General features: G+C 46.9%; 1 long non-coding RNA gene across 1 annotated transcript; it reads left to right on the forward strand.

The window, feature by feature from the left end:
- Window positions 1-15311: 15311 nt before the first annotated feature.
- LOC136582816 (uncharacterized) lies at window positions 15312-110984 on the forward strand. The gene is made up of 3 exons (XR_010787228.1): window positions 15312-15435; window positions 109912-110135; window positions 110368-110984. It is a non-coding gene; the product is annotated as an uncharacterized lncRNA (long non-coding RNA).
- Window positions 110985-144179: the final 33195 nt, after the last annotated feature.

The raw sequence follows: 144179 nt of genomic DNA on the forward strand, positions 1-144179 counted from the left end.
GCAGTATAATCTATAGCAGGTCATTATCATACAGATAAAAGCTACTACATTACTGAATATAGCGCCATTTTAGTCAGTGTCATAAGGTCTCACAATAACAAGCAAGACCTAGCAATTCTGAAGTGGTAGGCCACCAGTTAGGGGCGTAGCTAAAGACCCACAGGTCCGGGTGTAAGATGTTCAGCTTGGGTCCTCCCTACTGCTCCTGATGGCTGCTGACTGTTATCCTTCATAACTGCATACGTGCTACTCTGAGGTGTAACTTGAGGCTTCAAAATCAGTAACAGGACCCCCAACTATAATGCTTTATTCATACTATTAGGCTTCCTATATGGAGAAAAGAGGCCTTATGAGCCCTTTAAGGCTCCTGGGCCCAGGTGCAACCACATCCTCTATAGTTACGCCCCTTCTAATACTACTTCTAGGTGTTCAGGGAATTGTCTACCTCTAAGTAAAGTAAATGGGAATTGCATCTTAAGAAAATGTAACCTTAAATGGAACTGTGAAATGTAAAGTAATCCTAAAATTGCACTAGAGAAAGCTGAAGATTTTTGTTGTTCTAAAGCAATAAACTGTTCTATGTTTTCAATGTTACTTCTGTCTCCTGGAGTCCTTTCCCGCCATTCAACATCTACACTTAGCCGCGGGTTTTGAAGCCGCCCGGCCATAGAGGAGAGCGCAGCCGCAGCGGAGGAAGAAAAATAATGAGCATGACGGCACTGCGGCTAATCCACGCCGCAGTGCCGGCTTTGCCATGACGGATTTGCCGTCCCAAGGATCCTAATCTCGTCATGCAAGCAGTTCATTCCCTTTAACCCCTTGAGTGGCGGGTTTCTTACCACCCTGTCGTACCCACCAGGGCAGGGTTTTAAATGGTCTAATCATTGAATTTCAACTAATTTTTCAGTTACGTTCCAAGAGCCATAACTTTTTCATTTTTCCATTGACCAGGCCATATGAGGGCTTGTTTTTTGCGGGACCAGTTGTACTTTTCGAAGGCATCATTTTTGGGTATATATAATGTATTGCATAACTTTTATAAAAACATTTGTAGGGAGATTGGGGGAAAAAAAGAAATTCTGACATTTTGTTTTTTGGATTTCATTTTTACGGCGTTCAGCGTGCAGAATAAATAGTGCGATATCATTATTCTCTGAGTCACACGATCCCGGCGATACCAAGTTTATACAGTTTTTATGTTTTGCTATTTTAAGCATTTTTTTTTAAAGGTTTGCTTTTGTGTCGCCACATTCCAAGAGCCGTGTTCATTTTATTTTTCCATTGCCAGAGCTCTAGAAGGCCTTGTTTTTTGTAGGATAAACTCTAGTCTTCATTTATCTATTTTTTTGGAACATGTAAAATTGTGATCGCTTTTTATTTCATTTTTCCTAGTGGCAAGATTAACAAAATCTGTAATTCTGGAAGGTTTTTTTTTTTTATTTTTCACTGCATTCTCTGAGCAGTATAAATAATGTATTAATGTCATTCTACAGGCCGGTATGATTATGCCAATACCAAATTGTAATAGTTATTTTTCTTTTTCATGACTTTTTTACACTTTAAAAAAAAGTAATACAAGTTTAAATCACCCTCCTTTTGCCATATCTATAATAAAAAAAATCTAAATCCTAAAAGAAAAATACAAATTTGGTATCGCCGCGTCCATAAATGTCCGATCTATCAAAGTAGTGCATTATTTACCCTGCACAGTGAACGCAGTCCGAAAAAAAAAATAAAGAACGTCACAAATGCACTTTTTCAGTCACCCTGTTTCCCAAAAAAAAGGAAATAAAAAGCAAACAAAAACTCGTATGTATTCCAGATTGGTACCAACGTAAACTACAGGACATCCCGCAAAAAATGAACCCTCACTTTACTATGTCGACGGAAAAATAAAAAAATTATTGCGCGCAGAAAATGCAGCAGAAAATAATTTTAAAAAATTAAATGTCTTTGAAAAAAGTACTACAGCAAAAAAAAAAAAAAACTATACAAGTTTGGTATCATAGTAATCGTACTGATTCATAGAATAAAGTTATCAGGTCATTTTTGTTGCAGTTTGTGCGCCGTAGAAACAAGACGCACTAAAAGATGGCGAAATGTCCTTTTTTTTTTCATTTTAATCCACTTAGGGCTCATGTCCACGGGCAAAATGACATTTAAAATCCGCAGCGGATCTCCCGCGCGCGGATCCGCACCCCATAGGGATGCATTGACCACCCGCGGGTACATAAATACCCGCGGATCGTCAATAAAAGTGATTTAAAAAAAAATGGAGCATGAAAAAATCTGGACCATGCTCCATTTTCATGCGGGTCTCCCGCGGGGACGGCTCCCGCGGGCTTCTATTGAAGCCTATGGAAGCCGTCCAGATCCGCGGGAGACCTAAAATAGGAATTTAAAGCATTTACTCACCCGCAGCGGGCCGTGAAGCTCTGCTCTTCCTCACGGCCGCATCTCCCTTGCTTCGGCTCGGCGGATGTGCCCGGCGCATGCGCGCAGCACGTCGACGACGTGCCGGCGATGTGCCGCCGGCGTCAGGAATTCATCCGCCGGCCGAAAATGAAGATCCGGCCGTGAGGAACAGCTGATCTTCGCCGCCCGCTACGGAAAGGTAAATGCTTTTAAATTGCTATTTTCAGCGCTCATGTCCGCGGGGCAGGAGGGACCCGCTGCAGATTCTACATGTAGAATCTGCAGCGGATCTGATTTTCCCCGTGGACATGAGGCCTTAGAATTTTGTAAAAGTTTTTCAGCACATTATATGGAACTTTAAATAGCACTATTGAAAAATACAACTCATCCCGCAAAAACCAAGCCCTCATACAGTGACGGTGATGGATAAATAAAGGAGTTATGATTTTTAAACGGGGGGAGGAAAAAAAGAAATGGGGGGAAAAAAGAAAAAAAGGGGCCATGTCATTAAGGGGTTAAATAATGTACCAACTTCCTTCTCTGGGTCATTACAACACACGGATACCACACGTGTGATTTTATTTTAAATTTTTTACAAAGTAAAGGGGAACAAGTGTTTTTATTATTTTTTTTGTTATATACTGTATATATAATTTTTTTACTTTAGTTTTTTTTTAACTGTTTTTTTATTTTTGTTCCTTTAGGGGACTTCCACAGGGACCCATCAGGACTCCCTGATCACATTCTGGGGGGGTCCCATGGTGACAGCCCTTTACATGCTGCAGTCACATAGACTGCAGCATGTAAAGGGTTAACACAGCAGAGATCAGAGGTGTTCTCTGATCTCTGCTGTAAGAGCTGGTGCCTGGCTGTCCTCTGACAGCTAAGTACCAGCTCTCCCTGCCACAGAGACCGTCTGCTTGCTTCTGACAAGCCGATGGTCTCTATGGCAACCTATAAACCGGGGGACTGGAGAGAGATAGAGCGTTGTCTCAGTTGGCGGGGGACTGGGAGATCTGACACAGCCGGCGAGGGACAGACACAATGGCCAGCAGAAGTAACAGTGCAGCCGCCTTCCAGGAGATCTGACAGCTATCTTCACAGTCAGGGGCAGAAGACAGTGGTAGGGAGGAGGGATTCCACCTTGCGGCTGCAGCATTGCAGCAGCAGCAGACCACAGCGCCTGAGACCCAGCAGGGGCAAGGAGCTGTGAGCCGGACACCTGCAGCGCGACGACGGCAGGTGGGGGGAATGTGACAGCGGAGATGGGAGGCCGGCAACAGTCACAGTGGGTCCGGAAACACCGACACATATTGCAGCGCAAGCGGGGACTATGGCAGCGGGGTCCAAATGGCACATGGGACACAGACTGCGGGGTCGGGAGGGGAGATGGATGCGCAACAGCAAACTCACAGCGGCCGGCCTTCTGGGGAGGAGAACAGAGCCCAGGGGTGAAAGTTACATCAGGTTCGGCAGGATGATGGCAGCGGAATACCACACTGACAGCTGAAGGGTTCCCGGAGAGGACAGTGGCTTACTCAGCCGATCAGCACCTGCATCACCTACCCCTCGCCTGCATCTCAACCTGGCTACACCCATGTTTCCACCCATAATTCTGGTGGAGACAAGATGCACCAGTACCAAAATGATGCAACTAGAAATCACAACTTGCCCTCATATAGCTTTGTCAACGGAAACATGTAAAACTGATGGCATTAGGAATACTTTTTGATGTGCCTACTTTGCATTAAGACACAAACAGGCTTGGTCACTAAGGGGTTAAAAACTGTATGGAGATATACACATAGAAGAATAGAAAGAACTATGAATTATCTGTTTTACTATTCATGATTAATTTAGACAGGTGAATATGCTTTTTGAACAAATCCAGCTTTTTATCTGGTGTTTTCTCTCCCCCCCGGGGGCTGCAGGTAGTTCTTCTTCTAGTTTGTAGAAAATTAATTGCTACACATGAGGTTTTCCCAATGACCTTTGCATTCTTCTGCCCGCTCTCGTTTCTTGCCAGCATCTGCATACCTGATAAGGAAATCCAGAGCAATGGAGGAGCACAAAGTAGGATACAAGACAATATGGAGAATAGAAGGCATTGTGCGACACTCCGCGCCTAAATAAAGATGGCCGGATGGCTTCCCTGACTGCCACTGGGTCCATTACTAGGCATTGTAGTCTGAAGGACCTTTCACACATGCAAAATACTTCTGTAAGGTGCACCAAAAGATGCAACTTAGGAAGGCTTCATACAACCGTGTTTGCGCACGCAAAATCTGTGCGCACAATGCAGAGAATAGAACTCTTTGATGTCAAAGGGTTCATTCTCATGAGTGTGTTTTGCGTGTGCGTAAAAATGTAGGACTTGCTCTATTTTCTTGCATTTTGCGCAGCAAAGGCCTCCGTTAAAGTCTATGGGAGATACGCAAATACCCAAAGGAAAAGCATGAAACACCGCACAAAACCATTGGAAAAACATCACAATTGGAACTCATTAGGCCAAATAACCTTTTAATCCATGGAAAGAGTGCGTGAACTTGCCCTGCGTCCGCAAAAAAAAAAACATTAGTAGGGCTTATTCCCATGAAAACACCGGCCAATATACGCTTCCATCTAAGAAGTCCCCCCGTCCCTTCCACTCACCGACTCTCTGCCTCTCTCCTCCACTCCTGCGTTTGCAATGGGAGGGGGCAATACGGCAGCGGAGCTAAGCTCCACTCTGTCCCGCTGGCTATGGACAAGGGGCTTAGCTCCACCCCGCCCCGCCCTCTCCCATTGCAAACTGCTCGGAGGGGAGGAGAGAAGCAGAGAGCCGGTGAGTGGGAGGGAAGCATATATCGGTCGTGAAAACGCCAGCCGATATACGCTCGTGGGAATAAGCCTGTAGGCACAGAAACTACCACATAAATATATGTCATCCAACCTAGTTCATGCGCAAATATGTTGCGCATACAGGCATTTGAATGAGTCCTTAATCTGCGGATGAAAATTGTGACCATCTGAAGCATTGGAGTCCAATATATTCATTCAGATGGGCAATGTTTAGACGTGCAAAATCGGCCAGCCAGAAAAGATAGCACATACGCTATACGCACATATGATTTGGCTGCTGAATTTTGATGTACCCGGCAAAGATAGGTCTTGCCGTATCTTTTGACCGTAATCAGCCGGCAACTCCCATGTAAGCGTATGGGAGTTGCCAGCAAAGGGAGGGGGAGGGAGTTTAGCAACGACTAGTAATGCTCAACTATGTCAGCTGGCTCTATTGAGCCAGTTGAAGAATTTCTTCCGGGCCGACAGAATTCCAGGCTGCGGCGTATATACATCGCACCCAGCTGTGTGAATGGGCGAGAAAACACGAGATTTAGCCGCAACTTGGTCGCGGCTTTCTCTCATTAATGCTTTTTTCAGCCACAATGGGGCCGGCCAAAAAACCCATCACCCGTAGGAAAGAGGCCTTAGGCAGGTAAAGTATTCTATAATCCATATTCTTGCCAAGACTTATATTTGTCATGGGGACAGGCTCTTTGAGTAGGATGACGTTATCTTCTCAGCCCTATTGGGGGCCGTACTTGCTGCTGTTTTGCCCTGACTTGGTTTCAGGGGACCTGAGAGTTCTAGTGAACCACTGATAGTGGCCAGATCCTGAGTGATGACCACAATCACAGTTGCCATTCCTACAACATTATTAAGATGCAATGGTTGTCATGTGAGGGATGCCAACTTCTGTAACACCCTTGCATGGGATACTGCAGGAATGACTCTCTACCCACGCATATGGCTGGAGTTGGAAGGGTGTAATGCGTGGACCTGTCACAGTGGCACTTACCAACTCCTGGTCCCGGAGGGAGTTAGTGCAGTAGAGGATAGGACCAGTAGTCCTCAGAATGAGGGGAGTAGTAGTTGTCAAGTTTGTGACACCACCGTTCCACACATCGGCATTCATACACGGCGGCTCAATAAACACTGGACAAGTGTATCGTACCTTGGGTCCTCAGGAACGGTTGAGGCCCGGTAAAACTTTACTTAGTGTAACTTTGCAAAACAGGTAGTTACAGGTACATTCATGGCAGCAGTTACAGGCAGAAGCTCAGAGGTTGGGAGGCAAAAATTACACAGGAACAATGCGGCCCTATAGTCCACGTTATCTATATCGGTGTTCCCCAACTCCAGTCCTCAAGGACCGCCAACAGGTCATGTTTTCAGGATTTCCTTAGTGTTGCCCAGGTAATGTAATTATTGTCGGTGCCTCAGACATTGCCACAGGTGTTTTTACCATAGGATATTCTGAAAACATGTCCTGTTGGGGGTCCCTGAGGACTGGAGTTGGGGACCCCTGATCTATATGTCACCGGTCCTGGATATGAAATATACTCCGGAGGAGGTAAAAAGACAAGATCCTCTCCACATACTCTCTGGCAAGACAAAATTACTTAGAAGGAGTCTTAGCTTAAATGCACCCCGCACATTCTCCGCGTGGGTATCACGATCACATACCTCTGTGTGGTGATCCTATTGGCGGACGGCCACAGAGGAAAAATAAGTGCCTGTAATGTGAACGGGTACCTGGATTGTATGAAGTAGGATGTTTGGGGTTTTGCGCTGTCTCTTTCTCTGGCATGGACTCACTCCGATTACATTCGCTCTACATGCGCTACGGGTAGTCGTTCCTCTTCTTCCATCTTCGCCAACATGGAAGCTGATGGTGCTCCCATGCGGTTCTGTGTTAGCTTCGAGCAGCAGGTAAGATGGAACCCTGCTCCAACACAGATAGAAGAAGACCCCTTCCCACTCTCAGACACTCACTTTTATAACTTTTAGCACTTGTACCACATGGCATTGTAAGATAGATACATTCAGCAGACAGAGCTGACAGGCAATGATTTTATGAGCGTAAGGCCCCCTGTCCAGGAATCACCCTGGCTGAAGCTTTCCATAGCATTGCTATGGACAGCACCGGCCGCGTGTCCATGAGCGGAGAATCATTGCGATTCTCCGCTTGCGGCAGGCAATTCGCAGCATGCTGCGAATTGCCCCGATTCTCCGCGGTCAGCCTATTTTACAGATTAGGCTGACCGGCGGAGATTCGTCTCCGGCAGCTCCTGCGACGGAGTTCCGTCGCGGGATACGGCAACGCCCGTGGACAGCGGGCCTTAACCCTTCAGACGCTGCAACTGTGCAACACACATACAGAAAATAGACATGACAGCTTTGCACAGTGCATCCACATAAGACAACACATGTATGACACTTATGGAGGGGTCCAGGATGATGTTCTGGGACACTACAATAATCGTTCAGTTTAAACGAGAGCAAACGACTAACAAGAATCGTTCGCTTTTCAGTCGTCGTTCAATTTCAGCGATCATAAAAATCATTGTTCGCTCATGCACTTATTGTTGCATTTATACACAGACGTAACTTAAAGCTTCTGGGCCGTAATGCAAAATGTGTAACAGGGCCCCCAACTATAAAGAACTGCCCGAGACGAAAACCGTAGGGTTGATAGGAGAGAGGCAGGCATGACAGGGTTAAATGGGAGGGAAGGGCTTAATAGGTGAGGGGACTGCTGGGAGGAGAAGGGGGGTAAGTGTAGGAAAAGAAACAGCGAAGGAAGAGAGGTGGAGTTACTGGAAGCACGAGGACAAAGAAGAATCAGGAAGAGACAGAGGAGCTAAAGAAGAGTCCCACCCGCCCACCCAAGGAAAGAGGGGGTGGGAGGCGATTGTTAGGGAGATTCATCATGGCGGCAGGGAGGGGGAGGGTCCTTGGATTTAGCATAAAAGGATAGGGGGGCGGGAAACAGGGACTAGAGAGCTACCTTCCCAGACTGTCGCTTCTGGGTGTTGCAGGGCAGTGCCCTGCAAAAGATGGTGGGGGTGGTTAGCCAGGTTATGACTAGCCAGGCTCGGGGGAGGGAGGTCAGCGACTAGAGGCTAAGTGGTGATTGGTGGGCCCCCGAGTCTGTCGGCTTGCGGCGGGAGGCATGGGTAGGGAAATAGTGTTGCCCGAGTCGGTTAATTTGCGATGGGTGACAGGTACAACTATTTCCCTTTTTGTTGGTGAGGCGACAGTAGTTTCGGGATCTCTCCGCAGGTTTTTTCTACGGAGTAAAATGTTATTATGTTTAATGTTATATTTGTTAATAAATATGCCTGATGTGTCCAAATTTAATCCAAAGTGTGGAGTCTGTGGTTATTAAAGGTATAGTGGGGGTGGAGGGAGAGAAGGTCACAGTAGAGACGACTCCGTTATATCCGGGTCATGCTTTATTCATAGTACTGGGCTCCGTATATAGAGTAAAGAAGCCTTATGGGCCCCTAAGGCTCCTGGGACCGGGTGCAACCGCATCCCCTATAGTTACGCCCCTGCTCCCTGCTCAGTGTTTCACGTAGGAGTATGAAACGCTGAACGAGAAGTGAACGAATCTCAACGATGATCTGCCTGTCTAAACAGACTGCAGGAGCACAAAAGAGACAGTGATGATGTCACTATGTGATTTGCTCAGGCAAACAAGAATCTTGTATTTCTCATTGTGTGTAAAAAGGCCATGACACAATCTTCATCAGCACGTGTTCGGCTGCTATTATAATATGCATATCAATGAGTCTTATAACAATCCTGATAACATAATGTTATACACAAATTACAATACATCTACCTTCTTCCTTCGTGGAATGATGCAGAACAGATGAGTAACAGGAGCTCTTATAGGGCTCATTCACATGGGCGTGCAAATAAAACGTGGCTAACTGCGCAAAAAATGGCATGAATGGGTGATTTTTCCACACAGAAGTCTCAAGCTTAATTAGCGTGAAAATCGCGCATTCACAAAATCAGGAGCAGTGTGTTGCTTATAAAAGTGCTGCTGCATCGGGAGGAGAGAGATGAAGCCCCTCGGGGCATCGGGATTTCCCCATAGCTGGGAGAGAGAGAGTGGGGCTATATGGGATCCACAAGGGATTTCCCCATAGCAAGGAGAGAGAGAGAGAGAGAGAGAGAGAGTGGGGCAGTTCCCTCTAGCCCCACCCTCTCTCCCCCCACTCTCAGGGAAGCCCTCTAGCCCTGCCTCCTCTCACTGTCCCCACTAAGGGGATTTCCTCATTCTCCTCTGCAGGGGGAATTTCTTTTCTCCCCATTATGGGGAATTCCTTGTTCTTTGCTGATAAGCGGTGGAAGAATGCGCTGCTGTCCGGAGATCGGGAACAGCTGAATAGCAAGTTTAAAATGTCCCGCTGTAAACTCCTGTTAGTCCCTGCTGGGAAGAGGGGAAACTCCGGGACGGTGAAGGGAACCCCCGGGGAGTCCCCTCATCCCCGTAGGGACTTACAGAAGCTTACAGCGGGACATTTAAAATGTGCTTCTGGCTTTAGTGGCGCAACAGCAGTCCTTATCTCCTTGCATCCCCCATTCTGATTGTTTAGATGTTTAAGTTAAACAATCTGAATGTTCAGCTGATCTCCCTCCTCCTTGTTATCCTGCTACCATAGGAGTCTGTGAAAATGCCTGAGCATCGCACACCATAGATAGGTCAGGTCCTATGTTTTCACGCAGCAGGGAATTTCAATTGCTGCAATTCCAGTTGTTCAGTCCTATTGTTTTAGGTGCGTGTTTTTTGTGTGGCTAAAATTCCTTTGTCTCAATGTTTCCATAGAAAACAATTGGCTCTAATAATTTTTTTGAACATGTAAGTTAGTTGCGCAAATTTTTCTGTGTGAACGAATGATTCATCCAGTCTGTCCCAGCAGAAAGCACATTTCATTTCTTCATGTATTCAATGTAACGTGTGCTGGGAGAAATCTTACTAATGGCCCCATTTAAACGGGACGATTATCTTAAAGATTCTCGCTCCTCTGGAAATTGTCCAGTGTGAATGCATGCAGCAACTGAACGAGAATTGTTCAGTCATTCAGTTTCTCTGCATAGTGGCCCCCATAGTAGTCCCAGTTGTAATAGTGAACCCCATAGTGGTACCAGTAGTAATAGTGACCCCAATAGTCGTGTCAATAGTAACAGTGACCCCTACAGTGGCCCTAGTAGTAATAGTGACCCCCATAGCAGTCCCAGTTGTAATAGTGAACCCTATAGTGGCCCCAGTAGTAATAGTGACCCCCATAGTGGTGCCAGTAGTAAAAATTACCCCCATAGTGTTCCCCAATAGTAATATTGATCCCTATGGCTCCAGTAGTAATAGTGACCCCATAGTGGCCCCAGTAGCAGTAGCAACCCCCCTATTGTCCTCATGCTGGACAGTATCCCTGCAGGCTTTCCTGCAGGCCTGCAACTCTGATCCCTCGGCGTTTACGTTATAGAAACAGGCTGCAACACCCCAGAGGGGTGACCCTGGGCACCTGGCTAACGTGAAGAGCTGGGAGGGATAAGTGCTGGCTTGTCACGGTGGCACTTACCAGGCTCTGGTCCCTGAGGGATGACACGCAGCTAAGGCCAAAGTAGGATCGCAGGCAAGCTTCAACACACCTATGATAGGGAATGCCAATAAACGGGATGGGGGGAGTAGTAGTACTTATCACTCGTGATGCCACCATTCCCACACACCGGTATGCTATGTGGTGAAGAAAAGAACACAGAGACTTGTGTATAGTACCTCGGAGCCCCAGGAATGGTTAGGGCCCGGTATAACTTTTACTGAATAAATAAACTTTACAACTCATGTATTCAAAGCAATGCAGGTACAGTTCTCTTTAAATGACAGAAGCTTAGAGGACAGAGATAGGGAGGATACACAGGATGACACCAGTCCTACAGTTCACGTTATCTGTACAGTACCGCTCCTGGACTGGGAGCACTCCAGAGGAGGATGGGGGATAGGGGTCGCTCCACAGACTCTCTGGCAGACAATTATCGAAAGGAAGGCTTAAACAATAAACACCCCACACGGCAGGTGCATGGATGTAACTCAGTCGCGTACCTCTGTGCGGTGATCCTGACTTTGGATGGCTGCACAGGAAAAGCCTGTAGTGTGAACTGGTACCTGTAAAGAACTATTGTAGGGTTCTCTCTCTGATGGTGAGACTCACCCCATTCACATCCATACTCCAAACGCTATAGGATATCGCTCCTCTTCTTCCATCTTCACCTACATGGAAGCTGAAGGTGATCCATGCGGCTTTGTGTTAGCACTCTCTCCTCTCAATCACTCCTATTTATACCTTCTCTCACACCACATGACATGACAAACTGATACATCTCTACATGCAGGCAATGATTTTATTAATGTTAACCTCTCAAGCACCGCAGATGTACAACACACACACTGGATATGACACAGTGCATCCACATAGGACAAATCATGTATGACATTTATGGAGGGGACCAGGATGGTGTTCTGGGGTACTAGACAGGCCTCAGATGCTGGTGCGGGGAAGTCTGTGGTTGCAGACTCTATACTGCTACCAGACTGCAGGTGTGGTGAGTAGAATTCCTGTAAGCTTGCACGGGATGCACGGTTGTTGGGCCACATAAGATGAAGCGGCAGGCCGGATTTCACATGTGGCTTGTAGGTTTCTGTGGCCAGGTCAGGACAAAACGAGGAAATACAAGCAAAAATGGAAGTTTTACGGTCAAATCTAGGTCAAAGAAATAGAGACGCCTGTGTGTGCACCATAAAGAGGTCGTCAGGACCGGTGGAGATAAGGTAATGACGTATAGTAAATAATGATCTAACAGTGAGAAAAAGCACAGAGGCAGTGGGAGATAACATCAGGCAGTTACTATACAGGGGAAGCCCACAGGATGTGGTTAGAGAGGTAGTTTTGAAGCAAAAGTTTAAATCTGTTCATTTTATAAGACAGAATGTGGTAAGCAAGGGCTGAAGATCAACAGAATGGTTGGTGGGACTGGATAGAAGGTATAAGACTACAATATATGAAAAGTACGAACAACGAAGCAATAGACTGTGCAGGTCACCTTGGGAGAAAAAAACAGATCCTGCTCCCATGTTATATGAGGTGACACTTTGAAGAACCGGTAGCGGTCTAATCATCCGAGAGAGCTGTCTGTATTCTGCCCACCTTCTGCACCTTTTACAGGAGCCGATCTTTGTTTGAATGGGCGCATAAGTGAGTGACGTTTCCTCTAACTTTTTTGCGCTCGTGCAGTCTGTTTAGACAGGCAGATCATCATTGAGAACCGCTCACTTCTCGTTCAGTGTTTTACGTTCCACATGAAACACAGAGCGGCGAGTGTTTAAATGTAACGAGAAGTGTATGAGCTGCTGCTGATTCTTATGGAGGCTGAAACTGAGTGACAAACGGTCTATCTATCGAATTTTCAACAATGATTGGTACATCTAAACGGGGCTTTACAATTACTACCTAAACTAATGTTATAAAAAGTTTTTCCATACAGTCTAAGGCCTAAACATAACCTTAAGAGCTCAGTCAGATGGGTGTTTTTTGCTGCACATGTTTTTTTGCATTTGCGATTCGCACCTATATAAAACCAATGCTTTTCAATGGTAGCGGTCACATGTCCGATTTTTACATGCGCATAAAATTCGCACCTACAAAAGATAGAACATATGGGTGTCAATGGATGTGGTCACATGATTTTTTTTACGTGCAAGTGCGATTTTTTTTTTTCACGTGCGAATACACGCATGTAAAAAAACGCCCATCTGACTGAGCCCTAAGGGGTTTTCCAGGTGAATGGTGCAACTTTTGATGCCGATTTTGTTGCTGCCCCACACCAAAATAAGCAATATGTGAATCTACTCTAACGGTGCCCTCTTACCCAACCGCCATGCAATGATGGCCTTTGGTTTTTTTTCATATTTTTGCCGAAATATATATAATTTTTTAAGTTAAGTCCTTCCCCGCCAGACTTCCTAGCAAAACTACTAGCAAAGTAGGGACGCATTCGGGGCCTCACTGACAGAACACTGTGCCGGTACCTTGAAGTTGTAAGTGCCACTCCTGTGATCAGTGCAGCGCTGCTGCGGGCAGTGTGCACCTTCTCCTCTATTCCCGCAGAACCAAGGAAGGGAGGTCAGGGGAAGAGGAAACTGGGTGCACACACCGCTGTCAGCAGTGTAGTGCTGATCATTTAAGAAAAATTTTTAGCAAAAGCTGAGCGATCCCCAGCCTAGGAGCTGCGGCACCCTTGACGGGTTCTTGCGGTACTCCGGTTAGGAATCACTGCAGTATGGTATCAGATGGGCCATGGCATGTTTTTTGCTGTTGGCTTCATATATCATACATAAAAAAACTGTACGAAATTGAAAGCATATGGGCATACTGTGCAATGATGCCCTGTGCATCTCTTTGGGTGACCTATTTCAAATTGTTAAAAAGAATTCGCTCCATAGTGTAGAGGGTACATTAAATAAATGATAAGGAGAATTGGTGCCTCCAATGGTTGTGCATCAATACAATGCCATAAAAGCGCAAATACGCTCTAGCAGCAGCCAGTAAACAGGCAGTCCAAGCAGGCATTACCAGAAGAGAAAAGTGATTCACGCCCACTGAAGAAGAGTGGATCAGCAACACTTTATTGAAGTACGGGTGCTTCCACATCTGCACTGGGGACTCCACTTTTCTGCTCCATTTGGGGAGCAGGGAAGGAGAATCCCAATGGCAGAATGGTTCCATCTCAGGATGGAACCGAAAAGCACCTGGGGTACCCCATTGATTATAATTGGTTTCACCCTCTTTCCACCCAGCCGCCTACCTTCTGGACAGAAGAAAAAGTGCTGCCGGACCCGACGTAGATGTAAAACCACCCTTAGGGCGCCCACCCACTGGCGATTTTTTTCCCTGCGAAATTCGCAGCATTTTTTTCTCTGCAGGGGTCTATGGGACTTGTAATGTTAAAATCGCGATCGCGCAAAATCGCAATTTACCGCGAAATCGCGATTTTGCGCGATCGCGATTTTAACATTACAAGTCCCATAGACCCCTGCAGAGAAAAAAATGCTGCGAATTTCGCAGGGAAAAAAAATCGCCAGTGGGTGGGCGCCCTTAGGGTGCTTTCACATCTGTGGCAGAGGTTACGTTTTCCTGCTCTGTTCGGAGAGCAGGAAAGGGGAATCCTCTGGCCAAACAGGTACATCTGATGATGAAACCAAACAGTGCTGAACAGGCTCATTGACTATAATGGGGTTCGTTCGGCTTCTTCTCCGCTGCCCGGCAATCTATCGGAAGTAAAAACGCTGCGTGCTAATCTGCGACAGAACCTCCAAATGGAAGTTGCAGAGCAGCTGTGAAACCACCCTTAGGGCTCCCACCCACTAGCGTTTTTTTACTGCGAAATTCGCAGCGTTTTTTTTTTCTGCAGGGGTCTTTGGGCTATGGGAGTTGTAAAGCTAAAATCGCGATTGCGCAAAATCGCGATTTCGCGGTAAATCGCGATTTTGCGCGATCGCGATTTTAGCTTTACAAGTCCCATAGACCCCCTGTAGAAAAAAAAACGTGCGAATTTCGCAGTGAAAAAAAACGCTAGTGGGTGGGAGCCCTTAGGGTGCCCACCCACTGGCGTTTTTTTTCACTGCGAAATTCGCAGGGTTTTTTTTTCTGCAGGGGGTCTATGGGACTTGTAATGTAAAAATCGCGATCGCGCAAAATCGTGATTTACCGCGATATTGCGATTTTGCGCGATCGCGATTTTAGCTTTGCATGTCCCATAGCCCAAAGACCCCTGCAGAAAAAAAAACCGCTGCGAATTTCGCAGTAAAAAAACGCTAGTGGGTGGGCACCCTTATTCAACATATTTCTGTGCCACACTTGCACCTTCATCTGGCTGTTTACTGTAAATATTCACATGAAGGTGTCTGGCCAGCACAGCAATGCCTTGCCTAACTTCAATAAAGTGTTGCTGATTTACTGATTGACTCCTCTTCAGCGCACTTGGATTACTTTTCTCTATTTTTTTCTTTCCTGGTAATCACTATTTCAAATTGGATCCGTAATTTGGCCATGATCGAAAGGAGTCCCAACACATCAAGCTAAAATTGACCAAGTCAAGACATCTACCATCAGGAAAAAGAAGAATCAGGTATTTTGGATTTCAGCACACCGTTCCTTTGTTCCTAAAATATCCCTGGCAAAGGTGTTCTTTTATTGTCATGGAAAGAAACACACACTCAGATAAACTGAACATATTTGTTTATTGGAGAGAAAGCCATTGGATGCATGAGTGTTCTAAGGACCGCTAATAAGGCTTATGCAAAAACTTTATAGCTAGAGCCAAAAATAGAAACATACCCCATTGTGTGATAACAGAAAAATCTTTCCCAATCTTTTCCGTTTTTTTGCAGTTCCAGCAAGGATGCATATTTATGCACTTCTATAGACACTGAGGGTGATCAATGAGTGGAACAGGTTGCCACGGGAGGTGGTGAGTTCTCCTTCAATGGAAGTCCTCAAACAGAGGTTGGACAGACATTTGTCTGGGATGATTTAGTGAATCCTGCACTGAGCAGGGGGTTGGACCCGATGACCCTGGAGGTCCTTACCAACTCTACCATTCTATGATTCTATGTGGATTCTGAGATCTGTTCCTAGATGCCATCTTTGGTATATCATTCTAGCTATTCCCATTAGATACTTAAATACCTTGGACCTTAAGTACCTTACTCCTACAATACATTGCTATCATGTGTTCTTTCTTTATGCATGTATAGTGTATGTTGTAGAGTTCACATTTTCAGTTCTTGCTGCTCTTATGAACATACAGCAATAGTTTCTTAGCACAAAACCTAAACCTGCCAAGCAAGCTAGCCCTTGTTCTCTGTTTTACCAAAAGCAGATTAACATGCTGAAACAAGATTAGTACATTCCTTTACCTACACTGTTTTCTTTACACCAATCAGCCATGGAAAAGTTTATTTAAGTGAAGATATGTCAATATTCAGTATTTGTATACTCACTGTAATTACATTTTTTTTACTGAGGCCTTCCCAACAGACGGTTTTGTACAGCGTTCAGTGCTGGCTTTTCAGCGCTGCGCTAAACGCTGTACAATGCTCCCATTAATTTCAATGGGGCTGTTCACACAAGCATTAACTCTTTCCAATCCAATTTGTATCCTGGTTTTCCTGAGGGGCTTACTTTTTTTCTGCCGTTATACAACGGTGCTATATGCTGGTTAAAGCCAGTACTGCATGAGGTGACACGTTGGATAGGCTCCGACAGCAGAGAGGCTGGCAATATACATTAAGAGAACCCCGACAGATGTCTTCCAACATCGGAGCTGTACAGCCTTAAATCATAATGTCTTCACAGGTCAGACAGTGGATTGGAAAGGGTTAAAACACAGCATCTGCAACACTGTGCTTTGACGATGATGCAGGTTCCATTCTTGGCTGTTTTCAGCCCTGAATGGGCAGTGGTTTCAGCACAACTTGGTATCACGTTTTTGGCAGCACTAAATGCAATTGCTAGCTGCACGACCTAAAAAAAAAAAAAAAAAAGGAATTCTCACCCAGCTGGCACAGTCGGGGTCTCCATTGCTGTTCTCCGGAGCTGCCAGGCACTTGTCAAGCCAACAAAGATTTGAAATCCCCGCCTTCAGCGAGAGATTGCTATGATTGGCTATCTCTTGCTGGAGGCAGGGTCTGCAAACTCCATCACTAACAGAAGATCCTCTGTCAGCGCTTACAAGTGTCGGGAGGTCCAGAGAGCAGTGGCAGTGACTCGGACAGCACCAGCTAGGGAATATGACTTTTTTTTCAGCATCCTTGGCTGCGTTTTTAGCTGTGCTGCCACAACAAGATACTGGTAGGCTCTCTTAGACAAGACCTATACAATATACTCAAGATAGTTAGATAGTTTAATGCATTTTTGTATTGTTTTCTGTTTGGCCGGCCACCCGTGTCTGCCACCCTCTTGCTGCTCCGGGCAGATGCAGGTGTCATTCTGCTCCTTCTGTATTAATCGGCTCATAGCTGGGTACTTTCCATCAGCACTGCAGGAGTTAATACTCCCAGTGCTCTTAGCCCAGCTGCAGGGTAATAGGCTATTGCTCTCCTATTTAGCTGAGCTGGGGATCCTTGCCTGAGGATTAGTCCAAAGCTAAACCGGTTAGTTAGCACAGTGGTTCCACACTCACTGTCCCTAACATTTTCACTGTGATTTTTCACGCTTCTCACGTAGTTCAAAAATGCTGCAGACAGATATTACTCTGGTGTCTTTAGCAATATGTTAAAGAGTTTACATATGTAGCGCAAATTTACTAATCTGATCAAACATTTAGACAACATAAACTTAGATTAGACAATCTGGAAATGCACCAATTTCCAATTTTTTTGTCTAACTTTACGATAGCTATTAGCTTAGTTCATGCCAATATTTTGCTCTAAAATATTGGTGCAACTTTAGCATATGTTATTACGCATTTAAGCTATGTCCATGAAGCCACACTTCACTTAAAAAGTGTTTAAAAACACATAGTAAATGTGGTGCATACTATGTATGCACGTTTTTAGGCACAAATTGAGCTCTACTCTGTAATCTCCAGTAGAGAGGAATACAGTGGCAGTGCCCATGCAAGACTGCCACTACATTCATACCAAGAAGACTCTGGATCCTTATCCTTCTGATTGGTGGTGGACTCAGTGGTTGAGGGTCGGATGATGCCCAGCACTTGTCCTACTAATGCTCGGTTTTGTACTGTTACACAGTAGCGGGTATCACTGGCATCTCTCAGAGTTCTGCTGGCATGGAGGTGGAGCGAGCTGGGGAGCGTTCTTTCCCCGCCCATCTCTGTTCACAGAAAGTAAGCAGTTGATCAGAAGTGACCGATTGTTGTTTACACTGAATGGCACATTATTCAGTTTCCTGCATGCAGAAATTGAACAATTCTTGTTCAGCTCCTGCGGGAGCACGGGAATTTGAAAGATTCTGAACGAAAATTGGCCTGTGTAGAAGGGCCATTCTATGCGATCTCACATTTTAGCCATATTTGCATAATACCTGTGCACAGCTGACCTCCCTCCATGTTGTGTGCTGTCTTTATGATATAGTGGCATTATAATTAGAGATGAGCGAACGTACTCGTCCGAGCTTGATATTCGTGCGAATATTAGGGTGTTCGGGATGCTCGTTACTCGTAACGAGTACCACGCGGTGTTCCGGTTACTTTCAGTTTCCTCTCTGAGACGTTAGCGCGCTTTTCTGGCCAATTGAAAGACAGGGAAGGCATTACAACTTCCCCCTGTGACGTTCAAGCCCTATACCACCCCCCTGCTGTGAGTGGCTGGGGCGATCAGATGTCACCCGAGTATAAAAGTCGGCCCCTCCCGCGGCTCGCCACACATGCCTTGTGAGTTAGCTGAGGGACAGTGCTGTTCTATTGGAGTTGCTGTAGGGAGAGTGTTTGTAGTGAGTGTAGGCTTCAAGAACCCCAACGGTCCTTCTTAGGGCCACATCTACGTGTGTGCAGGCTGCTGTTAGCAGTGGAGAAATTTTTTTTTTCTTCTCAAAATCGGCAGTGCAGAGCATTGCACCCGGCATTAGGGACAGAAGTGGTGCTTAGGCAGGGAGGGTGTTAGGAGTGAGTGTAGCCTTCAAGAACCTCAACGGTCCTTTCTATGGCCACATTTAACTGTGTGGAGTACTGTGCAGGCTGCTGTTAGCTGTGTTGCTTTTTTTTTTTTTTCTCAAAATCGGCGGTGCAGAGCATTGCACCCTGCATTGATACTACAGGCACAGAATTGTGTAGGCAGGGCCACAACACAGTTATTAGTCATTGAATAGGCACAGTGGGCCTTTCCGTTTAAACAAAAGGGAAAAAAGTATATTTGCCCTGCCTCTGTCAGTCCTAAGGGCTCTGTGTACGTGTGTGCGAGAATGTCAAAAAATCAGACGCAACCAGCTACGGTTGAGTGCAGCCTTGCGCCAATTTCTTTCCTGCCTGGGAAATACCTGCTCTGCCACAGTTAATAACTCTGCAACAGTAAAGTTTTGTGACACTTTTGCAGGGCCGCAACACAGTTATATTAGTCATTGAATATGCACAGTGTGCCTTTCCTTTTAAACGAAAGGGAAAAAAGTATATTTGCCCTGCCTCTGTCAGTCCTAAGGGCTCTGTGTACGTGTGTGCTGCGTGGAGAACGTCAAAAAATCAGACGCAACCAGCTACGGTTGAGTGCAGCCTTGCGCCAATTTCTTTTCTGCCTGGGAAATACCTGCTCTGCCACAGTTAATAACTCTGCAACAGTAAAGTTCTGTGACACTTTTGCAGGGCCACAACACAGTTATATTAGTCATTGAATAGGCACAGTGCGCCTTTCCTTTTAAACAAAAGGGAAAAAAGTATATTTGCCCTGCCTCTGTCAGTCCTAAGGGCTCTGGGTACGTGTGTGCTGCGTGGAGAACGTCAAAAAATCAGACGCAACCAGCTACGGTTGAGTGCAGCCTTGCGCCAATTTTTTTCCTGCCTGGGAAATACCTGCTCTGCCACAGTTAATAACTCTGCAACAGTAAAGTTCTGTGACACTTTTGCAGGGCCGCAACACAGTTATATTAGTCATTGAATAGGCACAGTGCGCCTTTCCTTTTAAACAAAAGGGAAAAAGTATATTTGCCCTGCCTCTGTCAGTCCTAAGGGCTCTGTGTACGTGTGTGCTGCGTGGAGAACGTCAAAAAATCAGACGCAACCAGCTACGGTTGAGTGCAGCCTTGCGCCAATTTCTTTCCTGCCTGGGAAATACCTGCTCTGCCACAGTTAATAACTCTGCAACAGTAAAGTTCTGTGACACTTTTGCAGGGCCGCAACACAGTTATATTAGTCATTGAATAGGCACAGTGCGCCTTTCCTTTTAAACAAAAGGGAAAAAAGTATATTTGCCCTGCCTCTGTCAGTCCTAAGGGCTCTGGGTACGTGTGTGCTGCGTGGAGAACGTCAAAAAATCAGACGCAACCAGCTACGGTTGAGTGCAGCCTTGCGCCAATTTTTTTCCTGCCTAGGAAATACCTGCTCTGCCACAGTTAATAACTCTGCAACAGTAAAGTTCTGTGACACTTTTGCAGGGCCGCAACACAGTTATTAAACTTATTCATTCACTAGAGGCAGTGGGCCTTTCCTTTTTAAAAAAAGTTAAAAAATTATATTTGGCCTGCAGGCTTGCGCCAATTTATTTCCTGCCTATGAAATCAAATCACTGGTAATACAGCATGCTGAGGGGTAGGGGTAGGCCTAGAGGACGTGGACGTGGCCGAGGACGCGGAGGGCCAAGTGAGGGTGTGGGCACAGGCCGAGCTCCTGATCCAGGTGTGTCGCAGCCGACTGCTGCGCGATTAGGAGAGAGGCACGTTTCTGGCGTCCCCACATTCATCGCCCAATTAATGGGTGCACGCGGGAGACCTTTATTAGAAAATGAGCAGTGTGAGCAGGTCCTGTCCTGGATGGCAGAAAGTGCTTCGAGCAAGCTATCATCCAGCCACAGTTCTGCGCCGTCCACTGCTGCAAATCCGAATCCTCTGTCTGCTGCTCCTCCTTCCTCCCAGCCTCCTCACTCCACTACAATGACACATGCTCAGGAGCGGGAAGACTCCCAGGAACTGTTCTCGGGCCCCTGCTCAGATTGGGCAGCAGTGGTTCCTCTCCCACCAGATGAGTTTATCGTCACTGATGCACAACCATTGGAAAGTTCCCGGGGTCCGGGGGATGAGGCTGGGGACTTCCGGCAACTGTCTCAAGACCTTTCAGTGGGTGAGGAGGACGATGACGATGAGACACAGTTGTCTTGCAGTGAGGTAGTAGTAAGGGCAGTAAGTCCGAGGGAGGAGCGCACAGAGGATTCGGAGGAAGAGCAGCAGGACGATGAGGTGACTGACCCCACCTGGTGTGCAACGCCTACACAGGACAGGTCTTCAGAGGGGGAGGCACGGGCAGCAGCAGGGCAGGTTGCAAGAGGCAGTGCGGTGTCCAGGGGTAGAGGCAGGGCCAGACCAAATAATCCACCAACTGTTTCCCAAAGCACACCCTCGCGCCATGCCACCCTGCAGAGGCCGAGGTGCTCTAAGGTCTGGCAGTTTTTCACCGAGACGCCTGACGACCGACGAACAGTGGTGTGCAACCTTTGTCGCGCCAAGATCAGCCGGGGAGCCACCACCAACAGCCTCACCACCACCAGCATGCGCAGACATATGATGGCCAAGCACCCCACAAGGTGGGGCGAAGGCCGTTCACCGCCTCCGGTTTGCACCGCTGCCTCTCCCCCTGTGCCCCAACCTGCCACTGAGATCCAACCCCCCTCTGAGGACACAGGCACTACCGTCTCATGGCCTGCACCCACACCCTCACCTCCGCTGTCCTTGGCCCCATCCACCAATGTCTCGCACCGCACAGTCCAGCCGTCGCTAGCGCAAGTGTTTGAGCGCAAGCGCAAGTACGCCGCCACGCACCCGCACGCTCAATCGTTAACCGTCCACATAGCCAAATTTATCAGCCTTGAGATGCTGCCGTATAGGGTTGTGGAAACGGAGGCTTTCAAAGCTATGATGGCGGCGGCGGCCCCGCGCTACTCAGTTCCCAGTCGCCACTACTTTTCCCGATGTGCCGTCCCAGCCCTGCACGACCACGTCTCCCGCAACATTGTACGCGCCCTCACCAACGCGGTTACTGCCAAGGTCCACTTAACAACGGACACGTGAACAAGCACAAGCGGGCAGGGCCACTATATCTCCCTGACGGCACATTGGGTGAATTTAGTGGAGGCTGGGACAGAGTCAGAGCCTGGGAACGCTCACGTCCTACCCACCCCCAGAATTGCGGGCCCCAGCTCGGTGGTGGTATGTTCGGCGGTGTATGCTTCTTCCACTAAAGCACCCTCCTCCTCCTCCTCCTCCTCCTCAACCTCTGTCTCGCAATCTAGATGTGTCAGCAGCAGCAGGACGTCGCCAGCAGTCGGTGTCGCGCGGCGTGGCAGCACAGCGGTGGGCAAGCGTCAGCAGGCCGTGCTGAAACTACTCAGCTTAGGAGATAGGAGGCACACGGCCCACGAACTGCTGCAGGGTCTGACAGAGCAGACCGACCGTTGGCTTGCGCCGCTGAGCCTCCAACTGGGCATGGTCGTGTGTGACAACGGCCGTAACCTGGTGGCGGCTCTGCAGCTTGGCAGCCTCACGCACGTGCCATGCCTGGCCCACGTCTTTAATTTGGTGGTTCAGCGCTTTCTGAAAAGCTACCCACGCTTGTCAGACCTGCTCGTAAAGGTGCGCCGGCTCTGCGCACATTTCCGCAAGTCCCACACGGACGCTGCCACCCTGCGCACCCTGCAACATCGCTTTAATCTGCCAGTGCACCGACTGCTGTGCGACGTGCCCACACGGTGGAACTCTACGCTCCACATGTTGGCTAGGCTCTATGAGCAGCGTAGAGCTATAGTGGAATACCAACTCCAACATGGGCGGCGCAGTGGGAGTCAGCCTCCTCAATTCTTTTCAGAAGAGTGGGCCTGGTTGGCAGACATCTGCCAGGTCCTTCGAAACTTTGAGCAGTCTACCCAGGTGGTGAGCGGCGATGTTGCAATCATTAGCGTCACCATTCCTCTGCTATGCATCTTGAGAAGTTCCCTGCAAACCACCATAAAGGCAGCCGCTTTGCGCTCGGAAACAGAGCCGGGGGAAGACAGTATGTCGCTGGATAGTCAGAGCACCCTCCTGTCTATATCTCAGCGCGTTCAGGAGGAGGAGGAGGAGCGTGACGCCTCTGCCCCCTACAACTACTGGGTATCGAAGCTGGACACGTGGCCTGAACTAGCGCTGTATGCCCTGGAGGTGCTTGCTTGTCCTGCGGCTAGTGTCTTGTCGGAAAGGGTGTTTAGTGCGGCTGGGGGAATCATCACAGATAAGCGTACCCGCCTGTAAACCGACAGTGCAGACAGGCTAACACTCATCAAGATGAGCAAAGCCTGGATTTCTCCAGACTTCTCTTCTCCACCAGCGGACAGCAGCGATACGTAAGCAATACGTAGGCTGCACCTGCGGATGGAAGCTACGTTCTCTCTCACCATCCAAAACGGGGACATTTCTGCTTCATCAATCTGTGTCTAATATTCCTCCTCCTCCTCCTGCTCCTCCTCCTGAAACCTCACGTAATCACGCTGAACGGGCAATTTTTCTTAGGGCCACAAGGCTCACTCATCTAATTTTTCGAAACAATTTTTATATGTTTCAATGCTCTTAAAAGCGTTGAAACTTTAACTTGAACCAATTTTTAGTTAAACTGGGCTGCCTCCAGGCCTAGTTACCACTTAAGCCACATTAACCAAAGCGATTAATGGGTTTCACCTGCCCTCTTGGTTGGCCATGGCCAATTTTTTGGATGTACATTAGTACTGTTGATACAGCAATTTTTGTGGGCCCTCGCCTACAGTGTAATCAAATTAATTTTTAGCCCACCTGCATTACAGCTGACGTTACCTCAGCTGTGTTGGGCAATGCAATGGGATATTTTTATGTACCGCCGGTGGGTTCCAGGGAGCCACCCATGCTGTGGGTCCACAGGGAATTGTAAATGCATCTGTTTCCACTTGTAAAGAACCCCAGTCTGACTGGGGCATGCAGTGTGGGCCGAAGCCCACCTGCATTAAGCACGACATTACTACCTCAGCTGTGTTGGGCAATGCAATGGGATATTTTTGTGTATCGCCGGTGGCTTCCTGGCACCCACCCATGCTGTCGGTCCACAGGGACTTCACAATAGGGAGTTGTACCTGCCTGTGTCTATGAATTAAAAAGCCCAGTCTGACTGGGGCATGCAGAGACACCTTGACAGAATGAATAGAGTGTGGCACATAGGTTCCCCATTGCTAGGCCCACGTGTGCAGCTCCTGATGGCGGTGGCACAGGATTCTATTTCTCATTGCTTCTGTACAGCATTGTGGGCTATCGCCCCGCCCCTTTTAAAGAGGGTCGCTGCCTAGCCATGCCAACCTCTGCCGTGTGTGCCTGCGGTTCCTCCTCATGGCAGACGCACTTCTAAATAGACATGAGGGTGGTGTGGCATGAGGGCAGCTGAAGGCTGCGCAGGGACAGTTTGGTGTGCGCTGTGGGGGGGAGGGGGGGCGGTTGGGCAGCATGTAAGCCAGGAGAAGTGGCAGTGGAGTGTCATGCAGGCAGTGATTGTGCTTTGTTGGAGGTAGTGGGGTGCTTAGCTAAGGTATGCCATGCTAATGAGGGCTTTTCAGAAGTAAAAGTTTTTGGGAGGGGGGGGCCCCACTCTTGCCGCTATTGTGGCTTAATAGTGGGACCTGTGAACTTAAGATGCAGCCCAACATGTAGCCCCTCGCCTGCCCTATCCGTTGCTGTGTCGTTCCCATCACTTTCTTGAATTGCCCAGATTTTCACACATGAAAACCTTAGCGAGCATCGGCGAAATACAAAAATGCTCGGGTCGCCCATTAACTTCAATGGGGTTTGTTACTCGAAATGAACCCTCGAGCATCGCGAAAAGTTTGTTCCGAGTAACGAGCACCCGAGCATTTTAGTGCTCGCTCATCTCTAATTATAATTTAATGGGCACTGAATGCCACATTGATAAAATACAAATAGAACAAGCATTTCATAGCGAATTATAGTAAAGTTATGGCTTCATATCCATAATCGCATAATATGTATCGACAGCTATGTAAGCAATAGAAAAAAATCTTTTGCAAATTATTCTGTTGAAAGCTAAACAATCCTTGGAACGGACACATTTAGTTCATAAACATTTTGTAAAAAAGTATAATCCTTGAAGGGAGAAGCATTCAGTACAGAAACAATAGAAAGAATTTCAAAATATCCAGAAGGACATCTGCCTACAAGAAGAATTCCCTATTCTTACAAATTGTATTTCTCTACTGCTGACCTATGCTTTGTAAAGCAATACAAAATAGCTGCAGGAATAATTTGCTTTTAACCCTTTCCAATGCAATGTCCCTGCATTGCACTCGCGCTCCCCAGCTCTTATTTATTCTGAATGGGAAAACACGTTGCGAATTCCTTGGAATTACTCAACAAAAACACATAAAAATGAACCGTCATGATGATTTTATTAGCAACTATTTTTTTAAATGAAACGTTCGTTATGTGTTTCATATCGAGAAGATTATTTGTAATACCGTAATCCTGGAAATATATTTATATAATATAACATACATTTATATAATAAGGCTTTATTCGTTTCTCATTTCTGTGATGATAGATATCTCTGTAGTACAGTGCCATACAAAGGCATCCTATAACAGCATACAAGGCGTTTGTCTCTAACAGCATGCGATGACGGCTCTCCGATGTCGGAAGGCGGTCCTGCATACTGTTGGAAAAATGTAGGATCTTGAGTTAAAACATTATTCTTAAATTACTCACTGGTTCTTATGGATGTGGAAATACCAATTATATATATTTTTCCATTTTCAGTTTTCTTTGCTGTTATGGAAGCAAGAAAATGGAATCCCCTGGCCGAATTGTTCCTATTATAGCGGAACCAAATGGACCTCATTTCATATAATGTGGTCTGCTTGGCTCCTGCCACTCTGTCATGGCTTTTACTGGATGCAAGACTTTTTTGTCCGGCATTTCATGTTGGATCACCATCGGAGGCTGTAGGAGAATTAGCCTTGACCTGGGTCAGCCATGTTTTTCCCAGACAGTCATCTTACTAGTGTATTGTAATTAACACAGACTACTTTTACATGGGCCAAAATCAATTGATAGCAACTGTCGGCCCATGACAGGGCCCTGAGTGAGCAGCAATAGACGTTGAGATGGCTGTAGGCTTGAGCGGCCGACAGTTGTCCCATCTAAAACCACCCTGAGGGCTCAGTCAGACAAGCAATTTTTTTTTTTAGTGTATGAATAGCCGCCCTTAAAAAGAGGCTCTATTAGAACCAATGCTCACCAATGAAAGCGTTCACATGTACGTTTTTTAGAACGTTAAAAAAAATCACACCGTCAAAAGATAGGACATGTGAGTGCAAATACACCCATTTACGCAAATTTTTCTACATGCGATGTGCGATTTATTATTTTTTTTGCGCGGCTATTCACAGCTAAAGAATCGCTTATCTGACTGAGGCCTGAGGGCTTAAACAGACAAACATGTTTTAGTCCCGTTATACGTCCGTGAAAATCACGGCCATATAACAGGACACAACAAAGCCACTGATTTCACTGGTTTCGTTTTCACTAGCTCTTTTCTCTGGCGTGAAAACTTGTCCTATCTTTCCCGTATGTAGCGAATACCGCCCTAACTTACATGATATTGTAAATGACCTAGCTAGGGCCTGCTGCGGAGATATATTCATGCATATAACTCCTACTCAGATTTGATTTTCTTGTGCTTATCTTAGGCAGAGGAGAACCAGATGTCTTTTTTTTCAATAGCAGGACGTTGCCTGTGCATGAAATACACATATCCTCATCACATATGACTATGCTAAACCTGTCCCGTCTTCAGCTGTGGTATAGTCTATCGTTGACCCTATAGTTACACAAATACATATTTAACCTACTATGATAGATTTATAGTTACCCACCAGGCCAACAAAGAAAGAAACTTGACAAGGATTAAAGGGGTTCATTGTTCTAGTCTAAGACATCCAAAAATACCTGGTGTCTCAAACAAAGGCTGGGGTCCACATAGAGGGGATAGCATGAGATATGCGTAATTTCTATATGTTGTAACCACTTACGTAGAGACAAATGTACTGTGTAAATGTTACGGTATCCTACCCGATGATACGCCAGCTTGGGTTGCCCTAGAACTTACCCGCAACCCCTGTCCCTGCCTACTTGCCTCCACTCCTGGCTAACCCCAGGCGGGCAACTGGGCGGCGGTCCGTACACTCGCTAGGGACCGAGGAGGGACGCTGGCGTACCAAGATGGAACAGGGTAGAATACCGACAGGAAGGGCAGATGAATAAACCAACAGAAAATATAGCAGACCGAGGCAGATGGATAACCTGGCAGATAAAGCAAAAGCTGAACACAGGAGACTATCAGAGGCAGGAAGCTAGCACACTGAACAGAAACCAATAACTGGCAGTGAATGGACCTCACTGCCAGCCTTATAAACAGAAGCCTCCGCCCAGGGACGGAGAGGGGGAGGCGACACCTCCCAGCAGAATCCCATAACAGGGACTCGTGCATAGAGCTGCACTCACAGACGCCCGTGCGCATGCCGCCCGGACCCACGAGCACGCGCACCGCGCTGAACAGCCACCCGCTGCCCCGGCAGCCACCGCATGAGGGATTCTATTGGTAACAATAAGACGTTACTTCTGCCTTGTAAGAGCCTCAAGAAGTTGTGTACAGTTTTTGCTCTGCCTCATCTTGGTATAAATGTTTCTTACTTAAGACTTGTTCTCTAGACTGGTAATTTCCAGTGCAGATTGTGAACCCAGCCTTAGAAGGAACCTTCATAACTTATCATGTAAAAATCATGACAAATATCCCTTTAATATGTATATAAAAGAGCAGTTTCCACCCATGTTGTTATTGCACATTTGACATCTGTGTGATATGCCAATAGAGCCTTATCTCTCAAATAAATTCTAATTCAGTTCACCTCTCCTACTGTACTCAACTACCATATGTTTCTAGATGGAAAATGGACCTAGGATCTACCCTCTTCGACAAAAATTGGTCCCAAATATGGGAGTTAACTAATAAGAGCGCCTGTAATATATTAATGCTAGAGACCTCTTTTAAATTTCTATTTCGTTGGTACTTAGGCCCTACTCAACTAGCCCATGCGGTTCCCGGATACCCCCAAAATTGCTTATGCGGTTGTCAATCCCCTGGCGATATGCTTAATTCCAGGTGGTCCTGCCCTTGCATGCAGAGGTTTTTGATTAGAGTCTACTCACTCAACTATTTAATAACAGGGTGTAATCTACAGAAAAAACAGTGGGAAGACCTTTTGAATAAGTAAATTGCTAATATTTTTCAGGCTCTTAGCAATTGCTCCCCTTTTAGTTTCTTCCTACCAAACAGATCATTGCCCAATCGTGACAGTTATATTGGTACTTGATTAATGAAAAACTGACACCTATTATCATAGACCACAATGAGAAATTTCAGAAATTCTGGACTCCATGGGTAGACTATGCCCTGCCTTCTAAAAATAATAGTATTGACCTTATATTATTTGCTCCAGGCCCTGTATAGCTCTGCGAAAGAAGGTCCCCTCCCACCCTTTCCTCCCTTTTCTCCTTTTCTGGTTTGGCCCAGGCCAGGCTGCTGTTTTATTTGTGACCCTCCCCAGTACAAGGACTTGTCGGCTTCTGTTATATAGGTAGCATGACCCTATTATTTCGGATTCATTTTATGCTATTGTCAAAGGGTCACTTGTTGGTTTTATTGTTTCTTCATATATTGACTTTGATGTTGAAAGCCTTTAGACTGTATTCTACTTTCTGCTTTTTCACTTTACTTCAAATTGTGAAATCTATATAAATACAAATGTTTAAAAAAAACCCACAGCCAATGACAAATCATGATGGCGCCATTTTTTTCTTTATTCAGGATGCACTATTCTTTACATTTTGGAAAATGGATTCTGATCGAACTGATTTACTTTAGCAGACTGGTTTTGGAGGGAGGGGTCACTCTCTGTACTCGTCAGACAGGAAGCTGGCATACTACTTGACTTTATACCAGCATGCTCTTGGATATGTAAACAAGATCTCAAATGTCCTAACAAGGATAAACTCCAAAGTATTGTCTGCAGTATTCACAGAGTTGTTTCACTCTGCTTCTCTTGGAACAAATGTTGTTTACTTAAGACTTGTTCTCTGGATCAGTGATTTCCAGTGCAGATTGTGAACACAGCCTTGGAAGGAACCTTCATAACTTAGCATGTAAAAATCATGACAAATATCCCTTTTGTTCTCCGCAAAAGATTAACCGTCTTTCTAAAATGGCGCTCCGGCTCAAATTCACCCTCTTTAACCACTATCTTGGCCCTCCTACCTCTTCCCTCTCCATCAATAATAATCCTAACACTTCTAACCCTTTCACTCCCTGACCACCCTGATCATGAGGGGCCTACACTAAAGGGGTCCTCGTACTCCCCCTTTCCTGTTCCTGTCCCCTACTGGAAACTTATTGCAACTGCGGCATATTAAATGGACGTACTGACATGTTCTGAACAGCTTACAGGAAGGGTTCATCAATTCATGCTGCTTGCACCAAATTCTGCCCCTCCCATGGTGCAACCGAAATCTGGATTCATCTGACCAAGTGATGTTTTTCCACTCTCCATGATCTGATTTTTGTAGCCCCTGGAGTCTCACCTTTCTGGGGTTTTTTTAGACAGCAATGACACTGACTGCTCATTTGCTGTTATAGACCATCTGTGCAAAGGAATGACAAGTTGTGCATTCAGACATGTCAGTTACAGCACCAGCTTTGTATTTTGCTACAATTTGCTAGACTGTACAATTCCTGTTAATCAGAACAATTCTTGACTCTCACCCCTTTGGTCCAGTTGTTCAAATCCACAAGATCCCCCTTCACTGGATGTTTTTCCTCAATCCCACCATAGTTGTTGTACTCTCTACACCAGCGTATGAGAAAACCCACAAGGTTGGCAGCGTATGAAATCCTGGCCCCGGCTAGTCTAGCACCGATGACCAGGCCTCATTCAAAGTCTCCCAGATTGCTCAATTTCCCCATTCTAGTGTGGATTCACAATGGAACTGATCCACAGAAAACTTGCTTTCTTATGCTGCTCTCCAGGGTCAGCTATTTAATTTTCATACAGGGAAGCTCCAACCATGAAAGGGCAGGTTTTGCTAACTAAAGCTACCTACACATGGCAAAGCGTGATATCGGGCCGATATTACACTCAAGACCATAAGATATACCTGCGGATGCAAGGCACTTTTCTGTGAAAACGCCTTCCATCACTTCAGTGAGATTGTGATCCTCCTGCGTGGCTTTCAGTCGTGTCGGAGGATCAGTCGTTTTCAATGGGAAACCTTACATCGCACTTTCGTGCACGTCACGTAGCATGCGATGCGTTTCCTGTCCCATTGATAAAAATAGGCAAGGTCTTCTGATGAGATGCCCAAAGGTTTTTCTCCTACACCGTTATGCGATGCAGAAGAAAAATCACTGTTGTATTTGCCCCTATTTAAAAGAATGGGGTTCATATTTATACAAGATTTGTGCGTCCCGCAAAGCACAAATATCCCGCGATACTCTAAGGCCTTAGTCAGACGGGCATTTTTTCGCGCGATTTGCGGATCGCATGACGGATGCGCATCCGCAAATCGCGTGACCGGTGCCCGAAAATCGCCCGAAAATCTGCTCCTAGCCGCGTTTCATTAGAAACGAGCCGGAGCTGTCCAGCGCATTGCATTCAATGGAGCCGGCAATACAGCCCGCTCCATTGAAAGCAATGCGCTGCGGGCGAGTGTGGGATGAATTGTCGGGAAGGGCTTAAATATATAAGCCCTTCCCTGCAATTTATACAGAAAAGTGTTAAAATAAGAAATATATACATACTCACCTGCTCCCAGCAGTCGGAGTTCAGAGCGGCCGGCCTGCAGTGGGTGTGAAGGGGGTGTGAGTCAGACCTGCCCCCTGATTGGCTCAGCGCTGAGCCAATCAGGGGGCAGGTCTGACTCACACCCACTGCAGGCCGGCCGCACGGAACTCCGGCTGCCGGGAGCAGGTGAGTATATATATATTTTTTATTTTAACACATTTCTGGATGAATTGCAGGGAAGGGCTTATATATTTAAGCCCTTCCTGACAATTCATCCCGCGCACGCCGGCAGCCCATTGCTTTCAATGGAGTCGGCTGTATTGCCGGCTCCATTGAATTCAATGGGCAAACATCGTAAGGATTTGTCTTCTATATGTTCTCAATGGGGTCGGCGCTGCTGCCGCCGGCCCCATTGAGCGCATATAGAGAAGAGAACAGGAATCGCAGATCGCAGATAGGTGCGATCTGTGATTTCTGTTCTATAATTTATCGGACGAGCGCATAAAAAGCGCTCATGTGTCCGATACCATTGCAAAGCAATGGTTTTATAAAATCACCGGATGCATGCGCATGCGCAAATCGCAGCAAAAAACGCCCGTCTGACTAAGGCCTAAGCGTGTGAAAGTGGCCTTAGGGTCTTTTTACACAGAGTGAGAAATCGACCGAACGATGACTGAGTTATTTGCTTTAAAATGCAGTCAGCTTACATATGCAGACTATTTTTTTAATTTTAACGTCAATTGCTCGTTTATTCGATCATTGATCGTTTAGGGGACTGTACCAGTAAATGGGAATGATTGAACTAACTTTTTTTTACACGTAACGACTTGCAAACAACTGAATGATGATTTTTATGCCTGCATAAAATGAAGGACAAACAATTTATTTAGATACGCCTTTTTACAGCGCTGCATCAGAAGCTTGGTACGGGTTTTCTGTGTCAGAGGGTGCAGGAGCTCAGCGGTTCCATGATGGCCCAGCACATGTTTTAATTTAGAGGACTGAAGAAACATCTAATCCCTGCTGTTTAACGCTTTACATGTTGCTGTCAATGCAACCACAACATGTAAAGGGCTTACAGAGGGAGGGGGCTTTATTTGTTACACATCGGACCCCATGATGTGATTGTGAGATCCTTATAGGTTGCTTTGGCCCCTGAGGCTTAAAGATGGCCTTTGGGTCTGCCAGGTATGGTGACCTATGAGATTCAGCCTCTGACTGAGCTTCATAGGCTTTAAAATACACTGCTATACTGAAGTATAGCAGTGTATTAGAAGAAAAATGAAAATCATTGAAATCAAGTCTGCTAGTGAGAACAAAAGTGAAAAGTGAAAAAATTAGTAAAAGAATAAAAACCCCACCTGATGCAGACTAATGGCTAAGTGAAGCTAGGGACGTTTTGTCAGGCAGGATTTTTTTGCAAACTGGTACACACCTTTATCCAAAGTAGCATTCAAGGAACTGACTAAAATTTACTAGGAACAAATAGTGTCCTGGTGCGAGGTGCAAAGCCTTGAGAGCTACTTGAGGCAGGGAATAGTTACAAGGGACCTGCGGATTACCCTAACTCCAGCAGACCACTTTAATGACTAACTGGGAATGTGAAGCCACAAATTGCTGTCTACGCTTTATACAGTTACTGTGAGAGGAAGAGAAACAAAATTTGAAGGTCTTCAATCTTAGATTAGAGGAACAAATTGACATTACCCAAAAATCCACACAAGAACCTGAATTTAAGCAATAAAGTCAATTGCAAAGCACACATAGGCAGCTTCAGTTCCATATAAAAAAAAACAGAAACATAGGCAAGTTGTGAGAGATTTGCAAAGCTTTTAAGGACAATAAGGCATATCATTTTATAAACAAAACTGCTTTTAGGGAAGACAAAGAGGAAAAATTGCCTAATACCGAAACATTACTCTGAGGGCTTAAGCACATGGTTGTGTTATTGTCACATTTTGTGGTCGTGAAAAGCATGGCTACAAAATGTGACGAAACAAAACCATTGATCAAATCCTAAACCAAAAGGAGAGCCGCGAGTTAGATATTCCTATAGACATTTTACCAGATTTTAGAATGCTCTATAATTTGCTTGAAAGTAGAGGAAAACCTTTGGGTGAAGGTCCATTTACCTCTCTGAGAAATAGAAATCAGAATGCACCGTGTGGATGTATTGTGCTTTGATAGCTTTTTCTTTCAAAATATATTTATTGACGTTTTTCAATATAAACATACAGTAGAAAATTGCGATGACAAGCTATGTTGTTAAAATCATATCAGTTCTAAAACTTAAGAGGAAAAAGGGAAACACAGATTTACCCCTCCCCCCAGAAAATGAGTCTCCCAACAGACCTACAAGAGAGTCTTCTCAAAACTCAAAAGAGCAGGAGAGAAGGAGAAAAACAACCTTGGGAGAAACCTGACTGAATTAGAGTCAAGGAAACCATAAACAGTGACATCTATGTAGGACTGTGGGTAGGACTCTGTGGTCCTTTATATTGCTGTTGGATAGGCCACCAGCCGATCCGATCTCATGAATAAGGCATCTCTAAGCAAATCTAAACATAAACAACAGATCAAAACACATCAAGCAAGCCCTTGAAAAAAAAATCAAAAGATCCTCCAGACGGCGTACTAGACAGTTACGAGTAGAGATGAGCGAGCGTACTCGCTAAGGCAAATTACTCGACCGAGTGCCAAAAAATTCAGGGGCCAGTTGGGGTGAGCGGTGAGTTGCGGGAGTGAGCATGGGGGAGCGGGGGGGGGGGGGGGGGGGAGGAAAAGAGAGAGAGGGGGGGAGGAAAAGAGAGAGAGATCTCCCCTCCGTTACTCCCCACTGTCAGAGCCGCATCTGCAGCAGTCATTCGTCACCTCAGGGAAAATTCTGTGGAGTTTGTCCGGGGTCCTATACCACTGCATCACTATCTTGTAATTCAGTTCCTGGGCTTTAGCAGATATTGACAGCTTATGAGAGAAGGTGTAGGCTTTGGTCCAGAGCTCTCCAAGGATACATCTCCCAAAGGCCTCCTCCCACCGCACCTCCCACAGCGGTCTCTCAACATGTGCCATCTCGCATATTAACAACCCATACAGCAGAGAGATTTTGTGAGTCGGGGCATTTGCAGTTACACACAACCCCTCAAAGGGGGTGAGATCTGCCATCAGTATGTCTTGAGAGCCAAGGAAGTTTATGTAGTCTCTGACTTGGAGATACTGCATCCATATCCCTGGTTTCGGACTGGATCCTTCTCCCAATTCAGTCATTGAGCGAATACCATGCTTTGATATCTTTTTAAACCAAGTAACTAGAGGTCTGGATGAACTAAAGTTATTAATATAATTACTCGAAAGAAGAGATTGGAGCACTCCAGCCTTTTGAAAGAGATAAAGCCTTCCGACAAGGGAGGTAATGTCGTTATTTATGACACCTCACATTATGAATATTTTACGAAAACCTCCTGAGTGATCGATCAGGTTATGAAACATTTGGTTTAGATTATACTTTCTTATATATGCAAGGAATGAAAGGTACCCTGAAGCTAAAGACATGAATCAAATTAGTAAGGCTAAATTTTTTTTTTATTAACCAAATCACCAGTTCAGGCAACTTTTTATTCCTTGCCCAAAATCCATAAGGCATCTATTCCCCTAAAAGGGCAGCCCATTGTATCAGGCATAGAAAATTTGTGCTACATCAGCACCTATATTGATGAAGTTTTGTCCCCCTTCGTGTCAAGTCCTCCCTCCTTTGTGAGGGATACCTTTTATGTAAATTGGATAGTGTATCGATGGAACAGCACTCCTGGTAAGCCTCCATCGATGTTGAGGCTCCTTTCATTCGTGGATAATTTGAACCAAAATATCTTAAGATTAAGATTCACAAGTGTTATATAATTGGATCATTTTCCCTTCTTGGATATAATGATCTCTAAGTCAGATGGGAAGAGTTGATCAACTCAATCCAAAGAAAACCGACAGCCACTAATTCACTATTACACCTGGGATAGCCATCATCCCACATTCCTCAAAAAAATGCATTCCATATTGACAATACCTTCAACTTAGGAACATGTTCAGATAGGGAGGAATTCATTATACAAGGAAAAGTGTTACAGAAAAGATTCATTGATCGTGACTATCTTGACCATGTGCTGAGGAAAGATTACGAACGGACCTTATTCCAAGAGAGAACTACCCTTATCTATGTTTTGCCAACTGGAACACAACAAGTTTGGACAGCACTTTAACCCCTTCATGACATGGCCTGTTTTGGGTTTAAAGGGGTTCTCCCGCGCCGAAACGGTTTTTTTTTTTCAACCCCCCCCCCCCCCCCCCCGTTCGGCGCGAGACAACCCCGATGCAGGGGTTAAAAAAGAACACCGCACAGCGCTTACCTGAATCCCCGCGCTCCGGTGACTTCTTACTTACCGGTTGAAGATGGCCGCCGGTATCTTCTCCCTCGGTGGACCGCAGGGCTTCTGTGCGGTCCATTGCCGATTCCAGCCTCCTGATTGGCTGGAATCGGCACGTGACGGGGCGGAGCTACACGGAGCTACACGGAGCCCCATTGAGAAAAGAAGAAGACCCGGACTGCGCAAGCGCGGCTAATTTGGCCATTAGACGCCGAAAATTAGTCGGCTCCATGGAAACGAGGATGCTAGCAATGGAGCAGATAAGTGAAAAACTTCTTATAACTTCTGTATGGCTCATAATTAATGCACAATGTACATTACAAAGTGCATTAATATGGCCATACAGAAGTGTATAGACCCACTTGCTGCCGCGGGACAACCCCTTTAAGGACGCAACAATTTTTGGCGGATTTTCTTCTCCGTTTATCACTTTTTTATTTTTCCGTCGACGCAGCCGTATGAGGGCTTGTTTTTTGCGTGGCGAACTGTAGTTTTTATCGGTGCCACTTTTGGGTACATAGACTATATTGTAAAAGTTTTTTTTTTTTCTTTAATGATAGCAGGGAGAGAAAACGCATCAATTCTGCCATAGATTTTTTATTTTTTTTTTAACAGCGGTACTCATGCAGCATAAATGAGACATTCCATTTTTTCTGCGGACCGGTACAGTTACAACGATACCAAAATTCTTACATTTTTTTTAGGTTTTCCCACTTTTCTGCAATAAAAACCCTTTTTCTGGGTAATCTTTTTTTTTTTTCTAAATTGCTGCATTCAAAGTCCTGTAACTTTTTTATTTTTTGATGTACGGCACTCTATGAGGGCTTATTTTTTGCGAGACGAGCTGTAGATTTTATTGGTACCATTTTGGGGTACATACGGCTTTTTTGATCACTTTTATTGCGTTTTTAGTGAGGCAAAATGCTAAAAAATTAGCATTTTGCCTCAGTTTTTTAGCGTTTTTTTAGCGTTTTTTTCCGTGCACAGTCAAAAGCATGTGCAACTTATTGTACACGTCGTTACGGACGCGACAATACCAAATATGTGGGATTTTATTTTTTTTTTACCTTTTTTTATGCTAATCTGAGAAAAAGCATTAAAAAATGTTTTTTTTTACTCTTTTTTTAATATTTTTTTAAATTCTTTTTTTAATCTTTGTTTTTTTTACACTGTTTGTGTCCCTCTGAGGGACTTTAACCACTGCCCTGATAATCGCTGGTATAAGGCATGGCAGAGCTACTGCTCTGCCATGCCTTATCGCTTGTACAGCGATTGTAGGCATAGGCAATACAGGACGCCAGTGTCTGGCGTCCTGTTGCCATGGTGACAGGCCGGGCTCTCGCGATGACATCGCGAGTTCCGGCCGGAGACACAGAGGGAGCCGCGTATCTCCGATGACCCCCCGCTGTTGCAGCGGGACGCCGGCTGTGACTGACAGCCGACTCCCGCTGCGGGATAGCGCGGGATCTTATGTGATCCCGCGCTATCTCCAGGACGTAAGTTTACGCCCTGTTGCGGGAAGTACCAGGCTGCCAGGACGTAAACTTACGCCCTGCAGCGGGAACGGGTTAAAGAAGGACAAGTGGGTTGATACAGCACAATTTATTAATACACAAAAATAAGTAATAAAACAACTTTACATAAAAATAGATGATATTGCATAAACTTTTTGTAAATAAATCTTAAACAACATTTAAATCAATACTTACATCACCAAGAGCCTTAAGTATACTTATCTGCTTTGTGCATCAGCCTGAGAAGCAATAACGAAAAGTCAGATAACAGGGGCCTCTTCGGAACCAACTGTGACAGGGCATTCCCCATCACAGGTCCAAAATGCTTCTATCTCCCCCAAACCCTCCCCTGTTTTTTATACTTTTTATGATTTATTGCTTGAATATTTGCATTGCAAAAATCAATGCATAGAGTTGCTTGTCTGAAAAGGTCACAATCTGAAGTGACCATTAACCAGATCAGACCAACAAAACTGGTTCTTAAAACAATGGCAGCACCAAGCTTCAAGAATACATAAGGCTCTAGTTCAGTCTTAAGACAATGATGATAGATGTGCCTGATTATTAGACAATAGATCACAAGATTCTATAGACAATGGTGGCAGAATTACAAGACAATGGTGTCAATATGTCCAGATATGAACTTGGTTCCAGCAGGTCTATAATACTCAGTTATACAATCCTTATAATTTATGCAGTGAACATTCATGGCTGTATGAATACAAGATGGAGGGCTACAAATAGCTAATTATATTTGCACCACACTCTGGTCATCAAGACCAAATGTGATCAAACAAAAAATCATTAGATTCATCACCACATTCAATGGAGCCTCTCAGCAAGTGAAAAAAATGGTCCCTTAAGGATCAATTAGTCTGCAGCCACTGTATAGGTCCAAAACAGTCTACATGATTATGTATCAACATTGAGGGTTGTTACCACAGTAGCGGTTATATAGCAGGGGATTGTCGTAGCTTGTCGGTCGCAACACCGTTGTGGCATGGTGGCGTCAACACAGGTAAAGACCTATTACCTTGTTAAGCGGATCAAGGGTTAATGCACAATGTGCTGAGTCTGCTGGTGCTGTCTGCCTTTGCTGCATGAATGCATGTTGGATTAGTCATGCCTAGGAGTAGGGTGGAGGTGTGGTTTTCTATTTACTCAGTTTTCAGGTGTAGAGTGGCTATACATTCTCACCCCTCCTGGTGATCAGTGCTGCTTATTCCATTCCATGGTGGAGTCATTGGAGTTTGGAGCTCTTCTGTGCTGGGTGTATTGCAACTCGCAGATAAGTTGCTGCAGGTTCCTTTTCAGTTGTTTTTCTGCTGTTTATTTCTGTTTTGCTTCGTGGTGTTAGATCATCTCTCCAGGGGTTCCCATAGGGACAATCAGGGGCCAGAAAGAAGACCATGGGGCAAGGACTCTGCTATAGGCCAGACTTCCTTACCCCCTAGAATGGTGCTACTTGCAGTGTCCCAGAACAACATCCTGGTCCCCTCCATAAATGTCATACATGTTCTGTCTCATGTGGATGCACTGTGCAAAACTGTCATATCAATTTTCTGTATGTATGCTGCACAGATGAGCTGTCTGAAGGGTTAACCCCCATAAAATCATTGCCTGTCAGCCCTGCTGATGAATGTATCTTTCCTGATGTGTCATGTGGTACAAGTGAGGTTATAAATGGGAGTGTCTGAGAGCGGGAGTGGTTGTTGATTATCATCCTTCTGCCTATGCTGTTGGAGGACACACAGTGATGCAGGAAAGCACCTTTAGCTTCCCTGCATTGAAACTGGAGAAACAGGAGAGGCTCCCTAGTAGGAGCTAAGGATCTTATCCGATCAGCTGGAGAAACCGCAGGGGCACAGGGACACATATCTGGATTCCTTATGTCTAATATGAAGGAGACAGAGAGACACCCTTACCGCATGTGAAACACATGAGAGAACGAGTGAGCCACTAAAAATCCCCCAGAGTGAGAGCAATCCCCAAGTAATTCTGTATAAAGCGAACCACTGTAACAGGTACCCGTTCACACTACAGGCATTAATTTTTCCTGTGTGGCCGTCCACCATTTGGATCACCACACAGAGGTACATGATTGTGACACCCATGGGGAGAATGTGCGAGGTGCATTTAGGCTTAGCCTTCCTTAAGTAATTGTCTTGCCAGAGAGTATATGGAGTGATTCCTGTCTTTTACCTCCTCTGGAGTATACATAATGTTCAGGACCGCTGATATATAGATAACATGGACTATAGGGCTGTATTGTTCCTGTGTATGTTTCCTCCCAACCTCTGAGCTTTTGCCTGTAACTGCTGCCGTGAATGATACCTGTAATTACCTGTTTGCAAAGTTTATCTAAGTAAAGTTTACAGGGTCTTAACCGTTCCTGAGGTCCCAAGGTACGATACACTAATCTCTCTCTCCCCCCTCCCAGCCCCCCCCCCCCCCCCCCGCGCGCGCATTTGCTCGGACGAGTAATCAGTTACTCGAGAAGACCGATGCTCACTCAAGCATGCTCGCTCATCTCTATAAAACATCCCAAAATACGTCCATCACTCAGACATACAGAATTAAACAATTGAACTGTGGATCACAAGGGTTTATATACCCGATGACATGCAAGTGTGGGATACAATATGTGGACAAAACAATTCGCAAACTCTGGTGCTGAATTGGAGAACACATAGCGGATGTGCGACACCGCAGAGATTCTGTGATAGCCTGACATATTGCTATTGTACGTGAAGGCAATTCAGGATGAATCAAATTTATGGGAATTGAAAAAGTTGCCCAACTAATTTGGGGGCAGAGGATTGGAATCATTGTCTCCAACAAAGGGAGACATATTGGATTCTTACATTGGCCACATTGCAGCCTGGTGGTCTGAATGAAAACTTGAATTTGTGCAGCTTTTTGTAAAAGCTTATCTGACACATACTTACCTGCCTCAACATTTGTCTATTCATGGAGACATAATGGCGTTCAAGCAGCTTTATAGATATGCCATCAAAACTTAGTGTCTCTTTTATTTGACCGTTAGGCTCCAGGTAGCTTCAGTTATGACCAATATAACAATTATTAACATGCCATAATTAAAATATAAATAGATCATCCGCTGTTGGTGCTTGTGAGGATCTATTAGTATGTAACTCTGGATATACTAAATATATTAGTAACAATTTATATATAGTTTATTGACCCAACACGTTTCTACTAACAACATAGTTTCCTCAGGGGTCCTTTGTTCCTTTTTCACAGTATCCAATATTAACAGTATATCAAATGGATTTATTGTTCCAACACTGGTACCAATAAAAACCAATTGCATTTATCATTGATGTTGACTGTGCTAATACCAAAAAGGAGTTTTTTTATTTTCTATAAGACATCTCAATTTTATTAAGAAGCCATTGCTATGCACAGATTAATCTCATCCCAGCAGATAGGGTATGAACAGCATCCTCCAGGAACAGTGGTAAAGAGAGGTTATGGACACCCCCTTGAGATTGATGAGGCTATTACTGGAGAAGGAGGAAAAAAACTGAAAAAATGAATATCCAGCTTGAGACCTTATTGGTGGTAGTAAAGAGTTTCTCTACTGAACCATTTTTTGCAAAGAGGGAATAAATTGCAGAAGCTACAGTGGAGAAATTCACAAAAAGCATCAAAGAGAAGAAACCTTTCCAGTATGTTCGAGATTTTAAGGATTTTAAAGAAAATAACATACCGCTATATGATTTATGTAAATAGGTCTAATCAAACGGTATGACAGATGGATACTTCTTCAGGATAAAAGTGATGGGGAAATGTCTAGATTTAGCAAAGGCAGTCAAAGAAGAGCCTCTAGAGATAGAGCAAGCCCATAGAATAGGGGAATACATAGTGGCAGAGAAGGCAGAAAAGATTTTTTATCACCCCCCCCCCCCCTCCCAATTACACAATGTATGCTCAATGACAATAAAGAAACAAATGACAGGGAGGAGTTACAAATTATGTGTCAGAATCCTATGGACTAGGGAAATCTCTCTATTAACCCCTTAATGCCACAAGGCGTAAGTGTATGTCCTGGCTTGCGGGTACTTTACACAACAGGGCATACACTTGCGTCCTGGGGATAGCGCAAGATCAGAAGAGATCCCGCCCATAGCTGGCCTCCCACTGCAACAGCAGGGGGTGCATCAGGACAGCGACCTCAGCTGTTAACCCGTTATATGCAGCGATCTATGTAGATCGTGGCATGCAAAGGATTCACAGAGGGAGTGCCCTTCCTCTGTGATGTCATCAAACACCTGCAATATAATCGCAAAGGACCGATGGGATGCCATGGCAACAGAACGCCAGATACAGGCGTCCTACTTTGCCATTGCCTATGATCGCTATTAGAAGTGATAAGACATTGCAGGACCTCTGTCCTTCAATGCTTTATCATAGCGATCATAGGTGTCATGGTACAAATCCCCTAGATGGTCATAAATAGTGTAAAAAAAAACATAAAAATAGTGTCCAAAAAAAGAAATAAGAGAAAAAAAAACGTTTTTGTGCTTTTTTTTACCTATTAGTATAAAAAAATGTAAAAAATTAAAATCCCACATATTTGGTATTGTCATATCCATAACGACTCGTGCAATAAATTGAACACACTTTTTTATTCTGCACAGAAAAAAAGCGTCAAAAAAACCCCTAAAAAACTGGGGCAAGATGATTATTTTTGTCATTTTGCCTCCAAAAAAAGCAATAAAAGTGATCAAAACAGCCGTATGTACCCCAAAACGGTACCCATAAATCTACAGCTCTAGATTTTATTGTGGAAAAGTGGAAAACAATTTAAAAAAATAATCATTTTGGTATCGTTGCAATCATACCGACCTGCAGAAAAAAATGTATTGTCATTTATGCTGCATAATTAATGCTGGCAGAATTGATGCATTTTCTCTTCCTGCTTTCATAGAAAAATTAATAAAAGTTTTACAATATAGTTTATGTACCCAGAAAATGGCACCAACAAAAACTACAGTTCGCCAAACAAAAAACAAGCCGTCATATGGCCATGTGCACAGAAAAATAAAAAAGTTATAGCTTTTGAAAAATGGAGCTGAAAATCCCCCCTTATGCCCAAAATAGGCCATGTCCTTAAGTGGGTAAAGGGGTTCTGTCATCAAAAAAAAATTCTATACTTACCTATTCCTCTCCCGTCAGTCCACTTACCAGATCTTCACCTCCCCTATCTTCTCCTGTCTCCTGCAGTCTGGGGGGGGGGGGGGTCACCTCACCTCCAGCTGGCTGATTCCTCTGCTTCCTGTGACATTATGTACATTTACAGACAGTCTCCTTCCTGCCCAGCAGTGTACATTATGTCACAGTTCACAGTCCGGCACGGACTGCCGAGCTATTGCAAAAACTGGGCATGTCCACTGTCTCTGCAATAGATCAGCATTCCTTCCTAGCCAGTGAACGCTATGTCACCTTCACTGACCTGCAGGAAAAGAATGCAAGGAATGCAGGCTTCATAACAAGCTGGCCGGCTGGAGGTGACATGACCCGGGGGACTGTAGAAGCTCAGGGAGAAGATGCCGTAAGGAGTCTGCCTGTGCAGGAATAGGTGAGTATAGATTTTTTTATGACATAACCCCTTTAAAGAAAGGTTTAACATACTATTAAATTTGATGCTTTCAGGTGGACAAAAGATATACATTTATTTGCTCACAAATTAAAAAGGAGAACATTTTTTAACACCATTGAGAGAAGAATTTGAGGAATTAGGACTGAAATAAGAGGATCTAATGAGTCTGAGGGACCTTGAGGACCTGTTGGAAGGAGGACAGAAGTTACCAGCGGAAGCTCTTTACAAAACTGCATTTAAAAAATACAAAAAGACACCCTTTTGGGGACTGTAAAAATATGGATTTGTTTGTTTCTTTGGTAGAAGAAAAATTGAGAGAATTGGAAAAAGAACCCATGAGAAGCCAGAAATTGAAAAAAGATGAGGTTATTAGTGAGTTTGGAAAAAGATGAGAACATTGTTATAAAACCTGCAGATAAGAGTGGCAATGTTGTGATCATGCCTTGTAATGTATACGAAACTGTGCTTCAACATCCAGAACAATCAGCAATGTTATAAGGAATTGATTTACAATCCACTCTCATAGACAGTATTTAGAACAGACTCTCATATTGGCAAAAAACAGGAAATTAATATATGAGAGGGAATTCAATTTATGCTTCCAGTTCACTCAGTAACCTCTTCTTACCTATATTCAGCCTATATATTCATCAATACCACACAATGAAGACAGAGAGGGCATCGTGTACTAGTTGATCAAAAAGTATGCAAATGGGGGAACATATCATCTTCCTCATGGACCTTCTTAGCTTTACATTGGAACACAATGTGTTTGTGTTTGGAGACAAATAATTCCACCAGGCCAGGGGTACAGCTATGGGGACGGCATGTGCCCCATCTTATGCCAACCTGTACGTGGACTGGGGGAAGGAAATAGTTGTTTTTGAAAAAATATGTGGAGTGGACATAGCGCATATTACTGTGGATTAAACTTCTTGAAGATATCGTCATCATTTGGACCACGACCGAACATAACTTAATTTGGTTAATTGAGAAATTGAATGTAAATGATTTTGGACTATATCTTACTCATGAGATCTCTAGGATAAAATTAAGTTTTTGGGATTTTGAAATCTGCAAAACAGAAGACAATCTTCTACATATGACAATGTTTTGTAAACTGACAGCAAAGCACCAGATTCCTACAATGGGGAAGTTGCCATCCATTACCTCTAAAAAGAGGGATACCTAAAGGGCAATATTGTTGACTACAAAGACATTACTCGAAATGAATATAAAAAGCAATCAAAGGATTTACAACGCAGATTCACGAATGGATTGTACCCTAAACAGGTATTAAGGAAGCATATCAGGGAGCATTAGCATACTGACAAGAATTATTGACTAAAACAGTGAAAATGGATGCAAAAGAGCCAATAAGGTTAGTAGGCATGTTTGACGAAAAACATATGGCTGTAAGAAGGATTCCATAGTCATATTGGGGAATCTTGAAATTGGATCCAGCTTTAACTGAAAACATATCTGAATACCTCATGGTTACATACAGACCGGAGAAGAGTATCCAAGATCAATGGGTTCATAGCCGCTTGAAGACAAGGATGGTTTCTGATGCTGGAAATAATAAAATGATTGGGAACTACAGATGTAGCGATTGTACGGCATGTCCCTATATTGAGAGAGGTGATACGTTCAAGAGTGCAAGTACCAGAGATCAATAGAATATCAGACATTATGCTAATTGTAACCTAGTAGGCATAGTATATCTAGTAATCTGTGCCTCCGTAAACAATACAATACGCCAATTTTGGAACTGCATTGGTGATCATGCATGCGAGAGACATCAGAAATAAAAGATACAAACCATTGGCGAAACACGTTAATGACTGTCATATCGCTGACAGTAGGTGACTTAAATTTTCCTGCTTCATAATGGAGTATGAAAACTTCAAAAAACTCTAATGTGAGCGCAGCCTTATACAGCAAATGGACAGGAACTACCTTAAAGTGGTTTTCCAGGCAAAAACTATTGATGACCTGAGGATAGGTCATCAATAGTTAATCACTGGGCACCCGCTGCTCAGGAGCCCCGAAAATAAGCGAATCGCTGTTAGTGCAGTGGAGACAGTTGTCGTCATGGGGGATGGAAGAAGAAGTGCTGTAGCTGGTTTTACTCCTATTGAAATCAATGGGACCTGAAACCAGCTATTACACTTTCACTTCTGACCCTAGTGTTAAAGGTGGAGGGTCCGAAAGTGTAATAGCTGGCTTCAGTTCCCATTGATTTCAGTGGGAGTAAAGCTAGCTATGGCACATCCGCTCCCATTCCCTATAACAATGTCTGTTCCCGATTCACTAACATTGCCGCGGTCCCTAGCGATTAACTATTGATGGTCATCAATAGTTTTTGTCAGAAAAACCTCTTTAATAGGACAATCCCTTTAATTTTCCTTTGATATTTCTAAAGCTGCCCATAAATTTAAACAGTTATAGATATTTCTTCTAACATGCTTGAATCTTCTTTTCCCCCCAACCTCTGCCATTGCTGGAGTTTCAGGACACCTGTACATACATTAAAGCTGTGTTTACCAACTCCAGTCCTCATGGTCCGCAACAGGTCAAGTTTACTGGATTTCCTAAATATTGCACAGGTAATATAATTGTCAGTGCCTTAGACAATGCGGCAGGTGGTAATATTATAGGAGATCCTGAAAACATGGCCTGTTGGGGTCCATGAGGACTGGAGTTGGGAAACATTACATTAGAGAGTTGGGCAGTCCTGCCAAAATTGGCAGGTTCAGTCAACTTCCATCTAAAGTGTATGGGCACCCTAAATTTATAAAGATACCACTAGGATCCCTGTTGTGACATAGCATTGCTGCCTAAAAGTATTACATCAAATAGAACTCATGGCGAAATCCTGGAAATTCCAGGTTGTCACATGAATTGTATTTACAGACTGAGAACCACTACTGCCACCTATAGGCCTCCTCCCATAGGCACATTTATTTCACACACTACCAGGCTTGGCGTGAGTCTAGTTGTATCTGCTGATTCTGTTTTGCTCCACTTCTATAGAAGTAGCAGAAACCTGATGAAGACATTAGGGCACTGGTGTAGGGGATGCAGGGAATGCGGTTGCACCTGGGCCCAGGAGCCTTAGGGGGGCCATAAGGCCTCTTTTCTCCATGTAGGAAGCCTAGTACTATGAATAAAGCATTATAGTTGGAGGCCCTGTTACAGGTTTTGCATTGGGGCTCAGGAGCCTCTGTGTTGAGGGGTTTAGATAAGTTGGGGGGCCCCAAGATAAACTTTTGCACCCGGGCCCATGAGCCTTTAGCTACGCCCCTGCAGGGTATTGTTATTTATGCAATTTCCTAACAAAGTCATGCAATTTGCTGCAAAGATAATTCACTCTATACAGCCTTCTTGTTGATGTATATAGTACCTGGATGAATGATAAAGGATTCTTCTACATTTGCTGCCGAGAAAAACATGGAGGTTGGATAACTCCTTCCTGATCCTATTGCTTACTCCAGAAATAGGAGACATATTTAACTATACCAAATATGCATTTTAGGCCTCTTTCACACGGACGACAGCGACATCGCCACTACAGAATCGCTGCGATATCACAGCTTTGTACACGGGATTTTGTATCGTTAGTAATGCTTTTTCTTGTGAAAAAATCTTACATCGCGTCGGCGCTACCCGCGATTTTCGTACGCGATTTTATCACAAGAAAGTTAATAGGAGTTTCTAATGTTAAAATCACATTGCATGAAAAGCACAAGTTCGTGCGATGTGATGTGATAAACAAAAAGGCTCCGTCGGTAAACATGGGCTACAAAACATCGGAAATCGCAGCAATATTCATCATGCCGCAAATTTTTTTTCCTAGCAAAGTAGCATCAGTCAAAACATCGCTAATGTGAAGGATCATTGGAAACCATGGGCTTCACATACATGCGTTTTGTGGTGCTGTTGCATCGCTACAAAATCAAGTGATTGTAAAAGCAATGCCAAAAGTACAATAAAACATGGAGGCGCAAATACGCAACAGCCTTTGTACAAAATCATGCATAAATACGTTTTTTACCCATGTGACACCAGAAAATACGCCACACCTGCTACTACCTGGGGGAAGTAGCACATACAGGCCTGGTCTCGGAAAAACTGTGCCTCTATGACTATGGCCTCATGCACACGGTCGGATTTTTGTTGCGGAATTTTGGGCTTGCGTCTGCCTTTTGGTTCCGCAGCAATAACCCTTCATAGCATGCTATGGAAAATGATTCTTCATGCACACGAGCGGAAACCGTAATAGGATGAAAGATCGCAGCATTGTCCAGTTCCTGCAGTTCCTACACGGGCGGTTTCCATTGAAGTCAATGGAAGCCATCAGACCCGCAGTCGGTCCGCAATTGACAGCAAGTCATGCCTTGATTTCTTCCACTGAGTACATGAAGCTTAACGTTCTGAAGAGGATTGGAAGCTAATGGATTTGTAGATGATGCGCGAAGCAGGTGGTGGTTGATATCCATATTGTCTCTGAGCTGTCAGCTCTGTAGATGACAGAAGACTGTGATGTCATAGCGCTTGTTGACCTCATTAGTATCTGGTTTTCAGAGCAAACGCCTGAGACAGAACTTTCGGCAAATATTTGTGTAAGGCTGTATTCACAAGTGTGAGCGCGGCATCGGTCCAAGAAACTCAGACTGATATCGCAGAGCTAAAATCCCCTAGCATTCTTCGCTGACTCAATTGTTACTTGCTCAGGTGATTTCCATTCTGGGATGGTTTATTGTTTACAATAGGTACAATGCATAATTGTAGCTGAACTATACCAGGAGATGGATCGAACAAATGGCCTGTTATTTCTGATGAGGAAGCACAGAATTGGGAATGCAGATCTAGCATAACACAGGATCAAAATCAGATGTGTAACATGCATTCAATATGAAAAGGTTATCCCATCGAAAACATCTCCCAGGGTATGGCAACCCCCCAGTGTTGCCATATCCTGGCAACATGCACATGTGTGACCACCGCTCCATTCACATTTATGGGACCTGGGTAGAAAGCTGAGTTATCAGCTGCTCAGCTATCTCCATAGACTATGAACATAATGGTCACACATACACACTGCCAATCCAGGGACTCACAGTTGCTCCATTCTCATGGTTCTCGGGGTCCCAGTAACATAGTCAGACAGTATGTTAGTCCAAAAGGAGACAATGTCCATCTAGTTCAGCCTGTTTCCACCCCCCTTGTTGATCCAGAGGAAGGCAAAAAAAAAAACAATGAGGCAAAATACCTTCCCGACTCCATAATGGCAGTCAGAATAGTTCCAGTGGTCAGACCTCAAGCGATCAAACATTGATCACCTATCCTGTGGGGTCTGCTGTTTTTCCAGAAACAGTACTACATTGGTCCGTGGGCCATGACACAGCGCATGGACAGATATGGTGCTGTTTCAAGAAAAACAGTAAACACTTTTTTTTTTTACTCCTTTAACCCCTTTTACCTTTTTATTTAAAAAAAAAAAAAAACCTAAAGGAATCATCCAAGTAATGAAGGCCTATACTCAGGATAAATCGTCACCGATCTACTAATGATGATCTTTTACCAGGGATTGAGCTAATTTCTGCAGGAAGCAAGCAGCTCTGTTTCCACTGCAGTGGCTCAGTTTAGTATTGCAGGCAAAGTTCCCATTAAGGCTGCCTGTCCACGGGCATATTTTCATTGCGTCCCCCGCGGCGATAATCCGCCCGTGGGGAACGCAGTGAAAGCTTTCCATAGCGTGCTGCGAAATACTGCTCCCGGGCGGCGGTATCCTGTGGCGGATCTCCGCCACGGGATACTGCAACGCCCGTGGACAGGCAGCCTAAATTGAATGAGAACTTGGCCTGACCACTACAGTGAGAACTGAGCTGTTTGCTTCCTGCAGAAATAAGTTCAGTGCATAACAGCCCTGACCCAGCAAACAGCTGATTGGTGGGGGTCACAGGCAATGGAGCCCTACTAATGTACTATTGATGATCTATCTTGAGTTTACAACTGGACAGCACCTTTAAAATAGCCAATACCTATGCCTTATCTCCTGTAAAGGTGCCTAACTACCTCCTTGTAGTCCCAGGACCATTTTGAGGGTTTTTTGATCCCTATACCCTGGACTTGGCAGCTGCGTGCTAGCATGAGTGGCGGCCCAAGGCAGAAAATATGCAGCAAACCTGATCCATCCTATGGCTGGTGTCCAATGTCCACACCTTTGGCCCAGCCACTTTAGACTGATTTCACTCAGTCCTGCAGCCTATGGTGCCTGCAGCCTACTCACCATCACCCTGTCACCTCTCCTGCAGTATCGTGGTCCTCCCCACCGAACTACAGTGATCCTAAGGCAGTGAGTGCACTGGGTCTGTGCTTTGAAGTTCCATAGCTTCAGCCTCTGCCTACATCTGCCTGTGGTGTGGAGGACGTGGACTACAGCTCTAGAAACAAGGGTGCAGGCCCTGTATTGCCACACGGTATAGCCCGTCTACCTACCTGTGCCCCCCTTGGAGGAAATCACTCACAGCGCACGACCCCTCCAGCCACTGACCATCAGTTGTAGTACCCGGCCTACTGCAGTGCTGACCACTAGCCTACTATAGAGGACCCTTTGCTGTATACAGCTCATTTATATTGCAATGCAGCAGTTACCATGTTACCCCTGAAAATAAGGCAGGGTATTATATTAATTTTGGCTCCAAAATGTTTTACTTTGTTACATGTATAGCTGCCTGGACACTATTTAAATTGACTTTTTATTAACTGTAACTATGGCTTATTTTTAGAGTAGGGCTTATATTTCAAGCATCCTCAAAAATCCTGAAAACTCATGCTGGGGCTTATTTTTGGAAAAACATGGTATTACATGGGAGATTCCCCATGTCCTATGTTGGAAAACACTGGAGGCTGAAGATCTCAAAACCTGGGTTGTATGGAGCCCACAGATTCACTGGCCACCTCTCATCAATGTGTTTTTACAGTATGGCCATTTTCAACAGCTTCCAGATGTAGCAGGAACAATAATGATTTCATTCAGAAGTGTCTGGCACCACCTAGTGTCTATTTAAAGCAACTACAACTGATGATGTTCAGTCGGATCCTTTTAGCCACTCCATGAATCAATGCTCTCCACGCATTCCTGTCTTTCACCGCTTCTTTCACTTCCACTATCGACATGTTCGTGGTGGCCTTGATTGTATCTAGCCATCTTGTTCTTTGTTGTTCTGATCTTCTCTTTCCACTTACCTTGCCAAGCATCAGTACTGTTTCCAGTGAGTTAGCGGGCATCACGTGGCCAAAAAACAGTCCTAACTTCAACCAAATTTTGCCTTTTCAGTAGTCATTGGTGTCACTGGACAGTCTGGGAGCTCACCTAATTCTTATTATATACCCAAAACTATTCCCTTCTCCTCCGTCGTTCAGACTGCTTCTTGAAAGGTGGTAAAAATTATAATTCTTTCCGAACGTTTATATTTTTTCAGAGCTCTCCCGGTTTATGTCCTGGGGCATATACTGAAAATATTTCAGCAAGTTTCCGAGGGTTTCGCACTCTGCAGATTGAAAGGTGATCTCGGGGTTCCAAAATACTTGAAATATTACCAGGGAGCCCATATACCCCAATTAAGTCTTGGCTTTTCTAAAACCAATGATCCTCTCTGGCTTTCTTGAGGAACCCTGGGGGTCTCCCGTCTTACTATTGTTTAAATCCTGTGGACTCCTCCAGTGCACAGGCCCCCTATTACTAACCCCATTACAAAACATTCCCTTAGGGTCTGAAACTTTCAGGTGGCTTAATTTGGACAGACAAGAGTCCTACTAAACTATATCCTCTGCTTTCCTTTGAAGGCACCTCTTCCTTTTTCTAAACTTCAAAGAAAATGTAACTTGTCCTCCTCTGAGCTCTTTCGATACATACAACTCAAATACTTTATATCTTCTTTCCTAAAGAATACTAACTGTCCCCTGACCCTAACTCAATTTGAGATATTTTGTCTTAAGTACCCACAGGGTAGAGGCCTTATCTCTCAAATATACTCTAGCTTAGTTCACCTCTCCTACCATACTCAACTACCGTATGTTTCTAGATAGGAAATGGACCTAGCCGGCTGCACATAGTATGTCCTGTGATCCACGTTGTGTGCCTTTGCCGTTGTCATTTTTCCTGCATGAAGCACACCTATAAACTGGGTGCAGGGAAGATCGCAGCAATGTGGTGGCATAGACATTGTACTGTATACATAGAAGAGCATGAAGGCTGAGGCGCATGGTGCAGGGCACAGAGGGAAGTAACTGGTGTCATGCTGATGTCACAGGAGCAGGCAGCAGCTGAAGAACAAGTGAGTTAATGTCTTTCTCATCATGAGCGTACTTGGAAAGCAGCTGACCTCAAGGTACACTGCATTGGGATAATTGAAGTACCGTATGTGTTTTGCTGGCTGAGGAGACTCTTTCACATGTTGTTTTTCCCTGAACCCCTGCTTTCTGTCTCAGGGTTCCAACTCAAATGCCAAAAAGTGTATTTTGCTGGAACCTTGGGACAGAACCATCAGGACACTACAGCATCTGACCTGGCAAGGTGACCTCTTCAGATAGGAACCTATGTATGGGATGAGGGAGCTCCCTGCTCTTTCACGGAAGACTTGAGTGGCTGTTACGGCACTCTGCCCCCCGAGCGCCAGGTGGGGTGCCCTGAACTTCCCGCACCCCACTGTCCCTGCCTACTTGCCTCGGCCCTGGCTAACCCCAGGCGGACAACTGGGCGGCGGTCCCTGCACTGGCTAGGGACCTGGCGACTACCTAGATGGAACTAAACTAACGGGGGACAGAGTGCCGACAGAAGAGGCAGGTGGAACAGACCAACAAAACTTACAAGGCAGAATAAGGCTGGAGATGGAGCTCACAGGCAAACTGGAAGGACACTGACTAGCAACTAGAGCAGACTGAGACAGACCTGACTAGAGGCTAACAGAACCAATAACTGGCAGTGAGCTCAGGTCACTGCCAGCCTTTTAACTTAAAGCCTCCGCCCAGGGGCGGAGAGTGGGAGGAGCCGACTCTCCCACTGTTGCATATGGAAGGTGGAGGAGAGCGGGCGGCACCCTACGGGCGGACACGCCCACGCCGCTGCACGCTGGCTGCTCCACGCCGCCGGGAGAGCCCCGACAGCAGAGCTCCGAGATGCCGGAGCCGACATCGGAGCGGCGCGCGCCGGCCGCGGGACCCAGCGCCGCCCTGCATGGTAACAGTGGCTCTACTGTTCCAATGGGCCTAGACAATGCCGGATTCAAGCCCCAACCCCTGACAGTGACTTAGGTACTCGGAGTCCTGCATTTTAGCCCTGCCTCTTAAATGATGCAGGTAGAACTCCCTCCCAGTGATGTAGTCCGATGTGGCTAGCTTGTGTATGGGGGTCAAACAAGCATACCCTTTGGGCAGAAAATGTAACTCTCTGTGTTTGGGAAAGTTATCATGGTTGAAAATAATAAAATGTATATTTGCCTAAAGCTAGCTAGTTAGGATGTATAACAGCTAGATAAGGGCAGGAATGTACCTAATTACTATGGGTACATGCTTGAAAATATAGAAATGTATCATTTAGGTGTATAATGGTATCACTAAGTGGCAACAAAAACAAACCTCCCCCCCCCCTCTCACAGATGCCACGGCCCAAAGGGGGTTGTATACGGAAGTATTGGCCTCCGTCCACTGGGGAGTGTGGCAAGTACCCCAGTAGTAGACCCAGTAGGGTGAAAAGAGACAGGCCCCTGTGGAGGCCAAAAAAGCAAGGCCCAAGTGAAGAACAGCTCAGTGACCAAAGGGCCAGTAGAGGGTCTAGCAGAGTGTGGCCTAATAACAGAGACCCACGGGGGGCTGAGTGTAAAGGCATGTGCAGCGGCTGTGGAAAAAAAAAAGAGAAGGTGAGACACTTGGACTGATCATGAAGGCCAAAGAGGGCCAAATATAAAATCTGCTGCAAAGATGAAGTTAAAGCATGCCCCAGCAGACTGGAGAGCTCAAGTAAAATGAGGTCCACAAATGAGCTTTGAGGCTAAGCCTAGCAGCTGAGCGTATGCAATTCGATAGAGGAGGAGAAATGCATGGAGTTTCTAACTGAGCATGGTGGTAGTATCCCTGAAAGGATGGAGGCTATCTGTAGTTTGCAGAGAAGAGGTGTGCATGGGAGCTAAAAGAGAAGAAAATGCAGTGCTACAGGTGACCAGTGAGAGAGGACCAAAGACCTGGCCGCAGGCAACACATGTGGCCATGGCAATAAAGCATCAGCACAAGCCTCCCTCCCTATAATCACTATCCAAAATATTGGAGGTAAGAGAACATTGTGGCCCGTGTATGTTAAGTACCATATCCTATTTAGAGTTGTCCTTCTCGAGTCCACAAGATCTGCATAAGGATTGTTAGAAGCTGTCTGTGTGGTGGGTACTTGGCTCACGTGTTATAATGATTTGGGACTATAAACTGCAGAGTTTGAAATGTTTGGCTTCCTATAGTATGGAGTGAAAAAATGCATCATATGTAAAGAATTCAGTTTTCTGCAAAAATTTGTGTTTCCTCCATCTCTCCACTGCTGCACTATTCCAACACAACCCATGCATTACAGCTATACTAATAGAATGACCTGCCCTGAGTTAATTTTGGAGGTCTATGCCTAAATAGGTAAGTCTGTTAGTGTAGGGTTCTGTCTAAGGCCTTGCTCACATGAGCATTGTTTTAGAACAATATAGGTGCGCAAAAAGATTGCGTGAATGGGCAATTGCTCTTAAAAAAGTGCAGCTGTTCCAGGAGGAGAGAGAAGAAGCCCTGCAGGCCTTGGGATTTCCCCATAGTAGGGAGAGAGTGAGTGGGGCTATGGGTTAATCCCCCATAGCTCCGCTGTCTCTGTCCCTGCTCTGGGGATCCCCAAGGGATATCCCCATAGCTCAAAGAGAGTGGGCAGGGCTATTGGGCTTCTTACAGAGATTACCCATAGTAAATATAGAGGAGCATGGCTAAAGAGTACGTCCCTCTACCCCCACCTCCTCCCACGCTTTCGGGGGAAGCCCTGCAACCCTGCCCCTTTTCTCTCCGCTATGGGGAGAGAGGTGGAGGGAGTCCCCTACTGCCTATATTCAATGTTGCCATATTTCTGGGTGTTTGAAGAGTGCTGTTTGTGAATGCTTTATTTTGCAGTATAGCCACAGTAACATGCACCTGCATATATTTAATTCACTTTGTTTGGCATGTAACGTCCAACCTTGCCATCTGCATTAGATTTTTAGTTGACTGGAGGTCATTTTGCAGCACTTCCCCATGTTTTGCATCATTCTGCAGTTTTAACAAAATGCCCAGTTTCTGCTGAAGAAGTTTTCCACAACATGATGCTGCCCATCCCAAACTTTACAGCTCAAGTTGGCTGATCAATGGGCAAAGTTAGGTTTGCACCACATATAATATTGTGCTTTTTGTCCAGAAAGCTGCATTTTCTCTGTACTGACTACACAACGTCCCACGACATTTTAGTTAGATCCCACTGATGCTTTCTGGCAAACTCCAGGTGCACGATGAAATGTTCTTTTTCTTCAGTAATGCTTCTTTTTTTCCCTCACCTTTATTTTCAGAACTCTTCATAATGTTGCATGATGTACTGTCACTCTAGTCAATGAGGTCTGCAACTACTTTAATAGAGATGAGCAAGCACCAAAATGCTCGGGTGCTCGTTGCTCGAGTCAAACTTTGCGTAATGTTCGAGAGCTCATTTCAAGTAACGAAACCCATTGAAGTCAATGGTGGACTCGAGCATTTTTGTATGGGAACGATGCTCCGCATAGCTGATGACTTCTCAAACACCAGAAAACATCAGAAAGTCATGGAAACACCACAGAAACGGATAGGGAAGGGCAGGGGCAGCATGCATGGCTGCATCTGAGGCTCCCAGGTCCCACTATTAAGCCAAAATGGGGGCAAGAGTCTGGCGTCACCCCCCTAACAATTTACTTCGGACAAACCCTCATTAACAAGGCACACGCACGGGCACATCTTAGCTAAGCACCACACTACCTGCAACCAAGGACAATCACTGCCTGCGGGTGACACCGCTGCCTCTTCTCCTGGGTTACATGCTGGCATTGCTGTCCAACCCCCCGCACGACCCTGTGTCCACAGCGCACACAAAATAGTCCCTGCGCAGCGTTCAGCTTGCCTCATGCCACGCGCTCGCTTCATAGCCAAACTCATGTGCGTCTGCGATGAGGAGGAACCGGAGACACACACTGCAGAGGGTTGGCAGGGCCAGGTAGCGACCCTCTTTGAAAGTGTGGGCAATAGCCCACAATGCTGTTGAGAACTGATGATAGATTGACGTACGATTATCATTTCAATCCCATGCCACCTCCGTCACAAAATTGTCAGGAGCCGCAAACGTGGGCATAAAGGGGACACAGGTGCCAGCACTTCTACACATCTCCACAATGCAGCAATATTCTGTGTGGGAAGCACATGAGCGGGCCCAAGGTCAGGCTCGGTCCCAGCCTCCACCTTGTGTGACCCAAGGTGTCGTGAGTTACATAGCAATGGGAAATCCATGTGTCCCCACACAATTCATTCTGTGTAGGTGTCAGATAGCTCAACACCGCAATGGGAAGCCTTTGAGTTCCTTGGGCTCGCCTATGGCAGAGTTTCACCCTGCCAAGGACCTCGGCCCACATTTCTACCCTTGTCAGTCAGTGTATTTGTGCCAGACCGGTAAAACACCGGTATGGGAAGTCTTTGTGCACCCACAGCATAGGCAAGCCCAAGAAACTTAAAGATGGTATTACACCTAAAGAAATCACAGCGCCCAAACATGGCAGAGTTTCACCCCACCAAGGACCTCGACACACATTTCTACCCTAGTCAGTCAGTGTATTTGTGCCAGACCGGTAAAACACGGCAATAGGAAGTCTTTGTGCACCCACAGCATAGGTAGACCCCAGTAACATTTCTGTAGCAAAAGTATAGGCAGACCCCTGTAACATTTCTGTAGCAAGAGTATAGGCGGACTCCAGTAACATTTCTGTAGCAAGAGTATAGGCAGACCCCAGTAACATTTCTGTAGCAAGAGGGTAGGCGAACCTCTCAAACCATTCAGTAGAAACTGCACAGGCGGACCCCAGTAACATTTCTGTAGCAAAAGTATAGGCAGACCCCTGTAACATTTCTGTAGCAATAGTATAGGCGGACCCCTAAAACATTGGTGTACCAAGATTATAGGCGGACCCCAGTAACATTTCTGTAGCAAGAGTATAGGCGGACCCCTGAAACATTGGTGTACCAAGAGTATAGGCGGACCCTATTAACATTTCTGTAGCAAGAGTATAGGCGGACCCCAGTAACATTTCTGTAGCAAAGGTATAGGCAGACCCCTGTTACATTTCTGTAGCAAAAGTATAGGCGGACCCCTATAACATTTCTGTAGCAAAAGTATAGGCGAACCCCTGTAACATTTCTGTAGCAACAGTATAGGCGGACCCTATTAACATTTCTGTAGCAAGAGTATAGGCGGACCCCAGTAACATTTCTGTAGCAAAGGTATAGGCAGACCCCTGTAACATTTCAGTAGCAAGAGTATAGGCGGACCCCTGAAACATTTCTGTAGCAAGAGTATAGGCGAACCCCTGAAACATTGGTGTACCATGAGTGTAGGCGAAGGCCGGAAAAATTAGTTAGATAACAACTAAAGGCTGATTAATTTGGCAATGTGCACGCTTAAAGTTTATGTGTGTGGGTGGGTGGCGGTGTATTTGTGCTTTCGCTCCAACGCTTGTGTTAGCGATAGCTGAACACTGCGCTGGAGACATTGCTGGATGGGGTGGAGGACAGTGGAGGTGAGGGTGTGGGTGCAGGCTGGGAAGCACTCGTGCCTGTGTCCTGAGAGGGGGATTGGATCTGTGTGGCAGGTTGCGGCACAGGGGAAGAGGCAGTGGTGTGACCCGTAGGTGGTGAACGGCCTTCGTCCCACCTTGTGGGGTGCTTGGCCATCATATGCCTGCGCATGCTGGTGGTGGTGAGGCTGGTAGTGGTGGCTCCCCGGCTGATCTTGGTGCGACACAGGTTGCACACGACTGTTCTTCGGTCATCCACGCTCTCACTAAAAAACATCCACACCTTTGAACACCTAGCCCTCTGCACAGAGGCTTGCCGCAAGGGGGTGCTTTGGGAAACAGTTACGAGATTCTTCGCTCTGGCCCTGCCTCTACCCCTGGCCACTCCACTGCCTCTTCCAACCTGTCCTGCTGCTGCACTTGCCTCCCCCTCTGAAGCCCTGTCCTAAAGGTCTACCACGCGGACCCATAAATTGTGATATGAAGCTGGGGAGCCCAAAAACTTGCCTCTCTCCTAATCCCGCAGCAGCCGGCTGTGATTCACCACACCCAGGAACTCGGCCTGTGCCCACACCCTCACTTGGACATCCACGTCCTTGACCCTTACCCCTACTTCTCATCATAGCGGATTAAGAATAGAGCAGGGCCCAAATAAATAACCCCACTGTACAGCACTGACAACTGTGGCTTAATTCACCGCACACAGAGACTTGTAGATAGTGGAGACTCTATGCTGTGACTAGGAAAAAAGTAACCCGCTGTCTTGCGCTGATACCTAGGGGTAATTTACTGCTCACAGAGACTTGTAGATAAGAGAGGCTGTATGGAGTGGGAGAAGACTCTAAAGCCAGTGGATAGTGCTGGTAACTGCGGCTATCTCAGCCCCACCAAGGAAAGGGTATTGTGGGACGCTCTGCACAGCGGCAGAGCTGAAATACTTTGCAGTGGCCCAGGAAATATTACAGTACTGTTTAGCGGTAAGACCTCTGTCTAATGCACTGCAGACACAGGACGGTATAACTGAATTCGTTTGCAGTAGGCTAGGAAATATTACAGAGCAAATTCACGGTGAGAGCTGGTTGTACGGCACTGCAACCTGAGAACGCTATTACTGAAAGGCTGGGAACAGGCCTAGATGTGTAATACAAAAATTGATGCACTACTGCTCCCAGCCAGCCACAACTATAATGCACACGGTCAAATGTAGCCCTAAGAAGGACCATTGGGGTTCTTGAAGACAGGATCCTACGCTAACACTTTCCCTATATAAGCAGATCTTTCCCTAAATTCTGCCTTATGCACTGCACACACAGAACAGTATAGCTAAAATAGCCTGTACAGCCCGAGATGCTTAAAAAAAAAATTAGTGCACTACTGCTCCCAGCCAGCCACAACAGTAATGCACACTATGAAGAGTGAGTAGCCCTAAGAAGGACCGTTGGGGTTCTTGAAGACTGGATCCTCCTCTAACACTTTCCCTATATCAGCAGCAGCACTTTCCCTAACCTTTGCTAGCGTGTATCTGAGGCGAGCCGCAGGCAGGACCAGTTTAAGTACTCGGCAGTCACCTGATCGGCCCAGCCACTCACTGCAGGGGGGTGGGATAGGGCTGGCACGTCACAGCAGTAAGTGGTAATGCCTTCCCAGCATGTCTATTGGCTAGAAAATGGCGCTAAACATGTGGGGAAGGAAATGCAATTGACTCGAGTACCGCGTGGTGTTCGTCTGGAGTAGCGAGCATCTCGAGTACCCTAATGCTCGAACGAGCATCATGCTCGGACGAGTGTGCTTGCTCATCTCTATACTCTAACCTTAAGGTCGCAGGACTTTTTTTTTTTTCTTTTCGTTTTTTCCTCCCCCTTTTAAAAAGTCATAACTCTTTCATTTATCCATCGATGTCTGAGAATTAGATTTTTGCGGGACGGTTGTATTATTCAATGGTACTAATTAATGTACCATATAATGTACTGAAAAACTTCTAAAAAATCATAAGTGGACTGACATGGAAAAAACAAAATTCCGCCATCTTTGAGTGTGTCTTGTTTCTACAGCGTACAAACTGCAACAGAAATAGCATGACAACTTTATTCTATGGCTCGGTACGATTAATACGATACCAAATTTATATAGTTTTTTTTTTTTGCTGTACTACTTTTATTTTTTTTCAAAAATATTACATTTTTAAAAAAATTATTTTATCCTGCCATCATCTTTATTTTTTTTGCCGACATAGTTGTTCAAGGGCTCATGTTTTGTGAGACATTTTGTAGTTTCAATTGGTCACATTTTGAAATACATCCGACTTTTTGATCATTTTTTATCACATTTTTCTTGGAGATGGGGGTGACCAATAAAAAAATTCCAGCGTTCAATTTTTTTCTGCCGACGTTCACCATGCGGGGTAAATCAGGAGTTACTTTGATAGATCAGACTTTTACAGACGCAGAGATACCAAATATATATTTTTGTTTTATTATTTAGATAATTTATTATAAATATGGCAGAGGGCTCTTTTTTTAAACTTTTATTACTTTTTATCTTTTTATAATAATATATCTATCAATTTGAATTTTGGTGTGCACTATAGTTATGGGGGTCTTCTTGAGCGCCCCCCTACCATCAGGTTTGTGATTAGGTAGTGTGATCATGCAGACTGGACACTGTCTGAACCCAGCAGGAACTACGAGGATAAACATTTTCATGATCAATGCAGCTGAATATGATGGGATCTGTATTGTAACATAGAGTTAAACCAGCTGTGCAGAGGGTGCAGGGGATATGGAAAGCTAGATGACAGTAAGATTATATTCAAAACATAATGCCTACTCTATTTTAACACATAAATGCCCTTTGATCATCAGGGATGTTAGTTCTCCACTCTTAAATTCCACTAGATCACCAGGGATAAGAAAAAGTAAAGGGGTAAGACACTTAGCTATGACATTTGCACAGTATTGTATAATTCAGTATGGCCGTAATCATGCTGAGCTATGGAATGCTATCTTTCCTGCACCATAAACAACTCAAAAACCAAACTTTCCCCAAATGGTACATTTGATGTTTTTGATTTCACTACACTTGGAAAGGTCTAAAAAGTTCTCAATACATAATATGGTATGTTAAATGCTACCATTAAAAATACAACTTATCACGCCAAAAATAAGTCCGACTCCTCATACAAAGTTATGGCTCTTGGAAGATGAGGATGAAAAACTGAAAATCCAACAGACTCGGCCCAGGCTTGTAGCACACAGTTATCCATTTATCGGAGTGGGTGCCGTGAAACACATTGTGTGTGAAGTGTGGTCTGGATGAAACTTCCCTCAGTACTGTTAGCAGACTGCGGTGGGCTCCAGAAGAGGGACCCCAAGTGATAATCTGATCACCAGAACAGCCTTTTTTCTATTGGATTGGAGAATCCACCAAAAAAACCCTTCAAAACTGACTAGTAGTCCTGAAGTATCGGCACTGCCTTTTGATGATGAAAACTGTGAACCAAATAGATCTTCCAAATTACAGAGTATATAACAACATTATAGCCCCCAGGATCCAACTTGCCAATTATACTGGTTTCTATATTTGAGCCAGTTAGATTATGGAACACGCTTTTCCCAAAAAGTAACACACTACTTACACAATATGACACCAATATATTGTACTTAGGATGAATCCAAGCCAAAATTCTTACTCGGAGTTCCTAATTTTTAAGTTAGAAGGATCCACGAAGGTAGCTTATCAAAACTAAATGTTCCAAAGTACAAAAGCTTCCTCTAAGTACTCCACATAAGGATGCAGCTTCAGGAAGAGAGATTCTTATAGAAAAATTCTCCATCGGCTGTAAATTGTAACCTCCATCTATTTGTCATCCTGCTCTTATGCAATTATCAGTACAGTCTTACCTCAGATTTCCAATGGTATACTTTACCATAGATATCTTACCGAAGATGTGCGGTGAGGAAAAAGAGGCTTCGTCTATTGCCCTTCCATTGAAGATTATCTGTCAAAATAGAGATCACTAGCAAGCGGCCCAACACAGAGGATATGAGTAAACAGGTCATAAGCAGAGCCTAAAAGCTATAAGTTAAAGGTAGATCATAGAGCCTTAGGCAAAGCTTAGCAGCCTCAAGCCTATAGGCTAACATGCATAGGTGAGGCCCAGAGGCCAAAATCCCTAGGCCAAGCACAGTCACTATAAGTACCTAGGTCTAACACAGAGGTGATAATTAAAACACGAAAAGGATATAGGCAAAGCCCAAAAGTTATAGACGATAGGTAAACCACAAAGTTAAAATGCCAAACCCACAAAGGCCACTAGGCCACAGGGCAAAACCCCCAAAGGCTATAGGCAAAGCCCCAAAGCCATGAAAGCTACAGGTAAAGTCATAAAAGATTTTTAGGTCCCTGGCTCCCTCCTAAGGCCATTTTTGGCTAGGCTTCTGAACGGCAGGGTCTAAGATGTTACCTTGCGCCAAGCGAGACTGAAAGGCCCTCTTAAACAAAACAATTCAATAATATCCATCTTCCCTAACTTTTTGGCAGACCTGCAGAAACAACTTCACTGAAGTAAAGAAAAATTCAAAGACGGAGGGATCCCATATTGCATGGCATATCCTGCACGCTTATGCATTGTAACAGATGGCAGACCAACATTTCTTCATTCACCCGCTGAAGCCTAGGAATGGCTGCGGGTGCATCCCACCTGAACTTACACTGATTAACCATTGATTGATTTGCAGGATCTGGAACAACTTTGAGCTGGGTTATAGAACTACTTTAGATAAAAACTCTCCTGGCTTGAGGGTGGTAGTACCCATAATCCTAAGGTAATGACACATTACCCTTGTATATCACTGCACACTACATTGGTATTTACTAGAGATGAGCGAACGTACTCGTCCGAGCTTGATACTCGTTTGAGTATTAGCGTGTTCGAGATGCTCGTTACTCGTAACGAGCACCATGCGATGTTCGGGTTACTTTCACTTTCATCTCTGAGACGTTAGCGCGCTTTTCTGGCCAATTGAACGACAGGGAAGGCATTACAACTTCCCCCTGCAACGTTCAAGCCCTATACCACCCCCCTGCAGTGAGTGGCTGGCGAGATCAGGTGTCACCCGAGTATAAAAATCGGCCCCTCCCGCGGCTCGCCACAGATGCGTTGTGACATAGCTGAGGGACAGTGCTGTTGGTGCCGGAGCTGCTATAGGGAGAGTGTTAGGAGTTAGTGTAGGCTTCAAGAACCCCAACGGTCCTTCTTAGGGCCACATCTAACCCTGTGCAGTACTGTGGAGGCTGCTTTTTGCAGTGTTGCACTTTTTTTTTTTTTGGGTATATCGGCCGTGCAGAGCATTGCGTCTGCAGTAATACTACAGGGACAGAAGTGGTGGTTAGGCAGGGGAAGTGTTAGGAGTGATTGTAGGCTTCAAGAACCCCAACGGTCCTTCTTAGGGCCACATCTAACCGCGTGCAGTACTGTGGAGGCTGCTTTTTGCAGTGTTGCACTTTTTTTGGGGGGGGGGGTCTATCAGCCGTGCAGAGCATTGCGCCCTGCAGTAATACTACAGGGACAGAAGTGGTGGTTAGGCAGGGGAAGTGTTAGGAGTGATTGTAGGCTTCAAGAACCCCAACGGTCCTTCTTAGGGCCACATCTAACCGTGTGCAGTACTGTGGAGGCTGCTTTTTGCAGTGTTGCACTTTTTTTTTTTTTTGGTATATCAGCCGTTCAGAGCATTGCGCCCTGCAGTAATACTACAGGGACAGAATTGTGTAGGCAGGGCCAGAAGACATATATTATTGACTGAATATACGCAGTGGTCCTTTTCAAAAAAATATTGGGCAAAACATCTATTTGGCCTGCCTGTCACTGTGCTCAGTGTTCTGGGTCCGTGTGTGCTGGGGGTAGTAGTTCTACAAATAAATACGCAGGCAGCTAAGTGTTACAGCAGGCGTGCGCTAAATTATTTCCTGGCTCAGAAATCACCGCTCTGTTGCAGGTAATAACAGTGCAACACTCTTTAGTTCTGTCACACACTCCAGGGCCAGAAGACATATATTATTGATTGAATATACGCAGTTGGCCTTTTCCAAAAAATATTGGGCAAAAAATCTATTTGGCCTGCCTGTCACTGTGCTCAGTGTTCTGGGTCCGTGTGTGCTGGGGGTAGTAGTTCTACAAATAAATATGCAGCCAGCTAAGTGTTACACCAGGCGTGCGCGAAATTATTTCGTGGCGTTCCGTAAACGAAGTCAGCCTCCAAGCACAGGCCAATAAGCGGCACATTTAATTACAGCGTTCTGTTTCTGCACTACTGCTGATACACCATGCTGAGGGGTAGGGGTAGGCCTATAGGACGTGGACGCGGGCGAGGACGCGGAGGCCCAAGTCAGGGTGTGGGCACAGGCCGAGCCAGTGCGGTGGCCAGGGGTACAGGCAAGGCCAGACCGAATAATCCACCAACTGTTTCCCAAAGCGCCCCCTCGCGCCATGCCACCCTGCAGAGGTCAAGGTGCTCTACGGTGTGGCAGTTTTTCACCGAGACGCCTGACGACCGACGAACAGTGGTGTGCAACCTTTGTCGTGCCAAGATCAGCTGGGGAGGCACCACCACCAGCATGCGCAGGCATATGATGGCCAAGCACCCCACAAGGTGGGACGATGCCCGTTCACCGCCTCCGGTTTGCACCACTGCCTCTCCCCCTGTGCCCCAACCTGCCACTGAGATCCAACCCCCCTCTGAGGACACAGGCAGTACCGTCTCCTGGCCTGCACCCACACCCTCACCTCCGCTGTCCTTGGCCCCATCCAGCAATGTCTCTCAGCGTAGCGTCCAGACGTCGCTAGCGCCACTGTTTGAGCGCAAGCGCAAGTAGGACGCCACGCACCCGCACGCTCAAGCGTTAAACGTGCACATTGCAAAATTGATCAGCCTAGAGATGCTGCCGTATAGGCTTGTGGAAACGGAGGCTTTCAAAAGCATGATGGCGGCGGCGGCCCCACGCTACTCGGTTCCCAGTCGCCACTACTTTTCCCGATGTGCCGTCCCAGGCCTGCACGACCACGTCTCCCGCAACATTGTACGCGCACTCACCAACGCGGTTACTGCCAAGGTCCACTTAACAACAGACACGTGGACAAGCACAGGCGGGCAGGGCCACTATATCTCCCTGACGGCACATTGGGTGAATTTAGTGGAGGCTGGGACAGAGTCAGAGCCTGGGACCGCTCACGTCCTACCCACCCCCAGAATTGCGGGCCACAGCTCGGTGGTGGTATCTGCGGGGGTGTATGCTTCCTCCACTAAACCACCCTCCTCCTCCTCCTACGCAACCTCTGTCTCGCAATCAAGATGTGTCAGCAGCAGCAGCAGCACGTCGCCAGCAGTCGGTGTCACGCGGCGTGGCAGCACAGCGGTGGGCAAGCGTCAGCAGGCCGTGTTGAAACTACTCAGCTTAGGAGAGAAGAGCCACACGGCCCACGAACTGCTGCAGGGTCTGACAGAGCAGACCGACCGCTGTCTTGCGCCGCTGAGCCTCCAACCGGGCATGGTCGTGTGTGACAACGGCCGTAACCTGGTGGCGGCTCTGCAGCTCAGCAGCCTCACACACGTGCCATGCCTGGCCCATGTCTTTAATTTGGTGGTTCAGCGCTTTCTGAAAAGCTACCCACGCTTGTCATACCTGCTCGGAAAGGTGCGCCAGCTCTGCGCACATTTCCGCAAATCCCACACGCACGCTGCCACCCTGCGGACACTGCAACATCGGTTTAATCTGCCAGTGCACCGACTGCTGTGCGACGTGCCCACACAGTGGAACTCTACGCTCCACATGTTGGCCAGACTCTATGAGCAGCGTAGAGCTATAGTGGAATACCAACTCCAACATGGGCGGCGCAGTGGGAGTCAGCCTCCTCAATTATTTACAGAAGAGTGGGCCTGGTTGGCAGCCATCTGCCAGGTCCTTGGAAACTTTGAGGAGTCTACCCAGATGGTGAGCGGGGATGCTGCAATCATTAGCGTCACCATTCCTCTGCTATGCCTCTTGAGAAGTTCCCTGCAAAGCATAAAGGCAGATGCTTTGGAATCAGAAACGGAGGCGGGGGAAGACAGTATGTCGCTGGATAGTCAGAGCAACCTCATGTCTATATCTCAGCGCGTTGAGGAGGAGGGGGAGGAGCATGAGGAGGAGGGGGAAAAGACAGCTTGGCCCACTGCTGTGGGGACAGATGCTGCTTGTCTGTCATCCTTTCACCATGTATGGCCAGAGGAGGAGGAGGGGGAGGAGCATGAGGAGGAGGGGGAAGAGACAGCTTGGCCCACTGCTGAAGGTACAGATGCAGCTTGCCTGTCATCCTTTCAGCGTGTATGGCCAGAGGAGGAGGAGGAGGAGGATCCTGAAAGTGATCTTCCTAGTGAGAACAGCCATGTGTTGCGTAAAGGTACCCTGGCACACATGGCTGACTTCTTGTTAGGATGCCTTTCTCGTGACCCTCGCGTTACACGCATTCTGGCCACGACGGATTACTGGGTGTACACACTGCTCGACCCATGCTATAAGGAGAACCTGCCCACTCTCATTCCCGAAGAGGAAAGGGGTTCGAGAGTGTTGCTATACCACAGGACCCTTGCGGACAAGCTGATGGTAAACTTCCCATCCGACAGCGCTAGTGGCCGAAGGCGCATTTCCGCGGCCCAGGTAGCAGGGGAGGCGCAGAGATCAGGCAGCATGTACAGCGCATGCAGGGGAACACTCTCTAAGGCCTTTGACAGCTTTATGGCTCCCCAGCAAGACTGTGTCACCGGTCCCCAGTCAAGGCTGAGTTGGCGGGAGCACTGTAAAAGGATGGTGAGGGAGAACGTAGCCGATCGCACGACCGTCCTCGGTGACGCCTCTGCCCCCTACAACTACTGGGTCTTGAAGCTGGACACGTGGCCTGAACTCGCGCTGTATGCCCTGGAGGTGCTTGCTTGTCCTGCGGCTAGCGTCTTGTCAGAGAGTGTGTTTAGCGTGGCTGGGGGAATCATCACGGATAAGCGTACCCACCTGTCAACCGACAGTGCCGACAGGCTTACACTCATCAAGATGAACAAAGCCTGGATTTCCCCAGACTTCTCTTCTCCACCAGCGGACAGCAGCGATACATAAACAATACGTAGGCTGCACCCGCGGATAGAAGCATCGTTCTCTATCACCATCCAAAACGGGGACCTTTTTGCTTCACCAATCTGTGTATAATATTCATCCTCCTCCTCCTGCTCCTCCTCCTGAAACCTGATGTAATCACGCCGAACGTGCAATTTTTCTTAGGCCCACAAGGCTCAGTCATATAATTTTTCTAAACAATTTTTATACGTTTCAATGCTCATTAAAGCGTTGAAACTTTCACCTCAACCAATTTTTATGTTTACTGGGCTGCCTCCAGGCCTAGTTACCAATTAAGCCACATAAACCAAAGCGATTAATGGGTTTTACCTGCCCTCTCGGTTGGGCATGGGCAATTTTTCTCAGGTACATTAGTACTGTTGGTACACCAATTTTTGTGGGCCCTCGCCTACAGTGTAATCCAATTAATTTTTTGCCCACCTGCATTACAGCTGACGTAACATCAGCTGTGATGGGCAATGCAATGGGATATTTTTATGTACCGCCGGTGGGTTCCAGGGAGCCACCCATGCTGTGGATCCACAGGGAGTTGTAAATGCATCTGTTTCCACTTCTAAAGAACCCCAGTCTGACTGGGGCATGCAGTGTGGGCCGAAGCCCACCTGCATTAAGCATGACATTACATCAGCTGTGATAGGCACTGCAATGGGATATATTTATGTACCGCTGGTGGCTTCCTGGCACCCACCCATGCTGTGGGTCCACAGGGAGTTGTAACTGCATGTGTCCACTTCTAAAGAACCCCAGTCTGACTGGGGTATGCAGTGTGGGCCGAAGCCCACCTGCATTAAGCACGACATTACATCAGCTGTGATGGGCACTGCAATGGGATATATTTATGTACCGCCGGAGGGTTCCAGGGAGCCACCCATGCTGTGGGTCCACAGGGAGTTGTAAATGCATCTGTTTCCACTTCTAAAGAACCCCAGTCTGACTGGGGCATGCAGTGTGGGCCGAAGCCCACCTGCATTAAACATGACAATACTACCTCAGCTGTGATGGGCAATGCAATGGGATATTTTTATGTACCGCCGGTGGGTTCCAGGGAGCCACCCATGCTGTGGGTCAACAGGGAGTTGTAAATGCATCTGTTTCCACTTCTAAAGAACCCCAGTCTGACTGGGGCATGCAGTGTGGGCCGAAGCCCACCTGCATTTAATCGGACGTTACCTCAGCTGTGATGGGCACTGCAATGGGATACATTAATGTACAGCCGGTGGGTTCCAGGGAGCCACCCATGCTGTGGGTCCACAGGGAGTTGTAAATGCATCTGTTTCCACTTCTAAAGAACCCCAGTCTGACTGGGGCATGCAGTGTGGGCCGAACCCCACCTGCATTAAACATGACAATACTACCTCAGCTGTGATGGGCAATGCAATGGGATATTTTTATGTACCGCCGGTGGGTTCCAGGGAGCCACCCATGCTGTGGGTCCACAGGGAGTTGTAAATGCATCTGTTTCCACTTCTAAAGAACCCCAGTCTGACTGGGGCATGCAGTGTGGGCCGAAGCCCACCTGCATTAAACATGACATTACTACCTCAGCTGTGATGGGCAATGCAATGGGATATTGTTATGTACCGCCGGTGGCTTCCTGGCACCCACCCATGCTGTGGGTCCACAGGGAGTTTTAAATACATCTGTTTCCACTTCTAAAGAACCCCAGTCTGAATGGGGCATGCAGTGTGGGCCGAAGCCCACCTGCATTAAACATGACATTACTACCTCAGCTGTGTTGGGCAATTCAATGGGATATATTTATGTACCGCTGGTGGCTTCCTGGCACCCACCCATGCTGTGGGTCCACAGGGAGTTGTAAATGCATCTGTTTCCACTTCTAAAGAACCCCAGTCTGACTGGGGCATGCAGTGTGGGCCGAAGCCCACCTGCATTAAGCACGACATTACATCAGCTGTGATGGGCACTGCAATGGGATATATTTATGTACCGCCGGTGGCTTCCAGGGAGCCACCCATGCTGTGGGTGCACACGGAATTCCCATTGCGGAGTTGTACCTGCCTGTGACTATATATTAAAAAAACGCGGTCTGACTGGGATATGCAGACACCTTGACAGAATGAATAGTGTGTGGCACATAGGTTCCCCATTGCTATGCCCAAGTGTGCAGCTCCAGATGGAGGTGGCACAGGATTGGATTTCTCATTGCTTCTGTACAGCATTGTGGGCTATCGCCCAGCCCCTTTTAAAGAGGGTCGCTGCCTAGCCGTGCCAACCCTCTGCAGTGTATGCCTGCTTTTCCTGTGGCAGATGCACTTATAAATAGACATGAGGGTGGCGTGGCATGAGGGCAGCTGAAGGCTGCGCAGGGAGAGTTTGGTGTGCGCTGTGGACACTGGGTCGTGGGGGGGGGGGGGGGTTGGCAGCATGTAACCCAGGAGAAGTGGCAGCGGAGTGTCATGCAGGCAGTGATTGAGCATTGTTGGAGGTAGTGTGGTGCTTAGCTAAGGTATGCATTGCTAATGAGGGCTTTTCAGATGTAAAAGTTGTTGGGGGGGGGGGCACTCTTGCTGCTATTGTGGCTTAATAGTGGGACCTGGGAACTTGAGATGCAGCCCAACATGTAGCCCCTCGCCTGCCATATCCGTTGCTGTGTCGTTCCCATCACTTTCTTGAATTGCCCCGATTTTCACAAATGAAAACCTTAGCGAGCATCAGCGATATACAAAAGTGCTCGAGTCGCCCATTGACTTCAATGGGGTTCGTTACTCGAAACGAACCCTAGAGCATCGCGAAAAATTCGTCTCGAGTAACGAGCACCCGAGCATTTTGGTGCTCGCTCATCTCTAATTTACAGCCATATTGTAATCTGTTGGAATGAGGTTTTGGTCAGCAAAAGTAGATTGAAACTAATTTTCAGGTAACATTTGGAAACGCCGTCTTTTCATCTTGCATAAAGACTAAGCAATGTTCAACAATAAACTAGAACTCATGCTGATTTACTAGACCACATGTGTCAAACACAAGGCCCGCGGGCCGAATCCGGCCCGCTGCCTTATGCTATGTGGCCCGCGGCATGCCGACGGCCGCTCACCACTGTAGTGATTACCAGCTGGGGTGCCGCAGCTCCCCACCTGTAATCATACTGACAGCGCTGATCCCAGCGCACACTCTGACATCAGAATCCTTCTCCCCAGTCCCCTGCTCTTCAGTTCCGCAGGAGAGGACTCAGGGAGGAAGTGTGCCGTGCACCCGGGCGCATAGGAACTTTTTCCACCAGGCTTTTGCACTATTGAGCAATTCCAGCAACCTGATTGGTTGTCTGGGTTGGCTGATTCACAGTGATTGGTTGTTTGGGTTCGCTGATTCACCAAGCAACCAATCAGGTTGCTGGAATTGCTCAATAGTGCAGAAGTCTTGTAGATAAAGATAATATGCCACCCGGGCTCACCACGATCCGAGGAGGAGCAGCGCTGACAGCAAGGAGGAGGTAAGCGTATGGCTGGGGAAGGGGGAAGTTAATATTGCTGCTGGGGTGGGGGGTTAATATTGTTGTTGCTGGGATGAGGTTAATATTGCTGATTGCTGCCGGGGGTGAGGGGGTTAATATTGCTGGTGTGTTGGGGGGGGGGTTAATATTGCTGCTGGGAGGGGTTAATATTGCTGCTGGCAGGGGGTTAATACTGTTGCTGGGAGGGGGTTAATATTTCTGCGGGGGGGAGGGGTTAATATTGCTGGGAGGGTTAATATTGTTGCTGGATGTGGGGGAATAATATTGTTGCTCGGTGGGGGGTTAATATTGCTGCTGGCAGGGGGTTAATATTGCTGCCGGGTTGGGAAGGGGATGGGGGGTTAATATTGCTGCTGGGAGAGGGTTAATATTGCTGCGGGGGTGGGGTGGTAATATTGCTGGTGGGGGTTAATATTGCTGGGAGGGGGTTAATATTGCTGCTGGGTGGGTGGGGGTTAATACTGTTGCTGGGAGGGGGTTAAAGGGGTTGTCCCGCGCCGAAACGGGGTTTTTTTTTTTTCAACCCCCCCCGTTCGGCGCGAGACAACCCCGATGCAGGGGTTAAAAAAGATCACTGGACAGCGCTTACCTGAATCCCCGCGCTCCGGTGACTTCTTACTTACCCGTTGAAGATGGCCGCCGGCATCTTCTCCCTCGGTGGACCGCAGGGCTTCTGTGCGGTCCATTGCCGATTCCAGCCTCCTGATTGGCTGGAATCGGCACGTGACGGGGCGGAGCTACACGGAGCTACACGGAGCCCCATTGAGAAGATAAGAATACCTGGACTGCGCAAGCGCGTCTAATTTGGCCATTAGATGGGGAAAATTAGACGGCAACCATGGAGACGAGGACGCCAGCAACGGAACAGGTAGGTGAATAACTTTTTATAACTTCTGTATGGCTCATAATTAATGCACAATGTACATTACAAAGTGCATTAATATGGCCATACAGAAGTGTATAGACCCACTTGCTGCCGCGGGACAACCCCTTTAATATTGGTGCGGGGGAAGGGGTTAATATTGCTGCTGGGTGGGGGGGGGGGTTATATTGCTGCTGGGAGGAGGTTAATATTACTGTGGGGTACCCTGTTACTACTGGGGCCACTGTGGGGATCGCTATTACTAATTGGACCACTGTGGGGGGCAATATTTTTACTGGGGCCACTATGAGAGTCACTATTATTACTGCGACCACTATAGGGGTCACTATGACTACTGCGACCACTATAAGGGTCACTATTAGGGCTCGTTCACACGGGTGTAATTGCATTTTGGTCGCACAAATACGCTATGTATTTGCGCAATCAAAAACCGCTTATGCTTACGTATTTGGGCATGCAGAAAAGAACGCAGATGGGCCCACTGAAATGGTGCGCAAATATGCAGTGAATACATCGGTTTCCTGTGCATTCGCCACGTATTCACTTCAATGGCCTATTGGGGTGCGTAGTAGGTCCTGCTGTGTGAAAATATGCATCATATGAATGAAATTACTGAGATCAATGGTTTCTATTCACTGCATATTATGTACGCAAATACGCTGGTGTGAACGGACCCTTACTGTACTGTCTTACCATCGGCCCTTTGAAGGTCCCCATAAGCCTGATGTGGCCCTCGGTGAAAATGAGTTTGACACCCCTGTACTAGACAGTCTGTGTGTAGTGGATTATTATGGTTCTCTATGAGTACTCAATATAATATTTCCTCTTAATTTGGACTCAGGCAACATTCGCATTTTGGTCTTCGTTGATAGACCCCCTACACACGCATCATCACGTACAAACACATCCGTCCATGCGCCCTACACACATCCGCCCATGCTGCCCCATCCATGCATCCACACAGACTTATGCACGCATCATCACGTACAAACACATCCGCCCATGCGGCCTACACACATCCGCCCATGCTGCCCCATCCATGCATCCACACAGACTTATGCACGCATCATCACGTACAAACACATCCGCCCATGCGGCCTACACACATCCGCCCATGCTGCCCCATCCATGCATCCACACAGACTTATGCACGCATCATCACGTACAAACACATCCGCCCATGCGGCCTACACACATCCGCCCATGCGGCCCCATCCATGCATCCACACAGACTTATGCACGCATCATCACGTACAAACACATCCGCCCATGCGGCCTACACACATCCGCCCATGCGGCCCCATCCATGCATCCACACAGACTTATGCACGCATCATCACGTACAAACACATCCGCCCTTGTGGCCTCATCCCAACGCCCATGCGGCCCCATCCATGCATCCATACAGACTTATGTACACATCATCACGTACAAACACATCCGCCCTTGCGGCCTCATCCCAACGCCCATGCGGCCCCATCCATGCATCCACACAGACTTATGCACGCATCATCACGTACAAACACATCCGCCCATGCGGCCTACACACATCCGCCCATGCGGCCCCATCCATGCATCCACACAGACTTATGCACGCATCATCACGTACAAACACATCCGCCCATGCGGCCTACACACATCCGCCCATGCGGCCCCATCCATGCATCCACACAGACCTATGCACGCATCATCACGTACAAACACATCCGCCCTTGTGGCCTCATCCCAACGCCCATGCGGCCCCATCCATGCATCCACACAGACTTATGCACGCATCATCACGTACAAATACATCCGCCCTTGCGGCCTCATCCCAACGCCCATGCGGCCCCATCCATGCATCCACACAGACTTATGCACGCATCATCACGTACAAACACATCCGCCCTTGCGGCCTCATCCCAACGCCCATGCGGCCCCATCCATGCATCCACACAGACTTATGCACGCATCATCACGTACAAACACATCCGCCCATGCGGCCCCATCCATGCATCCACACAGACTTATGCACGCATCATCACGTACAAACACATCCGCCCTTGCGGCCTCATCCCAACGCCCATGCGGCCTGCACACATCCATGCATGCATTCATTCATTCATTCATGCAGCCTCATCCATCCATGCATCCGCACGCACTTATGCACACATATCCAGCCATGCATTCATTCATGCACCCCAGACACCTACCCCCCCCCCCAGCGCCCACAGCACCCCAGACACCTCACCCCCCCCCCAGCGCCCACAGCACCCCAGACACCTCACCCCTCCCCCCCAGCGCCCAAAGCACCCCAGACACCTCACCCCCCCAGCGCCCACAGCACCCCAGACACCTCACCCCCCCCCTAGCGCCCACAGCACCCCAGACACCTCACCCCCCCCCAGCGCCCACAGCACCACAGACACCTCACCCCCCCCCAGCGCCCACAGCACCACAGACACCTCACTTACCCAGGTGGCTGTACGGCTTGGATTCTGTTCGTCCCGGCTGGTCCCGTGTGGCTCCCAGCTGCTGGTCCCATGTGGCTCCCGGCTGCTGGTCCCGTGTGGCTCCCGGCTGCTGGTCCCGTGTGGCTCCTGGCTCCTGATCGATCGTCCCGGCTGGCTGCTGGTCGGTTGTCCCGGCTGGCTGCTCCTGGATGGTCCCGGCTGGCTGCTGCTGATTTGGGGTGAAAGGCTAGACTGCTCCTTCACCCGTGTTTAAAGGGACGCCGGGAGCTGAATAGCCGACACCCTGCGCGCTCCCGTGCAGTGATAGCTCGTCTGCGCATGCGCAGACGAGCTGTATCGCGCGAGCACGCTGGAGAGGCTCGTTCACAGAGGGAAGAGAAGAGACTGCGCAAGCGCGTCTAAAACGGACTGGTGAGGAAGAAATTAGACGGCACCATGGCGACGGGGACACAGAGACAGCGCGAGGACGGGGACAAGTAAGTGAATAACTTCTGTATGGCTCATATTTATTGCACAATGTATATTACAAAGTGCATTAATATGGCCATACAGAAGTGTATAACCCCACTTGCTTTCGCGGGACAACCCCTTTAAGGCTCCTGAGCCCAGGTGCAACCGCATCTCCTATATTTATGCCCCTGCACCAGGGTCATCGGGTCCAACCCCCTGCTCAATGCAGGATTCACTAAATCATCCCAGACAAATGTCTGTCCAGCCCCTGTTTTTAAGGCTTCCATTGAAGAACTCACTACCTCCCATGGTAACCTGTTCCACTCATTGATCACCCTCACTGTCTAATATCTAATTTGTGTCTCCTCCCTTTCAGTTTCATCCCATTGCTTCTAGTCTTTCCTTGTACAAATGAGAATAGGGCTGATTCCTCTGCACTGTGACAGCCCAGATATTTGCAGACAGCTATTAAGTCTCCTCTCAGCCTTCTTCTTTGCAAGCTAAACATAACCAGATCCTTTAACCGTTCCTCATAGGACATGATGTGCAGACCACTAGGTCACTACTTTTTTCAGTATTTACCTCCAGTCCACCCACAGCCAAGTATGTACAGTGTGAACCCATCTACTCTCCTAATAGGTGCTGTTCTCAACTCTGGGACCCTCACCTATCAGAGATTTATGTCATATCCTGTACCTTAGATTGGAATAACCCTTTAGAGGGGTTGTCTACCTCTTCACTACTGATGAGCTATCCTCAGTACAAGTCATCAATAGTTGATCAGCAGGAATCCACCACTCAAGACCCCTACTGATCAGCTGTTTGTCAGCCGCTGACTGTGTAAACAAAGCATGACCACTGCATTCTGTACACATTGCTGCAGCCTAGGTTGGTAACACAAGCACTGTTTCCTCTGACCTTCAATATATAGGTCATTAATAGTTAAGATGTGGACAACCTCATTTAAAATCAATGTCTTATTGAAATAGGTGTTCAGTTGCACTCGGTCATTGGTTCTCCATACCATAGTACAATTGTATTGTCAGATGTTCATCAGTGGACTGTTGTTCTCTTATACCCTTCTGACTCAGAGACATTTTAATGTGATGTGTATATGGACATTCTTAGCAAAAGATAGAATTGTCGGCACTACAACAACATCAATAGTCCAGGTGGAAGAGGACATACATGCAAACCCGGGGGTATTCTGTGCAACAATAGTCCAATATGAAATAGCAAGAAATTAGAAGGAAACAGCTGCACTCTTTGGGGACTTTGCAAATTGAATCTAAGATTAAGGATACAATATAGCAGGTGGGTGAAAGTGCAAAGAACAGGCAACAGACATTTTACATACTAAGGGTGCCTGTCCACGGGCGTGATTTCACCGGCGGTAAACCGCCAGCGAATCACGCCGTCTGAAGCTTTCCATAGCATTGCTATGGAAAGTGCCGGCCCCCTGTCCATGAGCGGAGAATCCTTTCTCCGCTCGCGGCCAGCAATTCGCAGCATGCTGCGAATTGCCCCCATTCTCCACGGTCAGTCTATCTATTAGATTAGGCTGACCAGCGGAGATTCGTCTGCGGCTCCTGCTCCCGAGACGCAGCTTCCGCGGTGGAGATCCACTGCGGGATACCACAATGCCCGTGGACAGGGGGCCTAACAAACTTCATCTGGTCTTGCACTTGAGGATATTCTCATTTATTTAGTGTATTTCCTATTACTTCCAGAGCGCCAGCATATTCTGCAGCCCGGTGAATGTATGCAAACTAGAGGTAAATATACGGTCAGATAACACTAATGGTTTCCTTGGTTTGTCTTCTGGAATTGTACAATGTATTTGCACTTTGTGTTTCATTGTACTTTGGGAATAATGCAAGAAGGACAATAATATTTTAAGGACGATTTCCTCAAAATAAAGCAAAGTGATATAAGAATATGGGAGCTCACATGATTTTACAACACATGGCTATCTGCACTAGTTCCATAGAAATGAATAAAGCAGCAGCGCACAGGCTTGATGACCCTCACCTTTCATATAGGTGATAAGAGGCCCCTGTTCTCGTGATCAGTGGGGGTCCCACCGGTTGGACCCGCATCAATCACCCTATTGATGGGGGATATGTTTAGAACTTGACATAATCCCTTTAATGGGAATCTGTTAGCTTGAACATGTGGTCCAAACTGCAGACATCATGTTATAGAGCAGGAGGAGCTGCGCGGATTGTATATAGTTTTATAGGGAAAGATTCAGTAGTACTTGTATTTTATTCATTTATACTTATGCATTTTCTAAGCTGAACAGTCCGATGGGCGGAGCTATCAGTGATTGACAGCTCCCCCCTGTACTGTCATACACTGCTCCCCCTGTATGTACTGTCATACACAGCACCTCCTTTATGTACTGTCATACACTGCTCCCCCTGTATGTACTGTCATACACAGCTCCCCCTGTATGCTCAGTCATACATAGCTCCCCCCCTGTACTGTCATACACAGCTCCCCCTGTATATACTGTCATGCACAGCACCCCCTGTATGTACTGTCATACACAGCTCCCCCTGTATGTACTGTCATACACAGCTCCCCCTGTATGTACTGTCATACACAGCGCCTCCTTTATGTACTGTCATACACTGCTCCCCCTGTATGTACTGTCATACACAGCTCCCCCTGTATGTACTGTCATACATAGCTCCCCCCCTGTACTGTCATACACAGCTCCCCCTGTATGTACTGTCATACACTGCTCCCCTTGTATGTACTGTCATACACTGCTCCCCCTGTATATACTGTCATACACTGCTCCCCCTGTATGTACTGTCATACACAGCTCCCCCTGTATGTACTGTCATACACAGCTCCCCCTGTATGTACTGTCATACACAGCGCCTCCTTTATGTACTGTCATACACTGCTCCCCCTGTATGTACTGTCATACACAGCGCCTCCTTTATGTACTGTCATACACTGCTCCCCCTGTATGTACTGTCATACACAGCTCCCCCTGTATGTACTGTCATACACAGCTCCCCCTGTATGTACTGTCATACACTGCTCCCCCTGTATATACTGTCATACACAGCTCCCCCTGTATGTACTGTCATACACAGCTCCCCCTGTATGTACTGTCATACACAGCGCCCCCTGTATGTACTGTCATACACAGCTCCCCCTGTATGTACTGTCATACACAGCGCCCCCTGTATGTACTGTCATACACTGCTCCCCCTGTATGTACAGTCATACACAGCGCCCCCTGTATGCACTGTCATACACAGCTCCCCCTGTATGTACAGTCATACACAGCTCCCCCTGTATGTACTGTCATACACTGCTATCCATGTATGTACTGTCATACACAGCGCCCCCTGTATGTACTGTCATACACAGCTCCCCCTGTATATACTGTCATACACAGCTCCCCCTGTATGTACTGTTATACACTGCTATCCATGTATGTACTGTCATACACAGCGCCCCCTGTATGTACTGTCATACACTGCTTCCTCAGAAAACAATATATCAAGCTGCTCAGCTCCTGCAACTCTGCACGTATTTTGTGAGCATTTGCGTCCCTCCCATAGACTTCTGTGGGGACCTTAACCCCTTAGTGACCAAGCCTGTTTACGCCTTAATGACCAGGCCAAATTTTGCAAATCTGACACGTGTCACTTTAGCATGGAAAAAGACCAGAAAGGTTTTGCATATCCAAGCGATTCTGACATTGTTTTATCGCCACATGTTGTACTTCATTTAGGTGGAAAAAAAAGACCTATAGAATTTGTGTTTATTTATTAAAAGCGCCAAAATTGGGAAAATTTTGAAAAAATCGTCATTTTTTCACATTTCCAACTGCAATATCTCAAATATGTGCAAACATAATAAAGAAATTTTTGCTAAGATTTATATTTCCATCCGTTTACTTTATTTTGGGCGCACATTGGAAAAACTTTCGGTTTTTTTTAACCATTTAGGAGACGTACAAATGTAACATTACTTTTCAGCATTTTGAGGAACACTTTGTTTTCCTACACCAATCCAAGATTGGAAAGGCTCATAGGAGTCAAAATGATAGATACCCCCACAAGTGACCCCATTTTAAAAACTACACCCTTTAACGTATTCACTGAGGGGTGTCATAAGTATTTTAACCCCACAGTTTTTTTTCAGGAGTCAATGCAATTTAGAAGAGAAAAACAAAAATTTCATATTTTTGCAAATATGTCATTTTAAAGACAGGACTTTTTTCTATAGTACACATGAAAATTAGGATTTGCACCCCAGAATGGATACCCCTGTTTGTCCCGTGCTCAGAAACATACCCATTGTGGCCCTAATCTTACGTTTGGATGCACAATGGGGCCCAAAATGAAAGGAGCAATCGGTGGCTTTCGGAACAGAAATTTTGCTTGAAGGAGATTTAGGCCCCATTGCCCACTTGTAGAGCCATTGAGTGACCAAAACTATGGAGAACCCCCACAAGTGACCCCATTTTGAAAAGTAGACCCCTTAACGAATTTATCTAGGGGTATAATGACTTTTTTGACTTCACAGTTTTTGAATGAATCTAAGCCAAGCCGAAGGAAAAAAATTACAATTTTCATTTTTTTGGTAATTCTGTCATTTTAAAAGCAGTTTTTTTGTACAGCACATATATGAATGAAGACTTGCACCCCAAAATGGATACCCCTGTTTCTCCCGTGCTCAGAAACATACCCATTGTGGCCCTAATCATAACTTTTTTGACTTCACAGTTTTTGAATGAATCTAAGCCAAGCAGAAGGAAAAAATTACGATTTTCATTTTTTTGGCAATTGTGTCAATTTAAAAACTGTTTTTTTTGGAAAGTGTACATAGGAATGAAGACTTTCGCCCCAAAATGGATACCCCTATTTGTCCCGTGTTCAGAAACATACCCATTGTGGCCCTAATCTACTTAAAGGAAGCATAGCTAGGCCTAAAATGGAAGGAGCACCCATTGGATTTCAGGGTACAACGGAATAAATTCCAGTCCCCATTGCCCACATGTAGAGCCATTGAGCGTCCAAAACGATAGAGAACCCCCACAAATGACCCATTTTAAAAACTAGACCCTTTAACAAATTAATCTAGGGGTGTACTGCATATTTTGACCCCAGAGTATTTGAATGAATCTAAGCAAAGCAAAAGGAAAAAATTACGATTTTCATTTGTTTGGCAATTTTGTCAATTTAAAAACTGTTTTTTTTGTACAGTGTACATAGGAATGAAGACTTTCACCCCAAAATGGATACCCCTGTTTGTCCCCTGTTCAGAAACATACCCATTGTGGCCCTAATCTACTTACAGGACACATGGATAGGCCCATAATGGAGGGAATGCCCGCTGGATTTCAGGGCAGAACTGAATAAATTCAAGGCCCCATTGCCCACTTATACGGAAAAAAAATTGACTTCCTAAAAATAATCCCCCCCCCCCCGCCATCCCCAAATATTAGATAAAGGTAATAATATAAATGCGTTTTATGTCCGAAGACAGGGGTAATTACGGAGGCTGGTTGGGCTGGGCACATGGGGCAAGAAAACCGGGTATCCCCCCTCATGTATTTTGGGGGGTATTTCGTAACCTCAGCAGCGGGGATGGGGTGTAGAAAGTGGTGCTGTGAGGCTTTGTAATCTTGCTGCGGTGCAGCGGTCTCACAGAGAAGGCGCTCAACAAGCTGCTCCTGGAACTGCAGGAAGGCGAGCGTTCCCGGGGCTTCTTGTAAATTACGGATTACAGGTAGCGGTCTGAATAACGCCGGGCTCACGTAGCCGTAGGCGGAATCTGCTTGCGGAGGCCCGCAGCGGATTCCAGCTGTGAGCCCGGCTGTGACCCTGCGTACGGTTGCGTAATGTACTGCACATAACTGCCTACTCACACAGGCGGTTTTTTGTTTGCATTTCCCGCGCCGTCGCTTAGAGATGACTCGGGTACCCGCAGCCCGTACACAATGTGTTTGCATATGGGGTGCGAGTATATCCGCGGTCATAGAGCACAAAGGGCTCTAGGTCGCGGATATTCGTGGTAAAATATAGCATGCTGTGTTCTGTTTCTGCGAGTGGATTACGTAATTCCGACCCGCTAATTGGGGGGAATTGTGTAATCCAATGCATGCGATTGATCCGTGGATTACCGCTGATCAAGCGCATGCAGAACCTGTAATTCCTCTCCGGTCACGCGTGACCGGCCTAATGTTAGTTCGCTACTTTATCATGTGACCGGGGACCGCTCAGCGAGGCCCCCGGTCACTGCTCCAAGCACTCAGCGACCGTTAGTCGCTGGGAGCAAGGAGATTTAACATTTCCTGGGCTTCCCGGCTCCTGCGAATGTGTCCGGCATTTTGCTGGCGGGCGCATGCGCAGCAGCCGGAAGGGTCCATGGAGGATAATCGCATCTGGATTCAAATGCGGAAGCCTCCGAGAAGATGTTTCATCTCCCCCCACCGATCGCATCGGTGAGGGGAAATGAAACTGCCACTTTTTAAAGAACTTTTACGTGATCGCCATTATGCATTGGATAACGGCGATCACGTGACCAGTAACCGCATACCGCGGCTCCCCGTGACATCTCCAGGCTCTTGGCTACCTTTTGTAGCCAGCAGCAGGGAGATTTTATATTTCTTGGGCAATCTTTCACTTTTGCGCATGCGTCCGCCATCATGCTGACGGGCGCATGCGCCGAAGCTGGGGTAACATCCGCGGATCAACATCCCACCAGGGAACAAATCCGGGACCTTGGGTACGTAATTTCATCCCCCCTTACGGATACGATCCATAAGGGGAGATGAAACTTTAACTTTTTAAACTTTTTTTTACTTTTAACTTTTTTTTTTTTTTTACTTTTTAACTTTATATGATCACCGTTATCTGATGGATAACGGTGATCATATGACTGGAAACCGCATACAGCGGTCCCCAGTCATATCTCCTTGCACTCGGCTATCTGTGACAGCCGGGTGCAGGGAGATTTTGAATTTGCCGGGCTCGCCGGCTTCTGCGCATGCGCGCCGCATCGGCACATCGCAGAAGCCAGCGGGGGGTCCAGACACCGGCCGGAGGACATCGGCGGACCTGAGGTGAGTATTTTCACCTCCCCTCATGGATCCGATCCATGAGGGGAGGTGAAACTTTTCTTTTTTTACACTTTTATTTAAGAGCAGCTGAATCTTTAACTTTTATTGCACTTTTATTTACTTTTTTGCGATCGGCGCTATCCATTGCATAGCGCCGATCGCAATGCCGGGGGGGGGCTCCGAACAGCCCGGGATGACAGCTCCATGCTGTCAGCTACCTGCGGACACCAACAGCATGGAGCTGTCACGTCCACAGCCCGAGGGGCATTATTCTCTGCAGGAAGCATGTTTTTACGTCCTCAGAGAATAAGGCCCACTTCGGGAGGACGTAAAAACACTATGGGCTGGTCGTTAAGGGGTTAAGTGTGCAAAAATAGAGCATATTGTGTGTGACCTATTCATGAGAAAACGACATAGGCAACCAGTGGAAATAAAGACACGGACACAAAGATATAAGGGGAGAAAGAACATTTTATTTTTAGATATAGACAATGGTGAATTTTAGGTTGGGGAATTTTAGGCTGAGTTGATCTAGAGAAATGCAAAAACCCCTCGAGGTACGAGCCAAAGGTCTGTTCACACATAGCGGAAAGAATCCTCACCCGGAAACCGCTACTGAGCACCGCTGCCACTGGCTGGGTGATGTAGAAGTGGGCGCATCACCTGACCAGTGGCAGCGGTGGCCACGGGCTCAGTAGCGGTGGCCGGGTGAAGGATGTGCGCTGCAGTGATGGCGCAGTATTCCGAGGTGAGAGGGTCGGCGTTGCAGACTGAAATCTGCTGCGGATCTGGAGCTAAAAACAAGTCAAATTCCTACCAAAAAAGGGGATTTTGATGCAGAAATGCTGCAGATTTTTCCACTTTGTAATAACCATAGTATTTCCACTACCTGTCAACGTACCCAAGGGGGGAAAAAATACCTTCCTGATGCCAAATATGGCAATAAGAGCAAGTCCCAGGATCAAAGCCAGATTAAATCTATCTGAATTTATAAAGTATATTGTTTGCTGCTCATAAATCTGGATATATAATCAGTTATTACTATTTACTACATGTGTGAAATATAAAGTGTATCAAACTAAACCTGTTTATAGACTGTGTTGATCCAGAGGAAGGCGAAAACCCCCTTGAGGAAAGAGCCAATTATCCTGTTTTAAAGGGGAAAAATTCCTTCCTGATCCCAAATATGGTGACCAGAATAAATCTCAGGATCAAACGCCAACAGCTCACCTCCCTGGTGTATGTGATGTCAGCTAGAAACCCTACAAAGCTAAAGATTTATATATATGTATTTATATTGTATTATTTCTGTGGCTACTTCCCTATAAATAAAGCCTAACCCTATTTAAGGCTGTGAGTTGATCTAGAGGAAGGCAAAAACCTCCTTGAGGTACGAGCCAATTGTCCTCAAGTTGGAAAAATTCCTTCTTGACCCCAAATATGGCGGTCGGAACAAGTCCCAGGATCAAAGCCGAAATCTACACCTATCAGTGTGTGTACTTGTGTCTATGTATGTGTTAGTGTCTACACTTGTGTCTATCTTAACCCCTTAACGACTGCCCCATCGGGAAACTACGTCCTCAGAAAGTGGGCCTTAATCCTAGAGGACGTAGTTTTATGCATCCTCTTTGGATTGATGCCCACATGCCTGAGGACGTGACAGCTCCATGCTGTCGGTGCCCGCAGGTAGCCGACAGCATGGAGCTGTCATCCCAGGATGCGGGCAGTCCCCCCCGGCATTGCGATCGGCGCTAGCCAATGGCTAGCGCCGATCGCAAAAAAGTAAAGAAAACTGTCAAAAAAGTTAGTTCTTCAGCTGCCCTGCTGGATCGGCTCCACCAGGGCAGCTGAAATTACTTACCCGGCTTGTCGGCGGTGTCCCACGGAGATCTCGTCCTCCCGGACCCGCCGGCGGCCTTCTGCGCATGCGCGCCAGACGATGACGTCACGCGCATGCGCAGAAGCCCGGGAGCCCCCGGCAAAATTAAAATCTCCTGGCTCCCGGCTCCTGAAGGTAGCCGGGAGCCAGGAGGTGTTACCGGGGACCGCTGTGAGCGGTCCCCGGGCCCGCGATCGCCGCTATCGATTAGATAGCGGCGATCGCGAAAAAGTTGAAAAAGTAAAAAAAAAGTAAGGTTTCACCTCCCCTCATGGATTGGATCCATGAGGGGAGGTGAAAATACTCACCCCCGGTCCTCTGCGATGTCCCGATGTCCCGGGACCCGAAATCCCGGTCTGCGCATGCGCGCCCGATGATTGACATCGGGCTAGTGCACAGAGGGGCTCGAGCCCCGGGAAATTCAAAATCCCTCTGCCCTTGGCTGCCATGTGTAGCCAAGAGCAGAGGGATGTCACTGGGGACATGATCACTGTCATCCAATGGATGACAGTGATCATGTAAAGTAAAAAAAAAAGTGCAAAAAGTTAAAAAATAAAAATAAAAAAAGGGGTAAAAAGTAAAAAAAAAAGTGCAAAAAGTTAAATAAAAAAAGTTTAAAAAAGTTAAAAAAACTTGCGTTTCATCTCCCCCCATGGATCATATCCGTGAGGGAGGATGAAATGACGTACCTAAGGCCCGCGGATTTATCCGTGGACCTTACCCCAGCTTCTGCGCACGCGCCCGTCGCCAATATGGCAGGTGCATGCGCAAAAGCCGTGGTAATTTAAAATCTCCCTGCTCCTGGCTACAAAACTTAGCCGAGAGCCTGGAGATTTCACGGGGGGCCGCGGTGAGTGGTTCCTGATCACGTGTTCGCCGTTATCCAATGGATAATGGCGATCACGTAAAAGTAAAAAAAAGGTGAAGGTTCATCTCCCCTCACTGATGCGATCGGTGAGAGGAGATGAAACTTTTTGCCGGAGGCTCCGTATTTGCGCCCCGACACAATCTTCTTCCGTGAACTTTCCCGGATTCTGCGCATGCGACCGCCGGCAAAACATCGGACACATGCGCAGGAGTCGGGGAGCCCAGGAAATTTAAAATCTCCTTGCTCCCAGCGACCAACGGTCGCCGAGAGCCTGGAGCAGTGACGGGTGGCCTCGTTGGGCGGTCCCCGGTCACGTGAAAAAAAGGTAGCGATCTACCTTAGGTCGGTCTCACATGACCGGATAGGAATTACGGATTCCGCATGCTTCTGATCCGCGGTAATACGCAGATCAATCGCATTGAATTACTCAATTCCGCTCACATTAGTGGGTCGGAATTGCGTAATCCACTCGCAGAAAAGAGAACGCAGCAGGTTCTATTTTACCGCGGATATCCGCAACATAGAGCCCATTGTGCTCCATGGTTGCAGATATACCCGCTGCCCATACGCAACTACCTTGTATACGGGCTGCGGGTACCCGCGTCATCGCTAAGCGACGGTGCGGAAAATACAAACAAAAAAATATATATATACTGCGTATGACCGCCTGTGTGAGTAGGCAATTATGCGCAGTACATTACGCAGCCGTACGCAGGGTCACAGCCGGGCTCACAGCTGGGATCCTCTGCGGGCCTCCGCAAGCAGATTCCACCTACAGCCATGTGAGCCCGGCGTTATTCAGACAGCTACCTGTAATACGCAATTTACAAGAAGCCCCGGGAACGTTCGCCTTCCTGCAGTTCCAGGAGCAGCTTGTTGAGCGCCTTCTGTGTGAGACCGCCGCATCTCATTAAGCTTACGGAGACTCACAGAGCGCCACTTTTTACACCCCATACCCACTACTGAGGTCAAGAAATGCCCCCCAAAAGCATGAGAGGAGGGGGGATACACGGTTTTATAGCCCCATGTACCCATCCCAACCAGCCTCCGTAATTACCCTTGTCTTTGGAAATATTACACAGTTCACATTATTACTTTTATCTAAGATTTGGGTAACGCCGAAAAGGGCGGAGCGGTAGGGGTAGGGGGGGGATATTTTTTTAAGGTGTCAATTTTTATTCCGTACAAGTGGGCAATGGGGCCTGGAATGTATTCAGTTGTGCCCTGCAATCCAACGGGTGTTCCCTGCATTACAGGCCTTGCCATGTTTCCTGTAAGTAGATTAGGGCCACAATGGGTATGTTTCTGAACATGGGACAAACGGGGGTATCCATTTTGGGGTGAACGTCATCATTCCTATGTACACTGTACAAAAAAAACTGTTTTTAAATTGAACAAAATTGCCAAAAAAATGAAAATCGTAATTTTTTCCTTCTGCTTTGCTTAGATTTATTCAAATACTGTGGGGTCAAAATACGCAATACACCCCTAGATGAATTCATTAAGGGGTCTAGTTTTTAAAATGGGGTCATTTGTGGGGAGGTTTTATCGTTTTGGACGCTCAATGGCTCTATAAGTGGGCAATGGGGCCTGGAATTTATACCGTTGTACCCTGAAATCCAACGGGTGCTCCATCCATTATAGGCCTAGCCATGTGTCCTTTAAGTAGATTAGGGTTACAAGGGTTATGGTTCTGAACACGGGACAAACGGGGGTATCCATTTTGGGGTGAAAGTCTTCATTCCTATGTGTGCTGTACAAAAAAAACTGTTTTTAAATTGATACAACTGCCGAAATAATGAAAATTGTAATTTTTCTCCTACTGCTTTGCTTAGATCTATTCAAAAATTGTAGTGTAAAAATACACAGTACACCCCTAGATAAATTCGTTAGGGGGTCTAGTTTTCAAAATGGGGTCATTTGTGGGGGCTCTCTGTCGTTTTGGCCGCTCAAGGGCTCTACAAGTAGGCAATGGGGCCTAAATCACCTTCATGCTAAATTTCTGTTCTGAAAGCCACCGATTACTCCTTTCATTTTGGGCCCCGTTGTGCATCCAGACAAAAGATTAGGGCCACAGTAGGTATGTTTCTGAACACGGGACAAACTGGGGTATCTATTTTGGGGTGCAAGTCTTCATTCATGTGTGTGCTGTACAAAAAAAGCTGTTTTTAAAATGACAGAATTGACAAAAAAACGAAAATCACAATTTTTTCCTTTTGCTTTGCTTCAATTCTTTCAAAAACTGTGGGGTCAAAATGGGCAGTACACCCCTAGATAAATTCGTTAAGGGGTCTAGTTTTCAAAATGGGGTCATTTGTGGGGGTTCTCTTTGGTTTTGGCCACTCAAGAGCTCTACAAATGTGCTATGGGGCCTAAAACGGCTTCAAGCAAAATTTATGTTCTGAAAGACACCGACTACTCATTTCAATTTGGGTCCTGTTGTGCATCCAAACATAAAATTTGGGCCACAACGGGTATGTTTCTGAACACGGGAGAAACGGGGGTATCCATTTTGGGGGGCAAGGCTTCATTCATGTGTGTGCTGTACAAAAAAAGCTGTTTTTAAAATGACACAATTGACAAAAAAACAAAAATCACAATTTTTTCCTTTTGCTTTTGTTTGAATTCATTCAAAAACTGTGGGGTCAAAATGGGCAGTACACCCCTAGATAAATTCGTTAAGGGGTCTAGTTTTCAAAATGGGGTTACTTGTGGGGGTTCTCTTTGATTTGGGCCGCTCAAGAGCTCTACAAATGTGCTATGGGGCCTAAAACGCCTTCAAGGAAAATTTATGTTCTGAAAACCACTGACTACTCCTTTGGTTTTGGTCCCCGTTGTGCATCCAGACATAAGATTAGGGCCACAATGGGTATGTCTCTGAACACGGGAGAAACAGGGGTATCCATTTTGGGGTGCAAGGCTCCATTCATGTGTGTGCTGTAGAAAAAAAGCTGTTTTTAAAATGACAGAATTGACAAAAAAACGAAAATCACAATTTTTTCCTTTTGCTTGGCTTGAATTCATTCAAAAACTGTGGAGTCAAAATGGGCAGTACACCCCTAGATAAATTCGTTAAGGGTCTAGTTTTCAAAATGGGGTCACTGGTGGGGGCTCTCTTTGGTTTTGGCCGCTCAAGAGCCCTACAAAAGTGCTATGGGGCCTAAAACGCCTTCAAGCAAAATTTATGTTCTGAAAGACACCGACTACTCCTTTCATTTTGGGTCCCGTTGTGCATCCAGACATAAGATTAGGGCCACAATGGGTATGTTTCTGAATACGGGAGAAATGGGGGTATCCATTTTGGTGTGTAAATCCTCATTTTCATGGGCTCTATAGGAAAAAAATATGTCTTTAAAATGACATATTTGCAAAAATATGAAATTTTATTTTTTCTCCTCTAAATTGAATTAATTCCTGAAAAAAACTGGTGGGGTCAAAATACTCATGACACCCCTCAGTGAATACATTAAGGGGTGTAGTTTTTAAAATGGGGTCCTTTGAGGGGGTATCTATTATTCTGACACTTATGAGCCTTTGCAAACTTGGTTTGGTGCAGGAAAGCAAAGTGTTCCTCAAAATGCTGAAAAGTAATGTTAAATTTGTATGTCCTCTAAATGGTTAAAAAAAACACAAAAGTTTTTTAAGTGTGCATTCAGAATAAAGTAAACAGATGGAAATATATATCTTATCAAAAATTTGTACAGTATGTTTGGACATATTTGAGCTATTACGGTTGAAAATGTGAAAAAATGACAATTTTTTCAAAATTTTTCCAATATTGGTACTTTTAATAAATATACACAAATTATATTGGTCTATTTTTACAACCTAAATGAAGTACAACATGTGGCGAAAAAACAATGTCAGAATCACTTGGATATGTAAAGCCTTTATGGAGTTATGCCACGTTGAACGACGCATGTCAGATTTCCAAAATTTGGCTCCGTCACTAAGGCGCAAACAGGCTTCGTCACTAAGGGGTTAATGTATGATGTGCATGCTACTTACCTGGCCTGTGCCGAGGTCTTACTGGTAACCAGGAGTTCAGGGATAATAGTCACTCGGGCTATTTTTCCTGAACTCGCCAGCTCCCAATCAAGCACAGGCCGCTCCTGGGGGTGAAGAGGGTCTTCAACAGAGGATGATGCCTGATGCCAAGGTTGAGGGAAGCGTGGTGTAAATATGTAGCATAATTGATGGAGAGGATGTTTTAGGCAAGCCGAGGTCTTCTACAGCAGCAGAGTCGTGGGTTCAGGAGACAGTCGGCACGGACTGAGCCTGCAAGACATAAGAGAGAAAATGTTTTTAGATTAAACTTTTGAAGATATGTGAACTTTTGGTACAATGTATGGATATAATGGTAGGTGTCCTGTGTGTATAAGTGTATATAGGTGTACAGATATGTATGTGTAGGTGTATATAGAGGGTACTTACCAGATGGTTGTGGCTTCCTTCACTATCAGATTCTTCTTGTCATCCTAAGAAGAAGCAGAGACAAAGTAATTACAGAAACAACAATATTGAAGCCAAATAGGCAGAAGAGTGCGGACCGGACATGGTGACATGAAGCAGGATTACTATATGACCTCCTGTGTTGTCTGACACCAGAGGAGCAATGATGATGAACACAGAGGGCAGACTGAAGAACATCATCCTTAGGGCGAGCACCCACTGGCGTTTTTTACCTGCGTTTTGCGTTTTTCCTGCACAGGCATAGAGATAACATGTGTTCCTGTCCACTGGCGTTTTTTTTTGCATTGCGTTTGCGTTTTTAACATAGGAACTGTCAGTTGCATATGTGTCCTTATTTTTCTCCTAATGCACCCATGAAAGTCAATGGAAATTAATGGAAAAGCCGCGAAAACGCGCGGAAAAATCGCGGGAAACACGGCGAAAACGCTGCATTTTTTTCCCGCGGAAAACGCAAACGCCAGTGGGTGCTCGCCCTTAGAGGAGGAAGATCTTACCGGGTCCAGCTTGGTGAAGTGAAATCGAATCCGTCCACGGGGTGAAGGGGTGTCCCATCCTCCGGCCACTGCAGGTTTCCATTCTCCAATACTCTCCTGAATGGCTTGAATGGCGGCTGCGCTATTTTTGATTCCAGTTCCTCCCAATCTATGGTGGTAGAGAACGGGTGAGCTCTGATGTTTTTGTAGACACCTAGCCTCTTCTCAGGATTCTTGCGCAGCAGTCTCTCCAGAAGATGTTTTAAGTTGGCATCAAGCCAAGATGGAAATTTTGGCTGCTCTCTGGTGATGGATTTGATTACTTTTTCCCTCTTGGAGCCATGATAGAAAGGGGACTTTCCTGCTGCCATCCTGGATACAACAATCCCCAGGCTCCACCAGTCGACTGCTGTGTCATGTTGCTTGTGAAGAAGCACCTCTTGGGCCATATATTTAACTTTGCCCACCCTTCCTCTAATCTTATTAGATGAGGTGACGCCGTCTTGGGCCAGCCCCAGGTCGATCAGGCGGATGTGTCCATCTCCGTCCACCATGATGTTGTCTAGCTTTATGTCTCTGCAATGAAAAAAGAAAAGAAAAATGCAAATCAGTGCAGATACAGAAGACTTAGAGCTGTAGGGCAGCAGAACCAGGCCTAATTCAGGACTCTGGGAAAGCTGGGACATTATTACAGGGAAGCAGAGAAGTGTGGGAAACTCTGCTCACTGGTGGACGATGTTGCGTTGGTGCAGGAACTGGAGACCGCATACAATCTCCGCTGTGTAGAATCTGACAGAGAGAAGAGTGTGGTATCAATGACATGAAATCAGTCCCCTAACATCATGTCATCATCAATGTGTCTGTCACCACCTGAAGAGAGGAGGCGCTGTTTATGGCAGCCTGTACGCCCTCCATTCTTGTACATCTGACCAGTTATGTATCCCCCTGCCCCCCCATGTCCGTCCATCTGTCCGTCTCCTGATTAGTCATTTACTCACCTCACACTGCTGATGTCCAGGCGGCCGCACATCCTGATCATTGCCCTCAGGCTTCCTCCAGACAGATACTCCATGATGAAGTAGACTTTGTTGGCAGACTGCTGTGCGGCATATAGATGGCATATGAAGGGGGAGTCTTGGGCCTTCAGGAGTATCCGTTGCTCTCTCAATAACATATTGGCTTCACTTCCTCTGTCGACAATCTTGATGGCCATGAAGGTGTTTCTACCAGGGAGTGAGGCCAGGACCACCTTAAGAAAACAAGTAGGAAATGATCACTGACATTTATTACATGGGGGATTTATCAGTAGGGGTTTTAGGCTATCCTGCTGCCTACGGCCGGGTCCATGCACAGCAAATCTGCATCAATATCTGCAGGAAACACACAAAGCCTCATTTGAAGAGCTAAAATTTGTGCTAAAAATCTGCAATAAAATGTAACAAGCTGCAGATTTACAATCCGCACCGCAGGAGAACGTGCGCAGGAGATTTGGGGTCTCTGGGGGGCGCCAGGTCTGATTACGCTGCGAGATTTCACAGTCGGAATCTGAATCGGCCGTGGGCATGAGGCCTTACTTGGCAGCCGCATCAGCGGCACGTTCACTTCAATCCAACAAACAGTTGTAGAACCTTACAATACAGGTGCAAACATTTTAGCAATATTGACAATGTTCTATGGCATCAGTGCTTCAGTGTGAGGAGTAAGTGTCATATCTATCTATCTATCTATCTATCTATCTATCTATCTATCTATCTATCTATCTATCTCATATCTATCTATCTATCTATTTCATATCTATCTATCTATCTATTTCATATCTATCTATCTATCTGCCTACCTGTCTGCCTACCTGTCTGCCTACCTGTCTGTCTGTCTGTCCACAATGGTCCCATATGATACTGCCATATTATGGTAACTAATGCCATCATACATGCATAATATCCAGCACTATCCGTTGCTCAAATAATACTACAACACATTTTTCCAATCCTACCATTATTACACCCAAAGATATCATCATACTGTATATTGATGAAATAATACCTCAGCCATATAGTATTGCCATTCTATAAACCAGTACGGCTGATTTCAGATGACATTTTGGGAGATCCACTTTCAAAATACTTTTTTTAAAAAGGTCAAATGAGAACGGACAGGAAAGTGGGAAAAATAGATCTTACAAAATGATATTAAACAGGCCAAAAACCACCACCAAAATGCTGCCCCGGTGAATACATACTACTACATACACTGTCTGAGTAATACTGCCATACCACCCCTAAAGACAACCTATAGACATCCATTCTTATATACAGGATTTTGATGCTACATGTGAATGTATCCTAAACCTCTTATGTGGATTAAATGGCTGATAACAGAAGACACTAGTTTGCATTCAGTTACACAGCAAATGGAAATACAATATAATTAGGGTCACTGCACCTCTATCAGAAAATGGGAAGTTATAAAACTTACCTCTCCGAAGCCTCCTTTACCTAATGTCTGTAGGCGGGTGAAGCGACTGATGTGAAATCCGGAGTCTGATGGTCCGGGGTCCTGGCTGGTGCCCGGCGTTGGCTCCTCATGCTCTATTATGATATTATTTTCTCCGCTCCTCTTCTTCTGTATATTCGTGAGTCCGCTCATGCTCTCCTCTTCTCTCTTGCGCTTCTCATGTCCATTGGACACCATTTTTCACAATCCTGTATCCGTCAATGCAATCGCTGCAGTTGACAGTTGGAAGTAAATGGCAATTGGCCGAGTGGAGTTCAAAGGTCAGTGAAGCTGATGCTGGCAAGTGCTTGCCAGTACCCTGCTCTGCCATATACACAGTACTGTGGGCACCATGAGTGATGGTCTAATGCCCAGAGACATGGAGAAATTCATGGCTGGTTCTTCTAGTGCCACATTATTAGTAGATGGGAAAGGAATGGCACTTCATGTCTGGGTTGGCAGTGGTGCCCCTAGTTCATCAGAAATTGTGTGGTAATTGAAATGAACCCGGTGGAGGAATAAACGATAAATTGTACTAATGGCAGGAATAATAAAGCCTTGCGAGGGGTCATTTTCAACTCCATTCAATAAGTGTCCATCCAGATACATGATGAGTATTCCAATAGGTTACAATGGGCAGTGCCCTCGCCAGTGCAGACCTGGGTGTAGCGGGCGGAGATGTTTCTATGGAGGTCACTGAGGGATTCATCCACAATGATGGATTATTCGGAGGTGTGAAATGCTAGAAAAGGGTCATTATAAATAAGCGGTCCTGGTGTGAGTTATTGTTGGGGGCTGTAAATTGGCGCAGTAATGTATATACGCCATTATAAGGCCTGAGAAGCAGTAAGACTTTATTTATTACACTGAGCCCCATAAATACTTTATCAAACAAATTTAACAGTGTCCAATCTGAAGTCGGGGGATGAGCGGTTGGGTACAAGATATAGCCAGGTTTATAGTTGGGTTTTTCAGGGCTGCGTTAACCATATGACTCACTGCAGCGCTCACTGGTATCCATTCTCCAGACATAACTTGTAGCTGCTGGACTCTAATGCAAAACCTGTCACAGGGCTCCCTAACTCTAATACTTCATTTATAATACTGGTCTCCTCATATTGAGGAGACAGATCTTATGGCCCCTAAGGCTCTAGGGCCCGGATGCAAACGAACTCTCTGCGCTTCTATAGTTATGCCCCTGGTCAAGTCGCATCAACGGCCGGGGTGAGGTGACAAAGCGAACAGCTCATAACAAATGATGTCAACCACTCTCCATATGCCCTATTGACATTTTTGAATGTTTTTGTATGCATTGTAATCAGAGGTGTAACTTGAAACTCCCGGGCCCCAATGCAAAATCTGTAACAGGGCCCCCAACTATAATGCTTTATTCATAATACTGGGCCCCCTATATGGAGAAGAGAAGCCTTATGGGCCCCCTAAGGCTCCTGGGCCCGGGTGTAACCGCATCCCCTGCATCCTCTATAGTTACGCCACTGATTGTAACTGGGAACTAGAGATGAGCGAGCACCAAAATGCTCGGGTGCTCGTTACTCGGGATGAAATTATCGCGATGCTCTAGGGTTCGTTTCGAGTAACGAACCCCTTTGAAGTCAACGGGCGACTCAAGCATTTTTGTATATCGCCGATGCTCGCTAAGGTTTCCATTTGTGAAAATCGGGGCAATTCAAGAAAGTGATGGGAACGACACAGCAACGTATAGGGCAGGCGAGGGGCTACATGTTGGGCTGCATCTCAAGTTCCCAGGTCCCACAAGAGTGCCCCCCCTCCCAACAACTTTTACTTCTGAAAAGCCCTCATTAGCAATGCATACCTTAGCTAAGCACCACACTACCTCCAACAAAGCACAATCACTGCCTGCATGACACTCCGCTGCCACTTCTACTGGGTTACATGCTGCCACCCCCCCCCCACCCCCCACGCAACAAAGCAGTGTCCACAGCGCACACCAAAGTGTCCCTGCGCAGCCTTCAGCTGCCCTTATGCCACACCACCCTCATGTCTATTTATAAGTGCGTCTGCCATGAGGAGGAACCGCAGGCACACACTGCAGAGGGTTGGCACGGCTAGGCAGCGACCCTCTTTAAAAGGGGCGTGGCGATAGCCCACAATGCTGTACAGAAGCAAGGAGAAATATAATCCTGTGCCACCGCCATCAGGAGCTGCACACATGGGCATAGCAATGGGGAACCTATGTGCCACACACTATTCATTCTGTCAAGGTGTCTGCATGCCCCAGTCAGACCGCGGTTTTTTATAAATAGTCACAGGCAGGTACAACTCCGCAATGGGAATTCCGTGTGCACCCACAGCATGGGTGGCTCCCTGGAACCCACCGGCGGTACATAAATATATCCCAGTGCATTGCCCATCACAGCTGAGGTAAGGTCATGTTAAATGCAGGTGGGCTTCGGCCCACACTGCATGCCCCAGTCAGACTGGGGTTCTTTAGAAGTGGACACATGCAGTTACAACTCCCTGTGGACCGACAGCATGGGTGGGCGCCAGGAAGCCACCGGCGGTACATAAATATATCCCATTGCAGTGCCCATCACAGCTGAGGTAACGTCCGATTAAATGCAGGTGGGCTTCGGCCCACACTGCATGCCCCAGTCAGACTGGGGTTCTTTAGAAGTGGACACATGCAGTTACAACTCCCTGTGGACCCACAGCATGGGTGGCTCCCTGGAACCCACCGGCGGTACATAAATATATCCCATTGCAGTGCCCAGCACAGCTGATGTAACGTCAGCTTTAATGCAGGTGGGCAAAAAATTAATTGGATTACACTGTAGGCGAGGGCCCCAAAAAATTGGTGTACCAACAGTACTAATGTACCTGAGAAAAATTGCCCATGGCCAACCAAGAGGGCAGGTGAAACCCATTAATCGCTTTGGTTAATGTGGCTTAGGCTGGAGGCAGCCCAGTTAAAATAAAAATTGGTTCAGGTGAAAGTTTCAACGCTTTAATGAGCATTGAAACGTATAAAAAATTGTTTACAAAAATTATATGACTGAGCCTTGTGGGCCTAAGAAAAATTGCCCTTTCGGCGTGATTATGTGAGGTTTCAGGAGGAGGAGCAGGAGGAGGAGGATGAATATTATACACAGATTGATGAAGCTAAAAGGTCCACGTTTTTAATGGTGATAGAGAACAATGCTTCCATCCGCAGGTGCAGCCTACGTATTGTTTAGGTATCGCTGCTGTCCGCTGGTGGAGAAGAGAAGTCTGGGGAAATCCAGGCTTTGTTCATCTTGATGAGTGTAAGCCTGTCGGCACTGTCAGTTGACAAGCGGGTACGCTTATCTGTGATGATTCCCCCAGCTGCACTAAACACCCTCTCTGACAAGACGCTAGCCGCAGGACAAGCAAGCACCTCCAGGGCATATAGCACGAGTTCAGGCCACGTGTCCAGCTTCAACACCCTGTAGTTGTAGGGGGCAGAGGCGTCATGGAGGACGGTCATGCGATCGGCTACGTACTCCCTCACCATCCTTTTACAGTGCTCCCGCCGACTCAGCCTTGACTGGGGAGTGGTGACACAGTCTTGCTGGGGAGCCATAAAGCTGTCAAAGGCCTTAGAGAGTGTTCCCCTGCCTGTGCTGTACATGCTGCCTGATCACTGCGCCTCCCCTGCTACCTGGCCCTCGGAACTGCGCCTTCGGCCACTAGCGCTGTCGGATGGGAATTTTACCACCAGTTTGTCTGCCAGGGTCCTGTGGTATAGCATCACTCTCGAACCCCTTTCCTCTTCGGGTATGAGAGTGGAAAGGTTCTCCTTATACCGTGGGTCGAGCAGTGTGTACACCCAGTAATCCGTAGTGGCCAGAATGCGTGTAACGCGAGGGTCACGAGAAAGGCATCCTAACATGAAGTCAGCCATGTGTGCCAGGGTACCTGTACGCAACACATGGCTGTCCGCACTAGGAAGATCACTTTCAGGAACCTCCTCCTCCTCCTCAGGCCATACACGCTGAAAGGATGACAGGCAAGCAGCATGGGTACCCTCAGCATTGGGCCAAGCTGTCTCTTCCCCCTCCTCCTCATCCTCCTCATGCTCCTCCTCCTCCTCCTCAACGCGCTGAGATATAGACAGGAGGGTGCTCTGACTATCCAGCGACATACTGTCTTCCCCTGCCTCTGTTTCCGAGCGCAAAGCGTCTGCCTTTATGCTTTGCAGGGAACTTCTCAAGAGGCATTGCAGAGGAATGGTGACGCTAATGATTGCAGCATCGCCGCTCACCATCTGGGTAGACTCCTCAAAGTTTTCAAGGACCTGGTAGATGTCTGCCAACCAGGCCCACTCTTCTGTAAAGAATTGAGGAGGCTGACTCCCACTGTGCCGCCCATGTTAGAGTTGGTATTCCACTATAGCTCTACGCTGCTCATAGAGCCTGGCCAACATGTGGAGCGTAGAGTTCCACCGTGTGGGCACGTCGCACAGCAGTCAGTGCACTGGCAGATGAAACCGAAGTTGCAGGGTGCGCAGGGTGGCAGCGTCCGTGTGGGACTTGCGGAAATGTGCGCAGAGCCGGCGGACCTTTCCAAGCAGGTCTGACAAGCGTGGGTAGCTTTTCAGAAAGTGCTGAACCACCAAATTAAAGACGTGGGCCAGGTATGGCATGTGCGTGAGGCTGCCGAGCTGCAGAGCCGCCACCAGGTTACGGCCGTTGTCACACACGACCATGCCTGGTTGGAGGCTCAGCGGCGCAAGCCAGCGGTCGGTCTGCTCATTCAGACCCTGCAGCAGTTCGTGGGCCGTGTGCCTCTTATCTCCTAAGCTGAGTAGTTTCAGCACGGCCTGCTAACGCTTGCCCACCGCTGTGCTGCCACGCCGCGCGACACCGACTGCTGGCGACGTGCTGCTGCTGACACATCTTGATTGCTCGACAGAGGTTGCGTAGGAGGAGGAGGGTGGTTTAGTGGAGGAAGCATACACCACCGCAGATACCACCACCGAGCTGGGGCCCGCAATTCTAGGGGTGGGTAGGATGTGAGCGGTCCCAGGCTCTGACTCTGTCCCAGCCTCCACTAAATTCACCCAATGTGCCGTCAGGGAGATATAGTGGCCCTGCCCGCCTGTGCTTGTCCACGTGTCCATTGTTAAGTGGACCTTGGCAGTAACCGCGTTGGTGAGGGCGCGTACAATGTTGCGGGAGACGTGGTCGTGCAGGGCTGGGACGGCACATCGGGAAAAGTAGTGGCGACTGGGAACTGAGTAGCACGCGGCCGCCGCCGCCATCATACCTTTGAAAGCCTCTGTTTCCACAACCCTATACGGCAGCATCTCCAGGCTGATAAATGTGGCTATCTGCATGTTTAACACTTGAGCGTGCGGGTGCGTGGCGGCGTACTTGCGCATGCGCTCCAACACTTGCGCTAGCGACGGCTGGACGGTGCGCTGAGAGACATTGGTGGATGGGGCCGAGCACAGCGGAGGTGAGGGTGTGGGTGCAGGCCAGGAGACGGTAGTGCCTGTGTCCTGAGAGGGGGGTTGGATCTCAGTGGCAGGTTGGGGCACAGGGGGAGAGGCAGCGGTGCAAACCGGAGGCGGTGAACTGCCTTCGTCCCACCTGGGGAGCTTGGCCATCATATGTCTGCGCATGCTGGTGGTGGTGAGGCTGCTGGTGGTGGCTCCCCGGCTGATCTTGGCGCGACAAAGGTTGCACACCACTGTTCGTCGGTCGTCAGGCGTCTCTGTGAAAAACTGCCACACCGTAGAGCACCTTGACCTCTGCAGGGTGGCATGGCGCGAGGGGGCGCTTTGGGAAACAGTTGGTGGATTATTCGGTCTGGCCCTGCCTCTACCCCTGGCCACCGCACTGCCTCTTCCAACCTGCCCTGCTGCTGCACTTGCCTCCCCCTCTGAAGACCTGTCCTCAGTAGGCGTAGCAAGCCAGGTGGGGTCAGTCACCTCATCATCCTGCTGCTCTTCCTCCGAATCCTCTGTGCGCTCCTCCCTCGGACTTACTCCAATTACTACTACCTGAGTGATAGACAACTGTGTCTCATCGTCATCGTCCTCCTCACCCACTGAAAGCTCTTGAGACAGTTGCTGGAAGTCCCCAGCCTCATCCCCCGGACCCCGGGAACTTTCCAAAGGTTGGGCATCGGTCACGACAAACTCCTCCGGTGGGAGAGGAACCATTGCTGGCCATTCTGGGCAGGGGCCCGGGAACAGTTCCTGGGAGTCTGCCTGCTCCTCAGAATGTGTCATTGTAATTGAGTGAGGAGGCTGTGAGGAAGGAGGAGCAGCAGCCAGAGGATTCAGAGTTGCAGCAGTGGACGGCGCAGAACTCTGGGTGGTCGATAGATTGCTGGATGCACTTTCTGCCATCCACGACAGGACCTGCTCACACTGCTCATTTTCTAATAAAGGTCTACCGCGTGGACCCATTAATTGTGAGATGAATGTGGGGACGCCAGAAACGTGCCTCTCTCCTAATCCCGCAGCAGTCGGCTGCGATACACCTGGATCAGGAGCTCGGCCTGTGCCCACACCCTGACTTGGGCCTCCACGTCCTCGCCCGCGTCCACGTCCTCTAGGCCTACCCCTACCCCTCAGCATGCTGTATTACCAGTAGTGCAGAAACAGAACGCTGTAATTAAATGTGCCGCTTATTGGCCTGTGGTTGGAGGCTGACTTCCCTTACAGAACGCACGGCAGAGCCAGGAAACAATTTTGCGCACGCCTGTAGTGAGACGTAGGTGCGTATGACTGAGCTAGTGGAATTCACAGTGCAGAAGCAGTCAAGTGGCCAAAGGCCAGTAGTAGGCCTTAAGTATTTTGCTTCTATTTTTTTTTAAATGCTGAGCTGATACAGCAGACAGATACTGTAGGCAGCGTATAATATTATGTATACTCTTTCCCTCTGGCGGGATGACGGCGATCATGTAACAGAGACAGCAGATCCAGGAAACAATTTTGCGCAAGCCTGCTGTAACGCTTAGCTGCGTATTAATTACGACTACTACCCCTAGCAAATAGATACTGTAGGCAGCGTATAATATTATGTATACTGTTTCCCTCTGGCGGGATGACGGCGATCATGTAACAGAGACAGCAGATCCAGGAAACAATTTTGCGCAAGCCTGCTGTAACGCTTAGCTGCGTATTAATTACGACTACTACCCCCAGCAGATAGATACTGTAGGCAGCGTATAATATTATGTATACTCTTTCCCTCTGGCGGGATGACGGCGATCATGTAACAGAGACAGCAGATCCAGGAAACAATTTTGCGCAAGCCTGCTGTAACGCTTAGCTGCGTATTAATTACGACTACTACCCCTAGCAGATAGATACTGTAGGCAGCGTATAATATTATGTATACTCTTTCCCTCTGGCGGGATGACGGCAATCATGTAACAGAGACAGCAGATCCAGGAAACAATTTTGCGCAAGCCTGCTGTAACGCTTAGCTGCATATTAATTAGGACTACTACCCCCAGCAGTTAGATACTGTAGGCAGCGTATAATATTATGTATACTCTTTCCCTCTGGCGGGATGACGGCGATCATGTAACAGAGACAACAGATCCAGGAAACAATTTTGCGCAAGCCTGCTGTAACGCTTAGCTGCGTATTAATTAGGACTACTACCCTCAGCAGATAGATACTGTAGGCAGCGTATAATATTATGCATACTGTTTCCCTCTGGCGGGATGATGGCGATCAATTTTTTGGAAAAAGCACACTGCCTATATAGCCTGAATATCTCTTTCCCTGCCTCACCAGTACTGGCCCTATACTCTGTACAATGACTGCAGACTGCGGACGCTATGCTCTGCACGGCCGATATACAAAGAAAAAAAATTGTGCAACACTGCTAAAAGCAGCCTCAACAGTACTGCACACGGTCAGATGTGGCCCTAAGAAGAACCGTTGGGGTTCTTGAAGCCTAAAATAACTCCTAACGCTCTCCCTATAGCAGCTCCGGCACCAGCAGCACTTTCCCTGATCTCTGTCAGAATGCATCTGTGGCGAGCCGCGGGAGGGGCCGATTTATATACTCGGGTGACACCTGATCTCGCCAGCCACTCACTGCAGGGGGGTGGTATAGGGCTTGAACGTCGCACGGGGAAGTTGTAATGCCTTCCCTGTCTTTCTATTGGCCAGAAAAGCGCGCTAACGTCTCAGAGATGAAAGTGAAAGTAACTCGAACATCGCGTGGTGCTCGTTTTGAATAACGAGCATCTCGAACACGCTAATACTCGAACGAGTATCAAGCTCGGACGAGTACGTTCGCTCATCTCTACTGGGAACCATTCTTGATGATAACAGTTAGGCCGGCTGCACATGAACGGGTCGGATTCCAGCCGGCGTCCCTGCATACTTGTCTTCTTTTCCTGTATTCCACACGGCTCGCTGTCGAACATGCACAGTGCAGTATTTTTTTTTTTTAAATCCCTGCTTTTACCGCACATCACTAAGCAATAACACGGGTACCGGCCATCTGTCTGAATATTCATGGGGCCAAACAGAGTATGGGGGAAAAAAGAAATTTGTTAATAAGAGTCAGAAGGAACGTGGCTGCAAAGATAAGGAGCCGGTCCGCTGATCAGAGGGCATGACAGTTCCTCTTCAGGCCTTATTCACACCAATGGTTTACTGCCGCTATTTTGCTGTGATAAAACGTCGGCCGAAAATCGCGGCCATCTGAAGCATTGGATTCCAATGTATTGGCTCAGATGGAGGATTTTCCGACACGTAAAATCTGATGGACAGAAAAGCGCATACATTGCCGCTTCCAGCCAGCTGCTTTTTATATGTGGCCAAAAAGATAGGTCCTGCCCAATGTTTTGGCTGTGATCAGTCGGCAGCTCCTATAGAGCTAGCACTGCTAAGTTCCCTCCCTTTCCCAGCAGCTCCCATATGCCTCTATGGGAGTTTCTATTGCTGCAATCAGGGACCTTAGCAGCGCTAGCCTCTCCCAAATTAGGCCAGCTGACATGGAATGACCGCATTGTATTTCAGTAGTCGAATTCTGCACCGTAAGGCCTTAGTCAGACGGGCGTTTTTAGCCGCGATTTGCGCATGCGCATGCGTCCGGCGATTTTATAAAACCATTGCTTTGCAATGGTATCGGACACATGAGCGCTTTTTATGCGCTCGTCCGATAAATTATAGAACAAAAAATCGCAGATCGCACCTATCTGCGATCTGCGATTCCTGTTCTCTTCTCTATATGCGCTCAATGGGGCCGGCGGCAGCAGCGCCGACCCCATTGAGAACATATAGAAGACAAATCATTCTTCTCTGCCACAGCTGTAAGAACGATGTTTGCCCATTGAATTCAATGGAGCCGGCAATACAGCCACTCCATTGAAAGCAATGGGCTGCCGGCGTGCGCGGGGTTAATTGTCGGGAAGGGCTTAAATATATAAGCCCTTCCCTGCAATTCATCCTAAAATGTGTTAAAAAAAAATAAAAATTGTATACTCACCTTTCCGCTGCAGCCGGAGTCCAGCCGCGGCCGCTGTCAGTTCTCCTGAACTGCTTCTCGGCACTATTCAGCCGGCGGGGCTTTAAAATCCCCGCCTGCTGAATGATCTGCCTCTGATTGGTCACAGCCCTGACCAATCAGAGGCCGGTTTCACTCACACACCCATTCATGAATGGGTGAGTGACTGCTGCCTCTCAGCGCTGAGCCAATCAGGGGCAGGTCTGACTCACATCCATTCATGAATTCATTAATGGGTGTGAGTGAGACATGCCTCTGATTGGCTCAGCGCTGAGCCAATCAGGGGGCAGGTCTGACTCACACCCCCTTCACACCCACTGCAGGACGGCCGCGCGGAGCTCCGGCTGCCGGGAGAAGGTGAGTATACATATATTTTTTATTTTTACACATTTTAGGATGAATTGCAGGGAAGGGCTTATATATTTAAGTCCTTGCCGACAATTCATCCCGGGCTCGCCCGCAGCGCATTGCTTTAAATGGAGGCGGCTCTATTGCCATCTCCATTGAATGCAATGCGCTGGACAGCTCCGGCCCGATTCTAATGAAACGCGGCTAGGAGCAGATTTTCGGGCGATTTGCGGACGACTTGCGCGCACCAGTCACGCGATTTGCGGATGCGCATCCGTCATGCGATCCGCAAATCGCGCGAAAAAACGCCCGTCTGACTAAGGCCTCAATAGACATGCTGTGGATTTAGAATCCATAGTGTTTTCCATAAACCCTGCCAATTCATTTTTTCTGCACCGTGTGGACTTTGCACTTGTTTTACATAGGGAACTTGCCGTGGATTTCAGCTTTACACTATATAAAATCTGCAGCATTTCCACAATAGGATGAGCGGACGGCAGGTATAACCCCCCCTGCGTGCGCTCATTCTTGTACACAGTCTTTAATTATTTTTTTTATGATCGTAGGGAGAGAAAACGCATCAATTCTGCCATAGATTTTTTGGGGTTTTTTCAAAGCGTTAATTATGCAGCATACATGACACACTACATTTTTTCCGCGGGTCGATACGGTTACAACGATACCAAAGTTCTTATATTTTTTTTAGGTTTTTTCACTTTTCCACAATAAAAGCCCTTTTTTGGAAATTATTATTTTCTTCTAAACTCACTGCATTCAAAGTCCTATAACTTTTTTATTTTTCCATGGATGGAGCTCTGTGAGGGCTTATTTTTTGATGTTTGAAGTTTTTATTGGTACCATTTTAGGGTACATCCGTTTTTTTTAATCACTTTTATTACGTTTTTGGGAGGCACAATGCTAAAAATTAGCATTTTGCCGCCGTTTTTTTTAGCGTTTTTATTAACACTTTTTGCCGTGCAGGATATAAAGTGTATTCAATTTATTGTACGTGTCGTAACGGATGGATCGATACCAAATATGGGGGATTTTTTTCATTTTTTGAATTTTTTTATGCAAATATAAGAAAAAGAATTAAAAAAAGTTTTTTTTTTACATTTTTATTTTTTGTACTTTATTTTTCTCTTCTTTTTACACCATCTGTGTCCCTCTTAGGGACTTACAGTGCAGGACTGAAGATCGCTACGATAAGACATGGCAGGACTTCTCTCCTGCCATGCCTTATCGCTTACTACAGCGATCTTATGCAATGGCAATACAGGACGCCGGTATCTGGCATCCTGTTGCCATAGCAACCAGCCGGGCTCTCGCGATATTATCGCGAGAGCTGGCTGGAGTCACAGAGGGAGCGCGCTTCCTCTGTGAACCCTTACCCTGCCGCGATCTACGTAGATCGCGGTAGGGAAGGGGTTAACGGCGGGTGGGCGCATCTCTGATGCAGGAGGCTGGCTATTAGTGACAGCTATGATATCACACTATCCCTATGACATAAGGGTACGTCATTTTGCGGGAAGTACCCCGCTCCCATGACGTACCCCTACGTCATGGGGAGGGAAGGAGTTAATATGTGGTTACTGAATCTGCACAGCCCCGGGCACCAGATAATGAATACCTACATTCAGCATTATAGGAGACAAGGGTAGTCTGGGCTCTAAGGGTTTGTTGACGCTTGGTGTTTTTGGTGCGTTTCTGAACTGTAGCTAAAAAACGTACGCGAATTTAGAAAGTGTTTTTTTCTTATATTTTTTCTTCTGCTGTGATTTAGAAGGTATGAATGTGATCTCTGGACAGGACATTCATTGTATCATTACTGCGTCTCCTTTGCATGCAGTTATTAGAATTTCTGTCCATGAGGCCTCATAAAAGCCTGACGGACAACATCTCCCAGCAAGCAACTGTGTTCACTGCTGCTAATAAGTATTGATCAGAGGTTGGTACTAATCTAGAAAATGCTGCAAACTGAGTGGCCCAAAATACAGGCAAAGACAGTGAAGGTCTGAAATGTGCAGGAGATTCTGGAGGTGCTGCTGACCAGAGGACTCACCACCTAAGTGGGCGTGAGTGTATGGTGGGGTGCAAAAACAGAAAACTGGTGGCTCAGCGCTGCGCTCCAAAAATTATTGGAATAATCAGAACGACTAGATGGAAATTTCTCCTTTAACCCCTTGAGTGGCACGCCCGGAAAATTTCCGGGGACGAACTCCACTGCTCATAGCAACATAGCCCAGAAGATTTCCGGGCTATGTATCACTATGGGAGCTGCAGAGCACAATGCCACAAGCTGTGACAGTGTGCTCTTCCTGCACAGACCCACAGAGAACAAAGCAAGGGATTTGAAAAAACAGCAGAAGATATTGCCGACATGTCGGCAATGTCCTGCTTTGTTTACAAGTTGCCATAGAGACCATCGGCTTGTCAGAAGCAAGCCGATGGTCTCTGTGGCAGGGAGAGCTTGGTGCTTGGCTGTGAGAGGACAGCTAGGTACCAGCTCTTACAGCAGAGATCAGAGAAAACCTCCGATCTCTGCTGTGTTAACCCTTTACATGCTGCAGTCTATGTGACTGCAGCATGTAAAGGGTTGTCACTGCAGCATATAAAGGGCTGTCACCATCGGACCCCCGGAATGTGATCAGGGGTCCTGATGGGTCCCTGTGGAAGTCCCCTAAAGGGACAAAAAAAAAATTTTTTTTTAAATAAATAAAAAAAAAGTAAAAAAAATCATTAAAAAAATTTAAAAAAACACTTGTCTCCCTTTACTTTGTAAAAAATCAAAAATACAATCACACATGTGGTATCCGTGTGCGTCGTAATGACCCAGAGAAGAAAGTTAATACATTATCTAACCCCTTAATTACATGGCCCCTTTTTTTCTTTTTTCCCCATTTCTTTTTTTCCTCCCCCCTGTTTAAAAAATCACAACTTGTCCCGCAAAAAACAAGCCCTCATATGGCCATGTCAATGGGAAAATGAAAAAGTTATGGCTCTTGAGACGCAACTGCAAAACTAGTTGAAATTCTATGATTAGACCATTTTAAAAAACCTGCCCTGGTGGGCACGACAGGGTGGTAGGAAACCTGCCACTCAAGGGGTTAATTGATAAAACAGACCAGAAGCATTGAGAATTAAAGGAGGAATTTCCATCTAGTCATTCTGATTATTCAAATATCTGCTGAAGCGCTGCGCCGAGCCACCAGTTTTCAGTTTTTGCAGTCCTCTATTTTAGACATGAGCGCAGGGCAGAGAAGCTACATCATGGTTACATGTAGAGATGAGCGAACATACTCGTTAAGGGCGATTTCGCAATTGAGCATCGCTATTTTCGAGTACCTGGCTACTCGGGTGAAAAGATTTCGGGGGCACCGGGGGGCAGCGTGGTGGAGCAGGGGGTAGCAGTGGGGAACAGGGGGGAACTCTCTCTCTCCCCCACTCCCCTCTGCAACCCCCCGCTCACCCCCAGCGTCCCCCGAATCTTTTCACCCGAGTAGTCAGGTACTCGAAAATAGCGATCCTCGATTTCGAAATCGCCCTTAACAAGTACGTTTGCTCATCTCTAGTTATATGCCTATACTAAACATGGTCTGTTCTTAATGACAGATATTCTGCAGGGAATATACAGCCCCAATTCCATAAAGTTGGACGGTGTGTAAAATGTAAGCAAATGTTAAAGGAGATGTCCCGAGGCAGCAAGTGGGTCTGTACACTTCTGCATGGCCATAATAATGCACTTTGTAATGTACATTGTGCATTAATTATGAGCCATGCAGAAGTTATAAAAAGTTTTATACTTACCTGTTCCGTTGCTGGCGTCCTCGTCTCCATGGTGCCGACTAATTTTCGCCCTCCGATGGCCAAATTAGCCGCGCTTGCGCAGTCCGGGTCTTCTGCAGTCTTCTATGGGGCTCCGTGTAGCTCCGTGTAGCTCCGCCCCGTCACGTGCCGATTCCAGCCAATCAGGAGGCTGGAATCGGCAGTGGACCGCACAGAAGAGCTGCGGTCCACGGAGGAAGAGGCCATCTTCAGCGGTGAGTAGAGAAGTCACCGGAGCGCGGGGATTCAGGTAAGCGCTCCGGTGAGCTTTCTTTACCTCCCTGCATCGGGGTTGTCTCGCGCCGAACGGGGGGGGGGGTTGAAAAAAAAAAAAACCCGTTTCGGCGCGGGACAACCCCTTTAAGAACAAAAGAATTCGATGAAAACTGTTTAAAATCTCAAATATTTTATTTACAACAGAACAAAGAACACATCAGGAGGGGAAAGGGAGACATTTCTCCATTTCATTAAAAAAATTAACTCATTTAGAAATTGCTGGCAGCAACACATCCCAAGAAAGTTGGGACAGGGTAACAAAAGGCTGGAAAAGTAAGTGGTTCCCATGAAACACAGCTGGAGGGTCAGTTTTCTACTAAGTCACATGACTGTATAAAAAAAGCATGTTAGAGAGGCAGAGTCTCTCAGAAGCAAAGTTGGACAGAGGGTCACCAACCTATGAAAAAAATGCATCCTAAATTGTGAAACAATTTCAAAAACATGCTCTACAACAAAAAATTGCGAAGAATTTAAATGTATCACCATCTACAGTAAAAAAAAATATCAAAAGATTCAGAGTATCTGAAGAAATTCATGTGTACACGGAACAAGGCCGATGGTCAATATTGGATGCTCGAGATCTAATGGCCCTCAGGCATCACTGCATTAAAGACAGGCATGATTCTGTAATGCAAACCAATGCACAGGCTCAGGAATACTTCCAGAAATCATTGCCTGTGAACACAGTTTGCCATGCAATCTACAAATACTAGTTAAAGCTGTATGTTTCAAAGAAGAAGCCATATATATACATAATCCAGAAATGCTGGCATCTTCTCTGGGCCAAAGCACATTTATAATGGACCGAGGCAAAGTAGCAGCCAGGCTCATCTTCCTGTCCAGCCGCTACTCGGACGCCTCTGCCCTGTGCCGTTCACTGCACTGGCTGCCCGTTAAATCCAGAATTCAATTTAAATTCGCCACTTTCATCCACAAAGCCCTCCACAGTGCAGCACCCCCCTATATCGCCTCCCTCATCTCAATCCATCAACCAGCCCGGGCTCTCCGCTCTGCTAACGAAACCAGATTGAGCGCCCCTTTAATTCGAACTTCTCATTCCCGCCTCCAAGACATCTCCGGAGCAGCACCGGTCCTCTGGAACGCACTACCAAAGGCTACCCGAGCAATCCAGGACTCGCAGAACTTCAGGCGTGCTCTAAAAACGCACCTCTTCAGGGAGGCATACCGAATTCCCTAAACAAACCCCTCTGTACTCCGCCTGATAACATGCTCCCTGACCTACTGACTGCAATCCCTGCTAGCCATCATAAACCGCTCCTGCAGTCATACTGTTTCTGCCGTCACACGGCTAAATGTCTGACCATTGTCTATGTGTATATCACCCCTCACTCTCCACCTCGCCATACCGTGCACATCTCCAGCCCCTTTACCTTCTGTATCACCCTATTACTTGTAGTATGTAAGCTCGTTGGAGCAGTACCCGCACCCCTACTGTTTCCATCAATTGATTACTATGTAACCGTGGTTCTGTAATGTTTGTACTTTTGTCTTTCTGTATCCCCTGTCTATGTAAGCGCTGCGGAATATGTTGGCGCTATACAAATAAAGTTTATTATTATTATTAAGTAGGAAACAATTCTGTGGTCCGATGAATCAAAATTTGAAATTCTTTTTGGAAACGCCGTGTCATGCAGACTCGAGAGGGAACATTCAGCTTGTTATAAGCACACAGTTAAAAAGCCTGCTTCTCAGATGGTATGGGGTGGCATTAGTGCCTATGGCATCGGCAGCTTACACATCTTGAAAGGCACATTCAATGCTGAATAGTATATAGAGGTCTTAGAACAACATGCTCCCATGCAGTGTCTCTTTCAGGGAAGGACTTGCATATTTCAATCAGACAATGTTAAACCTCATACTGCATCAATCACAACAGCATGGCTTCACAGGAATAGAGTCCGGGTGTGAACTGGCCGCCGGCAGTCCAGAGTTTCTGTAAGAGGAGTCCCACAGTGGAGAGGGGGGTTTCCATCGCTGCAAGAGATGGGGGGGGGGGAAGGGGTATCACCTGCACAACACTTGCCAATCCTCTAACTCTGGAGGTGTTGGGAGGTGTTTTTGCTGATCATCTATTGCCAGAAGTAATGGGAGGTGTTTTTGCCATAAAATCGCATCACAATTGTGTGAAAACGTGGGTGAACGCAATATCGGGCTGATTTTTCCAGCATGACATCACACTCACCCATGTGTGGGTAGGCTAAGGGTGTGTGCACTCTTAGCAGATTTTGTTGCATAATCTTTCAATAGAAAGGGTAAAGTATACTGTGGATCTCCACCAATGTTGGCAAAGTTCAATACTTCCAACATTCAAGCCAATCAGCATAGAGCCAGTAGGAGGAGCAAAGTTTATAAAAGTTTCTGCAGTTATGTTATAGAGTAATGTAGAATAGTGCGGTGCAGTATATATAAGATCTAGTATAAGTTATGCCAGTTTAGGGATCAGTTACAGCAAATCCAGGATTTGACAACTGATAGATAAACAGTCTATAAAGAAGTCTGCAGACTCCGGGGCCGTGATGGAAAATATCATAGTAGGCGGTACGGAGCAGCAAGCTCAGAAGCCCTACAGTCACCACCATCAGGGCTGGACTTGGATTGGATTGTAAAGAATTTTGCCTTGATCTTTATAGATATTGTAGAGTCGATCTTTGGAACAAATAAAGGAGGGTTAAACCGTTTCCCTTCCTGTCACTCTGGACTTTCTTTATTGGGTTTGCACTACACTCTACCTTCACCCCCAAAAAACAGAGACCAGCCCTTTACCATCACCCCATATTTCACTGTGTGAGCAGCCTGTTGCGGAGTGACTTACACTGTAATGGCCGCTGTGAACCAGAGCACCAGCCACCCAAAACGTTATTCTGGCTCACCACATCAAGATGGGAATACCCCTTCAACCTTTAATTCCATCTAGACTGATGGAAATATTACATTAACTCCTAAACTTCCTAAACTACCCTTTAGGTATAATATTTGTTAACCCCTTAATCATCTTAGACTACTAAGCTACAGATAAATAGATAGATAGATAGATAGATAGATAGATAGATAGATAGATAGATAGATAGATAGATAGATAGATAGATAGATCCAGAATTTGCAGCATCTATCTGTGTCAAGTGATAATAAATTCTTTGTATTCCAGGAATGTTCCTAATAGGTGCGCAGAACAATATGTTAAAGCAAGTTATTATGAGCCACATTATGATGGTCGGTAACATTTACTGCTGTCTAAAATACAAAAATAGATTTAGAAAATATCTCTCAAATTGGGATTACAGTTAATACATTCTTGAACTTCTGGGAAATTTTCTCTGTAATTACAGTTCCCAGTTATTAGTTTTTTGCAGGAGGTTTTTTTTTGTCTTGAAACTCCTCACCTCTATATTAGCAGGGGACCTGTTGTATCAGTCAAACTTTTTACAACTAATTTTTACAGTATTTTTTAAGCCCCCAGAGGGAACAAGAACTTGCCATGCTTTGATTGATCCTGCAGTTTGATGTAATGCCATAGCATTACATCATACCGCAATCTGACAGGCATTCTATTAAGCGATCTGACAGGCATTGATGAATACTCTGAAATGGCAGCCATGGGGTCTTTCAGAAGGCCCCCAACTGCCATGGCAACCGCACGGGAACCAGCGATCTTATTGCGGGAGGGGCCATATGGGCCCCCCGAATATGGATGGGTCGTGGCATTTAAAGGGTTAACATCTCCGATGAGCAGTGCAGCTTATTGGAGTTGTTGTGGGTGGGTGTCGGCTGTAAAAAGACACATGCATTGTATGGAGCAGGATGCACCCGAGATCTCCCTTCATACATACCCTGAAGCTGCAGGGCGTAACTGTATGTTCTGTGGCATTGAGAGGTTAAAGTGATTGTTTTTCTTAGTGGAAAATCATACGTTTTGATCAGTGAAGGTCCTGTGCTGAGAATTACCCCCCCCCCCCCCCTTTTTTACAATTGCTAAAGCGAAGGAGCAGAAACATTCATCGAAACGCTGTGCCCCTTTGGCTGTGATCAGTGAACACCTGTGAGAAAACAGAATTGTGTACTTGTACATAAATAAGTGAGGAACCAAACCCAGGCACCGTGCGCTGACTTCCCTGGCCAACAGTAAGGGAACAGGAAGTCAGGGGAGTGTGACAGTCATATACCCCAGACTCAGCGGCCCCTGTTCTATGAGCCCATAGACTTGTTATGGGGCTTATAGGACCTGACAGGTGACCTTTAGGGTGCCTACCAACTAGTGATATTTTTTCTTGCAATGTGAGAGCGATGATTATGAAGCCAATGATTTTCAATGGTTTCATACTCATTTGCGATTTATTTCTTAAGTCTCGCAATGCACAAATTCTGTGATGTTTTGCAACTGGTCCGACAGCAGCAGTGCCAGTCCCATGGAAAACAAAGGAATACATTGCGGACTTCACAGCTGTGGCAGATGTCCGTGATGCTCTCCCATTTCTTGCAATGGGACCGGCACTGTTATGGCTCCATTGAAAGCAGTGGGTTGCAGGCAACCCCTGCAGCGATAATTTTCGGAGAAGGACTTAAAATATAAACCCTTTCCTGAAAATCATGGATTGAAAGAAAAAGTTAAAAAAAAAGTTTATATATATATATATATATATATATATATATACTCACCTAGAAGAGCCCTCCGGTTCTTCTTTCTTGCCCCTGCAGTTGTCTTCTGTGTTTTGGAGGCCAGGGATTTAAAAATCCCTGCCTCCACAAAGCGCTGGTCTCACTGGCTGAGTGCTCATTCAATGGCTGAGGGCTGCCTATGATTGGTCACAGCACTCAGCCAATCAAAGGCAGCCCTCAGTCATCAATGAATGGCTGAGCGCTGCCTGTGATTGGCTGGGCGCTTAGCCAATGACACTAGCGCTTTCTGGGGGTGGGGATTTTTTTAATCCCCAGCCTCCAGAACACAGAAGACAACTGCTGGGGCAGGAGAGAAGAGCCAGACAGCTCTTCAAGGAGAGTATATTTATTTTTTTACTTGTTTTACAGCTATCCAGCAGTGCCCTCCCCGTTGAAAGAAATGGGATAGCATTTCGAACTTCTGCCACATCTGTGACAGCTGTGGCAGAAGTCCACGATGTACTCCCTATGTTTTCAATGGGGCTTGCGCTGAAAAAAACACTAGTGGGTAGGCACCCTCAAAGATAACATTTTGACTGCCCACAGCTACCACTAGGGAGAGCATGGGAACATACTGCTTGTATTAGGATACATTCACTCTGTTTTATAAAGTAGCAAGTAAATCTAAATTACCATCTAAAACCTGTACATTAAAGCATTAAAGAAACAAAGACGGCCTATCTGCTTCTCTGACTACCTGATGCACACTGTGCATGGTATACATCGGTGTTTTAAGATACTACATCTGACTGGTGTGAGCAGCACTGGTCAATCAAAGCAAGTGTAGTGTCTTAAGGCCCTTTTACATGCAACGATTATCGCTCAAAATTCGTTCAAGCGGTCGAAAGTGAGCAATAATCGTTACATCTAAACATTGGCAGTCGTGCACTATTTGTTCACTTTTCGTTTGCTGCTGGCATTAAAAACCATCGTCAAGCCGCTCAAAATTAGTTCTATTTGAATGCAAATCGTTCAGTCTTTTGAGCGGCTTGCCCACTTGAGGGAAGTAAACAATGGTCATGGGTATCATTATAAAAGACTATATATATTTTTAAAAAACAATATAGAAGTATTGCAGTGTATTAGCTGAGTGATCATCAGGTTGCATGCTCAAGTTCCCTACTGGGACATAGAAAAAAGCAAGGAAAAGAAAACAGTGATGTAAATACAAAAATTACAAAATTTATAAATTGAATGCAGAATTGGTTGTGCGCGTCCATAACAACTTGTACAATAAAATGAATTCATTATTTATGCCACACGGTAAACATTGTAAAAATGATAAAAGCAGAGCGAGAATGCTGTTTAATTCTTTCTACTTCCTCCAGGTTCTTGTGTACACCATTTCAGACCTCCCGCAACTCACTAGTAACAACATCAACCGCGGAACAAACTGTAGGTACTGGAATGGAAGTCAGGAACCGGGAATGCCGACCGAACACAGAGAAGAAAGGTGACACCCCCGTCGCCAAACTGATACGATTATTTATGGCAAATTCGGCCAACGGTAAAAACTCTACCCACCGAATGACCCTCTGGCCCACAAAAAGACGTAAGTATTGTACTAGGTCTTGATTTTTATGTTCTGTTTGGCCATTCGTCTGCGGATGAAACGCTGATGAGAACGACGGAGATGTTCCCAAGTTTTTACAGAAGGCCCTCCAAAATTGGGCCACGAATTGCACCCCCTGATCCGAAACTATATTGACCGTTATTCCGTGTAATCATATAATCTCTCTAATGAAAATCTTGACTAATTCAGTGGCAGACGGTAATTTTTTCAGAGCAATAAAATGGGCCATTTTCGAGAACCTGTCAACAACTACCAAAATGGTGGAACAACCTTGGACACGTGCGACCATGGCCTACCAGGTACTGGCAACGGCCTTAACGGTCCCTCAGGGCTCTTACAGCGACTTTTGCCACGTGCACAAACTGAACACCGATTCACGAACTCCCGGACCTCCCGTGCCATGCCAGACCACCAGTAGAATCGGGAACATAGCTCAAAAGTCCCCTGGACCCCCGGATGCCCTGCAAAAATAGAGGAATGAGACACCTCCAGAACCAACAACTGCAGAGACATAGGTACAATTAACTTCCCTTTACAGGAAAAGAAGGCACACGGACTATACCCTGGGTGGCCCACCAATTCCTGGTAGAGGACTGCACCCACCCCAACCTCTGAAGCGTCAACCTCCATGAAAAAGGGCTTCTGAGGGTCCAGCTGAGCAAGCATCGGCACAGTGAAAAAAGCCCTCTTAAGTTGCTCAAACACCTCTGAAGCGTCCGGAGACCATGACATCCGGTCCGTTTTTAGTGAGCTCAGTCAGCCAGTATGCAATCACTGAAAAATTTCTGATAAATTTTCTGTAAAAATTGGCAAACCCAATAAAGCGCTGAAGAGACTTCAAATTATCTGGTTTAACCCGTTGTGTGATTGCAGCAACCTTGTCTGACTCCATACACACATCAGTTGGAGTGATGATATATCCAAGGAATGACAAGCGTTTGACCCCGAATGAGCACTTCTCCAATTTAATATACAATTGGTACTCCCGTAGCCAAATGGAGATGTCTGACATGCGTGTCCCAATCCGACGAATACACCAAAATGTCCTCCAAATAGACAACCATAAAAACCCCTAGGTAATCGTGGAAGACCACGTTCATAAACCCCTGAAAAAACTGCAAGGACATTGCATAACCCGAATGGCATAACCAGACACTCGAAGTGCCCCAACGGGGTGTTGAATGCGATCTTCCACTCGTCACCAGCCTTAATACGTATAAGATTATAAGCCCCCCGAAGGTCAAGCTTAGAGAACCAGCATGCTCCCACCACCTGATTCAACAGATCAAGGATCAGAGGAAGCGAGCACTGATTCTTTATGGTGATCTTGCTTAAAGCTTGATAGTCAACACAAGGCCACAAAGACACATCTTTCTTTTCAACAAAAATAGGCCTGCTCCAGTTGGTAACTTTAATGGTCTGATATGTTCCTTGGCTAAAGCCTCTGAAATATAGGATTTAAGAGCCTCATGCTCCCGACCCCACAGATTAAATATGGCCCCCTTAGGGATGGGACTATCCCGGACAAGATCAATCCTACAATCCCATTAGCGGTGTGGGGGCAATACCTCAGAAAGCTTCTTAGAGAACACATCTTGAAACTCCCGTAAATAGTCTGGAAGACTAATAGTATCGGTGGAGCACAATGTAACAGGCACAAGATGATCCTGACAGGACCCTCCCCACCGAACTAGCTCCAGCGTAGTCCAATCGAACTGAAGATTGTGCGTCCTTAGCCACGGCAATCCCAGAATGATATCCACGGACATCTTCTCCATGACCAGAAATGAAATAAACTCCGAGTGTAATGTGGAGGACACCATGAACCAAAGCTCTGGTGTCCTCCACCGCACTACCACAAAGGACAGGTGGGTTGCATCGATTCTAGTAAAGTGGATCGGCAAACCTAATGCAGTAAAACTTAACAACAGTGGTCTTACAAACTTTAAATGGATAAGGTTCACGGCCGACCCAGAATCTATAAATGCCTGTATTACCCTGTGAAAAGCCTTGTAAGACACACTACAAGGCACCAGTAATTTAGGGAGTACCTGACCTCCTAGATGACCCTCTCGACAGTCACATAGGAGCTGAAGTTTTTCTGCTTCTTCCGTAGCTGCCTTTCCTGGCAGGATGTGATGCAATGACTAGCCTTGCCGCAGTAAAAACAGAGTTGGTTAGAAACCTGGAAGCGCCTCCGCTCTCCAGGAGTCAATTGGTCCACTTCCATACCATCATCTCTGGGGTTTGACGATGGGGTACAGGCTGTAGAAGTCACCAGAGACTTGGCACCACATTCTTGACGGGCCTCTAGCTTAGCTTCCCTTCTAGACCTGAGCCTACGATCAGCTCTCACTGCCAATTCTATAGCCTGATTCAAGGTAGATGGTGACAGATGGGACAGCAATAGATCTTTTACTGCGTCAGACAGGCCTACCAAAAATAAATCTTTGAGCGCACAGTCGTTCCATGCAGATTCACCAGAATACTGCCTGAAACTAGAGCAATATTCTTCTGCCGACTGGCGCCCCTGGCGTAGGGCCAACAACTTACTGACTGCATAACCCGCACGATCGGGTTCATCAAAAATATTCCCGAGCTCAAGGAAAAAAGAGTCTACCGACTGCAGACAAGCGGAATAAGCCAGTAAAGAATAGGTCCATGACTGAGGACCTTCTCTGAGCAACGACATAACAATCCCCACCCGTTGGGACTCAGACCCAGAGGAACGAGGCCGCAAGTGAAAAAACAACTTACAAGCCTCCCGAAATACAAAGAATTTTTTCCGGTCCCCCAAGAACACCTCAGGTAATGGGCATTTTGGTTCTGGTACTGGATCAGCGGGTACAATCAACCGCTGCTCATGATGGCTGAGACGCCTCGACAGGTCCTGAATAGAGATGAGCGAGTATACTCGCTAAAGGTAATTGTTCAAGCGAGCATTGCCTTTAGCGAATATCTCCCCCGCTCGAGACTGCAGGTTCGGGTGCCGGTGCGGGGGAGCGGTGAGTAGCGGCAGTCAGCAGGAGGGAGCGGGGGGGAGAGAGGGAGAGAGAGATCTCCCCTCCGTTCTGGCCTGCTCTCCCCCACAGCTCCATGCCCGCAGCCGGCACCCGAACCTTCCGTCTCGAGCGGGGGAGATACTCGCTAAAGGCAATGCTCGCTCGAGCAATTGCCTTTAGCGAGTATACTCGCTCATCTATAGTCCTGAACCATCCCAGCCAGGTCACAAACCTGACCGGTAATTGTATTGTAGGACTCCATTCACACAGTGAATTCTACTACAAAAAACGGCAGGAAAATATTTTTTGGGCCAGTTATTATGTTACAGTACTAGTGTGATGCACAGGTACGCATGGCGCGGGGCTCCCGAGCCTTCACCCACGCCAATGTCCCTTTCTGGAGATAGCCCCAAAGGTGGACACGTCCAGGCCGCCAACTTTGACCCTACGCTGCCTAGTGGCAGGACAGGAAGGAACCGCCGTACCTATGCAGGTGACTACTCACTAATACTGACAGGCTAGGCAGATGGAATAACCAACAGGAACGAAACCACAGAAGACAGGCAGAGCTGGATCAGGACAGGGTAACTTCCACTGGAGCAGGACCGAGGTCAAACACACAGAGGACGGAACCAATAACTGGCAACTGCTATAAGCAGCTGCCAGTCTATATTCAGGGGTCTCTGCCCCTAAGGCAGAGACCAATCAAGCCGGCTGACCGGAGCTCCCAGCCAGCCACTATAACTCACAGAGCTAGAGCACGCGCACCTCTCATAGCAGGCAGACACGTGCACATGGCTGCGCGTGCCACATGCTGTGCCCGCACACCGGAGCATGGCGCCGCTGCTCACTGACCCGAACGTGGGCACAACGTCATCCCAGAATGCCATAGCGAACCGCTCCACTGCCACCCGGGGTCCCTGACCGGCCTCATGGTAACACTTCGGTACCATGGGTTCTACCATAAGTTCCTAGCCAACTACAGTGCCCAGCCAAGCCTTTCACTGACCTGGCCAAGAATAAACTGCAGGTAGTGAACTGGACTCCCAAAAGCAAGTAGTTCTTTGCCTTACTCAAAAATTCCCTCTTCAGTGCCCCAGTTCTACAGGCCCCATACTTCACCAGATTTGCGCTGCAGACTGATTCCACTGCATTTAGCCTGGGTGCTTTTCTCAGCCAAATAAACTCTGGCAGGAAAGGGTACCCTGTGCTCTATCTCAGTCACAAGCTCCTGCCCAAAGAAGTGGCATATTCCACAGTAGAGAAAGAGTGCTTAGTCATTGTGTAGGCCCTGCGGAAGCTTCAGCCATATTTCTTTGGGCACAACTTCACCATAGTGACGGATCCTAACCCTCCCAGCTGGCTGCAGCGGGCTGCAGGCAATAATGGCAAGTTGCTACACTGGAGTATAGCTTTGCAGCAATTTGACCTCACCATCCAGCACAAGAGCAGCAAGCACGCTAATGCTGACAGATTATGCCGCCATGGTGAGGCAGCGGAGATGAGCTGAAGAGGTGATCCTCCCATGCCATCTCTAAAAGGTGGAAGAGTGATGAAATTATACTTGTAGGTTGACACACAAAGATGGGTGACAATCTCCAACTTTCTCGTCTGAGAAAAGTTGAGTGGATTTACGCAGATGTTTAAGTGTATTCCCTGACAAGCAGAGCTTATAAATAATCATTTAGCTGCCGTTAACACTTGTATCAGAGGGGCATTTGCTCCCATTTGCTCTTTTTAGGATCAGCGAGGAAGCCCATTCTTGTAGAGATTACAAAATTAGCCATTTGCAGGAGATCCCATTGCCTCCCTGCCCCTTCATTACCAATCATTCAGATTTGCTGATTGCAACTTCTCTCCACTAAGATGGGACAAAGAAAAATAAAAAAAAACAGGGATTAGGGGTTATTCGAAGGTCCCAGATGAACAGCAATTCTTTTTTTCGAAACAGTGAGTGTAACCTTGGGAAGCCATAGAATTGTACACCTGTGAAGCTAATTATCTGTCGAATATCATGTTTGGTATCCACTAGTAGGTAAATTCATAATATGAAACATGGCGGCCATAGCTTCCCTGTTGCAGTGCCACCTAAGGAAATGTGGTTGAAATGTTCAATTGGGTTTCCATCTAGAAGATCTGCACATCTTCTTAGCCAGCCTTTGGTTATGTCATAAGGAGGACATCGGAGGTAGGACCCGAGGGACTTTAAAATCCATTGTCAGACCCAGGAGTTGCATCCAAATGCTGCACTGTCCATGTTACCGCATGCTCCTCATTCCAGGACTATATGAAACAATTTAATAGACTGGTAAAAATTGATGCGTTCGAACTATGGTGCTGGAGGAGAATCTTATGAACACCTTGGACTGCCATGACAACCAACAAGGTAGTGTTAGATCGCATCAAACCAAAAATATCACTAGAGGGCAGAATCATGAAACAGCGGCTCTCTTTTTTGGCCACGTGATGCGCGGTAATTCACTGGAAACAGTACTGATGCTTGGGAAGGTCAGTGAAAAGAGAAGATTAGGACGACAAAGAACAAGATGGCTGGATACAACCAAGGCCACCACCAAGATGTCAATTGACGAACTGAAAGAAGTGGTGAAAAACAGGAATCCGTGGAGAACATTGATCCATAGAGTGCCCGAAGGTCAGATGCGACTGAACAGATAATTATCATCACCAATAGATTGGTATTTTCTTTCATTTTGTTTTGTGTGTATTTGTATGCTTCTTACCCTTTTGTAAATATCTCATTTTGTATATTTTTTATCTAAGAATGCTAACCCCTTTTTAGAAGGGTACGCCAAACATTTGTTGGTTCAAGCTTAGGTTGTACTGAGGGCCGATTGAATATCAAACTGCTATTTAATTTGATGTTGGGCATTTGGTGTGCTGAGGTCACTTGCTGTGTTACCGATTGCTGGCGGAGCTCTTTTTGGAGGTTTGACTCCTCTCCCGGATCTGAGCATGAGTCGTCACCCGACTTGGCATGTAGCTGAACATAGTCTGAAGTACGCTGGAGATTGTCTTGGTGACCAGAACTGTGCCTAGACATGTTGCTGAATCTCTCACTTGCGTAGATCGCTGCTTCTTCCAAAGCCTCTGCTTCGGCCACAGCAGCTGCAGCTTCTTTCTCTACTGATAGTTTTTCCAGTGCTGCTTCCATGCGTGCTTTCTCTACTTTTAATTGCCTTTCTTGCTCAGCATAATGCACTCGCATTTTGGCGGCTTCCGCTTTTGCACGAGCAATGGCGACTGTAGAGCTACTCACTGACCCTTTTGAGCTTCTGGAGCTAGCTGAGATGTGAGACCTTGTCTTATACAGTCCAGTCTCTAACGTTGACATGGTGACGCTCCGGACGAGCTTACGTGCTTACCGCTGTAGTGGGCGTCCTGTAGCAGTATCTCTGTGTATAGCACAAAACGTGGTTTAGTATCCTGCTGTCTAGACTGCTGGTGCCCTGTGTCCAGCCTGTGAGAAGTCCCTGTTTCTCTATCCAGCCTGCGAAGGGGCCGTCGTTTTACTGGTATCCAGTCTGTGAGGGGCCGTCGTTTTACTGGTATCCAGTCTGTGAGGGGCCGTCGTTTTACTGTTCTGTCCTCCCTATGAGTGGAGCATAAGTAGACAGGCAGATAACCTTCCCTGCAACACAATGACGATGGAGCAATGTCCGCTTTCAACTTTATTGCAAGGTAGAGGTAAAACTGTAGAACAAAGAAAATGATGCACTTAGCAATGTACACTAACATAGCAGTACATAGAATACATTACATACATGTGAGAAGACAGGAAGCATGTAATACAGCCATGAGAGATGGTAAGTGTGCATGCGCATACACTAGGACACATGCTATGCTATCTGAATAACACACATAAGACTAGAAACTATAAAAGTGGTATAATCATGGAACTGCAAACATATATACACTGGATGCTAAGAGTATGACTTCAGGTAGAAGTTCAGACATACCGACGATGCCGCTGTGAGCCTGGATAATAAAGGTTTCCAGAGGGTCTCTAGAGCAGTCCAGACATGGAGGGAATGTGCCAGAAAATGGCTACTGTGGGCTGAGCTGATGATGTCACTGAGGTCATGGGTAAAGATACAGAATCCCTCAGAGGACAAAATAGACTGAGGCTCAGTATATAAATGCCCACTAGATGGAGCCCTAACAGAAAGTCTATCTAGTAATGCCAGAAATAAAGCAATACCATATACCTTATACAGTACAGACAATCTTACTGAACAGAGACTGCCAAAGGCATGACAACTTAGCTGATCTGTAGGAGTCCCAGGTAGTAGACCATGTCCTATCCTCAGGATGTCTGCAGAGTCAACGGGTCAGTGAATGGAGCTGGAAGTAGAGCGCTCTGAACACAGTCGGCTACTGATAGACTATTGATCTATTCTGAGAATAGGCCATCAATACTTCGTTAAAGGGGTTGTCCACTTTTGAACAGGTAAAGGCGTTTTTAAAACTTAAACCAGCTGTACACATTGAAGTGGACAAGATCGGCGGATGATCTACCGTGTGTGGGGGGAACCCAAACAGCACCATGATGTCTACTGAGGGATGAGGCATATCGGATTTCAATATGCACAATCCAGAGATGTCAACCTGGGAGAGACTTTCACAGGACGAGTCTCTGGTCACAGCAAGAATGTGATTGGCCTTTTCATGACGTGGCTTATATAAGGGGCATGGCTATCCTACAGCAAGAGTAGTACATAGGGAGACAATGGAGAATAAAGTACATGAGAGAGAAGATGAACAACATTGTTGCTGCTACACCAAGAACAAATATTACCATCATACAGTATCTATATACGGCTATTGAACAAAACAGTATATAAAAACCAACAATACCTCCACATCATGACCACCAAGTAGTGAATGAATACCACCAGACTGAATAAGAACCACTGTCCTAACATCATAGTGAAGCTAGTGTTGGCACGCTGAGGGCTTGTGTGTGGGGGATGCCAGGGCTGGGGACATGCTCAGCCTCTGTAGTATGACACTGGGCGAAACAGAGAGGTGATTGGGTAAAGAGGCTTAGGAAATCGGGAGACTCCTAGGAATTCTGCCTGGGCTGACATGTATAACAATCGTATGCATGTATATATACACACTTGGCCAAGTCCAGTGTACATGTGAATGAGCAGTCTGACCGCAGCTGAGTATTCCCAAACACAATACAGATGTATTGTTCAATCACTAGGTTTTATTGTTGTTACTTGAAATACTGCAGGCTTGAAAAGGAGAAGCGTCCATCTTTGAACACCCTTTTGATTTTATTTTGTAGATCTTTATAGAAGTCAGAAGTCTGTTTTTCTGTTCTAGATCCATTCCATAGCCATTCTGATTGCCATGCAGCCTTATGAGCCTACTGCATACTATACTGTCTCGTTAATAAAACCACACACAGTAAGCTCCCCCTAGTGGTGGCAACAAGCAGCCAGAATATCATCATTTAACCAGGTCTCTGCAGGAGAACTAAAGTTATGTATCTATATGATTGTATTTCTTTTTTAAATTGTATACTGGTGTCCAAAATCCTTCCAACTTCTGATACACTTACTACTTTAGATGAATGTCAGAAAAGTGGAAAAGGTAATAATTTGTCACCAGCCATTGCTCCAAGCATGAATGCTGTGCAAGAGCTTGATCACACAGGACACCATTTGTTTTTTGTGAAAAGGGTTTTCCAGAACTTAGATACAGAAAGTCATCAATATCAGATCAGTAAGGATGCAACTCCCAGCATCCTCGGCAATCAGCTATTTGAGATGGCCACACCACTCAGGAGAACACCACGGCCTCTTCCTTGGCCTGAGACGTCACGCTCATTGGTCAGAAGGACTTTGCACAGCTCAGTCTCATCCAAGCGAATGGGACCGACCTGCAAAACTGGGAAACCGCCACTACGAAATAACCTGCACTGTGCGTGGTATAAAGGTCACATAGGTATACAGTGAGGTGGCCAGGAGTTGGACCCCCACGGACGCGATATTGGCGACTTATCCAAAGGATAGGTTATAACCATCTACGTCATGAGAACCCCTGTAAATAACATCCCACTCCCCCCCAAACAGCTCTGTGTGTACAAGGGTATAGAGCGGTATTTGCCATATGCCGCCCTTTTGGTTACGTTTTTACACTTCTCCTCAATGAATAAAAAGCAAACATGAAAATATTAAAAACTATTTATAATAAAAAAATTCTTAAAACCCTTAGTTGTAATGGAAGCATGTTCAATATGATTCTGAGGTAAAACATAGTCCAGCGGGCGGTGGATTACATGGAGTCTTTTTCCGGTTTGCAAACTCAGGCCCTTTGGGTAAATTGTTCTATCCGCCATTTGCACGTCCGTTCGCTGCCATCTACAGCCTAAAGCTTTGACCTAATTATGTACAATACAGAAAGGTTTTCATCACTTCTCCATATACATGTGTGAGAAGAGGGGTCTCCATGCAGATATACAGATACTAAAACGTATTTACATATACACATCAACTACTATATACTACAGCTATACAATCACATTGCTAATCCCATCAGCTCCCCTCCCTGTATCGTAATGCAGCATCACAATGGGCACTGCCAGCACAGCTGGAGTGGCAACAGCAGCAGCAACTTCTGGGCACCAGGAGGGGGTCCGCCAGGTCCTTCCGGAGGGTATCCAGCTTTCTTCGTCAAACACATCCTTCTCATCTCGAAGCTTTTTGTTCATTTCCCTAGAAAATACAAGTTCACAGCTGCATGACCAGTTATAATGCAAGGTAATGTTAGAACAACGCTGGCACTTGTACAGAAGGCACATGGGGGCATATCTACCATAAATGTAGGGTACACCATCGCTAGGGTTGTTTTTGGTAGCGGACTCTAACCAAACTTGGCATTGCATCCTTATGTGCATTTTTTGCATTGTCCAAGTTCTTCACTTGCCTATCTAGATTTCTAGAACATTCAGGACTTTTTAAAGTCAGAAAGCAAGATAGAGCGCGTCACTGCCACGTTGTGTGTCTGTGTAGTGGACCAGGAGGCAGGGAGACTCTGCTGCTGCCATTTCCCCAGTACAGCTTACCCCTGACAACAATGGTATAATACTGGCAAGAACTCTTGCTGTAAGGTAATGAGCTGCATGTGTCATCGATGAGGTGAGTGATACTTTGTAAGCGGTGTCAGCGAGGTCATGCGCTATAATGGCACAAATGAGATGATAGTCTAAGTGGGGCTAGAGATGTAATGTCAGACAGGTGATGCCAAGAGGGTGAGGTGTGAGGCGGCTACTGCCCACTTTCATCACATTCTGCAGCATAGATTTTGAGAGGATTGGCTGCATTCTAGTATCTTTCACAGGCAGCAGAACTGGTGAAATAATGACACAAGTATGACCGCTGCTGCATTCATTCAGGCACACTTGGAATCCCAATTTTCATGACGATGGAGGCCAGGGGCGTACCTAAAGCCTAAGGGGCCCGAGTGCAAAAGTTCAGCTGGGCCCCCCCCCCCCCCCCCCCTCCATCTGTACCCGTACCTATACCTAAACTGTGCTAATTTACAAACATGATGCAGCCCCTTGACGTAAGCCTTCTCATCAGGACTCCTTTCCTTGACTACGTAAAAACCTGTTGGTAATGTCTTAGGCTGCTTTCACACGGCCGCAAAAAATGGCGTGAGATTTGTCCGTTGCAAGAACCACAAATCGCACATGAATATGACCCCATTCTTTTGAATACAATCATACACAGGAGCGATGTTTTGGTTTTCTCTGCATCGCACGAGAATCTGATGATGTGATGCGAGCTGGTTTTAACACAACAACCCCTCACATCCGTGGGGAAGGCATACATTGGCGAGTGTGATAGGGGGCAGAGTTTCACGGCCCAATATCAGACTCACTCGTGTAAAATTAGCGTAAGGCCGGCTGCACACGGCTGGATTTGCATTGCGGAATATGGAGCGGGCGTCCGCCTACGGATTCCGCAGCATGTACCGGCCATAGCATGTTATGGAAAAGCGTTTTTTTCTTTATACGAGCGGAAAGCAATTGCGGTTTTCCACTCACGGAGGAAAAAGCATGGCGTGCTGTATTATAATGCATGTATATACCCAGGTTATACCAACTGTACATATATAATTATATACAGGAGAGGTATAACCTATACCAGCTGTACATATATAATTATATACAGGAGAGGTATAACCCATACCAGCTGCACATATATAATTATATACAGGAGATACACAGGTTACACCAGCATGCTACATATAGCTATATACAGGATGTGTATCCCCCTGTATATAGTGGCATGTCCCATGCTGGTGTAACCTGTGTATTCCCTGTATATAATTATATATGTGCAGCTGGTATAACCTATACCAGCTATACATATATAATTATAATTCCTTCTCTACTCACCTCTGCAGCAGTCTCTGGGCAGCCTGTAATGGAAAGTCCCCCGTCGTCATGTGATCTGCAGCCACAGGTCCTGTTACCATGCAGGGCGGCGCTGGTTCCCGCGGCAGGCGCGCGCCGCTCCGAGGTCGGCTTCAGCGTCCCGGAGCTGTGCTGTCGGGGCTCTCCCGACGGCGTGGAGCAGCCAGCGTGCAGCGGCATGGGCGTGTCCGCCCGTAGGGTGCCGCCCGCTCTCCTCCACCTTCCATATGCAACAGTGGGAGAGTCGGCTCCTCCCACTCTCCGCCCCTGGGCGGAGGCTTTAAGTTAAAAGGCTGGCAGTGACCTGAGCTCACTGCCAGTTATTGGTTCTGCTAGCCTCTAGTCAGGTCTGTTCCAGTCTGCCCTAGTTGCTTGTCAGTATCCTTTCGTTTGCCTGTGAGCTCCACCTCCAGCCTTGATTTACCTAGTAAGTTTTGTTGGTCTGTTACACCTGCCTCTTCTGTCAGCACTCTGTCCCCCGTTAGTTAGTTCCATCGTGGTAGTGGCCAGGTCCCTAGCTAGTACAGGGACCGCCGCCCAGTTGTCCGCCTGGGGTTAGCCAGGGCCGAGGCAAGTAGGGAAGTTCAGGGCACCCCACCTGGCGCTCGGGGGCAGAGTGCCGTAACATAATAACTGGCCCTGGCCGTTTAAAACTGTTTGTCATGGAGGCAATCAGTTCCCTCACGAACCAGCTGCAGGCCCTGGTGCCTGTGATCCAGGATTTATCTGCCCGCATGGTGGCCCAGGAGCAGCGGGGGGTGTCGCAGGGGTCGGACGCCTCAACCAGCACCGATCCCAAGTGCCCTCTTCCCGAGGTGTTTTCTGGGGAGAGGAACAAGTTTTTTTGTTTTCCGACAGGCGTGTCGCCTGTTTTTTCGGATGCGTCCCCGTTCTTCCGGGTCGGAGGCTCAGAGGGTCGGGCTGATAATGTCCCTGCTGCGGGGCTTTTTCCATCCCCGAGGGTTCCTCCTGCCTGCAGTCTGTGGACTCCTTTTTTCAGGAACTCGGGGGTATCTTCGACGAACCGGACCGAGCGGGGTTGGCGGTTTCGCGGTTGTTGGCTCTGCGGCAGGGGTCGTCTTGTGTGGAGGATTATTGCTCCAACTTCAGACGCTGTGCGGGGCATACGACATGGAATGATAGCGCGCTGAAAGACGTTTTTCTGCAGGGCCTCTCGGACGCAGTTAAAGACCTGTTAATTTCCCATCCCGTTCCCGGGTCCTTAAGGGAGGCTATGGAGCTAGCGGTGAAGGCAGATAGGAGGCTCAGATCTAGGAAGCAGGACAGGCAGATACGTAGAGTCAGGGAGGTCGGTTGCCCTGGTCCCTCTTCCTCCTTACCAGTCTCTGTGCCTGAGCCGATGGAGGTGGATCCGCTGGACCCCAAAGAGCGACGCCGGATCCGTTTGTTGCATCGTCTCTGCCTCTACTGCGGGAAAGCTGGACATCGGGTGAAAACCTGCCCACTGAGGTCTCAACGCTCACAGCCGGAACCGGCGGAAAACTCCGAGTCCTAGGCGATTGCAGGGAGGATCGCCTAGGACTTCAGGTACTTCCTAAACTTTTGGTACCGTGTCATGTTAGATTCCGGGATTTTTCCCGATCAGGGCAGGCGTTTATTGATTCCGGAGCAGCCGCTAACTTGATAAGTCTGTGTTTTGTCCGTTCTCTGATGGCGGAATTTGTGGCGCTGAAGACGCCAATTCATTTTACCAGTATTGATGCTACCCCTCTCTCTACAGGCTTGGTACGATGGAGGACCCCAAGATTACAGTTCACGGTGGGGATCCTCCACTCGGAAGAACTGTCTTTCCTGGTTATGGAAAAAATGTCGGTTGATGTGGTGCTTGGTATGCCCTGGTTGGCACTGCACAATCGCCAATTTGATTGGTCCACCCGGGAATTGACTCATTGGGGATCATCCTGTCATAATCACCTGTCTACCATAGCTGTGTGCTCCACAGATACTGTGCTCATTCCGGAGTGTTTGTCAGACTTTCAGGATGTATTCTCCAAAAAACTGTCTAAGGCTCTACCTCCTCATAGGGAGTGGGACTGTGGGACCGCCGGGGCAGGTCTCTTCTTTGTAGAGAAGAAGGACGGGACACTAAGGCCTTGTGTGGATTATCGGGCCTTGAATAAAATCACTGTGAAGAACCAGTGCTCCTTGCCCCTAATTCCTGACTTGTTGAATCAGGTGGTAGGGGCCCACTGGTTCTCCAAACTGGACTTGCGGGGGGCTTACAATTTAATTTGCATTAGAGAGGGAGATGAATGGAAGACGGCGTTCAACACCCCATTAGGACATTTTGAATGTCTGGTCATGCCTTTTGGACTTTGTAATGCCCCCGCTGTGTTTCAGGGTTTTATGAACGCGGTCTTCCACGACTTCCTGGGGGTATTTCTGGTCATCTATCTTGACGACATTCTGGTATACTCGCCTGACTGGGACTCACATGTGCGGCACCTGAGGTTGGTCCTGACCCGTTTACGCGAGTATCAACCTTTTGTCAAGTTAGAGAAATGCACATTTGGTTCTAAACAAGTATCCTTCCTTGGTTATGTGATCTCACCCACAGAGATTCAGATGGAGTCTGATAAAGTAGCAGCAGTCTCCCAATGGGTCAGACCCGACAACCTCAAGGCTCTCCAGCGGTTCCTAGGTTTTGCAAATTTTTACCGCAAATTCATTAGGAATTACTCAGTTATTGCTCAACCTCTGACCAACCTGACTAAGAAGGGAGCCGACTTGGTAAAGTGGTCGCCTGCAGCCCTTGAGGCCTTTAGCCGTCTAAAAAAGGCATTCACGACTGCCCCGATGCTAATACAGCCGGACGCACAACTACCCTTTTTTATTGAGGTAGACGCGTCTGAAGTGGGGACAGGAGCAGTATTGTCGCAGGAAGTCAGTGGGAGGTCTGGCTATAGCCCATGTGTGTTCTTTTCGCGAAAGTTCAATTCAGCAGAGCGCAACTACGATGTGGGTAACCGTGAATTATTGGCTATCAAATGGGCTCTGGAAGAGTGGCAACACCATCTTGAGGGTGCTAGACACCCAATTACCGTATATACTGATCACAAGAATCTGGTATATCTCGCCAATGCGAAAAGACTCACAGCCCGTCAAGCCAGGTGGGCATTGTTCTTCGCCAGGTTTAATTTCGTCGTGACATATATCCCAGGAGAGAAGAACGTGAAGGTGGACGCCCTGTCACGGAGTTTCGGGGTACCGGATAGTGAGACCATGACTCCCGAGAATATCTTGGGCCCCGGCGTGGTGGTGGCAGCTGTAGAGTCTAACTTCGTCCCTCAACTACAGGACGCTCCTTCGGGGGTGCCGGAGGGCAGATGGTTTGTGCCAGAGACCCTACGCCCTAGAGTCATGGATTAGTCTCACTCATCGGTTCTCGCCGGGCATCCAGGGTTCCAGGGGACCCTGGAGCTTTGTTCCAGACACTTCTGGTGGCCAGGCATGTCTCAGGAGATCCGCAACTTTGTGAGGGGTTGCTCGGTCTGTGCTCGCAATAAGAGTCGGCGGCGTCCTCCGGAGGGTCCTCTGAGACCGCTACCGGTTCCTTCCAGCCGATGGTCGCACTTATCAGTAGATTTCATCACGGACCTACCAGAATCCCAGAAGTGCACCACTATCTTAGTGGTGGTCGACCGGTTCTCAAAGATGGCACATTTTGTGGCGTTAAAAAAGCTACCCTCGGCAAAAGAATTCGCCACAATTTTTGTAAAGGAAATAATTCGCCTACATGGGGTTCCCCAAAATATTGTATCTGATCGCGGGGTTCAGTTTGTGTCGCAGTTTTGGCGTGCCTTCTGCAGGAACCTGGGAACATCGCTTTCCTTTTCTTCGGCGTTCCACCCGCAGACTAATGGTCAGACTGAGCGGAAGAACCAAGACTTAGTGCTATATTTACGGTTGTTTGCTAGTGAAAAGGCTCATCAGTGGGCAGAGTTCCTGCCGTTGGCAGAGTTTGCACTAAACAACCGCCTTTGTTCTTCCACTGGGGTGTCTCCATTTATTAGTGTATACGGTCAGCATCCTCGCTTCCTTACAGCAATCCCTACTCCGTCGGTCTGTCCGGCAGCTGATGACGCCACAGATACGCTTCGGGGAGTATGGAAAGAGGTACAGAGAAACTTGGAGGCAGCGGGGGCCCGTATGCAGTTGCGTAGTGGGAAGAGTCTGTCTGTGTCTGAACCTTACAGGGTGGGACAGAAGGTATACCTGTCTTCTAAAAATCTCAAATTGCGGGTCCCGTCCTTGAAGTTGGCGCCACGTTACGTGGGGCCGTTTGCCATCACACGTGTGGTGAACCCACTCGCCTACGAGCTGGGATTGCCAGCCACATGGAGGATTCACAGGGTATTCCATAAGTCACTACTGAAACCTTTTGTCCCTTCAGTGATGCTTGGTTCTGCTAGCCTCTAGTCAGGTCTGTTCCAGTCTGCCCTAGTTGCTTGTCAGTTAGTTAGTGGGTTAGCCAGGGCCGAGGCAAGTAGGCAGGGACAGTGGGGTGCGGGAAGTTCAGGGCACCCCACCTGGCGCTCGGGGGCAGAGTGCCGTAACAGGTCCTCTCCCAGGTCCTGTGCATCCAGCGCTCCGGAGGTGAATAGAGCCGCAGTAGCCCCTCCCCCTGGTAATCGCTGGCCGGCAGAGACTGATAGACTGCAGCTGTGACCACTCACAGCTGCAGCCTATCAGTGGGGGGGCCGCGCGCCGTGGGAGTCTGCAGCCTGTAATTGGCTGCCGGCTCCAAGTGTAACAGCCCTCCCCTCTGCTCTTGCCGACCTGCGGCGCTGCCTCCCGTCTCTCTCCTCTCCCTTCTCAGCCATCATGCGGCCGACAGCACCGATCCCCTGGGCCCTCTCAGCTCAAAAGCCGGGTATATGCACTGAATGTGCATGTGGGTATGGCAGAGGGCGGCCCCGGGGCCCCCTGAGCGCAGGGGCCGGGTCGCCATGGCGACCCCAGCACCCCCTGACGCTACACCTATGATGAAGGCCCCGGATCGAATACCCACTGATCAGATACTTGGCTCCTAGGTGAGATAAGTACTTTTTGTGTGCCGTTTAATGAGGAATGTTAGTTTTATTTAAATTCTGCCAACTTTCATGTTTCTTTTCTTGGCCACATAACAGGTACACTCTAAGCCAAGTGTCAAACTCAAGGCCCGCGGGCCAAATCCAGCCCACTTTCCCAAGAGGATGGAGACGCAGCCAGCGCTTGGCAGAGGTGGCCGTTGCCATCTCAGCTCCCAAGCTTTAGAACACACCTCCACACCACTCTGTTCAGCAACTCACAAGTGGTGGCACAACTGTGACAGCCCTACCCAGGCAAAAAGGTACATAAACCATAACAAGTCTGCTGAGGCCCTGCCATTTGGTGCATTATACATCCTGTGTAACTCCTACCCATTTACACGTTTTGTATGCAATCCAGCAAAACCTCATCATAGTGCATTAAGCTCTATAGCCAAGTTAGGGAATGGTTACATTTAGGGCTCATTCACACGGGAGTATACAGGTTTGGTCCATGAAATACACAGCGTTTTCACAGACCAAAAATTAACGTATTCAGACCTTCTTGTGTTTTATACGTGCATGAGAAGAAAGAAAAAGCATACCGCCTCTAAGTTGGATACAAGATTTGATACGGGTGGGCATGGAGGCTCTAGTACCCTGTTGTACCGCCTCTAGCTTGTATGCAAGATGTGATACAGGCGGGCATAGAGGCTCTAGTACCCTGTTGTACCGCCTCTAGCTTGGATATAAGATGTGATATGGGCAAGCATGGAAGCTCTAGTACCCCGTTGTACCGCCTCTAGCTTGGATACAAGATGTGATACGGGCAGGCATGGAGGCTCTAATACCCTGTTGTACCACCTCTAGCTTGGATACAAGATGTGATACGGATGGGCATGGAGGCTCTAGTACCCTGTTGTACCGCCTCTAACTTGGATACAAGATATGATCCGGGGGGGGGGGGGATGGAAGCTCTAGTACCCTGTTGTACCGCCTCTAGCTTGGATACAAGATATGATATGGGGGGCATAGAGGCTCTAGTACCCTGTTGTACCGCCTCTAGCTTGGATTGAAGATGTGATACAGGTGGGCATGGAAGCTCTAGTACCCTGTTATACTGCCTCTAGCTTGAATGTTAATTGTGATACGGGCGGGCGTGAAGACTCTAATACCCTGTTGTACCGCCTCTAGCTTGGATACAAGATGTGATATGGTGGGCATAGAGACTCTAGTACCCTGTTGTACTGCCTCTAGCTTGGATTGAAGATGTGATACAGGTGGCCATGGAGGCTCAAGTACCCTGTTGTACCGCCTCTAGCTTGGATACAAGATATGATATGGGGGGCATAGAGGCTCTAGTACCCTGTTGTACCGCCTCTAAGTTGGTTACAAGTTGTGATACGGGCGGGCATGGAGGCTCTAGTACGCTGTTGTACCAGCTCTAGCTTGGATATAAGATGTGATATGGGCAAGCATGGAGGCTCTAGTACCCTGTTGTACCGCCTCTAGCTTGGATTGAAGATGTGATACAGGTAGGCATGGAGGCTCTAGTACCCTGTTGTACTGCCTCTAGCTTGGATGTAAACTGTGATATAGGCGGGCATGGAGACTCTAATACCCTATTGCACCGCCTCTAGCTTGGATACAAGATGTGATATAGGCAGGAATGGAGGTTCTAGTACCCTGTTGTACCACCTCTAGCTTGGATACAATATGTGATACGGGTGGGCATGAAGGTTCTAGTACCCTATTGTACTACCTCTAGCTTGCGTACAAAATGTGATGCAGGAGTAGTGATGACAGCAGAAGATGAAATACTAATGACATGTGAAGGCTGGGAGTAGTAGTGACAGCAGAGGATGTAGTACTAATGATAGGTGGAAAATAAGAGTAGTAGTGACAGCCAGAGGTGTAACTATAGGGGGTGCAGAGGTAGTAATTAGAGATGAGCGAGCATACTCGCTAAAGACAATTGCTCAATCGAGCATTGACCTTAGCGAGTATCTACCCACTCGGAAGAAAAGGTTCGGCTGCCGGCGCGGGTGACAGGTGAGTTGCGGCAGTGAGCAGGGGGGAGCAGGGGGAGGAGAGGGAGAGAGAGATCTCCCGTCCGTTCCTCCCCGCTCTTCCCAGCCGCTCTCTGCCCGCCGCCGGCACCCGACTCTTTTCTTCCGAGCGGGCAGGTACTCGCTAAGGGCAATGCTCGATCGAGTAATTGCCCTTAGCGAGTATGCTCACTCATCTCTAGTAGTAATTGCTACCGGGTCCAGGAGACCAAAACACCAGTATTATAAATGGCACATGGTAGATAGAGGGCCCTGTTACAGATTTCACATCGGGGCCCAAGAGCTTCTAGTTGTGCCTCTGGTGACAGCAGAGGATGGAGTACTAATAGCAGGTGGAGGATGGGAGTAGTAGTGAAGACAGCAGAGGATGAAGTACTAATGACAGGGGGAGGATGGGAGTAGTAGTGATGACAGTAGAGGATGAAACTAATGACAGGTGGAGGATGGGAGTAGTAGTGAAGACAGCAGAGAATGGAGTACTAATGAGGTGGAGGATGGGAGTAGTAGTAATGACAGCAGAGGATGAATTACTAATGACAGGTGGAGGATGGGAGTAGTAGTGATGACAGTAGAGGATAAAGTACTAATAACCGGTGGAGAATGGGAGTAGTAGTGATGACAGCAGAGGATGAAGTACTAATGACAGGTGGAGGATGGGAGTCATGAGGAGTGACGGCCACGGGGGAGGAGTTCAACAAAAATTTTGAAAACGACCATGCTGACAATCAGAGGGTCATTTCCCAGAGAACACTTATCGGTCATATCCCCTGAAATATAATCTAAATACTTTATTATTCAAAAAACAAAGACAACATTGAAAGATATTTAAAATAAAGGGGCAAATGGTGGTAGCAATGAGATGTGACCAGCAGTCACCAATTAGTATCATGTGTGTAATTGTGCATATACACACTAAGGGCTCCTGCACACGAGCGTATATCACAGCGGCCCTATATACGCTACCCATCTGTTGCATTGGTTTCCAATGTAGGAGTTCAGATGGGCGTATACCCGATGTATATAGACATCTGGCCGGCAAATATAGCTCATATGGTATGCATTCCTGCCAGACGTTTTTACGCCAGCCAGAAAAGTTAGTTCTGTAACGGCAGCCACTGCCATAGCCTCCTATGGGAGCCTATAACAGTTGCTGGAGAAGGGAGGTGGGAGGGAGTCTAGCAGTATCCCTTTGCTGGCTGCTCCCATAGGCTGGAGCAGAGAGGGGGAGGGACTAGCTCTGCTAAGTTCCCACCCCCTCCCCTTGTTGTAAGCCAGCAGGGGGCAGAAATGGGGCGGGAAGGGTGTTGGAGTTTAGCAGAGCTAAACTCCCAGCTGATGGTATCCCGGGGCTGCGGCGTATATGCACCGCAACCTAGGCCGTCAAAACGGGCGTTAAAACGGGAGTTGCAGACGTGCTTTGGTCAGGACTACATCTTGTTTACGTGATTTTCGGCCTAAAACATAGGCCTGGATGGTCAACTTCCAAAAACCTATGTAGAGATTAGAAACTCAGCACTACGAAAACCCTATTAAAATCTAACCCTTAGCCACCCTGACATGTTTTACCTTGCGGTCTCCTCAGGGGGTACAAATACTTCTCAGAGCTGAGGGTTTACTAGACAGTCTCTGATCTCCACAGCTTCAACTCCAAACTGATACATTAAAACAAACTATCAGGGCACAAGAGAGATTCCCATTCACAGACAGCAAGCAGAGATCTTACAGAGAATTGTTCACTGTTTAATGATTAGAGGGTCTGTGCTAAGTTTGAAACTTCTCCCCTGATTGGTGGGGTCCCACTGATTACAAGGTGTTGGGTCCCCACAAATCAGTAGTCACCTTCACTGCTCGTCCCTTGTGGTCAGCTCTGGTCTCCGCTGTCTGTTTACAGGCAGCTGTGATATCCCGTAAACCTGCTGTAGCAGCCAATTACAGCGCTCAGCCATGATCACCAAGCACTGTCATTGGCTGCTGCAGCTTGTTTGTAGATGGGCTCAGCATGCAGAGTGATGTCACAGGGAGATCAGAGCCGGATGATAAACGGGGGACCCGGTGACAGGGGTTTCCTTAACTCAGACAACCCTTTTAAGCATAGCTTCTTTAATTGAACGGTCCCCTTCTTCTATGACATTCACGTTTTCCAGTCCTGTCATTACAGTTTGGCTGATTGCTGGGACTTGTAGTATTATCTTTGTAGACTGAACCATTAACAAATGTAGTCCACACTTCCTACAAACAAATTGAATGCGCAAGTTCATGTACACCATGGCTGAAACAATACAAGCAGCTGCAGCACTACTGCAAGCACTCAATATCTGAAGTTACATGACATTATTGTTGTATTTACTGACACATAATCTTGTGAGGTTCTTAGCACACATTTTGATCAAAACATGTGAGCCCATCTGCCACGTCAAGGCGACCTCTTGTAGATGGGACCCTACACTACACTAACCTCTCTTTAGGCCTGTTGGGCTAATCCCTGTAAGTTCTCCCTGTGGCAAGGGAAAACCTAGGAGAAGCGACAAGTGGATGCCTGCAGGGGGTGCTAGAATTTATGAGGAATCCATTACAATATTCTGATATATTTGGTAAATTGTAGTGTGACTGATACTTGGGGTCGGAATTGCAAGACCTTTTCCCATCATTGTAGCTGTCTGAGGGCTTGTTTTGTGCAGGGCAATTTTTATTTTTTTAATTAGTGGACCATATGATGTACTGAAAAACTTACTGAAGATTTCTAAGTGGCGTTAAATGGAAAAAAAGCAATAATATTATTTTTCAAGTATGTTTTTTACACAGGTTGCATAAAAATGAGATGATAACTTTATTTTGTGGGTCGGTATGATTGTGATACCAAATTTAAGTAGCTTTTTGTTGGGCGACTTTTGAAAAAATGAAATATCTTCTTAAAAAACTAATTATTTTCTGCCGCCATGAGTTTTTTATTTTCCCGTTGATGCAGCTGGGTGAAGGCTCGTTTATTGTGGATAACTGACGGTTTCTATTTCTACTGTTTGGGGTACATATAACTTTTTGATCGCTTTTTATTACACTTTTTTCTTGGAGATGGGGTGAACAAAAAAGTGGAATTCTAGTGTTGTTCACCATGCTGGCAAAAAAACTACACTATTTTAATAGATCAGACTTTTATAGGCGTGGCAATACTAAAAATAGTTTTTTTTAATTAATATTATAAAGGGTTTTTTAAAAACTTTTAATATTTAGTATTTAAAAAAAACATTTTCAACTGATTTTGAATCTTTTTTTAGGCTCCTAAGGAGACTTAAACTTGTGAGCGTTTGATCACTTAAACAATAAGACATCCAAATGGAATGCTGCAATCTTATTACTGGGAGGGGAGGGGCATTCAGGCAATGTAAATGTCGATTGGACCATTTAAATGACGCTGTCAGAATTAAATAGTTAACAACAGCGATTAGAGTTATCTCCAATCAGGGTTGTTGTGGCTGGGTGTGAGATGTTATAGACAGCTGACACCCTCAATATATGGAGCAGGCTCCGCTCCCGAGCCCACTCCATACAAACCCTGCACACAACTGCCAAACATGTACAGTGTATGTTGCCAGGATGTTTAAAAAAAAAAAAAAAATCCGGCCTCCTCCACCCCTTAATAGCCGGCCATCACTCACCTCATTTCCCCATCGCTCATTACAATACTGTGATGGACGGGAGGAAATGCAATTACCAGTAAATGTGAAATAATCATAGACATGTGCTACGATGTCCTTCACTAGAAAAAAAAAAATCCGGCCTCCTTCCACCCCTTAATAGCCGGCCATCGCGCACCAATGTGTTTCCCCTTCACCCGTGGCAGCACCATCAGCTGCTGCTGTCATTGGTTCGGGGAAATCCATCTACTGGTAAGAAAAAAATGGTATTTTTAAGGTCTTTAGTATAGTGCACATGTCTATGATTCTACATGGCGCAGATGTTGTGGCGCCGGTACTTACCGCCAGCTGGGTGGTACTGCTGGCACACTCCTAAGGGGTCCCACGGTGTCTTTTCTCCTGATGTACTCATGGGGGCTCAGGAGGACCGCTCGCTCTGGTGGTTGTAAAGCCGGAGTCCAAGAGGGTCTTCAAGTTGGAGAATGAAAACCCTCTGAACATGGCCTGGTCTTTAGCTGATGGGCGGAAGTCCTTGGCCTCTGCTGCTTCCACGGCGTCCAGGTGGAATGGCTGAAGATGTTGAGGTTTAGATGACTGCAAGAAAAGAAAATACTATTCTGATTATGGTGAGAAGGGTTTTCCCATGTAAGACAAACTACGGACCTGTTTGCTGACTGCATTCGAATCAGTGGGATTGAGCTGCAATACCAGGCATAACCACTAAACGATATATGACGCTGTGCCTGATATACAAGGAAAATGCTGCAGCGCTCACTTTTCACTGTTCTAATATTGATGACCTATCCTAAGAATAAGTCATCAATATTTAAAGTTTGGGGTTTTCCAGTTGTGAACTATTGATGGTCCATCCTCTAGATAGGCAATCAGTAGTAGATCAGGGAGGGAGTCCCTCACCATCCAGGATCTAGTACAATTCTGCTCATTTACTTACCTCAGGGATGTGCGGTGGGGGCACTCTAAGGCCTCATGTCCACGGGGAAAATCAGATCCGCTGCGGATTTGTAACACGGATTTGGGCTGCGGATGCACTGTAATTGTCTTTTATTTTTCATGCGGGAGATCAATTGAGCTATGTGCTCTATAAGCTCCCGCACGCGTGATCCGCACCTAAATGGAGCATGTCCATTTTTTTCATGCTCCAGAAATTTTTTAATTCACTTTTAAATACCATCCGCGGGTATTTATCTACCCGCGGGTGGTCAATGCATTCCTATGGGGCGCAGATCCGCGTGCGGGAAAAACGCTGCGGATTTCAATTCTTCTTTTCCCAGTGGATATGAGGCCTAAGGGATTCCACAGAGTCCCAGTCGATCAGCTGGAAGAACAGGTGCTTTCGGATGTTTCTGTTGACTCCGAGACGCTTGGCTGGGTTCTTTTTGAGGAGCTGAAATGAGAAATGTCACTGTTATTACTGACTATAATTACAAGAATCTGACTAGAAAAGGCAATAAAAGCATCACAAATTATTACAACATTAGAACTCAAAGAAATAAAAGTAACACTCTTACCTGTAAGATGATGTTCTTCGCTCCGGAGGTGGACTCGTTAAAGAGTTTTGGTTTATACTCACGCTCGCCAGTAATCATTTTATTCATGATGACTCCAAATGAAAACCAATCGACGGCGGCGTTGTATTCCTCTCCGGCGTCCATCTGCCATAAACAGTAAACAGTAAGTTGGGAAATAAGTTTTACATCATTACATGGGATCTGGGCTCTGCACTAGGCGAGCGCTGAGACCGCAGTCCTCTATACCATCCCTGGACTGCTGTCTCCAGGATCCATGACCCAAGAACATTAATACACTTATGGCAAAAAATAGTATAAAGAGTCTATTCCTCTCACCTCAGGAGCAATATAGCCTTCGGTCCCAGCATGATCGGTGGCCGTTCGATCTCCGTGCATGTTCTCCAAGGCGAGACCGAAATCTGTGATCTTCACATGGCCCGTCTCAGCCACCAGGATGTTCTCGGGCTTCAGATCTCTGTGGATGATCCCCTTGGCGTGGAGGTGCTGGATGCCGCACACCATCTCTGCAGCGTAGAATCTGGTGCTGTTGACATCGAGCCGTCCCTTCGACTGCAGGAGTTGGTCCAGGTCCCCGCAGCTCAGATACTCCAGTCCGAGTAGAACGTGCGTCTGTAATGTAGAAGAGACATATGAGAAGGTACAGGTCCATACAATGGAAGAATCTGTCTCAAAATGGCCGCTAGATACAAAATGGAGCATTATAAGATGTAAATAAGCTTGTGTGTAGTGAAACAATAATTAAAGCAGAAATAACTTACAGAGCATGGCATTCGGTGCAATGTCTAATGATTTGTTTTTTTTCTATTCATCCGAGAACATTTGCCTGGTACAGTCGCTATCAGAAGAGACTCCCCCACTCCTGAGCTATGGGAAAAGAGCAAATCGTGCTGATAAGACGCTGCGATCATCCAAACTCCAAGGGAGGACGGGATAACGTCCGGGAGGAGTAATCATTTGAAGGACATTTCACATATTTATTCTCACTGCGCTGATTGTTGAACAAAGCACAATTCTTGATGTTTTTTCTAACCCAATGAAATTAACCCCATGACTAATGATGATGTATTCCTTTCCTGTATTTAGAACTATACTCAGTCAATAAACGCTCAGAGTATGTACGCCTTAAGCAGAGTGAGCTATATACTTGCCGTGGCTCTCTCTCCGTATCTGAGGAGAACTAGAAACCGACTCTTGTGTGGTTCTTGGCCTCCGTGCTGCAGCGGATATGAATTGATTTGGAACCCAAGACTTGAAAGGTTAATGTGACCTAGCGGTCCTTAACACATATAAGGAGGTTGGTTAGTATGACGTTATATTACAAAGTCCACATCTACGGGGCACATAGCGGTGGAGTTTGCAGATGTGCGATAACAACTATACCTTGGTCTGAAATGCGAATTCTGCATGGACGAGGAAGGGACTCCCAATCGTAAGCTGCAGAACACGGTGCTCCACCATCACATCCGCCATCTCCACTTCCGCTAGCAGGGCTTTCTTCCTGATGACCTTCACTGCGAATTGCTGGCAGGTAGCGGTGTCCTCTGCCAGCACGACTTCCCTGTAGGCTCCCCGGCCGAGTACATGTTGGAACCGCAGTCTCTCTCGGATGGTCGTAGAGGTGGTGCTTCCTGAGCCAGTTGGCCAAACACCGCTGGGTCCTCCTAACAGGGAGCAGAATAGTAGAAGTGATGATGTTTGTAATATCTGCTGCACATTATTCACACTGATGGGAATAATGTACATGTGTAATGTATATGTGGTGTAGATATTTTCGAATATACATACAGAAGCAGTAAATACTACCTTAAGGGCTGCTTCACATGAGCGTATACGCAAAAGCTCTCTCCAATGCAACGTATTTGCACATAACAAGGTTGTTGAGGTTGATTTGCAGTCATGCCTAGTACTGTACTTTTTGTGCACATGGGGCCAGGTCACGTGACACCCCCTTCCATGGATTAAAAGGCTATTTATCCTAATGAAGTCCAGATGTGTTTTTTAGCAGTTTTGCGCAGTGTTTTACGCATTCCCCTGGCATATTTGCGCACCTATGACTTTAGACTTCTATGAGGGGCATTTGCTACGCAAAACACAGAAAGATGGAGCAGAACCTAATTTTTTGCGTGTAACAAGATGGCGCACCACCACACTACCAACCGAGCCGTGATAGAATATCTCCATGATGGTCTGCCAAAATGCTGGATAGGATGGAGAGGTGCTGTTGAATTCCCTCTCTGTTCCCCTGATGTAACCCCCCCTAATGTCTACCTGTGGGGAGCCCTAACGGATGTGGTATATCGTGGAAAACCAGCTACACTGGCTGCACTATGGAAAGAAACTGAAACTTAATGCAGATCAATCCCTGCGGACGCTGTAACCAGTGTTCTTCATGCAGAATCCCTTTTCTCCCTTTTTCCTTGGGCTATCTGATACATTTATATCATAGTGTACCCTTAGAAGTCCAAGTTGTTGCATATTTTTTCCTATCCATAAACATCCTTATTCAGGATCGCTGATCCTCTTGGCCACAATCGGCCTTCAGGGATTCCTGTCTAGTTGTGTAAATGTGGTATCCTGGTCTTGGGTTCCAAATTAATTCTGTATTTTTGTCTGTCAATCACTTTCACGTTCATTCCAGTATCTACTTGGTCTGACGTGGATTATGTGTGTTCAAGTGCCCTGGTTTTTAATAGTATGTCAATAAAGTTTGGTTTTAGACATCTAATATAGTAGACATTATTGCAACTGGGGCTAATACAGGGGACACTATTACTACTGAGGCCACTGTGGGGGTCACTATTGGTACTGGTGCCACTGTGGAGGTTACTGTTACTACTGGGGCTAATATGGGGGACACTTACTACTGAGGTCACTATTACTACTGGGGCTAATATAGCCGACACTATTACTACTGAGGCCACTGTGGGGGTCACTATTGCTACTGGTGCCACTGTGGAGGTTACTGTTACTACTGGGGCTAATATAGGGGTCACTATTACTACTGAAGCCACTATAGAAGTCACTATTACTACTGGATAAGAAAAGTCAATTATAAAAACCCTGCGCTGGTTGGACAGCCTAATAACAATATTCAGCAGTCACTGGTGACCCTCATATCCAAATGAGAAGAGAAGAATAATGTGTGTATAAATAAAGTTGATTGAAGCGCACCCACATGTAAGGGAAGGCGTTATTGTTAATTTAACACTGTAGTGACCCCACAGCTGCATTGAGCGCATAGGCGTGGCGTCACGGGTTGCTGGGGTCGCCATGGTGACCCGGCCTCTGCGCTCAGGGGGCCCAGAGGCCGCCCTACGCCATACCTACATGCACATTCAGTGCATTAATGGGTGGCCGTTTTGTGTGCAGCATGATTCCAATCAGGCTGCATGCAGAATGGCCAGCCCAAGTGTAACCCGGCAGAGCAGGGGGGAGGAGGAGCAGGGAGGAAGTCACATGGGCCGGCAGGGCACAATGATCATGTGCTGCCCCCTGCTTCCTGCTGAACGTGGAGTTGCAGCGTCGGTAAGTCTGTCCCTGTCTGTCCCTGCATACTGCATGCACGTTCTAAGGCCGCTCTCACACACGTGTTCAGAAAACGCAGCTTGAAATAGTGACCAGAATTTTAAGCAGTGTTTTCTAACACAGGTTACAGCGTTTGACGGCGCTTTTTAATGCACCCCATCATTGTGGTGGGTGATGAGGTGTGTTAAAACCACGAAAACGCCAAAATAGAACAGACAGCTCTGAAAAATCACAGTGATAGGGACACCGCGTTCCAGCGCGGATGTGAGTAAGCTCATTGATATCTATGGGAGTGTTGTACCGTGGTTAGTACGGCACTCGGGGCACTGTGCTCATAGCGGTAAAAAGCGGTGTGTGTGAGAGTGGCCTGCGGAGCTACAAACAAATTTTCATGTGCAGGAAAGATTACGTAAAGGGGCAGATCATGTTTGCAGCACGATCTAGGTATGAGTATGGGGGAGTGTGGGGTGGAGGCCCCAGGGGGGGGCCCCGAGCGGAACTTTTGCACCCGGGCCCCTGAGCCCTTAGGTACGCCCCTGATTGAGCGTGTTCTCTCTCCAGTACTTCTATGGAGAAGGAACGCGCAGCCACAATGACGTCGATACCCAGACATCGGCACACTATGTCCTCTGCCCTCCGAATGGAACACAATATGCGTAGCAGCCGGAGATTAGCAGTAGAGACAGCGAGGACGTAATGACGTCACCAGGGGATACACTGGAAGAATGACCTCAGGATGGAGCGCAATGAGCGTTCTTGCAGGAGACTAACAACGATGACAGCAACGTGTGGATGTAATGACGTTACTAGGTGACGTACCAGTAGAACCGCCCCTCTCCCCTGGAGCAGATACAGGAACATGTGCTAACTACCTACACAATCATATGGGGTAAATATGAATACTATACTATGTTTGTTTATGTATGGCTTAATAAAGGGACTGTTATGCACAGAAACGTGTTGCCAACTTCATCTATATACCGTCCGGAACATCGCATCTATACCTTCTATATACCTTGATGTACCATCACTAGGAGGGGCTGCTGTAGTTACCATATCCCCCTGCTTCAAAGAAAGTGCCAATTACTTCTCTGGATATTGTCACCAGTGACCGCTGGATATTGTTATTACCTGTCCTACCAGCCAGGGTTTATATAAGTGACTGTTTCTTTTCTAATCTATATGTCAGGGAGGTCCCCTCATTGGAGAGCTCCCCCGTAATCCGTATAGCTCTCCCCTTCTACAGTGGATACCACCGGTGTAGGAAACCGCCTATTAGACATATATCCAGGACCACAGGTGAGACACCTGGGACTAGTGACAATTAACCTTACCTATATGCTCACTTACTTATCAAAATAACCATCAGACTTTTTGCTGGGTAAATTGTGGGGTAGGCCATAGCTTTATTAACCAAACGCTTATCAAAACTTTATTTATTTATGAAAACCTTTTCCATGCCGTAAACGTCCAACTTTTTGAGTTCACAACAGTCCCGAGGAAATTCGTGAGCCCAGGTCCTTGGCTGCTAACCTTCCTCGACTCTCCTTCTCCAGCATGGAAAAAACTCCAGGCCTAACGTAGCTGTGACAACTTCCGATAACACTTCCTTTATCAAAAATAAAACTTAAAGGGGTGGTCTCGCGAAACCAAGTGGGGTTATACACTTCCGTATGGCCATATTAATGCACTTTGTAATGTACATTGTGCATTAAATATGAGCCATACAGAAGTTATTCACTTACCTGCTCCGTTGCTAGCGTCCTCGTCTCCATGGTTCCGTCTAAATTCGCCGGCAGCTTGCTTTTTTAGACGCGCTTGCGCAGTCCGGTCTTCTCTATTCAGCACGAGCCGCTTCAGTGTGCTCCCCGCTACAGCTCTTCTGCGCATGCGCAGACGAGCTGTCACTGCTCGGGAGCGCGCTGCAGCGGCCATTCTGCACCTTCCTCTGTTAGAGGAAGGTGCAGAAACTGGAGCTGCCCAGCGGAGAAGCCCAGCAGCCCAGCAGAGAAGCCCAGCCCAGCAGCCCCGAGAAGCCTCCCAGGTAAGTGATGGGTCGGGGGGGAACTAGCGCTGCGCCGGGGGGGGGGGCTGTCGCTGCGATGGGGGAACTAGCGCTAGGCCGGGGGGGCTGTCGCTGCGATGGGGGGGCTGCCGCTGCGCCGGGGGGGGGCTGTCGCTGTGATGGGGGAACTAGCGCTAGGCCGGGGGGGCTGTCGCTAGGCCGGGGGGGGCTGTCGCTAGGCCGGGGGGGCTGTCGCTAGGCTGGGGGGGGCTGCCGCTAGGCCGGGGGGGCTGTCGCTAGGCCGGGGGGGGGCTGCCGCTAGGCCGGGGGGGCTGTCGCTAGGCCGGGGGGGGCTGCCGCTAGGCCGGGGGGGGCTGCCGCTAGGCCGGGGGGGGGCTGCCGCTAGGCCGGGGGAACTAGCGCTGGGCTCCGGAACCTAGCGCTGGGCTCCGGGGCCTTCACCTGGGCTGAGGGTCTAGCGCTGGGGAGCCGGGGGCTAGCGCCTTACCTGCTGCCTGGCGGTGGGCGTCTGGTCGGCGGCTGCGGGGCGTCTGGTCGGCGGCTGCGATGCGTCCGGTTGCCATGGAGACACAGCTGGCGGCGTCTCGGGAGCGCGCACGTCGGGCTGCAGCGAGCGACGGGGAAAGAGCCGGCGGCCATCTTGAGAAAACTTTTATAAGTTGCTGAAACGCTGGAACGGTAAGTACGAACCAGCTAGAAATGTCATTTACAGGGGGGCTTAGTAATGTGTACTTAATGGGGGGGACTGGGCAAAAAAAAAATTTAACTGCTTCCTCGAGACATCTCCTTTAAAATAAACTTCGCTGCTCCGTCCTCACCCTACCTCAGGGCGGGCGGGTGGGTGCTTCTCTTTGTGCGTCCTTCCTCTTCTCCTTTCGTCGCTGCACTGAGATCCACTTCCCTCTTCTCCCCCTTTCCCTTTCCTGTCCTAGCTCCACCCACCTTTTTTCGCTCGCTTTTCTCCTTAGCCCTTCACTGTCCTTGTCACTAGTCCCATGCCGTCTCATTAAGCATTTCACGGCATAAGAGACTAGTGACAATTAACCTTACCTATATGCTCACTTACTTATCAAAATAACCATCAGACTTTTTGCTGGGTAAATTGTGGGGTAGGCCACAGCTTTATTAACCAAACGCTTATCAAAACTTTATTTATTTATGAAAACCTTTTCCATGCCGTAAACGTCCAACTTTTTGAGTTCACAACAGTCCCGAGGAAATTCGTGAGCCCAGGTCCTTGGCTGCTAACCTTCCTCGACTCTCCTTCTCCAGCATGGAAAAAACTCCAGGCCACGCGGAATGCGTCGTCACGCTACCACGCATGACGGCCCACCAACCCACGCCAGAGCCCACTCAACACCGTCTTGCAAACCCGACAGAAAGGTATCCGGACCGACATCACTCAGGTGGACTCCATCATCTCTGAGTGCTCCTCTTTCCTTCTCCTCCAACTCCCAATGCCTGATAGCGATGCCGCCTAGTGACTGTACAAACTTTGAAATTTTTAAATTAATTAACCTCCTAACCCTGTCTATCGCTTCTGGATCTCTTACTCCTCGCCAACTCCTTCTAGCCACTATATCAGACCACCCCAAAATTCCTTCTTGGAAGCAATCCCGGAACCTTAGCATGTCCTGCTTTATGATGACTCGTAAATCTCTCATCTTCATCCTTCCCAGGTCGTTCCCCCCGGCATGAATGACCAATACGACTCTTCGGGTGGTACACCTGCCGATGTCCATAACAATCCGTAACAAGCTAGGCCACTGAAGCCCTCGGACTCCGTGCCAATTTTCGGCAGTTCCGGTGAAATTCAAATTCCTACCTGATCCGCTAAAAGCAAGCACAGAAAAAACACAAGAAAAACCCCGAATTGGCTAAGAAAAACGTAAAAAAAAAACACACAGCCGACGAAAACATCAGATGACCCTCAAATCTGGCCTCACATACGATTTATACGCCTGAGACCTCCATCTTCCCAACCGTTCTAATTCTTCTTCATTCATCCCTCCTATCTCTGCCGTCGTTGCCGCGCCTATTCTAAACGAATGGGTCCCGAACGCCGACGCCTTTTGGCCTGCTGCTCGCAACGACGACCGTAACACCGACGAAAAATGAAAACGCGTAAGCGGTAGTCCTGATGCATGAACCCAAAAATTGCGACCGGTAACTTTCGAACACAAATAACGCCTGACCGTGTCCACAGGACACAAACGTGCGCCCAGGCTGCCCATTGACAGCCTCCGTTTTGACCATCTGACACGCACGCGTAACGACTCATTTAACAATAACACGTCGTTAAAAAAGGAGGCCTCCCTCTTTATTCTTACTTGCGGGGACTGACTCGCTAATCCTCAAAGCTGCAAAAAACGCCAACATAAATGCTGTTCTGAATAAAATTGTCTCCGCAGGACTAACGCACGTTGTTTCCAAAACTTCCCTCAATTTCCATAATCGATTATAAGTGATAGGACGGCGGGACTCTACCCGCCCCAAATATTTGTCGGAAGGTAAAATCCTTTGTAACATCCTCTAACCTGTGAAGCTTTAACAAAAAAAGCGACGCCCGTCAAATGTTTTTTAGCGACGCTAAATGACGTGCGTTGCGATCGTAACGCGGTTAACATATCCCTTATCGCTGCACGAGCGCCATCACCCCCCGCAACGCGGCCGCCTGTGAACATTAACCACGTAGACCAGACCGTATTATAACTTTTCCACGTTCCCTTTGAAACAGATGTCTCCACCAGCTTCAGCAACTCCTCTCGGCTAGGGTCCATACGAAACTCGGGCAACGTACCCCCTCGGTCTCCGCCCGCGGGTGCCGTTCCTTGAACAAGTCCGTCTGTGAATGAGAGAGTGCATCGGCCGCTCCATTTAAACAACCCCGATACGTGCTTTGCACGTGAATATATATATCGTTGCAAGCAACATAACACCACGTGCCTCACTAATGCCAACACTGGCTGAGACCCGGAAGACTTTATTGATTGTCTGCACAGCCGCCGCGTTGTCTGACCAAAAACAGATCTTGCGATCCTGGAGCTCCAGCCACCACAACTGTAAAAATTTCAATAATGTAATGTTTTTAACTAACCGATTCTGTACCCATGACCTTGGCCAGGACTCCCTGCACCCATGGTTTCTGCATATCACTCCCAAAAAACCCTCCGCACCGGCAGCATCTGCAAACAGGTCGAGGTATGTCACCCGACCACTCCACCTTTTGACACAGGACTTGCCCGTTAAAGATTTCCAAGAAAACCCGGCATGTATGCCAATCCGCTCTAATACCGCGCGTAACTCGAATAAAATGGTGGGGCTCGGTGACCCCCACCGTCGCCCACGATAACCGTCTAGAAAAACTCGGCCCGTGTGAATGATTCAGCAAACCCATGAGCACCTGGAACTGGCGCAACGTCGCCTTTTAACACCGTACCACATCCGATACCGTCTGGCGCAGCCGCCCTATTTTATCCATTGGTAGCCTGAAAAACCGTTTCTTCCGTGTCAATCTCCATTCCCAAAAAAGGTTAAACATGTCACGGGGCCCATGGTCTTCTCTTCTGACAATGGGCCCCCCACCTGCTGCATGATATTCCAAAAAATATCCAACAAAAGGAGCCGCAGCCACCGGACGTTTCCGTACCTATAAACAAAATTATCTAAGTAATGTGTCACCGACGTGATGCCCGTTTCGTACCTGGGGCTCCACTCCAGGAGGAGCTGAAAGGCTCAAAATAATAGCGCAAAATCGAGCAACCCATAGGCAGGCACATGTCATAAAAGGAAAATTATCAATCATGCAGCCCAACCGGTGAAAAAACACCCCGGGTGAACCGGCAATCAACCGCCTACCTGCCTTGCTAACTAACCGAACTACGTGATCAAAAGAGGTATAAACCACAGAGGCTTGCACCTTTGAAAACCGTCATTCACCGACTACCATTTTGGGAAAGACAGATGATTAATCAGACCGAACTTGCCAGTCTGCTTTTTTGGGACCAAGTCCCAGCGGTGTGTAAATTGGAAAATGGAGGTTCGAGAAAGGGCCAACCAGGCGACATAAAGTGGTGGCTGGCTGGTCTAAAAAGGGGTAACGAAAATCGATAGAAAACCTTGTTTAAGGATTTTGCTTCCTGTGGTACTTGTGTAACCACGCAAGCAGGCACCCGCTTTTCACCGGTGTTCGGTGCAACCGCTGTTGACGTTCTCTGCTTACGGAAACAACGAATCGCAGCGTGTTGCCCCCCACAGAAAAAGCGCTCGTGCCTGTATTTGCCAAAAGCAACGCACTAAAAATCGTGTTTAAATAAACTAACCATTCGGGGCCTGTACTCGGCCGATGTCGACAAGCAACTAAGCCAATACGGAGAAAACGCCCGCAACCAGTTGCCAAAGTTTTGGCAACCTTCGGCTTGCGTTCGGATAACCGCTCCTTGTCGACTGTAACGTGGTCCGCTGTAGAAAGGACCAAATATCAACATACAAACCTTTTCGAAATTTTTTCCAACACATCATCAGCAAAACCGACCCCTAATGGGGCAACACCGCAAAATAAAGAATCCGTAATATCTTAACCCATCCAATGGGTCCGTTTTGTAACCAACCATCTCAACCGCAGGTGGGCCCTCGCCCCCCCGCTGACACAACACCGTAACCAAAATCACTCTTATCCGCTGCTCTCGCGGAATCCATAACATTATTCTCAAGCTTTTGTGTAACCAAATCACTCTT

This window comes from Eleutherodactylus coqui, chromosome 11 (genome assembly GCF_035609145.1).
Source record: "Eleutherodactylus coqui strain aEleCoq1 chromosome 11, aEleCoq1.hap1, whole genome shotgun sequence".
NCBI lineage: Eukaryota > Metazoa > Chordata > Amphibia > Anura > Eleutherodactylidae > Eleutherodactylus > Eleutherodactylus coqui.